Source organism: Spermophilus citellus (assembly GCF_964194105.1).
Source record: "Spermophilus citellus genome assembly, chromosome: 13".
Lineage (NCBI taxonomy): Eukaryota > Metazoa > Chordata > Mammalia > Rodentia > Sciuridae > Spermophilus > Spermophilus citellus.
In genome coordinates, this window is record NC_138193.1 from 101,668,509 (window position 1) to 101,812,687 (window position 144,179).

The following is a 144,179-nucleotide window of genomic DNA, read 5'->3' on the forward strand; positions in this document are numbered from 1 at the left end:
AAAGTTCCAAGTATGAATGCAAAAAAGCTTGGAATGGAAATGATTGGGTAGTTTTTAACTAATCAGTGCATTAATCCCTGATAGGGATTAACTGAATGATAATTAAGGCAGGTAGGATGTGGCTGGAGGAGGTGGGTCCCTGGGTGCATGACTTTGGGTATATTTTCTCCTTGTAGAGTGGAGGAATTCTCACTCTGCTTCCTGGGTGCCTTGTTCCCAGTTGCTATCATCTGCCACACACTTTGGCCGTGATGTTATTCCTCACTGCTGGACCCAGAGCAATGGAGTTGGCCATCTCTGGACTGAGATCTCTGAAACCATGAGCCCCCAAATAAACTTTCCCTCTTCTAATTGTTCTTTTCAGGTTTTTTGGTTACAGCAGCAAAAAAGGCTGACTCAAACAGTAGTCAAACTCCTGCTAGAGTTTTGTTAGTGGTAAGAGTATATTAAATATCTGAATATATGCTGTTGGTGGAAATGCAAAGTGGTACAGCAGCTATAAGAAAAGTGGGGAGATTCCTCATAAAATTAACAACAGAATGACCATATCACCCTGCAATCCCACTTCTGGATGTTACACCAAAACAGTTGAAATCAGTATCCCAAATAGAGAAGGACTCCCAATTTATCACAGCACCATTCACAGTAACCAACATGGAAATAACCAGTGAAAGCAAAGTGCTTATTGATAGGTGAATCAATAAAGTAAAGGTAGTATATACATAAAGTGGGATACTATTCAGCCCTTAAAAAATAGTTCTGTAATATAACACGAATGAATCTTGAAGATATTATGGTTAAGTGAAAAAAGCCAGAGATAAATATTGCATGATTCCACTTACTAAAATAGATTTATATCTATTTTGTATTTTGTATCTAAAATAGATTTATAAAATTCAAGAGTGAAATGTTGGCTTCCAGGGGCTTGTGGGAGAGGGCAATGATGGGTAGTTACTAATCAGTGGACATAAAGTTTGATTAAGATGAATAAGGCAATTAATTTATAGTACATAGTCAACGGTAATGTACAATTAGAAATCTGTTAGAGCAGATCTCATGAAGTGTTCTTAATGCAATAAAGTAAAATTTAAACAACTATAAGCAAATTTTATATATATGTATATTTATATATAGATATATCTATGTGCACATATATGGCTTTCAAGACATTTTACTGTTCACATGTCTTTTCCGTCCATTTCATTTCTTTTTTTTTTTTTTATTGGTTGTTCACAACATTACAAAGCTCTTGACATATTATATTTCCTACATTAGATTGAAGTGGGTTATGAACCCCCAATTTTACCCCAAATGCAGATTGCAGAATCACGTCAGTTACACATCCACAATTTTACATAATGCCCTAATAGTAATTTTTGTATTCTGCTACCTTTCCTATCCCCTACTATCCCCCCTCCCCTCCCTCCCCTCCCAACTTCTCTCTCTACCCCATCTACTGTAATTCATTTCTCTCTTTGTTTATTTTCCCATTCCCCTCACACCTCTTATATGTAATTTTGTTTAGCAATGAGGGTCTCCCTTCATTTCCATGCAATTTCCCTTTTCTCTCCCTTTCCCTCCCATCTCAAGTCTCTGTTTAATGCCATTTCATTTCTTCCTACAGCTCTTTCACCCACATCCTCTTTTTGTTTCCATCCCATCCTGTGTCCTGGCTTGGGCCCTCTTGCCTCACTTTCTCAACTTTCACTTACTGATAAAAATGTAGTTTTAAACTCTACAGAAAAGTTGCAAGTGTGTCCACCCTATCACCTCAAGAGTCCTAAGAAGTCTATGTTCCCAAGTTTGAGCTCACCAGCACGCACCTTCTCCCAGGCATCATTGGCAATGTTATGTAATGGAGAGTGTGGCCTCAAGGATATCTAGTTTAGTGTCCAATATCCACTTCACAATTCTCTATAATCTGAAGCAAAAGTTTAATTCAAGCAACGTATTTGGAGCATGTGTTTTGTTCCAAATGCAAGAAATGTTGTATAGATAAAACACTAAAAAGAGAAAGACCCCTGATCTCATTTTAGCAGAGGGAGACAGATGATTGGTGGGGATGGGGCAAGATGTCATTTTAAACACCACCAAAAGGCCTTATTAAAGGGACATGCAAGACCTGAAGGAGATGAAGGGAGAAATCCTGGGCAGAGGACATGTGGGAGCATGCTTGGTGTGTTCAGAAACAGTGAGTTTGAATAATGTGAGGAAGGTGGGAGTTGAGCTCAGAGAGGCATTGGGTTGGGCTTTGTATGACATTGCTGTGACTGTGTTATTCTTTAGTGGAATGGCAAGGAAGTTAACAGGAGGATCCTAAACAGGTAAGAATCCTGAAATGACTTATAGTACTTCCTCTCTGAATCTGTTTTCTTATCTGAAAAATGTTAGGTAAAACCTAACAGAGTTGTAAATAATGACTCATGTGCATAGAGTCCCTGGTATGGTGTATAGCACATAACCAAAACTCAGTAGGTATTTCTGTATTTAGTGGTGCTGTGGGTTGAACCCAGAGCTACTTACATGCCGGCAAGCATCCTACCACTGAGCTACATCTCCAGCTCCCCCAAACCAGTAGATACTATAAGGTAGGTTGTATAGAGAAGCTGTTGAGATAGCAGATGTTGGACACTGACAAACTTCGTTTTAAATCTCAGGTCTACCCAGTGACTGTACATGGCCAAATTACTTCTATGCACAATGACTCCGTAAGATGAGACAGTGTGTAAAGTGCTTAGCAAAATGGCAGATGTAGTGAGTACCAAAAAGAATGCATCTATGTATATATTGAAATGTTAAGGAATTATTGCTTAAAAGTAGTTTCTGGCAAATTAGGCAAATTCTGTAAATTGGGCATTCTCTCCTTTGATCATTTGGCAGATGGGCTTTCAGTGAATTAGCTTTTGGAGAATGATTCTTGAGTGAATTGGCCTGTTTCCTCATCTCTTAGTTACTCTAGAATCTAGGATGCATCTCCATTACAGTTCATGGTACATCAGGTTCCTGGTTCCCTGGTGGTGAGCAACTTGGAGCCTGCATCTCCTTCTTTCTCTCTTTTCCAGCCACAACACTTAGCACAATGACCACACAAAGCTGAGAGGAGAAGGAAATAAATGTTCACTGAATGAAATAATTTGCCTCTACAAACTAAGCACTGTGGTTAGATCATTTTCAATATAAATTAGGAATAACCAGCACTTTTACTATCCTCACATTTAAAGTTCTTGCACTATGAAACCAAGAATCCATTCATGGATAAATTGTGTTTTCTTCCCTCTGTTTGGTGATGCAGTAATCCCTCTGTTTTCCCACTTTGACCAATTTGTTCACAGTTTTAATGGAACTGACTTTGGTGACTCTAATTGTTCCAATGTGCATTGTAGGCAAAGGATAGGTATGACATTTTCAGGACTTTTTTTTTTTTCTTCTTTCAAAGAAGGAATGTGTCCAAGAGTGGACTGGAAGAACTATACCTTTGCTTTCCTGAGATTGCTGTGTTTCTTGGAATAGTCATGATTTTGGCTATGATCAAATAATTTAAAATCAAGATGAATGCTGCCCCAAAGTGTGAAATTCCAGCACAGGGATGGTGGAATGAGCCCAAGGTCTGGAGTCAGAAGACTGAAATTCAGTTCTTGTCTTCAGCAGGCTACTTACTCTCTAACCCTGTGAAATTTATCTGGGACTTGAGCTTCAGTTGTTGCATTTGTAAAATCAGGAAGATGCAATTCCCTGATTGATGTGCCTCTTTTAGTTGTTTTTAGGATCAAGTGAGGTAACCGACATGGAAGGTTGGCAAGCTATAAATCACTGTGCAAATATTATCATGAGGTGTGTGAGAGCAAGCCATGCCTAGAGGAAGGGCTGAGAAGAAGAAAAGTATTTGACCTGGAAACCAGAGAAAGAGTCGCTTTGTTCCTCATCTGTTAGAAAGGAGCTTTGTATCTGTCATCATTCAGTTAGGTGGCATCAAACACCTGATTTATATTCCTGGCCCTGTCACCAATTATAACTTTTACAAGTAACCCAAATTTCAAGTGAGATTGCAGATTCTTTCTCTGAAGACTCTGATCTGTGACTCTTATTTTAGGTTAAGCAGTTAATTCTCTTGTAAAGTGAGGAATATATTTTTAAATGACATATGTACTCATTTAAGGACCATTTCCAGTGCTTTTCATTCCTTTATGTAGATTTATGGTCCCAACTGGTAGCATTTTTCTTCTGTCAGAGAGACTTCCTTTAAACTTTTTTACTGTGTGGTACTGCTCGGATGAATTCTTTTGGCTTTTATATGTCTGACATGTCTTTATTTGACCTTTGTTTTAAAAAGATATTTTTTCAGGGTATAGAATTCTAGGGTCAACATTTTTTTTCCCTCCAGGCTTGCATGCATTGTTTCTATGAGACATTTGCTGTCACTCTTTATTGGACTTCTTTTTCCTTCAGGCGATTTTAAATACTTTTATAGCATTGATTTTGAATAATTTGTCTGTGATGTTCCTTGAGGCAGGCAGGCTTTTTTTTTTTTTTTTTTTTTTTTTGCTTTGCTTTTTTCATGTGCTTTCTTGAGCTTTGGGTTCACTAATATTCTTAGATCTATAGTTTGTAAATTTCATCATGTTTGGAAATTTTTTAAAGCCATTATTTCTTCAAATAAATAATTCCTCTGTCTTCTTCTCTTTCTCCTTTGGGGGTCCTGTTTGGCAGGAAAGAGAAGAATAAACTTCCTACAAGGAGGTTATTTGAAATAAACCTTGAGATTTGAACTAGTGGAGATGTGGACAGAAGTTGGCAACTTATTTGATATAAGGGAAACAAGAGAGGAAGAAGGATGTCAAGATTTGTTTCCTGCCTGAGTGGCCAGGAGAATAATGACAAAAATAGGGAATAAAAAAGAGAGAGTTCATTGAAACGAGGATGTTGAGTTTGTTCTTAGATATGATTAAGCTGGAGGTACCTATGTGAACTTCAAGTAGAAAATCCAAAAGGCACAGCTACAGATGTAGCTGTATTGCTCAGGAGCAGGGTTGGGACAAGATTTAGAAATTAACAGTTCACAGGTGGTAGCTGAAACTGCACTAATAGAGGAAATTGCTAACATAGATGGTACACAGGGATCAGAGAAGACCTAGTCATTCAGACCTACTTCTAGCAAGTTCTTCTAGGGAAACAGGAATTCACAATGATTTAAAAAAGGAGTCACCAAAGCACTGTTTACAATTAAAAACAAGGTAAAAGTAAATGTCCCACAATAGAGAACTGATTAAATAAAAAGTAATATGAAATGGAATATGTAGTACAACTATTAAAATGCTATATTAGAAGAATATTTAAATGCAGTAATTTTCATTATACATTAAGTATGGGAAGCAAATTATAAGACATATATATATCTTGATTTTAACAAAAATATATGAACATATAAGCAAAGACCAGATAATATTACGTAGCTTACATTTGGGTGGTAGTATATCATTGGTCTCTCTGTTTTTAATTTTTGCTTATCTACCTTTTCTAATCTTGTGTGTGTGTGTGCGCACACTTAACCACTGAGCCACATCCCCAGTCCCCCCCCCCCCACACACACCATTTTTTACTTTATTTATTTATTTATTTATTTATTTTTAAATTTTCAGACAGGGTCTCACTAAGTTGCTGAGGCTGGCTTTGAACTTGCAATCCTCCTGCCTCAGCCTCCAAAGCAGCTGGATCATAGGCAGGTGCCACTGCATCTAGTTCTTTTTCTAAATTTTCTACAGAGTATATATTACTTTTACACTAAGGGAAAAAATTGATTATAATTTTTCAAAAGCTGACCTATAGAAAAGCCTGTGGATTTCCACACTGTGTGAAGTGTGGAAAAAAAGGAAGTACTTCAGTAGGTGGACAGTTACTATAGAATCAGGACTTCAACAGCCAGGCTTTGGCACCTACCCAAAGCACAGTGGTCTGACTCTCCCAATAGGCCTTCGGATTCTTTGATTTTACTCATTAAGGCACTTAGGTGTGTACTTTCCCCTGGAATGGGAAGAGGGTGGGGTGGGGGCAGGAAGTGAGGCAGAGAGGACTGGGTTAAGAAGTGACAGCTCTGAAGAGAAGGAGGGAGAAGGTGGACACTCCCTGGCCCCACATGCCTCAGAACCACAGATCCAGCCCTTCAGCAAGGCCTGTTTGCAGGTATCATTACACTCTGTCCCAGCTGAGTGGCCATTTCTAACACCTGTGCTTACATCTAGGCCTGTTCCCAAGACCAGATAGGGCAGCCCCCGACACAAATGCCCTCAGTGTGGCAGTTGCTCCAGAGATTGTTCAACACAGATTCCTGGACCAAGACCCCAACCATGTGAACCAGAATATCTGAAGAGAGGACTTAGGAATCTGCCCTTAAGAAAGCCTCCCAGGGTCTCTCACACTGTTTCATGAGCACTGCATTGGGGCCTGCCTAAAATGGGCCTCCTTCCTCTTAGGCTTCCTTTGCAGAGTTGAGGACACAGGCTTCTAATGGGAGATTCTGTAAATTACACAACTAAATGTGTTTGTCACAAATCAGTAAGACCAGGATATGGAGAAAACACATCTTTGGATAAGAACATGGCCTTGTCTGTGTCCTGGAAGATTCTGGAGCCAGGAGCCAAGTACACAACTTGGAGGCAGGAAAGAATGGCTTTCAGAAGTGACAGCTTCTTGGAAGAGAACATCAGGGTTGTTTGCTGTTCAGCTTAAACTGAGAGCTCATACAGCTGCCCCACTCCCAGGAGGCCAGGTGACAAGAGCAAAGAATCAGTCCACTGAGCTTAGGAACCCCAGGGTGCTTCGGAAGAGTTGGACAATGAAGTAAAGCCCTGGCACAGTGAACTGTTGCCCTCTGTGGCATGGCATGTTACTTCTCTACCTTGGTTCTCTTTCCAGCACACCCATCATGAGACCCCGATAAAGCCACAGAAACAGAATGTTTACACAGGATGAAACTGTCACTAGGGAAAAACTTGAACCCTTCAGCTTCATTTATTTTTAGTCCACTTATAAACCATTAATATTGGAGATCACCTAGCTGGGAAATACATTATTAGTTTCCCACTAGATCACACCTCTGATGTGGGGAGTTAGGATCACCATGTGCTAGGTTACTTTTCAGGAACTTGAAGACTGCTTTTGCTGAAGAACACATACTCTTCACGTGGGCTGGCAGATGTCTGATGGGTGATGAATGGGATCTCTCTTTTCATCTTATGTTTTTACCATTACTGCCTGAACTTTTGGGTCAGATTCCACTCATCTCTGGATGTAGACATGTTGATTACATTGGAGCTGGTCTGTGGTTTCTTCAATGCTACCCTATACTCTTTCAGCAATGATAGCAGCCCAAGCACCCAAAGTTCTTCACACTAACATGGGTCCAGATTGAACCAGAAGGTCAGGATGATAGCTCCAGTCACATGAGTAACTCAATGGTCCCCAGAACAAATTTTCCATGATTTACTGGTGGTCATATATTTTGGAACCATGGCCTTTTGTTCAGAGAGCAATGTAGTCCCTTGATCGCTGCTATCTCTCTCCAGCTGAAGTCCCAATTACCTCAGAGAGAAAGTACAGGAAGTTAAAGATCACTTCAAAAAAGACATAGAGATTCTGAAAAAAATCAAGCAGAAATCAATAAACCACATTAAAAATTCAATGAAAAGCATCACCAAGAGACTAGGCCACTTGAAAGAGAGTTTCAGGCAATGAAGAAAAAATACATAATCTTGAAAATAAGGTTAACCATTGAGAAAAGACATTAAGAGACCATGAACAGAAATTCCAAGAAATATGGGATAAACTGAAAAGACCAAATTTAAGATTTATGGGGATACATGAAGGCTTAGAGATACAAATCAAAGGAATGCATGATCTTTTCAATGAAATATATCAGAAAATTCTCAAACCTAAAGAACAAAATAAAAAATTAGATATAGGAGGATTACAGGAACCCAAATATACAAAATTACAACAGATCCACACCAAGGCACAATATTATGCAAATACCTAACATACAGAATGAGGACAGAATTTTAAAGGCTGCCAGAAAAAAACAAAAAGTCACATTTAGAAGGAAACCAAACCAGATCTCAGGTGATTTCTCAATCCAGACCTTCAAAGTTAGGAGGTCTTGGAATAATATATTCCAAGCTCTGAAAGAAAATGAATGCCACCCAAGAATACAATAACCAGAAAAATTAAGCTTCAGAATTGAAGATGACTTAAAAAACCTTCCATGATAAAAAAGTTAAAAGAATTCACAACTAGAAAGCCTGCACTACAATACTCAATAAAATATTTCATGAAAAAGAAATTAAAAATAAAAGTAAAAACAGGTAAAGGGAGAAACTACACTAAAACAATAGTCAATCAAAGGAGAAAATAATTCAAATTGAAAACCAGAAATAAATAAAAATGACAGGGAATAAAAATCATATTTCAATAATAACACTGAATGTAAATGGCTTAAATTCATCAATCAAAAGACATAGACTGGCAGATTGGATTAAAAAATAAAACCCAAAAATTTGCTGTCTCCAAGATACTCACCTCATAGGCAAAGATGGGAAAAATTATATCATTTACTTGGATCCAATAAACAAGCAGGGGTTTCTATCCTCATATCTGAGAAAGAGGACTTCGAGCCCGGAGAATAAATAATATGTTATTGAATGAACAATGGGTTGCAAAAGACACCAAAGAGGAGATTTAAAAGTTCATAGAGGTAAATGAGAACACTTATACAGCATATTCAAATCTCTGGGACACTATGAAGGCAGTACTAACAGGAAAGTTCATTGCATGGAGTTCATTTCTTAAAAGAAGAAGTCAACAAATAAATGACCTAACATTACATCTCAAAGCCCTAGAAAAAGAAGAACAAATCAACACCAAAAGATGTTAAGAGATCAAAAGCAATAAAAGACAGGGAATAATTAAAATCAGAGCTGAGATCAATGAAATTGAAACAAAAGAAACAATGAAAAAACTGACAAAACAAAAAGTTGGTTCTTTCAAAAAATAAATAAAATTGATAAACACTTATTCATGCTGATGAAGAGAAGGAGAGAGTAATCTCAAATTAATAACATCCATAATGAATAAGGAAATATCACGACAGACACTACAGAAATACAGAAGATAATTAGAAATTATTTTGAAAATTTGTACTCCAATAAAGTAGAAAATATTGAAGGCATCAACAAATTTCTAGAGTCATATGATTTGCCCAAACTGAATTAGGATGATATATACAATTTAAACTGATCAATTTCAGGCAATGAAAGAGAAGGTGCCATCAGAAGCCTACCAACCAAGAAAAGCTCAGGACCGGATGTATACATAGCTGAGTCTACAAGACCTTTAAGAAAGAACTAGTACCAACACTCCTCAAATTATTTCGTGAAATAGAAAAAGAGAGAACACTTCCAAACACATTCTATGAGGCCAATATTACCCTGATTTCAAAACTAGATAAAGACACATAAAAGAAAGAAAACTTCAGACCAATATCTCTAATGAACATAGATGCAAAAATCCTTTATAAAATTCTGGCAAATCGAATACAAAAATATGTAAAAAAGATTGTGTACCACAATCAAGTGGGGTTCATCCTTGAGATGCAAAGTTGTTCAACATAAAGAAATCAATAAATGTAACTCATCACATCAATAGACTTAAAGGCAAGAGTCACATGATTATCTCAATAGATGCAGAAAAAGCATTTGACAAAATACAGCATCTCTTCATGTACAAAACACTAGGGATAAAGGAACATATCTCAACATTGTAAAAGCTATCTATGCTAAGCCCCAGGCCAACATCATTCTAAGTGGAGAAAAATTGAAATAATTCCCTCTAAAAACTGGGACAAGACAGGGTGCCCTCTTTTACCACTTCTATTTAATATAATCCTGAAAATTCTAGCCAGAGCAATTAGACATAAGAATGAAATTAAAGGGATATGAATAGGAAAAGAAGAACTCAATATATCCCTATTTGCTGATGACATGATTCTATATTTAGAAGACCCAAAAACTCCACCAGAAAACTTTTAGAATTCATAAGTGAATTCAGCAAACTAGCAGTATATAAAACTAACATCCATAAGTTGTGTTCTTACACATCAGTGATGAATCAACTGAAAGAGAAATTAGGAAAACTACCCCATTCACAATAGCCTCAAAAAAAAATTAACCTCAAAAATAAAATAAAACAAAAGAGGTGAAAGACCCCTACCATGAAAACTACAGAACTCTACAGAAAGAAGTTAAAGAAGACCTTAGAAGATGGAAAGATCTCCCATATTCTTGGATAGACAGAATTAGTATTGTCAAAATGGCCAGACTACCAAAAGTGCTATACAGATTTAAATTTCCTATTAAGGTTCCAATGATGTTCTTCATAGAAATAGAAAAAGCAGTCATTGAAATCATTTGGAAAAATTAGAGGCCCAAAATAGCCAAAGCAATTCTCAGCAAGAAAAGTGAAGCAGGAGGCATCACAATACCAGACCTTAAATTATACTACAGAACTACAGAAACAAAAACAGTATGGAATTGGCACCAAAACAGACATGAAGACCAGTGGTACAGAATAGAAGACACAGAGACAAACTCACATAAATACAGTTACCTTATACTAGACAAAGACACCATAAATTACACTGGAGAAAAGATAACCTCTTCAACAGATGGTGCTGGGGAAAAAATGAAATTAGACCTCTATCTCTCACCATGCACAAAACTCAACTCAAAGTGGATCAAGGACCTAGGCATTAGACCAGAGACCCTGTGCCTACTAGAAGAAAACGTAGGCCCAACTCTCCATCATTTTACCATAGGAATTGAATTCCTCAATAAGACTTCTAAAGTACAAGAAGTAAAATCAAGAATCAACAAACTGGATGGTATCATTAAAAAGCTTTTTCACAGCAAAGGAAACGATAACGTGAAGAGACAGCCCATACAATGGGAGAAAATCTTTACCACCTGCACTTCAAATTGAGTATTAATCTCCAGGATATATAAAGAACTCAAAAACTTAAAACCAAAAAAACAAATAACCCAGTCAATAAATGAGCTAAGAACTCAACAGACACTTTACAGAAGAAATACAAATGGTCAAAAAATATGAAAAAATATTCAACAACTCAAGCAATTAGAGAAATGAAATTAAAACTACATTGAGATTCCATTTCACTCCAGTCAGAATGGCTTTATCAAGAACACAGTAACAATAAATGTTGGGGAGAATGTGGGGGAAAAGATACACTTATATATTGCTGGGGGGGACTGCAAATTGGTGCAACCTCTCTAAAAAGCAGTACGGTGATTTCTTAGAAAACTTGGAATAGAACCACCATTTGACTCAGTTATCCTACTCCTACCCAAAGGATTTAAAATCAGCATACTATAGTGATGCAGCCACATCAATGTTTATAGTAGCTCAATTCACAATAGCTAAGCTATGGAACCAACTAGGTGCCCTTCAACAAATAAATGGATAAAGACAATGTGGTATATATACACAATGAATATTATTCAGCCATGAAGAAGAATGGAATCATAGCATCTCCCAATAAATGGATAGAACTGGAAAATATCATGCTAAGTGAAATAAGCCAGTGCCAAATGACCAAAGGCTGAATGTTCTCTCTGACTTGTGGATGCTAACTTGTTGAGAGCCACAGCCTAAGGGGCCCCAGCAAACTTCTAGCTGCCGGCTGATGATTGGCTCACTGCGGCCCCAGCAACATGTAGCTGATTGGCTCCTCTGCGGTGATGTTCATTGGGCTGTTTCCCTGCCCTTCAGACTGCCAGCTGATGATTGGCTCACAGCGGCCCCAGCAACATCTAGCTGATTGGCTCCTCCACGGAGCTGCTCATTTGGGGGACTTCTTTGGCTCCGCCCACACAACCCAGCCAATCGGCCTCAAGAGCAGGAGGATTGTGGGAGGTGGAGAGGCTGGTGTGGGGGTGAGAGACTGGTGGTGGCAGTTGGGCTCTGAGGGTTTTTTCCTGAGGAGCTGTTTTGTTTGGTGTTTGTAGTTCTAAAAATAAAGTTAGTTTCTTTTGACAAGTGGCTCCTGAATTGTGCCCAGCCAGACTGCGGCACTAACTCACAATAGGCAGTGGTGGGTGCAGGGAGAAGGGGTGGTTTACTAGATTGGACCAGGTGGAGTCAGGGGAAGGCGAGGGGGATGGGAATGGGAAAGACAGTAGAATTAATTGGACATAACTTTCCTATGTTCATATATGAATTCATAGCCAGTGTAACTCCACATCCCGTATAACCAAAAAAATGGGAAGTTGTACTGTCAATATATAACTAAAATGAACAAATGAAAAAAAACATAATGATATTAGTGTTTTTTTAAAAAAGAAAAACTACCCATAATAATTTCTTTCTTTCTTTTTTTTTTTCAGTACTAGGACCTCTTGCATACTAGGCAAGCACTCTACCACTGAGCGACATCCCCAGCTCAATTTCTTATCCTTGGTTAGTTTTGAGTTTTGCAGATGCTCACAGATCAATATGCTGAAAGCAACCATGACACTGGATGCCCTTTCTTCCCTGAACTTCCTTCCCCTGAAGTGGCTCAGCTGATTTTCTACCCTCCCTAGTCTTGCTTATCTTTGAGAATAGGATACCTGAGGGCCAGAAGTCCCTTGGCAGGTGGGCTGGCCCAAACCAGTCAGATTTAAGATGACTGTCACAGCAAGGGCCAGACAAACTTGAATTTCACTAAAATCCCATCTGCATACTCAATGACAACTCCCATAATGACAATCAGAAAGAACCACAAAAAGAGCAAAAAGAGATGGTGCCTAAGTTCTGGAAAAATCTCCACATGCTCAGAAGATACGACAGTCCCTCCTTTTATTTGCCTATCTCTCCCCCTCATTTCTTTTATTCTATATCTCAACTTCCCTAACCCCAATGGGTTGAGAAGTTAATTTGAGAGCTTTTCTCCCGGTTTCTCCTGTTCTTAGCCAAGGATAAGCCTTCCTTTTTTTGCTCATTTGGGGCTCAGTCTTGTTTATTGGTTCTGCAATTCCAACAGGGAAAAAGGACCCAGTTGGGGGTCCAAATTGGTAACTGAGAAGCCTGGTGGTGGAGGAAGACCCAACCTGCCTGTTAGAGAAGGCCAAAGAAAGGCCACTGTGTGGAGCCAATGCCCAGCACAGGGCAGTCTGTTGCCGGTCAGTGAAGTGAAACAGAGCAAACCCTTTCCTGAGCAGAGCTCTTGGAAAAAGAAATGCCAGGTTGTTTCTTCTACAAACAATCCATCTGACCACCCTGCAATGGTAAGGCTCAAAATCTGCCCTGTTCAGGGATCTTCCTTTTCCTAAAGTCTCAGTCCCATCATTGGCTGTAAACCTGCATGTGGTAAGGTAGACTTTTTGGGACTGGCAGTGAACCATGCAAGCATCCTCTCTGTGCTCCTGGAGCCTACTCTGTAGTGGGTATCACATGGCAAGGCACAGAAAGTATGCTAGCTTGGGTCTCTCCCCCTCTTCTTTCAAAGCTACCAATGCCATCATTACACAGGGACCCTTCTGTGACTTCATCTAATCCTGATTGCCTCCAAAATTCTACCTCCAAATACGATTGTCATCTATGACTTTGAGAATTACATATCCAACCCTTGAACTTTGAGGCAACCCATTCACATGTAATCAGTTTAATCGTATTGTTATACAACTCATCTCCAAAACTTTCTCATCTTGTAAAACTGAAACTCGTGTCATTAAGCTATGACTCCCTATTCCTGCCTCCTAAATTCACTGGGAACCACTATTCTACTTGTGTGTGTGTGTGTGTGTGTGTGTGTGTGTGTGTGTGTTTTAAATGAATTTGACTACCCTAGATACCTTATATAAACGGAATCATACAGTATCTGTCTTTTTGTAACTGATTTATTTCACTTCCCATCATATCCTCAAGGTTCACTTATGTTATAATATGTTTGAATTTCCCTCCTTTGAAAAGGCTGAATGATATTCCCTTGTGATATGCAGATATCACACTTTGCTTATCCATTCATCCAAAGAGGGATACTTGCGTTGTTTCTACCTCTTGGGTATAGCATAAAATCTACGAAGAACATGGTGTATAATAAGTATGAGAAGAGATTTTCAGGTAACTGCTTAGATGGGTTGTAGAAGGGCCATAGCAGAGGCGGGAAGACCAGATAGGATCTGTTAGAACTCATGTTCATGCCACCTTTTAAGCTGCACCTGAAATGTCCTCTGATTTTAGAAGTCGTCTTAGCCTGCCCAGGCCTTTGTCTTTCTAAATCCATATGTGCCCTTGGAGAGATACACCGTTCATGCATATTTCCCTCCCAGTAGACTGAGTTCTTGAGGGTTTCCTGAGCAGTTTCCAGCCCTGTGCTGCAGGTAACTCTGTAGGAGAGGAAATGAGATATAGGGAAGGCTTTTTGAAGCCTCTGCGGGTACAGCCTGTCCTTCCAGCTAACCGGGCTCTTTGGGCGAATGCATGTTTGACTTTCTACTCCTGGAAATATAAGTTCAAATGTTTATAGATGTTTGAAGCGAATGAAAGCGTTTCTATTCATGCTGTTAGAATCTGTGAGGCCCTTTCTTTCTTTCTCCCCCCCCCCCCCCAAACCAAGAGTTCCTAGTAAAATACAGTTTATTTGGCTAGGGGAAAGGTAGGTAGTGCAAGGACCAAGGTTTCATCCTGCAAGAACCCCCAGGCAGGCACACCTGAGCGGAGAGGGCGGGCAGCGCCCAGGGGCTCCTCAGCTGGGACCCTGGGGCGCGGGGCTCTGGGCTAGGAGGGTCGAGCAGCATGCGCTCCTGCACAGACTGCCTCCGCTCCAGGTTTTACAAGGAGGCCAGAAGGCACCTGGCCGAGCCCACCCAGCCGCAGGCGGCTCACGGCGCAGAGCCGGACCCGGCGGGCGGTGACCACCGCACCGCTGGCCGCCTCGCCCCAGACATTCCGCTTCGGCCACTGGAATGCGCAGACAAGGCTCCTTGTTGGCCCTGGGAGGGGTGGCCCAACTCGCCTGGCGTCGCGGCCGGGGGCGGGCGGGGGCGGGGCCGCAAGCGCGGGATCTTTAAATTGGCGGCCTTTGCGCGGGTCCCAGGACCCCGACTGACCCAGAGGGCTCCGATCTCACTCGGCAGACGCGCACCTGCAGGCCCGCCGAGCCCACCATGCCGCTCCTGACCCCCGCTCGCCACCTCCCGGGACTCCTGCTGATCTGGTTGGTGCTGCTGCTGCCGCCCCCGGCCAGCCCTGGTCCCCTGGACCGCCCGGGCGTCCGGAGGCTGGGGACTCGTGGCCCCGCCGGCAGCCCCGGGCGCCGACCCGCTCCCACCCGCGCGCCTTATTCCGGAGCCCTCGAGCCAGGTGGGAATCGCGGCGCAGGTACAGAGGGGAGGGGCGGGAGACGGCCCACAGCTGAAGAGGGACAGAATGCAGGACCGAGGGAACGAGAGCCTGGGCCGCGGATGGGAGGACGGGGGTGGGCAGCGGAGCCGGGCATCGAAGGAGAGCTTCGGACCTCTGGCAAGTGTCCTGCATCTCAGCCTCAGACGGGCAGCGGTGCGGGAGAAAGAATTCCGGTCCCAGAGAATCCTGTGCCGAAAAACTGAGATGCAGAAAAAGGAGGGGAGACACTCAGGGTTACTCGTGCGTCCGGGCTAGAATTTGGGTTTCCTGAAGCTCAAACTCCCCCTGTGATTTGGGCAGGGAGCATCGGGTAGCAGCTAAGGCAGCGCCGGGACTGCCTCCAACTTGGGTTTAAGGCGACCCTTCAGTGGAACCAAGCCTTCCAGGAATCCTACTTTTAGTTCTCTTGAAATTCCTCTGCTTCCATTCCAGGATTGTGGATGATTCTATCCTACAGCCTTAAAGCTGCCTCAGTGGAATCCGGGATTTAGTAGAGGGGAAGTCTTGGGGTGCCCGTGTGAGGCCAATAAGGGACCCAGAGAAGCCACCTGAATGTCTGAAACCATTCTGGTCTCAACCCTGTTCTCCCGTCCATGACCAGGTGTTCTCAAACTGACTGGGCCCAACCTGGGCTCTCTTAGATCCTCAAGACACTGAGTCTTAGAGATCAGTTCTATTTCTCTTTTTGGTCAGTAATGGATTCCTGAGACAGAGCAAAGTTCCTAGCTCAGCCAAGCCGGCAGATCATCTGACACAGCCCCTGACAGATACAGGGTAACCCCTATCAAAGCGAAGGGACCCAGCAAATCAGTGTCAAAGCTCAGAATAAAACTCAGGTCCCTGAAATCCGAAGTGAGGGTTCTTTCCACTGCTCCAACCTATCAAGCTCTTCATATGGTTTACATAAGATTTTAGCTTCATTACCAAGAAGTCCAGCATCAGTCTTGTTTGAAAGAGGCTGTTCAAACCATTTTCTCTGTGTCCTGTCTCATCTGGCCACCAATGCTGCCTGTCAGGCTCCTTTGCCTGGCCCATTCCCTCCTTTCTGGATATGTTGAGAAGGAGTTCAGAGGACTCTTTCTTGCATTACTCCCATGTTTGAAATGGCCAAAGAGGGGCCAGGGCTCACAGGGGTTCAATTCGGCTGGTTGCTCCAGGTGGGGTTGCTGGCAAAGCCTTTTTCTAGAAGTGGAGTTGCTTCTAGAGCTCACCTCCCTCTCCATGGGACTGGAGGGGACAGTGAGGTTCTGCACTGGGTGACCATTTCCCCACTAAGCTGCCTTGAATCTTTCCTGTCTGGAATTCAAACCTGATCTTGAAGCATAATTCTTGGATAAACACCACATTCTACACCTCTTCCAGATTCTCTCCTTTTAGCAACCAAGAATTGCCATGACTTTGCTATGGGCTTTTATTTCTAACAAAAATTGTCAAAAATTGGTGATATTGTGAATATGAAAACATTTTAGGAGACTCAGATATTCACTTTATTCTTGAGAATCAAATTGCTGCTATTTAGTCATTGGGAGGGAGACTCAAAAAACAATTAGTGCCCCTTGCCGAGGGGGTTCAAATCAGGAAGGAACCTGGTCACAGAATTGCCTGGCCAAAGACTCCTTTATTAGTTTTCTATTGCTATTGCAACAAATAACCATGAATTTAGTGACTTAAAACAACACTCTGTGTATGCTGGCGGGGCACACGTGTGTGTGTGTGTGTATGTGTGTGTGTGTGTGTGTGTGTGTACAGCCAGGGCCTCATGCATGTGAGGCAAGCACTCTACCACCAAGCTACCCTACCACTAAGCTACCAACCCAGTGACCCACACTATTATCTTAGAGTTCTGTAGGTCAGTCTGACAGATCTCCCTGGGCTAAAGTCAAAATGCCAATAGGGTTGCATCCCTATCCCTTGGGAGGTTCTAGGGGAGAAGAATCTGTCTGCTGTCTTCAGCTTCTTAGAGGTTGCTATGTTCCTTGGCTCATGACCTTCTTCCTCCCTCTTAAAAGCCAGCAATGGTAGGTTGAATCCTTCTCACATTCTATCACTTGCATCCCCTGTCCTGCCATCATCTTCCGTCTTTAGAGGACTTTGTAATTATATTGGCCCCACCTGCATAATACAGGATAAGCTCTCCATCCTAAGCTCTTTCATCATACCTGGAAAGTCCCTGTGGCCAGGAAAAGTAGCATATGTACAAGTTCCTGTGATAAGGACCTAGACATCTTTGTGGGGGATGCATTATTCTGCCTACCACACCCCCATAACTCCCCCCAATAAGGATTCAGTGGAGAAGAAAGGAATCATGTATGCTGGTTACAAGAATGAACCATGATTTATCCAAGTGACACCACTGCATGGTAATTACAGGGTTCCATCATCATGTTTTTTTTTTTTTCTTTTTACTCTAATAGTGTAAAAGTACCTGACCCCTGTTCAGACAGAATTTGCAACACAGCTCTTCTTCCTTGCCCCTAATCCATGGGAATCTGAAGGGATGAAGTGAAATTCTGGAGGAGTTTGAAAAAGAGAGATTTTTAATTCCTTTTGACTTAACTAAATACATGACGCACAGCATATTTCATGGTGGTGGCTCAAAGTCAATATGCAGGACGTTTCTAGGTATATGAGATAATGTTGATTTTTTTTTTATGGTGGAAAACGTTGCCTCAGAGGGAGCAACCGGTGGTGTGGCAGGAAGGCCCCGCTGCTGGAAGTCAGGAAACCTGAGTCCTGACTAGTTCTCACTGCTGTCTAGTTCTCACTCCTCCCTGAATCTCAGCATCTCACCTGTTAGATGTATACAATATAAACAACCTCTGAACAACTTCACAGTGTTATTTTATTGGTGCCCTGTGATCCCTAGATTATAATTGAAAGTAAGGTGCTGCTTTCTTAATTGAATACCTCCAGGCAGAGAGGAAAGCCAAGAGGATAATTTTTAGCTCTTGAAAGAAAACTACATAGACTTGATCCTTGTTCTAGACAAGGTTTTTTCTTCCATTAACAGCTTGGCCTAAGAGTTTATTTTGAGTCCACCTTTCTTTCCAACTCATTGAGTAATAAATTGCCTTCTTAGAGAAGCATCATCTCTCTTTTTTTTTTTTGTTAGAAAAGTAAAGAACCTTGATTTACACTTCATGCCCAAAGATTTTATTTCCACTTAGGACTACATGTGTGTGTTGTATATGCATGAGTATGTGTTGGTGTTGGCTTGAAAAAGAAGTGTAATAACTGGCTTCTTTCTTATCTAGTCCTGAGTTGTGAACTTGATTTTGCTGACTGGAAGAGGGATGTGCAAATAGGGTTGAAGGAAGTAGAAAAAACTAGGAAAGAAAAGAAGAAAACTAAAATTTGTGTCACTACAGTGTGCCAGGTACTTTTGTGTAGGAAAAATACAGTAAACAATGAGGATTGAGAAGTCTGGCTTATTTGCCTTTTTAGCCCCGGGGCTTCATAGGACTGCATAGGACTTTTTTGTATAGAACTGCAAAAAAAAAAAAAAAAAAGGTGAATGAATAAGTGAATGAGAGGTGACTATGTGAGTGTGAAGTAGGTACTAGAATAGATGCCAGGTCACAGTCTCTGCTCCTTAAAACAATAAGACATGCTCAAATTAGGGAGTGCAAGAGGCATATATCACATTAAGTTGTCACCCCACTATCTTCAACTAACTCAAAGCTCACCAAAATAAGAATGAATGGGTGACCAGATGGAGAGAGACTTTAGGGCTTTTGTGGGGCAGTTTTCATCCCCTAGAAATGGAATAGAAGAAGGAAGCTACTAGGAGATTGTTAGAGTTCCTTGCCTCAAATTCTGCCATTGCTTCAAGCCTGGGCAGGGAACTGTGCAGTAAGGCTGGATCTGAGGGCCTTTTACACAGTTTGGGAACACCCAACTCCCATTGCCTCAGCTAGCCATGGTGCCCAGGACATGGCTGGGATCCACTGATTCCTAGGGGTCACAAGGAACCTTGAGAGCAAAACCTTAATCAGATTTCTAAGCAAAATTTCAGAGCTCAGTCAGCTTATAGGTAGATGTCTGGGGACACTTCACATCTTCATGTGAATTCTTACTATGGGACTCTGAAAGCTGTCATGCTTTAAACACCCATGAGAGGATGAATTTGGGGAAAGTAGCAGGCACTGGCGGCTTTGTGGTTAAGGGGTGCTACTCTGTCTGGCCTCCTGGAATCCCAGAGTTGTCTGGGAGTGAGTATTGTCCCATTTCTGGTTGTGATCTGATCATTGCTTGTCTCTTCTGCTACCCATGTTCTGCTTTGCAGGTGTTTGCAAGAGCATGCCCTTGGATTTGGTGTTTATCATCGACAGTTCTCGAAGCGTCCGGCCCTTGGAATTCACCAAAGTGAAAACCTTTGTCTCTCGGATCATTGACACTCTGGACATTGGGGCAGCTGACACACGGGTGGCCCTAGTAAACTATGCCAGTACAGTGAAGATTGAGTTCCAGCTGCAGACCTACTCAGATAAGCAGTCCCTGAAACAAGCTGTAGCACGAATCACCCCCTTGTCCACAGGCACCATGTCGGGGCTGGCCATTCAGACAGCAATGGATGAAGCCTTCACAGTGCAGGCAGGGGCTCGGGGGCCCACTTCCAACATCCCTAAGGTGGCCATCATCGTGACAGATGGGAGGCCCCAGGACCAGGTGAATGAGGTGGCTGCCCGGGCCCGGGCATCTGGCATTGAGCTCTATGCTGTGGGTGTGGACAGGGCAGATATGGAGTCCCTCAAGATGATGGCCAGTGAGCCCCTGGAAGAGCATGTGTTCTATGTGGAGACCTACGGGGTCATTGAGAAACTCTCCTCTAGATTCCAGGAAACCTTTTGTGGTAAGTTGGTAAGTCTTTGCTTCCAGCTAGTAAGGATGTTATATTTCAGACATTGTGTTCCCAGAGAAAAAGAGATTTTTCACCCCTTTTTTTGAGGGGTGGTGATGGTGGTGGTGGTAGACATTTATGAAAAACTTAAATGCACGCAGTGCTTTTTTGGTGTTTTTTACCAACTTAAACACACGGTGTTGGTTTAGAAATATAGAGCTGCATTATATATTTGGTTTGCTCATAAAATCTTCATGTTTGCATTAGAAATGTGAAGGTCTAGAAATACCCAAGATAAATAATCCTGCTGTTCCCTGATGGGGTGGGGTTGAGGAAACCTCAAGATGCCTGTCTTGTCTCCATCCCCCAGTACACTTTTTTCCCAGGTACTTTCTTCAGTTTTACCATCTCTAGATTTAACAGAACTCTGCTTGTTCTGTAGAAAAACAGGGAGCAGTGTCTGTCCTGGGAGGGTCAGTGGACTATATCCCACTGTTACTGTCAGTGTGCACAGTGTTAGGGAACACTTGTTTTCAGATTGGGTTCTTTCTTTGGCTATTCTGTGTGGTGTAAGAGGACTAGGGACTAGGAAGATTGAGGTTTTGGTTCAGCTGAGAGACAAAAGAAGAGATTAAAACAACAACAACAACAACAACAACATTCTTTTATTTTTCTATTTCTTTGTTCCTTTAGGATGTAGTTTGAATATGAACATGCTAATTTCATTGGGATTTTTAGCATGATACAGCCAGATGCATCAGCATGAATCATCTGGGGCTGGGGTTTATTTTTAGTCACTGATCTGATCAGAATGATGATTTGTGGGGCTCGTGTTTTATTTATTATCATTTGGAGAATATTCTTTGAAACCCTCTATGAAAATACCCAAGAAAGTGGGTTCAGATTTCTACTTCAGGTGAATTTCTAAACATATATACTTTTTGTTTGCTATATAATTTATTCCACATTTGTTTACTCAGCATGCATTTATTGATAACTGATGACAAAAAATATAGTTCTCCCAACCATCAATTAACATTCTGGGGTTGGGGGTGAGACAAGCAAGTGAGCCAATAATTGCAATTGTAAATCTTGAGGAGATTTATATCTAAACTGACGTGAAGCCTAGCAATCACCAGTTAGCTGGGAAATGAGAGCAGAAGCCTTGGTCTGGGGGAAGCTTGGCCTCATCTCAACCAGACCTGGCTGGGTTCCTCTTCTTTCCTGTCCTGGGACACTGTGCCTTCTCAGGCCTTCATTGGCCTTGGTGGTATCTACTTGGTATTCATTGGGTTCCAAAAAGAAAGTGGCTTTCTTTCTCCCAGGAAAACCCCCGAGCTTGTGGGTAAGAGTTGCTGCATCAGGATGCCGCTCTGTGGCACAGTTGGGTGTCAGAGCTGGCACCTGGGGTTGGGCTTGAAGGCCATAAAGTAACAAGTGGTGAGTGGCAAGCTTTTCCTCTGGTACAAAAGACATGCTGTTCTGGGGTCGGGGGAGCGTCCTCTCTAAGGAAAAAAGACTGAGGGGCAGCTTGTTGTAGTCAACGGGTTGGAAAGATCATTCCATGAAAAGGCCCTTCTTGGGAAAATATTAGCCTTGTCCTGCCGCCAAGGGCAATGGAGGCTGGGTTACCTGCCACAGGAGTGCCAGCCTTCTCCAGCAGGCCTCCTTGATCCCTCAGAAGTGACTAAATCCATTGATTCGTCTTTCAGAACATGCTGCTAGGGAAAAAAAAAATCCAATGAGATATAAATGGCTCTAGGAGCAAAAAGCTGGAGAGGCCATTAAGCTGATATAATCTCATTTAGTTTCTTCTTTTCTTTTTACCTATTTGTATTTATCATGTGAGTTCAGTGTCTCCAAGTTGCCTACGTAGATACCTGATCTCAAGAACCCATGTTGCATGTTCAGAAAGCAGTTACCCAGATTGCCCCCATCGTGTGCACGTCAAAATATGTGTTTTGCTCCAGGTGAGAGTGTGTCTCCAGCTGAGGGGGATGCCTGCATTGAATTCTGTTTAGACACAAAATGTGGAACCCTTGCAAACCAAGTCCTGGCTTTGATGGGTCAACTTGCTCACAGCACTGTTCACTACTGTTCTCCCCATCTCTTGAGGCTGGGAAGCAAACATCTTTTTCATAGGAATGTGGATAAGCTGAGTAAAACATCAAGGCAGCTGACTGATGGAAGTGTTTGGCTTCAGCTCGGGGTCCAAAATTATCTTTCTCCTTTGAGAGAGTTTCTAGCAAGGTCTGTAATTTTAAATTAGTAACATTTCTAGTTTAAGAGTATTTCTAGTAAGCCAGAGGCAGACAACAAATGACAAATTTTGATAGTGAAATAAAGAGCAATGCCTTCTTTTTTTTGGAAATATATATATTTTAATATTTAGTTTTTAGCTGTAGTTGGACACAATATATTTATTTATTTTTATGTGGTGTTGGGGATCGAACCCAGGGCTTCGCCCGTGCTAGGGGAGCGCTCTACCGCTGAGCCACAATCCCAGGCCGAGCAATGCCTTCTTAACACGTGAGAAAGTATCTGAAATGTTTTTACCTTTTGACGCTGATGGCCCCGAACTTCCTCTGCACAGCCCTGGACCCGTGTGCGCTAGGCACGCACCAGTGCCAGCACGTGTGCGTCAGTGATGGAGAGGGCCGGCACCACTGCGAGTGCAGCCAAGGGTACACCTTGAAAGCGGACAAGAAAACGTGCACAGGTGAGACTGCTCCCGGGAGAGCGGCTGACCACCCTGTTATTTGGGGATCTCTTCTTCTGGGGTGGGACGGGCCTTGTGCTTTGACTCTGACACCTTTTCTACCTAACTGCCTTTTGGCTGGTTTACTGTTGCTCATGGATGATTTGCCTTGAAAAGGAACAAGGGACACAGGAAAGATGATAAAGATCCCAAACTCTTGGTCCTTTTCTGTTTCTGGCATTTTTCCCAGATTGTTTCTAATTGGATACAAGCCTCCCTTTCCTCTCTCTGACCATAGATGCTCATGAATTCTAGAAGTAAGGAAAATTTAGAGAGGGTCTCAGGTACCTGGGGCATGAATATTCCAAGTCGATGAAGAAGGACAATTAGGTTCTTCTTTTTAATCTTAGAAAAGAGTTTTTGAGAGTAAGAAAACAGATCATTGAATTCAACCTACTTATTTTATGGATGTGAAATTGAGAAACAAAGAAGGGAAAAGACAACCCACATCTGGGGGTCTGTTACTGAAAGCCAATACCAGTCAGTTCCAGATCGGCCACTTCCCTTCCTGGAGCCCCGCCTGCTTTGTTAACTCTGTGTAGTGAGGTCTGTAAAAGGAGGTCTTACTGCCTATTCTCCCTGGGTTCACATTTGTCCTGCTCCTCATTTGACAGCTATCGATAAGTGTGCTCTCGGCACTCATGGGTGTGAACACATCTGTGTGAATGACAGGACTGGCTCTTATCACTGTGAGTGCCTCGAAGGCTACATCTTGAATGAAGACAGGAAGACTTGTTCAGGTAAGTGGGGAGGAGCCTGTACTGCTGCTTCTTACTTACCTGTCTACCTGCCTACCCAGTGTTGGAACTTGGGTCACAGGCACTGCGACTGAGTGCATCAAGTCCCACCCCTGCACTTGGACTGTTTTTCTCTCGTCACCTTGGGCTTTTTTCCCCCCTCCCATTTCCAAGTCTTATTGGAAGAGTTAGAAATAGTAACGTGTATGTGTCACCTGTGAATGTGAGACTCAGTTAGTTCTTTTCTCTACCCAGCCCTCACACTCCTTCCAAATGCTACAATTTAGTAATTTAACACCGAATAACATCCCGCAAGATACTTATTGCTTTCGAAAGGAAAGATGGTAACCTTGTAATGGAGAACCTGGCAGACACCACCATCTTCAAGTCATCAAAGTGATCAAAGCCAGCATCATTAGTGATGACCTCGGTGACATCATGCATCAGTTGACATCCTGTACAGAGGATACAGCAGCATGTCTGTGGTATTCTTTTTAAAAATTCAGAACCATGAAAAAACATCACACAAAATCAAACATCGAGACATTCTTAGTTCACAAAAATAATTTTCTGGTACAAAGGCAAACTGGGGATATGTCCTATATTGGAGGACACTAAGACCATGTGACAACTTAATGCAATGTGGGATCCTAGATTGGGTCCTGGATCATAAAAAGTGCTTTAGTAGAACAATTGGCAAAATTTGAAAAACTATACATATTAGTAAATCATATCATATCAATGTTTTTGATAATCATACTAGAGTTATGTAAATTGTTAACATTTGGGGAGGCAAGGTAAAGTACAGCAACTATTTGGATTTTTGTAAGTTTTTAATAAATATGAAGTTATCTCAAAATAAAAAGTTTAAAAATAAAAAATAGTTTAAAACTTAGTAGTACAGAGGTAAGTGCATTGAATGAAAATTTGAGTCCTGAGTTCTGATACTGCTCTGAATCAGCTGGTCTCTTTGTTGTTTATTTGCCTCATTTATAAAAGAGAAAAGGTTTACTGGGTGTGGTGGCATATTCCTGTAATCCCAGAGACTGGGGGAGCTGAGGCAGGAGAATTGCAAGTTTTAGGCCAGCCCCAGCAGTTTAGAAGATCCTGTCTCAAAATACAATAAATAAAAAATAGGTCTGGGGGTGTGGCTCAGTGATAGAGCATCCCTGGGCTCAATTCCCCAGTACTGCAAAAAGATACATAAAAAAAGAAAATAAAACAGGAAAGGGCTGAATTACAATTTTTTCAAATTCTAATTCTGTCTTTCCATATCTAATGTAATTAGTCACATAACTGTTCATATCTCTCTAGAATAGGGTAAATACAGTAAACCTAAAAGGAAATCCTTTAGAATATATTTATGATAATCTTAGATTATAAAAACTCAATGATGATGACTTTTGAAAAGGAACTAGGGAAGACTGGAGAATAATTATCATGTGTGCAGGATTTTATTTAACTCGGCTAACTTCTAGTTAGAGCAAATAATACTGACAGCTTTGACTAGCCTCCAATAAGTTTTCCTCTTATATATTTCTAGCTGCAAATAAGAAGGTTTCTATTTATGGGTAATAAAAGACTCTTTCACTTTTTATTTCCTTTTTTCCTGGATTTTCCACTGACAGCTCGAGACAAATGTGCTGTTGGTGCCCATGGCTGTCAGCACATTTGTGTGAATGACAGAGATGGGTCCCATCACTGTGAATGTTATGAGGGATACACTCTGAATGAGGATAAGAAAACATGTTCAGGTAAAGTCTACTCAACAAATTCTTTCATATTTGACTCTTCCTATTGTGGTGAAATTGACTTGCAATTTGCTGGGAGAGAAGTTCTTAGTGGTAATTTAAAGCACGACCGGGTTCAGGCATTCTGTGGTGCTTATGGATGAAGGCACACATGCTCAGAGGGTGGTGAGCTCACTGGTTTTTGCAAACATAGATCACTTCAGAAAATTACTGGAAATGCGTAGGGAGTGGGGGATATGAGAAAAGCTAATTAAATATTAGATCCTTATCCAGGAAAATTTTATAGCCCTGTACACTGGGGACCTTTTAAGCAAATAGGAGACTTTAGAGGAAGTCGGTTGGACAGTAACTATTTAGTGTGATAGGCTGAACTGATCTTTTTCCAGTTAAAACTTGGCCTGGAACGTTTCTGTAACATTAATCTTAAAGCTGGATCATTTTAGTAAAGGAGACTTTGTAAATGCCTTAATTAGACCCACACAGATCTTCCAGGAAGTCTGAAGTGGACATTCCCTGACAGTTTCTAGCTGATCAATCTTCGGTGAATCTGAGCCTTATGACTTGGCTGATGAGCCCTACCACGACTGCTAATCCTCATTAATTTGATTTAGGCTCACTGGCAGAACAGGGTGGCATTCATAAATGTCAGAACAGTCCTAAAGGAGAGAAATTCCAAGCTCTCGAGGTAGTGCCCGTTTTGGCATACTGAATGTTTTTTAGATCTTGTTTAACTTTCCCTCTCTTGAGGTAATGCTCTTAGATAATGGCGGGCAGCATTCTTCAGTACCTTCTGTGGGCTGCACATGATTTGCAGCATTTTATACACAAAGCCATGCCTTTAATCCTCATAGCAACTTTGGGAGGAAACTGAGGCATAGGCAGATTGAAAAACTTGCTCAGGTCACCTGGTTTGTAAGTAGTAGAGTCAGAGTTTGATCGCATGTTCCCAGAGTTACTTGTGCCTTTGACCATTATCTCATTGTACAAAGAACCTGACAGCAAAGATGAGTGGAGGAGAAAAAATTGTGAGCAAGTTAGTATACGTGTGTTTTAAAGTAATAAGGAATAGTGCCATGATGAGGCTGGTCTACATGACTGTCAGATGGCTCCACGGACCTGCTTTCCCCGCACTGGGTGATAGGAGGCTTGTAGGTTGGATGTGGAGTCCCAAGGCAGGGCCCGAGCAGGAAGCAGATCCAGTGTCTATCTGTAGAGTAAATGCCAAGCTGGGATAAGGGGAAAATAGAGTCAGCTCCTATTTCGCATTTTGCTGAAAAAAAAAATCTAAAATGTATCGATGATGGGAATATCCGTGTTAAGACCGGAAAAGCACTTTATGAATACATTTCATAGGGCCTTGCATTTCATGCAAAGTTATTTTCTAGGCAATATTAAGCCATGGAAGGTTTCTGAGCTTGGAATGAGGATTTAAGAGGGGAGCTAGAAGGGAACAAATAAAACACTTTGGTCCCTGTAATGGCAGAGGAAGAGCCCATGTCTCCAGGAAAACTTACTTGGTTTTTAAAGGGGAGTTGCATTTTCATTTGTCCTGGGCCAGTTTGGACATGGGACTGATGTGGCACTTTCCTCTGCTCTCCACTTAAATTTGGGCAAACTGTCTTCATCCTTGAAATGTTACTTATTGATAGATGATAAATACTTCACTGTCCAGTCATATATATCACCTTTGTTATTAATAACGTTGCTATCACTTTTCTCTGTGTTTGTAAGTGTGTGTGTATGTGTTCCTATGTGTCTCCAGGTCACTGTTTTCTGTCCCATTTTATAAGCTATAGACAGCAGGTCTTTGTTCAATGCAGTACTTTTTGTGTAGCATCACACTTAGTTCCAAGTGCAATAAAGTCCTTAATAGATTATTTTTGGTAATGATCCATGATAAGCTGGAGATACTGGAGATGTTGACAGTCATCAGAAATGTCCAAGGTAAGTTCTAGAATATAATTGAGACTTAGTGCTACAGGAATAAAAAAGAAGGCAGCATTAGACTGCAGAAGATGGTGGGGAGCGGTTGGGGTTGGCGGGAATGTCTGTGATCAAAGGTGAGCCGCAGGGATGGGAGGTGGAGAGGGAAGGAGGCTTTCTCCTGGAATATGGGGCTTGTGGCTGACTGCTGAAGGATTCATTCTCAGCACTGGTCGGGACCAAACTGAAGATTATTTCTCCCAGTGTTTGTTTTTAGTTGCATATTTAATTAACGTGTGACTGTTTCTCTCCTGCCCCATTCCTGGTTAGTCCAGAACAAGTGTGTTCTGGGCACTCACGGCTGCCAGCACGTGTGTGTGAGTGACGGGGCAGCCTCCTACCACTGCGACTGTTTTCCTGGCTACACACTGAACGAGGACAAGAAGACATGTTCAGGTGAAGACAGGCCCTTCAAGCCTATTCTGTTGGGTAGGAAAATCTAGGAGGAAGCTGTTCTCTCTCCATATGAAGTTCTGAACCGTTCTCCTGGCCAGAATCTTCCACTGGCTTCCAATTGCCTACATAATGAAACACTACCTTCCTCTGCCAGTGTACCTTTCATGATCTGATTCCAACTTCTTCTCTTTCTTTTTTCTAATTACTATCTCTACCTAAGTCTGATTTTTAAAATTATGGTAAAACATACATAACACAAAATTTACCATTCTAACCATTTTTGGGGGGATACCAGGGATTGAACTCAGGGGTACATGACCACTGAGCCACATCCCCAGCCCTATTTTTTATTTTATTTAGACACAGGGTCTCACCGAGTTGCTTAGCTCCTCACTGTTGCTGAGGCTGGCTTTGAACTTGCGATCCTCCTGCCTCAGCCTCCTGAGCCACTGGGATTACAGGTGTGCACCACCGTGCCCTGCCCATTCTAACCATTTTTAAGTGTACCGTTCACTGACATTCAACACATTTGCATTGCTGTGCAACCATTACTACTATCCATTTCCAGAACATTTTCATCATCTCAAACTAAAACCCTGTTCTCATTAAACAATAACTGCCCGTTCCTACTCCCCTAGCCCCTGGTAACTGTGTGTTTTCATCCTCTAGCAGATTGTAATCCCCAACCCCAACGGTGGTGATCTTATCTGTACTTTTTAGCCTGTACCACAGTACACAAAGTAGTTTTTCAGCAGATATTTCTTCATTGAAGGTATTATTTCATGTGAAATAAAGTATGAATCAATTTCTTGTGAAGGGCAAGGATAATGAGGATCAGCTTGCTTCTAGAACTCGAGTAAGTGTGGGTAATTTTCAGAAAAATCAATCTTTTTTTTTTTTTAATTTCTCCTCCTGGAAAGTGGAGAATTCAGCATGATTTTTTAATGGTTTAGGCTGTCACCTCATTTTATTTTTTTAAGGTTCATGTATTTATTCCATCAGCAGTGTTTATGGAGCTACTGTTAAACAAATTGTACTCTATTAGATTCTGAGGAAGAAACTGGAGACAAATTTCAGGTAGGAATTCCAAATAGGGACATTTTAACATTGTGAGAGAGCATAACACAAATGTTAACTAAAGGGCATGCAGTAAGTACTGTGTGTGTGTGTGTGTTTAGAAAAAAGAGGACACTATCGAGGGCTTGAAAAGTTGAATCAGGCTGGGTTCATTTTTTCTAGGTATAGAGCTCTAATGTTTACATTCACATCTTTTTGGCTAGCTAGCTTGCTTCCTTCCTTCCTTTCTTCCTTTTCTTTCCTCCTTCCTTCCTATACAATTTTTATTGAAAGGTAATTTACTTATCACAACATTTATTCTTTTTTTTTTCTTTTTGGTCTTTGGTTCTGGGAATCAAATTTTGGGCTGCATGCATGCTAAGCACACATTTTACCACTGAGTTACATGCCCAAACAAAAACTGCTGTGCTGAAGTATGCATTTCATTGGTTTTCAGTATTTCAAAAATTGGGTAACCATCAGCACTATCTAATTATAGAAAATTTTATCAACCTTAAAAGAAACCTATACCTATTATCAGTCACTCCCCTATTCCTCCCAGCCCCTTCTCCTTAGCAAGCACTAATTCTACCTCTATGGATTTGTTTATTCTGGAAATTTCATATAAATGGATGGTATGCTTTGCGGTCTTTGTGACTGGCTTCTTTTACTTAGTGTGCTATTTTCCAGATTCATCCATATTTGTAGTATGCATTAGTGCTTTATTCCTTTTCATTGCTGAATAATATTCTATTGCATAGAAATATCCCATTTTGCTTATCCACTTCTCAGTTGATGAATAGTTTATTTCCACTTTTTCAGCTGGAATGAATAATGTTGCTATGAACAGTAGTTAGTATACAAGTCTTTGTGTGGACATATGGTTTAATTTCTTTGCAATATATACCTAGAAGTAGAATTGCTAGGTCACATGGAACTCTATATTTAATATATATTTTTAATATATATATTTTTAGTTGTTGATGGATGTTTATTTATTTAGATGAGGTGCTGAGAATTGGACCCAGTGCTTCACACGTGCGAGGCAAGTGCTCTATCACTGAGCCACAACCCCAGCCCTATGTTTAATGTTTTAAAGAACTGCCAGACTCTTTTTCAAAGTGGCTACACCATTTAAGAATCTCACCAGTAGTGAATGAGGCTTCTAATTTTTCATATCTTTGTCAACACTTACTACTGTCTATCTTTTTTTTTTAAATTTTATTCATCCTATGGGGTAAGGCAATATTTAATGTGGTTCTTTTTTTAATTTATTTTTTTTGTACTGCAAACTTTTTTTTTATTGTTGGTTGTTCAAAACATTACATAGTTCTTGATATATAATATTTCACACTTTGATTCAAGTGGGTTATGAACTCCCATTTTTACCCCGTATACAGATTGCAGAATCACATCAGTTACACTTCCATTGATTTACATATTGCCATACTCGTGTCTGTTGTATTCTGCTGCCTTTCCTATCCTCTACTATCCCCCCTCCCCTCCCCTCCCCTGCCCTCCCCTCCCCTCTTCTCTCTCTACCCCCTCTACTGTAATTCATTTCTCCCCCTTGTATTATTTTTCCCTTTCCCCTCACTTCCTCTTGTATGTAATTTTGTATAATCCTGAGGGTCTCCTTCCATTTCCATGCAATTTCCCTTCTCTCTCCCTTTTCCTCCCACCTCTCATCCCTGTTTAATGTTAATCTTCTTCTCATGCTCTTCGTCCCTACTCTGTTCTTAGTTACTCTCCTTATATCAAAGAAGACATTTGGCATTTGTTTTTTAGGGATTGGCTAGCTTCACTTAGCATAATCTGCTCTAATGCCATCCATTTCCCTCCAAATTCTATGATTTTTGTCATTTTTTAATGCAGAGTAATACTCCATTGTGTATAAATGCCACATTTTTTTTATCCATTCGTCTATTGAAGGGCATCTAGATTGCTTCCACAGTCTTGCTATTGTGAATTGTGCTGCTATGAACATCGATGTAGCAGTGTCCCTGTAGCATGCTCTTTTTAGTTAATGTGGTTCTTGTTTGTATTTCCCTAGTGACTGATGATCTCGACCATCTTTTCATGTGCTTGTTGGCGACTTTTATATATTGTTTGGAAGAATGTCTATTGAAAGCCCTTTTCCCATTTTTAAAAAGTTGATTTTCTATCTTTTTATTGAGTTGGAATGTGTAATTTGCAATTTTTGCAGAGATGTGATTTGAAATTTTTTCTCCTATATCATGGATTGCCCTTTCATTTTTTAAAATACCTTTATTTTATTTATTTGTTTTTATGTGATGCTGAGGATCGAACCCAGGACCTTGCACATGCTAGGTGAGCACTCTATTGCTGAGCCATAACCCGAGCCCGCCCTTTCATTTTTTGAAAGTGTCTTTTGATGCACAGAAGCTTTTAATTTTATAAAGTTCAATTTATTTATTCTTTTGCATCTTGTGCTTTTGTTATTGTATCTAAGAAACTGTTTGATAGGTCAAAGTCATGAAGATTTACTTCTGGTGTTTTCTTCTAAGAGTTTTTAGTTTTATCCATCCATTCCTTCCTTCCTTCCTTCCTTCCTTCCTTCCTTCCTTCCTTCCTTCCTTCCTTCTATATTGTTTAGGTCTATGGTCTTTTTTTGAGCTACATATATACATGTGTATACATGCACACACACACACACACATATGGTGTGAGGTAAGTGTCCAACTTTATTCCTTTCACATTGCTATGCAGGTTTCCAGCATAATTTGTTCAAAAGATATTCTTTCCCTTATTAACTTGTCTTGATACCCTGTTGAAAAACAAGTGACCTTCAGTCCAATGTATGAAGTATGTTATGTCAAGAGCTTTGTAATGTTGTGAACAACCAATAAAAAAAAAAAAAAAAGACAAAGAAAGATAAAAAAAAAACAAAAAAAAAAAAAAAGAAAAAAAAGAAAAACAAGTGACCGGGCTGGGGATGTGGCTCAAGCGGTAGCGCGCTCGCCTGGCATGCGTGCGGCCCGGGTTCGATCCTCAGCACCACATACCAACAAAGATGTTGTGTCTGCCGAGAACTAAAAATAAATATTAAAAATTCTCTCTCTCTCTCTCTCTCTCTCTCTCTCTCTCTCTCTCTCTCTCTCTCCTCTCTCACTCTCTCTTTAAAAAAAAAAGAAAAACAAGTGACCATAAATGAAACAGTTTATTTCTGAAGTCTCAATTCTATTCCGTTGATCCTCATGCCTTCTTTTTGCAAACACCACATTGTCTTGATTACTGTAGCTTTGTAGAGAATTTTGAAACCAGGAAGTATGAGTTCTTCAGTTTTTTTTTCCTTCTTTTTAGGATTGTTTTGGTTATTCTGGGTCCCTTACATTTCTCTATACATTTTAGGATCATTTTGTCAATTTCTCCACAAATGTCAGCAGGGATTTCATAGGCATTGTACTGAATTTACAGATCAAATTTGGGAGGTATTGCCATTTTAACAATCTTCCAATCCATTAACATGGAGTTTATGTCTTCTACTTTAAAAAAAACCACGCTTATGTATTTTATTCTTTTAGATGCTATTGTGAGTGAGTCCATCTCTCAAGTTTCAAATTTGCTACATCACTGTTTTGCAATTTTCTATAGAGAATTTTAATTAGAATATCACACTGAGACAGACCCCCAACCCTCCACCAGAGCTTAGAGTCTATTAGGCAAGAGATTGGACATGTATCATATGTACCCATTTTGTACTCTGCACAGGGATGATAGGCATGTTGGTGATATTCAATAGATATATTCTGCTTACTGATTGATTAATAGGCTGATTAAGATGGGATTTGGGCTGGATGGTCCCAAAAGGTTTTAATAGGATTCAGACAAGTAAATAGATTGCATTTAATTAAGTGGATTTATGGTCCCCCAGGCCTATGTTGCATTTTTGTAGAAGATGAGAGAAAATATGGGAGCCAAGGAGCATTTTCTGTCCTCAGGCAATAGTTTCACTTGGAAGATTAGACAGCAGTCTTCAGGCTTGGGAAGTTATGCTTATTTCTATTTGCAATTATAAGGGCTGTAATATTTAACAGGAATGTTTGCCTCACAGAATCACAGAAAGAAATAGAGTTACCTCTATTAATCTCTCACACTTACTTAAATGTCAATATATATCTGAATTTGTAATACTAAAGTATTTTGGGGTAAAAACTAGAACTCTCATCAAACCATTTAATAAATTAAAAGTCCTATATAGAAAATCAGGTATAATCTGGTTTTAACCTTTGAAGTACTTTGGCCATACAAGTGGTGAGTTATTGTTCTCTTTTCAAATGAGGACATTAGTGAGGACATAGTACCAGAAGAAGATTGTCTTGTCTCTGTATCTCCTATACAATCTTTAAAAGAAATTTTCTTTATATTGTTGATGAGTTCTGATAATCATGAAACTATAAAGAATTATTTAATGAACTCTCATATAATCATCACCTGACTTTGACAATTATAAACATTTCCCTTGTATCTCCTAATACAAAAATTTCCTTGACGTCATTATTCCAAAGTAGTTTCTCCTCTTCCATTTGTTTTTATATCCTTTTACCTCCTGGAAAATGCATTTCAATAAGTCTTAAAAATAGTAATACTGAATTCCAGTGGCTCAGGAGGCTGAGGCAGGAGGATCACAAATATAAAGTCAGCCTTAGCAACTCAGCACAGCCCTAAGCAACTTGGCAAGACCCTGTCTCAGAAAACAACAACAACAACAACAACAACGACAAAAAGGGCTGGAGATGTGGCTCAGGATTGAACTCCTCTGGGTTCAATTACTGGTACCAACCCCCCCCCCCCAAAAAAAAAAAAAGTAACATTGAGTTGTATATTTCCTGATTTTTTATACTTTTAGGTATCCATAACATTTTATGTGCTATCATTGTAGCCATTGAAGAGGCACGGAGACTTATTTCCACTGAAGATGCATGTGGGTGTGAGGCCACACTAGCTTACCAGGAGAAGGTCAGCTCCTATCTCCAGAGACTGAACACCAAACATATCCTTTCCAGAAGGTTTTCTGCTTCTTCTTGAAGCCAGTGGAAGTACTACAAATGAGCCAAATGTTTTAGGACATTACGAAGGCAAGGGCCTTATTTGTTGTTTTAAGATAAGCAGCAATAATATACATTTTTTTCAATTTAGAGTTCTTTAAAATACTTTAATAGACCATTTATATTTACATGTAAAAGCTGCGTAACTATTACATTTCCTAGTGCTTTTCCATGGCATGTATGCTCCAAATTGAGCTCTTACTCAACAGATGAGGTAATTATCCTATGCTTCCTTTATATGGCCATCTTAGTTCAGAATCTGCATCTGTGCAGAACAAATCAGCTGACTGATGAGGTGTGATATCTCAGATTTCATGATTCCACACTTTGGCTAGCCAGGTGTTCAAAAACAGATTTTAAAATGTAACATGATACTGTCTTAGGATCTTTCAAAACCAACACTTCAAAATACTAACAGAAAAAGTACTTTTTCTCAGCCCAGCTCAAGTTAACTACTCTGTCTCTGCTACCTTAGAGGAGTGGAATTCAGATCTTGGTACAACTTAAGAGTATGCAGATTTTTCAGTTCAAATTGAATCAATTTCCAAATACTTCACTTGCTCAAGATGCTACTTGGAATCTGCTGGCATGTTCATTTCTCATCTTCCATTTCAGGAAGATCTTCCATTTCCATTTCATTTTCCTAACTACACAAGAAAAGCACACCTCTCTCTTACCCTGAATCTAATAAGATGCATTTTCTAGAAAAGCAAAATTTCCAGAGGACCAATAATTCCTTTAATCAAGAATTCATAAATGTTGCTCCCTTTATCCATCTTACTAGTAAGTATTTGTCCAATTGAATTTCATATGAGCAAAAATATCTGAAGACCACTGCAGTGTTCTGACTTTATCAAGATCTCAAAAGAATTGAACTTCTGAGTGTTAGATGAGACTTTTGCTGAGAAAATAGTCTAGTTCTTTTTCCTCACTTATACTAGGACACAATTTTCTTTTATCTTGTGTAAAAGTGTTTAAAAGTGTGCTTGTTTTCTAATGTGTAGAAATAAATGGTGTTGGCCTTAACAACTAGCTACTTGATGACATTTTGCAGAAGCTGCAAATAAATGAATATGGACAAGTACATCGTTAGATTGCTCAAAATGTGGAAATGTAGAAAACTTGGTGCAATTAATATACTTTTGCACACTGGTATCTTCAATGTTCTTGCTAATTATTTGCCATTATAAATGCTTGAATATTGCCAGATAAATAGTATGACGATTTTCTGGAGAATCGGTATCATTTTTCCAAGGAAATAAATGTGCATATTCTTATTAAGGGAAAACTTTAGTGTTTCTATGCTCTAACTGTGAAATGGTAGGAAGTAGAATAAAAAGTTCAATTTTTAAAATTATCTACTAATTGATCCATTTAATTTTAAATGTTTATATTAGTAAGATAATCATATTCACAATGGAAACTTAAGATATATTTTCTCTTGATAATATTTATAAAATAAATCATTTTATTACCAAGAGTGCAAATGGTATGCAGTATTTCCACATGAAAAGCTCATATAATTAAAATTGAAATTAATATAATTTAGAACTGTTAAACACTTTTTGGTTTTTGCTAATTTTTGCAGGAGTATTATTGAAACTCTGATCAAGGGATTGTAATACACATATTTAAACGTAGTTAATTAAGTAAATATTATATGCAATTTTTAATTCATTCTGGTCTTAGAAATGCATGACTAAAGAGCATTAGTTGTGAATTTAGGGTGCTAAACTTTTTACCAAGAGCAAAATGTCCTAAATTTATTTTATCATTTTACTTTAGGATCAACTGATAACATGATATGTTTGTAGAATTGGTATAATAAGCAACAATATCTAATGACTTTTTGAATGTTAGTAATAAGCATAACATTTTTCACTTATATATTTGATACATATACTTTATCTCTACAGCTTAAACTTTTAGAACAAAACAGTCCTTTAAGTTGTGTAGCACTCAATTCTTTCTTGGTTTGAATTGTTTATAATAATAAAGTTATTATCTTTATGTGTTAATGTCATGACCATTTTTTGTTAATTCACATTAATTTTGTCTATTGAACACATTTCTTTATGTTGAACTGAATAATTATTTAAATATAACAGCTTCTTGTCAAAGAACAGAGTATTAATATTCTTCCTATAATCTAATCTCACACTTAATTTTTTTTGAAATTTTATACCTTTTATTCTACAAATGCATTATTTATATATATTCTACTTGTCCCATATAACTTCTTTCTTATGAACTGTATTTTAATACCTAAGAATTTTTTTAGTTCATTTAGTTCTTTTAAAAAATTTCTTATTGGTACATTACAATTGTATGTAATAGCGGGATTCATTGTGACATATTCATATATACCTTCATTCATACATAACATAATTTGGTCAATTTAATTCCTCCATATCTCCCCTTTTCCTTCCCTCCTACATTCCCCTGTTGTCCTTCCTCTACTGTCTCCCTTCAATTTTCATGACACACTCTGACCCTTTTTCCCCTCTAGCTTCCACAGATGAGAGATAACATGACCCTTCATTTCTGAATGTGGCTTATTTCACTTAACATAATGCTCTCAAATTCCATCCATTTTCCTGCAAGTGGCACAGTTTCATTCTTCCTTCTGACTGAATAAAACTCCACTGTGTATACATATCACAGTTTCTTTATCCATTCATCTGTTGACAAATACCTGGGCTGGTTCCATAACTTGGCTATTGCAGTCTCACATTCTTGAGTCTATAAATTTAAGTTCAGATTGAATAGAAAAGCTTTAGTCATTATGGTGTGGGAGAGGGATAATAGAAAATATCAAAGTTTGGGTACAATAATAATGAAGTTTACATTGATATAAATTCCTGAAAAGCAAATATAACCTACAGATGTAAACCTAACATATGAAATTTAAAGAAATGAAAAATACCAAAGCAGCATATATGAATTATCTATTGCATTTTTTCAAAATATTTGAAAGGAAATGATGTAGAGCTACCATATTTTTCAAATATATCTGAACATAGAATTGGTTACACATCATAATATATCACAAAGAAATACTGGAAGGAATAATTAGAACTCATGTGCAAGGGAGGAAAGATATTTATTTAAAGAGAGAAATGAGTTTTCAAAAGGGAAAACTAGCTTCACAGCAACTAGTTTCAGTGTATCATGTCTTGACCACCTAAGTGAAAATCCTTAGCTTAGATAATATTGATTTGTGTCATGAGTCTATGACTCTATGACTGATTTATATCATAGGCTCCTGGTTTACTGTTTAATGCTGGAAATCTAGCCAAACATTTGAAAACAAATATCTGAATGGGATAGGAATTAAGTTTGAAAAGATTTCCTCAGTAGACCTGATTTGGTATGGCTTGGACACAACTGGACTCTTTTAAAGAGAATAAGAACATCATAGGATATCTAAAATAGCATGGAAAGCGGAGCCCATGGAAAGCTGATTCAGAAAGCGATTGACTTAGAGTGGGGCACCACAGTAAGACATTTCAGGACTGAGGAAAGATCTGTTTTTCTTTTTGTCTCGCTGGACTTGGAACCCAGGGTCTCCTGAATGCTGGGTAAACAGTCTACCACTGAGCTACACCCAGAGCCAGGGATCTGATTTTAGATGGAGTTCAGGATTTTAAAAATACCTTTATTTTATTCATTTATTTTTATATGGTGCTGAGGATGGAACCCAGTGCCTCACACATGCTAGGTGAGCACTCTACCACTGAGCCACAACCCCAGCAGGAGTTCAGATTTGATGGGAAACCCACTAAGAATTTAGAATTTAGAATTAGTACATGCTAATTCTAGTATGTGCTGGGTGAGACAACAGACCGGGATCAAAAGATTTAAAGATTATTTGCCTGGGAGGGGAAAAACTCCAAGTGGGGAAATTAACGCTGCCGCATAAAGAACACGCTAGATTATATAAATCAAAAATGGTATCTACAGAAAAGTCTATCCCAGGGGAGAAGACACCAAACAGCTCAAATATTTTAAAAAGGGAGGCTATACATCAATGGCAACTGTAGCTGTAATGAACCCACGTTCATAGTGTTCCTTTTATAAGGAGCTCTTTTAAAAATTCCCAAACAAAATAAACAGAGTCTCCTATTTTCAAATTGCAATGCCCCAAAGCAAAGGGCAACCAATCCTCAAAACGCACATCTGCGCCGCCTGGCCGATGGCACTAGATACCAAGTGCAATAAATGACTTTTCCTTTTATGAATGATGGGACAGTGGAGCTTACAAAACACCAGATCCTGGTGACCTCACTGGTTTGGGCACCTTTCCTGTTTGTACTGACACTAAGGACACCTGAAGCACAGCCATGCCAGGTGTGGCGTGGCGGGTCTTCAGAGCCTGCGCAGGCGCACGACGTCCGGGGCTCGGACGACACCGGAAGTGCCTCTTCGCGCCCCGGATGCGCCGGGGTAGCGGCGGTTGCCAGGGCGACGGGAGCCATCCAGAGCCGCTGGTACTCGGAATTGGAGACGGAGAACCGGTGACCAGCGGCGGGCTTTGCCCGCTGCGGCCGCTCGCTCTGGGTTCCCACGATGTTCTTCTACCTGAGCAAGAAAGTGAGTTTCCTGGGGCCGCCCCGCTCCTCCTCAGTGCCCGCAGCCCATGGGCCATTCCCGCATCCTTCCCGCTAAGCCAAGCGGCTTCACCGGGCCCTGATCGCGGCTCTGCTGCCCCGCTGCCCACCTGCCGGCCTGGTCGGGCCCCGGACCTTCTGCGGGTCCCGGAACCCCTGGTCCCCCTTAGCCAAGCCAGAAACCCTCTCACGCGTCTCTGCCATACCTGCCCCGACCGGGTCCTTTTGGGTAGCCCGCGGGATAGATCACTAGGTGATCTATCACCAGTGGTGATCCAGATGACTTTGGATCATCATCGCGCAAGAGAAAAAAATTAACAAAAGGTAGCCTAAGTGTTCTAGGGGGAAAGGGAATACAGACCGGTGGAATGGGTCAATAACCCTCCAGTCCTCATCCACCCTTTAAAAATACCTCAGGTGACTTACCTCCTAGCTTTCCCCGCAGCCTTCGCCTTTGTCTTGTGTGCACTTCTTTCCTTTTTTATCAAATTGTAGAGCACGGGACATTTCAGAGGAACATGCCCATTTTCATGACAGCTCATTTTTTTTTTTTTCTGCAAGGCTTTCGTGTTTCTTCTTGAAAGACTTTCATCATTTTTCATCTCCTGTAGACGTACTTCCTAACTCCTTCGTGAAAAGTTGCTAACGTGACTGTGATTGCTTTTACAGATTGCCATTCCCAATAATGTGAAGCTAAAATGCATATCCTGGAACAAGCACCAAGGGTTCATAGCGTGTGGTGGTGAAGATGGATTACTGAAAGTTTTGAAATTAGAGACACAGACAGGTAAATGAATGCAAGCTCACAGTCTGAAATTATAGAAAAAGGAAAAGTGTCATTGATTCAGTGTCATATGCTCTTGGTATTTGTCAATATGAAATTCTAATTCTTTTAAAAACAAAAAACCCTAAACATCTTGTGACATTTTTCTAGAGAAAAGTTCAGAGAATGTCAAATGTGAACATTCAGCTTTTGCTGAAATTATTGATGGGAAATGAAAATGAATGAAAGATGAAACCAAGTCACTATGTTGTCTTGTGCCAGGTCCAATTATTGCCCTCTGTTATTAGGAGTCTAATAAAAATCATGCCAATCAGCATTTCAGTAACATCACAAAATCTCACATTTTGGCAGTTTTTTTTACAGGTCCATATCATCTTTTTTTCTTTATCAGATGTATTGTGATTATACAACTAGTGCCCCCAAACAGAAAATAGAATATATGTTACCCTTTTATTAATAGATCTCTTATCTTTGTAGCTTTCTTTCTTTCTTTTTATAGTTCTCTGGAATCACATTGAACAACTTTATTTAACTTCCATACTATTACTCTGTATTAGGGATCTAGGTAATCCCTATCTAGGTTGGAGATCTAGATAAAGAGATTGACATTGGAATCAGTTCTGCCACAAGATTACTGAATGACTTTCAGCAAGTTGCTGAATATCTTTGGACTTTAGTTCATTATTTTGTCAAATGAGGTAAACTATATTACATTTTGGGTTCCTTTATAGCATGACCTCTCAAAATTTGTCAGGCATAAGAATCACCAGAAGAGGTTGTTAAAATGGATTTCTGGGATCCGTCCCCAGAGTAGATCTGGGACAGGGCCTGAGAATTTGCATCTGTAGTGATGCTGGTATAGCCAATGCTCCGACTATCCTTTGAACAGTGTTTATTAAATATTTCCCGTGTATTAGATGGTTAACCTGTGCTGTCTCATTTGGCTTTAAAATACTCTTGAAAGGTGTGTATTCCAGGTGAGAAAACTGGGGCTATGATCATTTAATAACTGACCCAAGGTCACACAGCCTATAAGTAACACTACACAAAAGGCTCATGAGCATCCTAAGCAAAGAATAGAATAATTGTTTTGATGTGCTACACTAGTTATGTGAAATAAAAGGCAGATTGGAAGATAGATATTTAAGTATCAAAGTTTGGCTTCTGATGTTTTGTAGTTTAATCTTTTAACTGTGTTAAAAGAAAAATATCTCTGGTATGTTTTTTAAATGTGTATGGATATATATATATATATATATATATATATATATATATATACAACTTATTTTGTCTAAAATATGTAAAAGTTTTAGTTACATTAAGAAATGAATGTATTTTGTTCAACATTGAAAGTGTTAGTTTCTGTTTTTCTGAGACAAGGTCTATGTTGTTCTTTCTCACTATGTGTTTGACCATTTCTTTTCTTTTTTTTTTTGAAACATTTTTCAATACAGAAGAAGTCAAACATTTTGAATTTTGTCATATTTAAACATATTTAAATATATTCCCACTCTACCTTCCTGTCTATGATGACTGAACAGTCAGTCCTTGGTCACTTTGCTAGATTCTTCTTTTCTAACAATTGGAATTCCTGAGAACTTGTTTGTGGGCTCTCTCTATATTTGCTCTCTAGGTTTGTTATTTTATTCCCATGACCTTAAATGCTATCTGTAGGGTGATGATCCCTCATTTATATCTCCAGAACAGTCCTGAATTTTCAGATTTGGGCATCTCCACTGGAATCTTTCATAGGCATTTCATATTTACTATGTCCAAAATGGAACTCTTGATCTCTTAAATCTTTTTTCAGTTCTGTTTCAACTTGTATGTTAATTTCACTCGTTTGCTCAAGCTGGAAGTCTAGTCCTGCCTCTCTTTAACATCCCCTTCATCAAAATTCCCATTGTTGTTTCTCCTTTTATTCATTGTTCATGGTAGTTTTCTTTGTTTTGTTTTTTTTAGATGATGCAAAATTGAGGGGTCATGCTGCCCCTAGTAATCTTTCTATGAATCAGACTCTTGAAGGTCATAGTGGTGAGTCCAGCAGTTTTGTTTATTATGTGTAAATTGTAGTTAGTCATTTAGAAACTATTTACTTAATGTAGAAATGTCAACATTTTAAATAATTATGATATTATTTTTATGGAGTCATAATTAATATTTTCCAGAGTCATTCATTCTTCCATAAACCTGAAAAAAGTAGGTGTTATATGTGAAAAATACTGTTATTTCTCTGTAGATTATATATATATACATACATATATATATATATATATATATATATACACACACACATCTATATGTATCTATAATACATAAATATTATTTTCCTTTTAAAGATTGTTTGATAATTACAGATTAAAGGATACTAAAGATGTAACAACTGAATGCACAATATGATCCTAAATGGGATCCTGGAATGAGAAAAAACAAGTATCTATAAAGAACATTACAACTGGGTACAGTGGTGCATGCTGTGGCCCAGATACTGGGAAAGCTAAGGCAGGAGGATCCCAAGTTCAAGGATAGCCTGGGAAGATTGGCAAGACCCTGGCTCAAAGTAAAATAAAATGAATTAGGAATATAACTCAGTGAAAGAAAGCTTACCTAGCACATATGAGGGCCTGGGTTTAATCCCCAATAAGGCAATAAATAAATAAATAAATAAATAAAAATAAACATAAAAATGGACACCTTGACAATTGAAATTTGAAAGTGGACAGTGTGTTAGGTAATGATATTTTATCAGGTTAGATTTTTAAATTTGTAAGATAGTTATGAAAGAGAGTATCCTTAAAAATACATACAAAGTATTTAGAGATATAAGAATTAAAAGAAATCAATTACTAACGTCACCCACAGGTTTAATATATACTTAAAGTGTGTTACAAATAGAGTGTAAAACCCGGGAGGTTGGAAAGGGGGAAACAGATAATGGGCATTTTCAACCAAAAATGAACAAACAATTCAAGGGAACAACTTGGTGTCCTTTGGACACCATTATCCTTGGGAGGCAAGCCAGCTTGGTAAATCATGCTTACTTTTGTTTCCACTATCTGATTTACTGGCAGCTTTCCATGAAGTGTGCCTTTGCAGGCATGAAATAGGGATGGATGTGAGAGTATTAAGCATTGTTGTAGGAAATTAGTGATCTCAGTAATTATATCCTATGAATATTTTTGATATTCATAATATTTGAAAAACTGGTTAGTTGCATAGGAAGTCTTGATTTTAACATGTTCTTGATGTTTGCTTATATAAAGGTACAAATTTGAAATTAATTGTAGCCATTTTTAAGTGTCTAATTTATTTTCCAATGTTCTAGGTTCTGTTCAAGTTGTAACATGGAATGAACAGTATCAGAAATTGACCACCAGTGATCAAAATGGGCTTATCATTGTCTGGATGTTATATAAAGGTACATTAGGAGAGCTGCTTTAATCTTTCACAAATTGGAGTCTGGATCACAGTGTTTGGATGGAGAAATAACGTCTCTGAAATAGACCCCTGGTAACTAGAAGAGCTGATTGCATAGTGATGATATTTCTGGATTTATTGTAGCTTACTTTTAATTTTATTTCCTTTGAGCTGTAACTTTGCATTAAGAAAGCAAATTAAGTGACTCCAAACTGAACTTATTAACTTGGTAAAATAGTTTCTACTCTTAGATAGCTCTTCTTCTCCTTCCTCTAACCCCTGCAGATTTCCACCAAGAATTAGGTCCTATGTGGCTGGTGGTTGAAGTTAGTACACTAGAAGAAAGCACATTTATGAAGAATTCAGCAGCAATAGTAATTCACTTTCTGTATTGGACCAGTCAGTTTCCTTTTCTTTCATGGATGCAGATTTTATCTTGGCTCTGGCTACTGACCTACAATTTTTGCCTCTTATCTATAAGAGACAGAGTAAGGTAGAGAGGGAAAGAGAAGAATTAGTTTAGATGCATCATTATTACTAGAAAAGCAACTCATGATACATGTTCTCTTGAAGCCTGTAGCCATTGTCTTCTAAAGGGAAAGGTACATGTGTGTTGTTTTCAAAAGGTTCAGGGTATGTTGTTTACAAACCTATAATTAAAAAATATGTGGTAGTGCTTGAATATTATTTTTAAAGTATGTGTATTTGAAAAGTGGAGTGGGGTAGAAAGTAAAGTAGATGGGAGTGAACTTTGTTTCCAAGATAAATTTTCTCTGGGCTTCAATCCTAATTCTATTAGTATCCTGCGCTGACCAGTTATTTCAAATCACATGACATTTGCTTGGCAGATGGCCAGAGTTCCCTAGGCCAGAAAGTGGTAAAGTTTTTAAAAAACACAAAAATAAGACAAAATTCCCTGTTCTTTTGCTTCTAATTGGATTATATTATGAAAGAAGTCACATCTCTGTCCAACTCTGTGTAGCTCAAATGTTTTTGTTCTCAGTATTAGTGATGGCATATGTAATATACCACTGATGTAACATGAATTGCTTAAGAATTTTTTAAAGAGTTTTACTTAATGTGCTTTTATCTCATATGCTTAAACTAGTCATCAGAAAGTTTATGCATACATATAAGGTTGTTGTTATTCTGTTTTCCCCCCTGCTTAGTTATTACCTGAAAAGATAAGTTTCAAGTGGGAAAAGTTAGGCCTTCAGAAAAATAACTTGTTTTGGCCCTGCAAAAGCAAATGAAATTTTCTTTTTTAATTGACAAGAAGAAAGCAAGAAAAAGAGAAAAAGTAAAAAGAAAAGAGCTGGGCATTTGTTGTGTTTTCTGTGATAGTCTTTGAAAAGATTATTAGTCAAGGCCTATGTTAATTTTTTCTTTTGTTTATGTTGATTTGAAGGTTTTCTAGTTTAATATCTCAGGTTGACAAAACTTTGCAGTTATTTATTGCACAGTGTACTTTATGAAGTGTTGTCAACTCTTAAGTACCATTTAATAGATGTGAAAGTTTTGATTTGTAATTTTTTAATTTGTGAAATCAGGCTCTTGGTATGAGGAAATGATCAACAATCGGAATAAATCAGTGGTTCGAAGTATGAGTTGGAATGCTGATGGACAGAAGATCTGCATTGTGTATGAAGATGGGGCTGTGATAGTGGGTTCAGTGGATGGTAATTGCATTTATTGGATATAGGACTAAGATCAACATTTAGCTTACTTTTTTATCTTTAGATATTTAAGTTAATTGTTAGCATTCTGATTGAAAAATAGACATAAAAAGAGAAAATAGTCGCGATACATTTTGCTGAAATCTAAGAAGCATTTTGGTCCTAACCATTTATTAAGTCTACACGAGAAAACAATCTATTCTTTTTTGATTTCCTACAGTGGCACTGAAAAAAATGAATTAATTTTTCAACATTATTTTAAATATGTCCATCATATAATTCATCTTTATATTGGTTAGACTATATAAATGCATAGATTTTATTTTCAAAAAGTACATAAAATCATAATAATATATGATATTTTCAGTAAAAGATAGTATATCATTGTTAGTTGTATTTTATAACCTTAAAACCTATGTCTTTCAGATTCTAATATGTAGATGAAACTGGGTCTTCTGTAAGTCAGCACCTTGGTATTAATGTGAATGAAATTGTTGATAGAGAAATAACATTTTAAAGTCATTTTCATATCTGTGTGTGTATATGTGTGTATATATATATTGTAGTCAGTGAATATTTCTGAGAACTTTATAGAGCAATAGCTATGGTTTTAGAAACTAAGAATGTAAGCTGGGTACAGTGGCTTTTTCCCATAGTTCCAGCAACTCAGGCCGCTGAGGCAGGAGGATTGCAAGTTTGAGGTCAGCCTCAATAACTTATTGAAGTTTAGTTGGGAGAGAATGGTAAAAATAGAATGGTAGCGAGATGGAGAGTTTAGAGTTGAGGAAAGTGTTTTTTTGTTTTATTTTGTTTGTTTTTTATTTGAGGTGATGATTTAGAAGATATGCATATATTTAAGTGTTTATTAGAAAGAGCCTAGAAAGATAAGTTTAATGAGAAAAAGAAAATGAGAATAATTTACTAAGGGAGATTTTTGCAAAGATGGAATGGATTAGATCATAGATTAGGTGGAAGGATTAACCTTAGACAGAGGTCTGGTTGGGAGATACCTCTTCCTGTGTATCAGGGAGCTAAGCAGAGTGGATAAGTTTGGATTTAGTTATGTTCTAAATGTCCTGAATTTCTTTTTCGGGAGCTTTTATTTCTTTTCCAAAGTAGATGATGGGCTCGTCTGTTAATTGGGAGTGAAAACCTGCATCAGTTTAGAAGAAATGGGAGAGTTTGAAACAGCTGCTATTTTAAATGTCTCTGGGGTTTTTTGCCTCCTATAAGTGCTCAGTAAATATTTATTGACCAAATAAATTGAATGACTGCATGAATGCTGAGAGGAATGTGAGAACTCTTTAGGGAAACAAAAATGTTGAAAGCAGCTGTTGGAGGATCATGAATCTGGACTTTTAATAATTATGTTTATGTTTTGTTTTAGGCAATCGTATTTGGGGAAAAGACCTGAAGGGTGTACAGTTGTGCCATGTAGCATGGTCATCAGATAGTAAAATCTTACTTTTTGGAATGGCAAATGGTGAAATACACATTTATGATAATCAAGGAAATTTTATAGTAAGCATATATATTTGTTGTTTTTATGTATATAATTTTATATGATTTTTAATATATTATTCATATGTATACACATTTATTTATTATGATGGCTTATGTAGTTAGTCTTTATTTATTTATTTATTGATGCTGGGAACTGAACCCAGGGGTGCTTTAACTACTGAGTCACATCCCCAGACCTTTTTATTTTTTATTTTGAGACAGGATCTTACCAAGTTGCTGAGGGCCTTGTTGCATTGCTGAGGTTGTCTTCAAACTCAAGATCCTCCTACCTCAGTGTCCAGAGTCACTGGGATTACAGGCGTGTGCCACCAAGCCCCTCTAATTAGTCCTTAGTTTGACTTTTAAATTTTTTTATAATCTTCCAACTTTAAAAAAATATTAAAACCAAATCTTGGGGCTGGGGATGTGGCTCAAGCGGTAGCACGCTCGCCTGGCATGCGTGCGGCCTGGGTTCGATCCTCAGCACCACATACAAAGATGTTGTGTCCGCTAAAAACTAAAAAATAAATAAAAATATTAAAAAAAATTCTCATTAAAAAAAAACCCAAATCTTGGCTTCTTTAAGGCAAATTGATGCAACATATTAGAGTGTAGCTTTTAAGTTTGATTTTTTGGTAGTTGGATGGGACAAGGTGCTAGTACATTGAAGTAGAGGGATACAGTAGAATAATGTATAATTTAAGTTTTGAGAATGTCTTCTGCTGCTTGAAGCCAAAGTTTACATGCAGATACCAAAGTTATTTTTGTAGTAACTAATGGTTGTTTGTAAAAAGAATGGAAAACTTAAACCATAGGGGAGAAAAATCAATTTTTAGAAAAAGGGTAAAAAAAAGGAGGCTTAGGTAGCATAATCTGGAGAAAAGTTTTGGTTTTGCAAGATTTAGCTGTGGTAGGTCTCTGATTACTGATGGGGCAGTTTTGTTTTGAGTGAGGATTGGGATAGTTCATGAATCCACTGATAGCTGAAAATAAAATTGGTATCGTTTGTATGACACTTTGCTATTTTCCAAATACTTTCATATACTTTTTGTCATCTGAGTCTCCCACATCCTCCTTTAGAAAAAAAATTCTTTTTTGGTACCAGGGACTGAACTCAGGGGCACTTTACCATTGGGCCACATCCCCAGCCCTTTTTTTGTATTTTATTTAGAGACAGGGTCTCACTGAGTTGCTTAGTGCCTTGCCATTGCTGAGGCTGGCTTTGAACTAATGATCCTCCTGCCTCAGCCTCCCCAGTCACTGGGATTACAGGCATGCACCATCATGCCTGGCTCCCCCCTTTTTTTTAACTTTCACTTTACACATGGGTAAAATAGAGTTAGATAAGTGATTTGTTCAGGGTTGATAAACCAGTAAGTGATTAAGCTTGCATTCACATCCAGATTTTTAAATCCTGTTTATGGTGTCATTCATACTGCTCTGTTTCAAAATGTAAATATTAAATCTAGCCAATTCTATCTAGATGAAAATGAAGCTGAAATGTTTGGTGAACGTCACTGGAGCAATCAGCATTGTGGGAATTCATTGGTACCATGGCACAGAGGGCTATGTGGAGCCCGATTGCCCTTGCCTTGCTATTTGTTTTGACAATGGGAGATGCCAAATAATGAAACACGAGAATGACCAAAGTAAGTAAAATTTCTGTTTTTTTTTTTAAATTGGAGAATTTAAAACATACTTGAAAATTGTTCTTAATATCAAGTCCTTTCAACTAAGATGCTAACACAGATACTTCATTTTCCTTCCCTTTTTGACTAGATCCAGTTTTGATTGATACTGGCATGTATGTGGTCAGTATCCAGTGGAACCAAACTGGCAGTGTGTTAGCCATGGCAGGCTCTCAGAAAGCAGTTACTCAGGATAAAGATGTCAACATGGTGCAGTTTTACACTCCATTTGGTGAGGTAAATGTATTGGTTTATCTTCTTTTCATTTAATGGTATAGTGGCAAGCAGGGAAAAAAGAATGGAGGAAAGGTAAAAACTTGTCACATTTTCTTTTAAGGACATTTTGAGTAATAATCTTGATATATCAAGTATATGTCTGACTAATATCTTCACTTTACATGTTTTCATTTTATTTTATCATGGAATTTATTTTATGATCTGTACATGTAGAAAGCCCTAAGTTTGATATAAATCACTGTGCAGTAGTTATTTAGAATATTTTCTCTACAACCTGAATAGCTCTTTTCACAGCTGGTTTTTGAGTAGATTTTAGTATAATATACCTGTTTGAGGTTCATTTTTTTCCTTTTTAATGTAATACTTTAAATATGATTAGGTATTAAACATACATATCTGTCTGCCCTTCTGGCAAATTTCTAATAATTTTAATTTGTTACAGTGATTGTTTTAATAAAACCTGTCTTAACAGTCAATGTATTTTTTTAGTTATTCATGACAGTAGACTGTATTTTGGCATATTGTACATACATGAAGTATTACTTATTCTATTTAGGATCCTAATCTTGTGGTTATACCTGATGGGAGTTACCCTGGTCATGTATTCAAGTGCAGGCTAGGAAAGTTATGTCCAGTTAATTCTACTGTCTTTCCTATTTCCCATCCCCACTCCCTTTCCTTCATTCCCCTTTGTCTAATCCAATGGATTTCTATTCTTTCCCTCCCCATTCTTCCTTGTTTTGGGTTAGTATCCACATATCAGAGAGACCATTTGGCCTTTGGTTTTTTGGGATTGCCTTATTTCACTTAGCATGATATTTTCCAGTACCATCCATTTACCAGCAAATGCTATCATTCCATTCTTCTTTATGGCTGAGTAATATTTAATTGTGTATATGTACCACAATTTATTTTTCCATTCATCTGTTGAAGGGCACCTAGGTTGGTTCCATAGCTTAGCTATTATGAATTGAGCTGCTATAAACATTGGTATGGCTGTGTCATGTAGTATGCTGATTTTAAGTCCTTTGGGTATAGACTGAGGAGTGGGAAAACTGGGTCCAATGATGATTCCATTCCGGGTTTTCTGAGGAATCTCCATACTGCTTTCCATAGTGGTTGCACCAAATTGCAATCCTACCAGCAATGTATGAGTGTACTTTTTTACCCACATTCTTTTTTTTTAAATACTTTTTTAGTTGTAGTTGGACACAATACCTTTATTTTATTTATTTTTATTGTGGTGCTGAGGATTGTACCCAGAGTCTTGCATGTGCTAGGTGAGCGCTCTACTGCTGAGCCACAACCCCAACCCCTTTACCCACATTTTTGCTAACATTTTTTGGTACTTGTACTTTTTATAATTGCCATTCTGACTGGAGTAAGATGGAATCTCAGTGTAGTTTTAATTTACATTTCTTTAATTGCTAGTGGTATTAAACATTTTTTCATATATTTTTTGACCATTTGTGTTTCTTCTTTTGTGAAGTACTTGTTCAGTTTCTTTGCCCATTTATTGACTGGGTTATTTGTTTTTCTGGTGTTAAGTTTTTTGAGTTCTTTGTATAAATGGATTTTAGTGCTCTATCTGAGGTATAGGTGGTACACATCCATATAGATACATTTATCTCATCCTAGACAAAGGTGCTGTACACATACATTGGAGAAAAGATAGCTGGTGCTGGGAAAACTGGAAATCCATGTGTAATAGATTGAAACTGAATGCCTATCTCTCACCCTGCACAAAACTCAATTCAAAGTGGGATCAAGGACCTACTAGAAGAAAAAGTAGGCCCAACTCTCCATCATGTTGGCTTAGGAACCAATTTCCTCAATAAGACTCCTAAAGCACAAGAAATAAAATCAGAAATCTATAAATGGGATAGTATCAAACTGAAAAGCTTCTTCACAGCAAAGGAAACAATCAAGAATGTGAACAGCATTTCTACAGAATGGGAGAAAATCTTTATTACTCCTACCTCAGACAGAGCATTAATCTCCAGATTATACAAGAACAGTCAATCTTTTTTTAAAAACACATATATATTTTTAGTTGTAATCGGACACAATACCTTTATTTATTTATTTTATGTGGTGCTGAGAATTGAACCCAATGCCTTGCATATGCTAGATCAACCACTGAGCCCCAGCCCCAGCCCCAAGAACAATCACCACTCTTAAATGATGCTACATTAAAATATAAGCATATATTATTACTTTCAATGATATTATAAATGAATTATATTCTAAAGATAATTTTCTGAAGTAGCATTGAACATTCAGGTAAGATAATTTATGTATTGGGCTGGGATTGTTGCTCAGAGATAGAGTGCTTGCCTAGCATGCGTGAGGCGCTGGGTTTGATCCTCAGCACCACATAAAAATAAAGATATTATGTCCACCTCTAACTAAAAAAAGTAAATATTTTAAAAAAAGATAATTAATGTATTGTGAATTTAGAAAATGAGAGCTTAATATATATTTGCCTGTCTTATTTGGCATCCTTATACTCTTATTTTTGTCCTTTTGGATACCTTGTTAGTTTTTGTAAATTCACCATAGATTGCAATAATGAGAATTTTTGGCGGTAAAAAAGTTCATGCTAGTTGTTTTTGTATTTTAATATTAATACTTTTATGTATTTTGAACTTTTCTATAAGGATAATAAATGGTATTATCTGGTGCTTTTCAATCAGTACCTCTGAGTTACCCAGTGAATGTATTGCAGAGAGGAGGCACTCTCTGTGTGTTGTTGGCTAACAGTATTTCTGGTAGATGTAAAAACTAAAACAAAGAACAAAAACAAAACCAGAGTTTTTAAGGTACCTAAATAAAAATCTGAATTCTAATAATTTCTATGCTTATAATCTTCACTCATATTTGTTGATTATTTTTGTGGGTTCCCATTGATGTAACATTATGTTATTTTATCTGTTTTTCCCCCCTTTACTTTAGCCTTTTCCAGGTAGAAAAACATGGGTCCTAAGGTCTATATATTTTATCTTGCAAAACAGTATGTTAAGCATATCCTGAAAAATATAAGAAGGAAGGTTTTGGTTCAACTGTACTTAAAAGTATCAGTTGTAGCTCTTCAGGGCATATTAGTAACTTGATATTTTTGGGATGAGTGAACATATGGGGGATTTATCTTTGGATCTATTTTATTGTTAAAATTGGGAAGATACTTGGAAAGAGGATCTCTAAGGTTCAAACTTAAAGAAGCCTCAGAGATTGGGCTGGGATTGTGGCTCAGCGGTAGAGTGCTCGCCTAGCACGTGCCAGGCCCTGGGTTCGATCCTCAGCACCACATAAAAATAAATAAATAAAATAAAGATATTGTGTACAACTAAAAATAAATATTAAAAAAAAAAAAGAAGCCTCAGAGAAGAGTCTGCTTCAAGTCTGAAGGTTAGGGCTCACTGAGTTTTGCACTGTGGTCTTAGCTGTGCACTGTAGTCTCAGGATAATGTGGCTGAGGTCAGGTTGAACTGGCTTTGAATCCCATTTCCACAGTGTAGTTTGTATTAAGTTAGTTAATCACTGAAGTCCAGTATACTTGTTTTGTGAATGAAGGGTAATGCCTCCTGGTACTATCATAAAGATGAAAGAAGATAATAATGAGGAAGTACCTAGCCGGGGCTTGGCACATAGCCAGTGCTTGGCACATAACCAATGCTTACTAAGTCTGGTTTCTGCCCTTGCTGCGGCTAACACCTGATTGGTTTGCACATTTAGGAGATGGCTTTATTCTCTCTCTGTGAATGGGTCAATATCGAGTGTATGATCATAAGAACTTTCAGTTCCCTTTTGGTTTCATGTAGGCAGCAAGATGGACCCTTCTAGGTTAAAACTTGAGTTTTTTGTTTCCATTGGTTTCCTTGGCAAAATGGGGTTCAGTACATTTGTCTTAGACTGTTATGAATTTTATAGTGAACAGAAGTTTATTTGCTCACAGATTTAGAGGCTGAGAAGTCCCATATCAAGGCTGCAGCATCTGGTGAGGGCCTTCTTATTGTGTCATCACATGGAGGAGGGTGGGACAGGAAAGAGGAAGGGCAAGAAAGAGACAACAGGGGCCGAATCACCCTTTTCCAGTGACATTATTCCTAGTCAGCTCTTAAAAGCCACCCCATTTAGTACTGTTTCCAGGTCAAATTTCAACATAAATTTTGGAAGGGACAAACATTCAGACCATAAGCAACATGAAATTTGACTTTAGATACATCTGCTTCAGAATAGGGATGCCAGTGCAATTAATTCAAATTTGGGGGATTATACTGGCCTGTCAAATGAGAACCATAGATTAAAAGGGCTGTGTTCATTGACTTGCTTATTGAGTCACTCATCAAATGTTAGTATATGAATAAACTAATTTGACCATGAAGTGAGTGCTCTTGAGGAACTTACTGTTGCATTCCCTGGAACCATGGAGAGAAGAAGGCCAGGCTCATTGAGGAAGCACTATTTGAGTTATATTTGAAGGATGAAGAGGGATTCTCCAGGAGGACAAGGAATAGTAAGGATAAGGAGGCATGGGGAAAGAAGAGGAGGATTTCAGGCAGAAGAGCTGCAATATGGGCCTAAGGTATGGTGGCAGAGTAGTTCTCTCACAAGTGGGCACACATAACTATGGCTGTATGGTAGGACATTCAGCAAGGAAGGTACTTTTGGGCCAGATGGGAAAAAGGTATTGTATTCCATGCTCAAGAATTATGACCAATGGGGAGCTATTGATTTTTAAAAAGTATTATTATGTTTTTAAAGCAGGGAAGGTTATGATTAGAGTTTTGTTCCAGAAAGATAATTATAATAGCAGAGTAGAGAGGGAATCTGGGGGAAAGAGGGTAGAAATAAGGAAAGAGATGAAAGGGAGGCTATTCCCATAGTTTTCTCCACAATTGTTTCTTTGTGACCATTGAAAGGAGCAAAGGCAATGGGTCTTGATGATTGGTTGTTTGTTGGGGAGGAAAGAGAAAGGTAGGACTTAAGTACTGAAGTTACTATTATAAACTTTCATGGACTCTAAAAAGTATAGCTTTTTACAAGTCTAAAATTTGGATCCATTGGCCAGGTGTGATGACACGTGCTTGTAAACCCGGTAACTCAGGAGGCTGAGGCAGGAGGATATCAAGTTCAAGAGCAGTTTTCATGACTTAGTTCAAGATTCTGTCTCAAAATAAAAAATTAAAAGGATTGGGGGTGTAGCTCAGCAGTAAACAAATGCCTCTGGGTTCAATCCTGAGAACACAAAGAAAAAATTGGCACACATCATGTAATCAAAGTGATCATATTTTAATTAGCATGTTTTTTCTTAGTTTTACATAAAAGTAAAGATGTATATTTTAATCTATGGCATGGTAGATTTGATGACATTTGCTAACATTCTTTGGATATAGCCTGTAAATATCTCCAATCATACTCATGTTTTTTTGTAATTAAAATGTAAGGAAAATGATCTTAAAATTAGTGATAAACTTTCACAAGAGAGTCTTCATACCACTTTTGATCTCCATGAAATGTTCAATGGTAATTTGTTCATTGTGATACTTTAGATTGAATACTTTTTTTCCCCCCAGCATTTGGGCACTTTGAAAGTTCCTGGAAAGCAGATGTCTGCACTATCTTGGGAAGGAGATGGACTGAAAATTGCACTAACTGTTGATTCCTATATATATTTTGCGAACATTCGGCCCGATTATAAGGTATTAAGAACATTTGTAAAATAAAGTGTTTTTAACTAAATAATTTGTTATAACTCATTATATTCATAGTGGTTTTGTTTTAGAAACTAACAGAAAGGAGGCTTTTGTTGTCCACGAGGACTTTAAAACTAGCTTTTCTAGTATACTGTGTATAATTAGTAAAATGACCCTATGAGTCAGGGTCTCAGCGGGAAATAGATGGCTCACCCACCAGAGTAATTGAAGGGCTTGTTACAGATGTGTGGGTAGCATTAAGGGACAGCAAGGGAGATAAAGCAGGTACCCAGTGCTTAGCAAATAGATGCCATCACCAGTGCCCCCAGTTGGAAGGGGCAAGGGAGTAACATTCCATGAGAGCTTTGGCTGTGTAAGAGAAGCTGCCCAGCAGGGGCTTGGCTACCACCAACTGGCCAGGCAGAGACAGATAGGGGAGTAGATACTCCTTCTTTCTACTTCATGTGCCTTTTACTGGTCAAATCCAACTAGGCACCAGTTGGCAAGGTAGCCCAGGTGATGGAGTTCATAGAAATCAGTTTCCAGGGCTCAGCAGAATAGAGAAGGGCAGAGAATAGATTAGGAGGGGGAAAAATGAGAGAGCAACTTGATATTTAATCACTATTTTATCTTAAACTTAATATTTGATCCAAAACAAGTTTGAAATATGATCTGATAAATTATCTGTTATGAAGAATCTTATATATTTCATTTAAAGGGCAAAGCCCCTCAGAGAAATGACTGATTCTAGGACTAGAGCAAGGAAAATATAACATAAGTCTGGAGCATCTTAACAATGCCAGACAGTAATAAAGAACCCTAACACAAAAAAAATGTGGCCACGTCAAAGGCACATGGCAGACAACTAGGAAGAGCTCTCTTTGGCTTAAGGTGTAGCAATTTGAGGAATGAAACAAATGTTGCAAGTTCATTATAACCCAAATTATGAAGTTAATGTCTGTGAGCCAATACTGATAAAATTAACTTACTTTAATGAAAAACAAATGGGAGAGAAGAAACAGATCTTACTTACAGAAGTATGCCATCTCACTTATGTACTCCCCCTCCAGAAGGTAGAGCATAGTCCCAGTTCCTTGGCTTGAGTATGGGCTGCACTTGGTGACTCACTTCCAAAGAATGGAAGATGGAGAGAGGAAAGAGAAAGTAGCTTAACACTGGGAAATCCCCATGAACACCACATCAACAGTGATGTCATGTGGATACTACGTACCTCCTAATAGGACGTGTGGAGATCATGTCACATCTCTGTTGATCTTCCTAAAAACCAACAATCCCATGATTGAGGGGCACTTTACAAAATACTAGAGCAGTACTCCTCTATATTGCCAAGGTTATTGAAAATAAAGACTGAGAAACTGTCACAGCCCAAAGAAGTCCATGGAGACATGTTATCTAAATATAATGTGTCTAAAATGGGATTCTGGGATAGAAAAAGGACATTAGGGAAAAGCTAGAAACTTAAAGTGTGAAGTTTAGTTAGTTGTAATAATAATATTGGTTTCTTCATTGTGACAAATGTGCTATGGCAATGTAAAAAGTTAATAGGGAAATGGATGAGGGGTATATGGGAACTTTGTATTATCTTTGCAACTTTATTGCAAATCTAAAACTATTTTAAAGTCAACATTTATTGTAAAAAATAATCATGGCATTAAAAGTAAACACAATTATTAGCTACTAATAGTAAAAGTAATGTGGACAATGAGAATTAATTTATTCAAAATTACATGTAAGTATACTATAAGAGTTAGAAGGGAAAGCTGTAAGTGCCTAAGTTTCATAATCAATAGCTATGCAGTGTGATGATAAATACTAGAATAGTTACAGCTAAAGATGTTATAGGCTCTTCATGACAGGAAGTTGGGGAGGGATCTGCATTTTGTTATTGTTTTAAATAAATCATGCAGAAAGATTTGATATAAGAACAGATTTCATAAAATATGTGGATGGGGAAAGGCAAAACCCTATCTTTAAATATTGACTGTGGACTCAGAATCTAAGATTTTGACAGGGATAACACTATTGATGGTTCACACTAGCTATGGTACCACTGAAGCTTAAGTCTTAAAAATTAAAAATAAGGAGGGTTAATCACACTGAATTTATTTTGGCATCACATTTTTTTAAAAAAATGTATTATTATTACCTTTTTGGTTATTTTAGTGCAAAAAAGGTAGGTATGAAGCTGAAGATTCAGAATTCAGAAATTCTACTATTTCTGAAGAATGTATTTTGTCAGTACTGATAAAGTACTTATCTGCATTATTCCTAGAGTAAAAATAAAATAAATTGCATTTTTTCTCCCAAAGCTAAATATTCTTTCCTTCCTCTCTCTTCCCTCCCCTCTTTCCTCCTTCCATTTCTTCCCTTTTCTGTTTCCTTTCTTCCTAGTGGGGCTATTGTTCAAATACTGTGGTGTATGCATATACCAGACCAGATCGTCCTGAGTACTGTGTTGTCTTTTGGGACACTAAAAACAATGAGAAATATGTTAAATATGTGAAGAGTATCATTTCCATTACCACTTGTGGCGATTTCTGCATTTTGGCTACAAAAGCTGATGAAAGTCATCCTCAGGTAGGAATTCCTTGGTATCTTAAAGCACAGACTGGTGAACAGACTGATTGGCATAATCGTGCCAGAGTTATCTACATTCTCAAGCATGGCCTGGATACCGGCAAGTACAGAAACACGGGGTCTGTTGGCCATGTTAGTCTAGACCTGTTCTGGAAAACTCTATGACTCCATTGCTTCTGTATTCTCTGATTTTTTTCCCCTCCATTTAGCTGATCATTGGCAGTTCATATTGACTGGTTCAGTACTGAAGCTTTTTTCTCTGAAATATGTTTAAAACACCATAATCCTTTTCCAAGTTAAAATTTCACAAGCAAACAATGAATATCCAGATATCTGCAATAAATACTAAAGAATTGATAAAACAATGACTATTTGTAACAGTTTGGGAAGCTTTTGACATTGAGAAATCTTTTATTTGAAATTATATTAGTTTAAAAGTCATCTCAGAGCACAAAATAAATAGTACATATAATATCTTGTTAAAAAGTGTACTAACAATTTAAGTATTTGTAGAAAAATATAAATATTCCAAAATAGGACTACCAATGTCTTTATCTAGGTTATAATTTATTTCCTTATTACATTTTTGGTTAAAGGTAACCATTTGAACAGCCTTATTTGGCTTTGTTCTCTTCTGAAACTTGCTGAATAATAGTAAAGTTTTTTTTTTTTTTTTTTTTTTTTTTTTTTTTTTAAAGTCACAAGCCCATAGGGACCAGAAATGGAGAGGAAATGGCAACAAATTTTGGAGGTTAGAGAATAGGTGGATTAGTGATAATTACCTTAGCAGGCCTAAAAAAGCTGAACCATAAACTTTTCATGGAAAAAGCAAAGAAGCATCTTGTTACAGAATGTTGAAGAGGAACAGGACTTGGAGTGCCTGAGAAAGAAACTAACATATAAAAAAAGATATAACAAAGAAAGTTCTCAGATCCCCATAGAAAGAGAACACGGGCAGCTGCTTGCTTAACATCTATTAAGACTGGGCTTAAATCTCCAGGGAGGATCAAAGGGGATCTCTGCACTGAAGGGCACCACACATAGCTAAGGGTGGAAGAACTCAGCTGAAAACCAATTAAATGAGAAGTTCATGACTTGTCATTACCCCTGGTCCTCTATCCCTACTTGGTTCCCAGAGCACTGGCAGCCAGGCATCAGGCTTTGAGGTATCGGATTGAAAGAATCTTCCCTGAAGAATCTGATCAGCTCATGAGAAAAGACTAAGATTGGGATTCTCCAAGAAAATAACCCTGCTTTATCACTTCACAGTAAAAGCCATGCTCAGTAAGGCTTATTTATGGACAAATAGATTCCAAGTAGCCTTTTAATATCCCACTTTTTTTTAATTTTGTTAGAGCATTATAATTATACATAGTATTTGGGTTCCTTTGGATAAAATTATATATACAAGGAATTTGATTTTAATCCCCATCCCTCCTCCCTCCTCTACTGATGTTCCTTTTACTCATTTATTTATTTATTTTGGTACCAGGGATTGAACTCAGGGCCACTTGACTTCTGAGCCACATCCTCAGCCCTATTTTGTATTTTATTTAGAGACAGGGTCTCACTGAGTTTCTTAGCACCTCACCGTTGCTGAGGCTGGCTTTGAACTTGAGATCCTTGTGACTCAGCCTCCTGAACTGGAGCTGCTGGGATTACAGGCATGCATCACGGTGCCTGGCTCCTTTATTTATTTATTTATTATTTTATTTATTTTTAATTCTAGATGGACACAATACCTTTATTTGTTTGTTTTTATGTGGTGCTGAGAATCAAACCCAGCACCCCACGTGTGCTAGGCAAGCCTTCTAGCTCTGAGCTATACCCCCAGCCCCTCCTTTATTTATTTTTGATTGGTGCTTTCTATATATACATAAAGGTGGAATTCCCTTTGGTACATTTATATGTATATGACATGATTTTGTTGATTAATGTATTTCCGTTTTTCTTCCTCTCTCCCTCTCATTTTCCTTCTCCACTGATCTTCCCTATATTTTATGATATCTGATCTCTTCCCCCATTGACTTCTTTCCCTTATTTTGCTTTTGCTCCAACATATAAGAGAAAACTTTCAACCCTTGATTTTCTGAGTCTGTCTTATTTATTTCACTTAGCATGATTTTCTCCATTTCCATCCATTTACTGGCAAATATTATTTCATTCTTCTTTATGGCTGGGTAAAACACCATTGTGTACATATACCACATTTTCTTGATCCATTGACGGGTGTCTGGGTTGATTCCATAATTTGGCTATTGTGAATTGTGCTGCTATAAAAATTGCAGTGGCTACATTGTGATAGTATGCTGATTTAGTTTTTTTGGATAAGAACGGAGGAGTGGGATAGCTGGGTCATGTGGTGACTCCATTCCTAGTTTTTTGAGAAATCTCCACACTGCTTTCCACAGTAGTTGTACTAATTTGCATTCCCACCAACAATGTATAAGTGTACCTGTTCCCTCACATCCTTGCCATATTTATTGTTATTTGTATTCTTGATAATTGCCATTCTGATTGGAGTGAGATGAAATCTTAGTGTAATTTTTATTTGCATTTCCCTGGCTGCTAGACAGGTTAAACATTTTTTAAATATGTTTGTTGACTGTGTTTTTTCTTTTGAGAAATTTGTGTTTAGTTCTTTTGCCCATTTATTGATTGGCATTCCACTTTTAAATACAGCAGATAGATTAGAATTCTCAGACATTTGAAGAAAGCATTGAATTTAACAGACAGATACCAGTATAACCACAAGTAGAAAAGAACTCGGAGGAAGTAAAGACTAGACAAAAAGAAAAATTCAAAGATTCTGTATTCTGCAAAGAACCATCATTATTATCTTCAGAGAGTTAAGATGTTTCCATCTATAAAATAAGAATAGTATAGAAAAGGAAAATTTTAGAAATTACAAATATGAGAATCCCATTGAAAAATTTTGCAGAATGGTTAGGAAATTGTATGAAAATACCCTACAAAGTACAGCAAAAAGACAAAGAAATGGAAAGTAGTGAAAAGAAGAAAATTAGAAAACTTAGTCTTGGAAGTTTAGTATTTGAACAATAGTTCTAAGAAAACTGTAAAAGCAAAATAGCATGAATGAATCTAAAAAAAAAAAAAAAATCCAGGAAAATTTCCCTTGAGATTCTAGATTGAATAAATGTGTTTCCACATCAAGACATATCACTGTGAAATTTCAGAACACTGGGGATTTTTTTTAAAAAAAGAGTCTTACAAGATTTCAGAGAGGAAAAACAGATTTCATAGGATAAGGAGTCATAATGACATCTGACTTATGAAAAGCGATGCTTTGGAGAATCGCTTTTAAAATTTTGAAGGAAACTGACTTCCTATCTAAAATTCCACATCCTAAGAAAACCACTTAAGTGTGAGGGTGGAATACAGACTTTTTCAGATGTGCAAGGTCATAAAAATTTTACCTTCCATGGTGTTCCATCTTAGGGAGTTAGTTACTTGATGATAATGTCCATGAAAATGAGGAATAAACCAAGAAAGAGGAAGAAAGAAGAAACAGGAGCACAGGACTCCTGGTGAAAAGTGGTACCAATTGACTGCTCTGCAGCATGCCCAGGGAGGCCAGTGAGAGAAGGGCAGAAGGTTCCAGAAGAAATTTAAACATATGCAATTGTTAGATTCCCTAGAATGTTTGAACCCTTGGGAGGAGATAGACTTAACTGAGGAAAATCAGGGATTTGAGTTAGTAATGGGTGCCTAGAAAGCTAAACAAAGGAAAGAATAAAGATAATAATAAACTACAGGGAAAGCAAACTATGCTTGAAAGGAAAACAAATCAATATATAATGGATGTCTCAGCTGAGTAGCATTTACACAGTCAAAATAATGTGATCACTGATTTTTTAAATTAAAATCTTTTAATTGACATATAATATTTAGTCCTAATTCTTTTTTTTTTTTTTAAAGAGAGAGAGAGAGGAGAGAGAGAGGGAATTTTTTTTAAATATTTATTTTTTTTAGTTTTCGGTGGACACAACATCTTTGTTTGTATGTGGTGTTGAGGATCGAACCTGGCCGCATGCATGCCAGGCGAGCGCCCTACCACTTGAGCCACATCCCCAGCCCCCTAATTATGTGAAAAGAGGAAAGATGAAGGGATAGAAGTATGCCCCTGGGTGGCAGGTTTTGGGAAAGGGGATTGAAAAAAAAGCAAAATTCTTATCTTTCATAATGGGAAGGTGACAGATAATGCACTGGATTGAAACAAAACCAAACCAGAAATAGCTCTAGAAATATGTTACTTAGATTTGTAGAGATAAATAGCAAGAGCAGGAGTTGAAGGGAGTAGAAAAGGAATGCTGTGCCAGTTTTAGCAAGAAGTCCTGTAGAATTATTTTTTGAAAATATAATTGATGAAAACGAAAAGTAAATTAAAAATATAACTTGTGGTATTTTGGACAGTAAATAAGCTTTTAAAGGGTGGAAGGGTAAATTATAGTATTTTTAGTATACCTTTTATCATTTGGTTTATATTTATGAAATTAATTAAACAGGTTTTAATTGAGATAATTGAGATGCTGAAAAAGGTAAAATATGTATCAAAAATATGTATAAAATTGATTTATTTGAAATTATTGTTCTGATCAGGAAAACATCTAAATAGAATAGTACTGTTAGTACAGGATACGGTGAAAGAAAAATGAAATTATCACTTTAGAACAGTATGATCTAAAGCATGCTTTATTATCTTCCTAATATTAGTCATTGATAATTATTTGAATATAAGTCATTTTTACTAGGTTGGATTTTGTCTTTTCTGAATTAACTGAATTTTTCTGAATTTCTCATGTTGTTTATATATTGCTTCAAAGGAGGAGAATGAAATGCAGACATTTGGTGCAACGGTAACAAATTAAGTTAGTTCTTATATAGCTGGTTATAATAAGATAAAAATGAATTTTGATGTTATAGCTGGTCAGGAATTTTAGAAGTATACATGATGAAAAGGAGCCAGTGTATCAGTATTTCTAAAATGTCCTCTTAAAAACTGTGGTATTCTGTTATATTGAGAAATCAGCCTTCATTTAATTTTAATTTGTATTTTTAAAATGGTTAATGCCTTAGATTGTCTTGTTTTATTTGCTATTTTTTGCACCTAACAATTTTATCAATTATTTCTCAGTTAATGATACTTGAAAAAGATAAGTATGAAATATATTTTTTTATTTGTTGTAAGTAAGAGTTGTGATATTTGTTTTTGTTTTGTATGTTCACAGTTTGTGCTAGTTCTTTGTAATTCTATCGGCACACCCTTGGATCCCAAATACATTGATATTGGTAAGGAAGTGTTAATATTTATTTTGTTTAGTCTTTTCCTCTATAATCTATTTCCTCATTTTTTTTTTCTTTTTTGTGCTGGGGATTGAATTCAGGGCCTCAGGCATGACAGGCAAGCACTCTACCACTGAGCCATATCCCCAGAACAACAATCAGGTTTTATTTGTAACACTAATTAAAAAACCTATGATATTAATTAGAATGACCATACTTTCTGGTTGTCAGGTCCAGTACCAGATTATACCTGTTCTCATGGTAGATTTATTAACACACCATTTCACTCTCAAAAGCATCCTAGTTAAGATAATAAATTAAAAGGTTACTGTATCTAAAATCCATGATTATTCATAATTGCCATTATTTGCTTTAAGTGGGAAATATAATTGTACAGAAGTTGGCATGCTACATAATGCTTAAGTGTAATAAACTGAGGATTATAGAAAGAATTTTGCTGTTAAATCACTTTTATAACTGCTTGTAAATACGTCTCTTCCATAAAAACACTTTAGCTGCTTGTAAAATTGAGTTTGCTCTTTCCAGAGTTTTCTAATGAAATTAAGTCTATTAATAGGGACAGCTTTAAAAAATTCCCCTTTTTCAGAGTGCATTTGTTTCTTTAATTTTGCATTTTCTCTATCCAACAATTATAAAATAATCCACCAAAAATTTTTAAATTTTGTTCAGAGAAGCTTGTTTATAATCACTAACAAATATTTTGTTGCCCTTTCACAGAACTTTGAAAAGTAATGATTTTCTTTTAAGTTTATGGTAGTATATTGGATATAATATGACAAAAAAATCATTTAAACAAAAAATTTGAAAAACCCCATTGAATTATTTTCTGACTCTGAGAACTACTCTTTTCTTTCTTTCTTTCTTTCTTTTTTTTTTTTTCCTGTATTGGACATTCAATCTAAGCAATGAAATGATAATGTCACCTCTAAATGTTTGCATTTTGCTAGGTTCTTCAGTTGATAACAAGCAAATGTGAAAAATATTTACTGGCCTTAAGACTTTATGCTCTAAGGTTAGGGTGTTGGTAATTCATTCACCTTGATATATTGAAATATTTCAACTGCCTATCTATGTCCATTGTTATATAGGTATGTTCATTTGTATGTCTACATATGTTAGTGTTCCTTGTTGAAAGACTTAGTATTACTGACTCTTGTCACAAATATCTTATTTATTGGAAGCATAACAGTTTTTAAGGGGTAAATTCTATCAATCTTCAGATTATATATTCTTTTTCTTTTAAGATCTAAAGTTTTAACATAGACTCATATGATGATAGGGTTAGCCTCTAAGTAATTTTTGTCTCAGGTTGACTTTTCTTCTTTTGTTTCTGATGGAACCTAGAGGTGCTCTATGACTGGGCTACATCCCCAGCCTTTTTTACTTTTCATTTTTGATCAAGTATCTTGCGAAGTTGCCCACGTAGGCCTTGAATTTGCTATCCTCCTGCCTCAGCCTCCCAAGTAGCTGCACCAGGTTAGACTGTTTGTGAAATAAAGCTAAATGCAAATCCTTCCCTTTCATAAAATGGCAAATACTTGAGGGCATGATTATTCGTATTTTTGAGTCTCAAAATGTTTTTTGCAGTCTTGCAGACTGACATTTTAACAAACGGTTCTTTCATTGCACTATAGCAAACACAGCCAAAATCTCAACATTTTTTTCTTACATATCCTGTAAAATTTCTTTATAAAGTTTCTATGCCAAATTTTCACAAGGACTGGAGACTAAAATGACAAAAAACACGTGTGACTGGTTCTATTCTGAAACATATTGTTCTTGTTCTGCTGTGTACTCTTGCTCTTAACAGTCTCTATAGAAACCTTTAAAAAAGGATTTTACACATTATTTGGGAGTATGGTTTGTGGAGCTCTGTCGTACTCTACATGTTAGGGTTAGGGCACCCTCTTTTGGTGCTCTTCCATGGGGTCATTATGATATCTGTGGTATACTTTTATTCAAAGTACTTCTTTTCTTTTATATTTATTCTTTATTTGTAGGTGAACACAGTACCTTTATTTTATTTTTATGTAGTGCTTAGGATCGAACCCAGAGCCTCACGCATACTAGGCAAATGCTCTACCTCTGAGCCACAACCCCATTCCCCAAAGTGCTTCTTTGTTTGTGCTGCAGTTATTGATCTTCTTGCCTGTTTTCTCCTTTAGATTCTGAACTTCTTAAAAATATTTTTTCTAGTTAACTTTTGTATCCCCAGTACATAACACTGTGCTTGGCCTATAGTAAATGTTTATTGAACATGTGGAAGATATTTTCTGTCATGTAAATATAGAGTAAAGCAAATCATTAATAAGTATATATTGTTTTGGATACTTCAGTGATAACTGGGAATAATGAGAAATTAATTATGACATTTCTTTTTTTTGGGGGGGGGTAGTAGAGATTGAGCTCAGAGGCTCTTGACCACTGAACCACATCCCCAGCCCCATTTTGTATTTTATTTAGAGACAGGATCTCACTGAGTTGCTTAGCATCTCACCATTGTTGAGGCTGGCTTTGAACTTGTGATCCTGCTGCCTCAGCCTCCCAAGCTGCTGGGATTACAGGCATGTGCCACTGCGTCTGGCTAATTATGACACTTCTTACATGATGTCTATAAACAAGTTATTAAGATTGAATCAGTCCATTGAAAGATGACTTACTGCTCCCCTGCTGTGGGCCAGGTATCATGAAAGATTTGGATAAATGAATCTTGGGGCATAAGGGCCTCAGAGTCATCTTTTCTATGTAGAAAAGGTTGCATTTGAGCTGAGTTTTGAGGGATAAGTATTTCTTCAGGTGATATTTTAAAGAGAGAAGATAGCATTTACAGAGGCATGGAGTCATGCAAAGTGCCCAGAGAGTGCCAGGTTGCCCGAATTGCAGCCATTTTGGTGGAGCACAGCAGGTTTCTAATGGTCGTCTCTAACACATGCACTGTGTTTTCCATGTATTCCAGAGAAAGTTAATTTGATGAAAACTCTTCAGCGCAATTTCAGTTTACCAGCTTCTTTTAAAAGACTAAGAAATGAATGAGTAGGAAAGTGGGGGAGGGACTGTTACAAATGCAGGCATTTATTTCAGGGCTCAGCATGAAAATATTACAAGCAGGTTTTACTTATATGTGAATTCCTAAATTGTTTTAAATCATTTTACATCCTGGCTTGACTAGAAATGACTGCTTTTAGTGTTACAAAGTGCAATTAATGGAAGCACAATTATTTTCATAAAATTTTTTTCAATAATGTTTCTAGGTGTTTTGAATTTTTTCTTTCCAAGTATTAAATAGTTCAGGAGGGCATGAGGTGTTTTTGTCCAGAAAAATGTTCTTTTTCTAAAACATTTGATCCCTTGAAATTTGGCCTTGTTTTTTCTAGAAGCTTAATCTGGATGAAGTGAATTTTTAAAATAAAGATGTATCAAAATTTATATTGATGGCATTACTATTCATATAAATTTACTGAAATCACTACTATATTGACTCAAAAGAACACATTTCCAATATATTTGGGTTTAATTTTGTATTGACTAGAGAATTTATATATGGTTTTATGTATATATATATTTTTTAGTTGTAGTTGGAAACAATACCTTTATTTTTATGTTCGCACATGCGAGGCGAACGCTTACCACTGAGCCACAACCCCAGCCCTATATGGTTATATTTTAAAAACCTATCTAGATAGTAAAAATGAGAATAAGAATATCATCTGTGCCTAATACTTCCTAATTCTTACTGAGGAGTGATTATGAGCATTAAACCTGGTGTCAGATTGACTGGGTTCATGTCCAACTCTATCACTTTCTAGCATGTCATAGACAAATTATAACTGTTTTATGCCTCAGTTTCTTCATATGCTAAATGGAGATAATAATGGCTACCTTAAAGGGTGATTGTGAGTTAATATTTGTAATGTGTGAAGAGGGCCTGGCATATATTTTTAAAAATCAGTAAATATTGGCTTTAAAATTATTAAGTATTTACTCTCTTCCAGGCACTGTGCTATGCTTTATAGTTAATTTCTCTTTTATAAATAGGATTGGCATCATTATTATCTTTAATTTACTATAAATAATCTGAGGTTTTTTTTTTTTTTTTTTTTTTTTTTTTTTTTTTTAAAGAGAGAGTGAGAGAGGAGGGAGAGAGGGAGGGAGGGAGGGAGAGAGAATTTTTAATATTTATTTTTTAGTTCTCGGCGGACACAACATCCTTGTTGGTATGTGGTGCTGAGGATCGAACCCGGGTCACACGCATGCCAGGCGAGCGCGCTACTGCTTGAGCCACATCCGCAGCCCCAATAATCTGACGTTTTGAGAGAAGAAATACTTTATCCAGTGCCACAGTTAGCAAGTGCCTGTGATTTGAATCCAAGAAATTTGACTCTTACCTGGAACCACTGATATCCTAATTTTGAATCAGTCAGGCTAACAAAAAGAAATAACTTGTGTATAATTTATAATTATGATAAAACATTGGTTGGAAAAATGTTTTTATGTGCTTAGTAGGAAAATTTTTATTAGAAAGCAGTAAAGGTTTGTGGACTTACTTCAGATTACTCTAAGAGCATAAGGGTTACCAGTATTCGCATATTCATGGTGGAATTTACTAAATATTTAGTAAATGTTTTAGAATTTAATAACGACAAAGTGAGGGAGAGAGCCTGGGCCTGCCCTGAACGCCCCCTGGAGGCCCAGTGGCCATTCTTCAGCCTACCTTTTGTTCCCCACCCAGGAGAGGCTTGGAATGCCCTCTAGTGGTTGTTAATAGTACAGATTTTAAACAGAAAAATCTTGACAGTTATGAAAATAACATTTTAAAATATGACTTAATTTTACTGACTTATTTAGTATAAAAGTTCTGTATTCAAAATTCAAATCTATAATAGGATTTGATTAGCTTGTTTACTTCATAAAAGGGTCCACAGTAGGAGATTGAACATTTTTTTAAGAGATAAAACAGATGAAAAAGTTATTTGTTTAGAAAACTATATTTCTAAATTAGGAAGGAACTTGGGATAATTTTTTTTTCTGAGATACAATGGGGATTTAACACATATGAGGTCAGGAGAAAAGATAAATTCTGAACTAAGTCATGACTGGTTGTAGGGAGAGAAAGCAGAGGTTGGATTTTATTTATTCATCCAGATGGGCATCTGGGTTGGTTCTACCTTTTGACTATTATGAATAATGCTGCTATGATCATTTGAGTATGGCTTTTTATGTGGACATATGTTTTAATCTGTCTTGGGTATAATCTAAGAGAATACTTGCTAGGGCATAAAGTAACTCTGTATTTAACATTTTCAGGAACTGACAAACCGTTTGTTTCAAAGTGTATTTTACATTTCTACCATTTCTGTACATTCTTGTCAACACTTGTTATCATCTTTTTGATTCTAGCTCCGTAGTAGGTATGAAATTACATCTCATTGTGGTTTCATTTGCATCTCTCTGATGCCTAATGATGTTGACCATCTTTTCATTTTCTTAATGGCCATTAAAAAAATCTTCATTGGATAACTGTCTATTCAGATTTTTTGATTGCTTTTAAATTGGGTTAGTCATCTTTTATTATTGAATTTTATGTGTTCTTGATATATTCTATATAGAATTCCTTATTAAATATATGATTAAATATTTTCTCACATTCTGTGGACTTTTTCACTTTCTTAATGGTATTTTTTGAATCACAAATGTTTTTGATTTTGGTGAAGTACAGTTTATCTACTTTTTCTTTTGTTGATTGTGCTCTGGTGTTATATCTAAGATACCAACCATTGCTTACCTCAAGGTCACAAAGATTTACTCCTACATTTTCTTTTAAGTGTTATAGTTTTTGCTCTTGTATTTAGGCCTTTGATTCATTCCTTAATTTAATTGTCTTGATGCTCTTTTCAGTAGTACCATTATTTGTTGCAGTGACCAAAACCTATGTGACAGCAGCTTCAAAAGAAGCATTTTTGGGGTGCTTGGATCCATTCTTTTTGTATGGTATGGTCCTATGAGCTTTAGATTATTTTCTGATTTGAGAGACTGTGTGTGGGTATTTTGAAACTGCAGGTATATTGTCTATAAAATGAGGAGTTGGACTCTGTGATTCCTGAAGTTACATTCAGGAGGACATTCTGTGATTCTGTGTAACCATTACTTAATTGTCTTAATGTTCTTTTTGACAGTGCCCTTATTTGTTGCAATGACCAAAACTCACGTGATAGCAGCTTCGAAAGAAGCATTTTATATTTGGCAATATCGTGTGGCAAAGAAGCTCACAGCACTGGAAATTAATCAGATAACTCGATCTCGGAAAGAAGGAAGAGAAAGGTATCTTTTTTGATACATATTTTAATAGTTTAACCATATCACATTAAAACCAGATATAGTAATTATAAATTTTCATGCTTGAGAAATGCCAGTTGCCTTGATTAGTACAAAATATTTTTCCATTAATATGAATATTTTTCAGATTGATCCATTTCAAATTTCTCAAAATAAAAGACAGATAGTATGGTGTAATAAAAGAAAACCCTTGGAGATAAAGGCTAGAGACCTTTGTTTTTTTGTAATGAAATTGCTGTCTTCTCTCACCTACCCCCAAGATACTAAGGTTATTATGTTTACTGAAATATGATTATTCATTTGTAGTCCAAGGATCTAACTGAAGCTTCATTCTTTTGGGTTAGTGGTACAGAGGACAGGCAGGTCCTGAGGCACAGGTATGGAAGAGGTGTTGAGTGTGGTACACTGGGGACTTGGCTTCTTTCCCTTGCTCTGGGTTCCAAGGAGTCTGGAGTTGGAATGGCTGTGGTAAGTGGGGGTAAGCTGTTCCACGTGAAGAGCCTGCAGGAGGGACTTCTTATAGTAAGTCTAGGTGAAGATGCATTTACAGTGTTTTCTAAGTTATTTTGTCTCTGTTTGCTGTTCTATGGTTGTTACCCTGTCTTTAAATAAAGCATTTTGTCATGTGTGTTAAGCTGACAGCTCTGAATGAGGGTACAGGCATGTGTTGGTGGCACTGGGTTGCACAAGTCAGCTCAGAAATCCCAGGCTGCTTTTTCAAACCATCTTCTGCCCTCACATACACTTGATATCTTAATACAACTTTCCTGTCCCTTCATGACTTACTCAATTACAAAATAGGAGGTTTGTCCCCAGTAAAAGCATTTGGGACTTGCGAATTATGTAGAAGAAGTGTTGAAAAGTAAATATCAGCAGTGCTAGAAGGTTAGCTGGAGAGGGTCTTTGGCTTCCTTGAGGGTAGTGCAGTAGTCCTCTGGAGGACTTCCTGTAGTAGTGATGATAAGCAGAGACCTGAAGTCTTTGTAGAGAAGCTGGATCTTTGGACATAGTTGCAGAGGGTGGGAGGGAAAGACCCAGCATCTCTGTGTAGCCATTGTCCTCTGTTAGCCAGTTGTAGGAATTCTAGTTTCTGTTTCAATCAAGAAGACAGCACTTCCTTATCTTCCTATCTGGGATGTGCTTACTGTAAAATATGTTGCTGGTGGTGGTAATAGCCAACATTTATTGAACACTTCTTATGTGCCAGATCCTTTCATAAATCTAATAGGTATTTGTATTATTCCTGTTTCATAGAGGAAACTGAGACACTGAGCTTCAATTATTTGCCAAAGGTCATCAGGTGCTAAGTGTAGATGTAGTTAATCTGACTTGGAACCCTTTTCCTGGGACTGACCTTTCTTGTGTCTTTCTGGTTTTAAGAGAAGGCACTGGGTTACGTGATCTCTTGAGGGAACTGCTGTTCTAATCTTTGACTTCTTTTGTAATAATTGTGTAGGCCTAATATATTTAATAGAAATGTGTTAAAATGCAGAAACATGTACGGATTTAGACATACCCTGTTTCTATAATTTAGTAGTTCTCTATTAAATTTCTTTAAAATTCGATGTACTTATTATGTTGGTGATGTACAATCATGATTTCAGAAGAATTATAAAATTTTATGGTATTTTAAAAATAGAAAATGGCACGGTTTTTCTGTAATTATATTATAGCTGCAATTTCTGAGCCCCTGTTTGTGTTAGGCTCTATATTTATTATGTGCTTTATAAACATCACTTTATTTTTGCCTCCAGAAACGCTAGAGGAGGATCTTTACTGTTGTTTTACAGAGAGAGAAATTGAGGCTCAGGGAAGTGAAGTAATTTGCCCAAGGCCTTGGAGCTAGGATAGTATTTTAGTAATTCTTTAAATTTTTTTTATTCATTTTAATAATTTTTTCAGCAGATATTATGGCACTTGAGAGTGTGTGGCACTGTGCTGGGGACTGGAGAGTCTTTGCCTCCAGAAATCTCACCACCTAGTGGGAGTCAGTGGACGAGTAAACCAGCAATGACGCTCCACTGCAATTTGAAAAAGTATTGTAATATGGTGCCAGGGAGATGGCAGGGGTTCATAAAGAGCGTATCTTCTTTAATTAGTGCTTCTCAAGTCCATTTAAGCTTTATTTTTATTAAACATACTGACATAAGCGAAATTATGGAGAAACAACAGAGAAAGTTCATGGAGTAGGAGTTAATCCTGACAGAGTAAGGTAACCTCTTCCTCAGAGCTTGATGAAATTCAACGGGAATATGTAATTGAATGGTCAGATATATTTGGGGCACAGCTATCAGAAGCAGCTTACTTAACTGTAAATATCTGGTAGATACCTTATGAAACTAAGCTATATCAAGAATTATTTAAAATAATCAGGATTTTTATTAAGTAACAATATTCAATGGTGTCACCCAATCCTTTCATTGTTGTAAAGATTATGAAATAATATAACCTTTATTAAATTTTCTTTGGAATTCTAATTTTTTAACAGAATTTATCATGTTGATGATACTCCTTCTGGATCAGTGGATGGGGTCCTTGATTATAGCAAAGCCATTCAAGTAGGTGATTTTATTTTTCCCAGAAAAGATTTATATCTGTAGATTTGGAAATATTGTAATTTTATTTGGAGAACTGAAAAAAGAATTCATTTCCAGTGAATGGGATGTTATTTTAATTTTTTTAAATTTAATTAAAATTTTTTTTTTTCTATTCTGAAAAACTTTTTTTAAATCTTAAAAACTCTTCAATGAAAATGAAAGTGGTGATAAGTAGCTATTGATAATAGAAAAACTAATTATCTAAAAGCATTGGGGAACATACTTTCTCCTCACTTTCTTGCCCTCCTCTCTCAGCATCTGTCTGTCTTTCTTATTGTCTGTGGATCTATCACTTGGTCTACTGACCATAGATTGGCCTGTCATCTCTGGCATATTCGTGAGTATACCAAGTTTTGTAGGTAGCATAGTTCATTCTCTCTTTGTGGAATTATACTTTTGTTTATAAGCTAATGTAATTTAATATTTTAGTAAGCAATTTTGTTTTTGGTAAGATTTTTTTTAGAGTATTTAAAGCTCTTTCTTATCTATTTTCTTATCTGATGCATCTAACCAGATAGTATGGAGTCTCCCCTCTATCTTATAGAGAAGAAAACTGAGAGTAGCAAAGTGAGGATTCAAATTTAGATCTTTTGACAGCAGATCTAGATCTGTTCACTAGAATATGCAGGAGTCCCTCTGGTCATCTACAGTGTCCATCCATTTATTCAACAGGTATTCACTGAATGTCTATTATGTGTCATACATTGGATGCTGGAATCTTCTGGTGAATAAGAAACAGTCTCTTCCATTAGGAAACTTTTGGGAAATTCCAAATCGATTCATCATCAAGCAGTTCTTTCCCCTACTCTCACATAAAGTAGACTGAAATCTCTCCCATCTTAAAAACAAGTTCCACTGTCAGCCACATGGATTCTTCTAACCACTGCCTTATCTCTTTATCCCTTTAGAGCTAAACTACTTCTTTTTTTTTTTTAAGAGAGAGAGAGAGAGAGAGAGAGAATTTTTTTTTAATATTTATTTTTCAGTTTTTCGGCGACACAACATCTTTGTTTGTATGTGGTGCTGAGGATGGAACCCGGGCCGCACACAAGCCAGACGAGCGCGCTACCGCTTGAGCCACATCCCCAGCCCAAGAGCTAAACTTCTTGAAAGAATATTTTACATTCATTTTCTTTCCCTTATACATTCCATTTTCACTTCATTGCCATTTGGTTTCTAGAGGCCTCTGAATTGCCAACTCTGATAGGAATTTTTTTGTATTCTTTGATCTGTATGTGACATTTAATAGGTTTGATCACTCTTTTATGTTTGGCTTTCATGAAACCACACTCTTGATTTTGTACCTGTCTTTTCCTTGTCTTTTTGTTAAGGGCTCATCACCCTCTGTTTCTGTGGTGTCCCCTCATTCCGGACCTAGACCATCTCTTAATACTCTCTTCTCAGTGTTCTTTTGGAAACCCACTCTTTATCTTATGTGGATGACTGTAATATCTTTCTAATGTTTCTAGTTTATAATAATATATTTCTTGCTGTTTGGGTATAATAAATTGGATGGCTTGGAAGCACCCCAAATTTAACCTGAGTATGATTCATCTTGCCTCCAAATCCATTCCTCCATATGCATATACATATCAGTGACTGGTTCTGCCATCTGTGCAAAAATCATGAGAACTCCTTTTCTCTTGCTCTTTGTGTCTAATAAATTGCCAAGTCCCCGATTTCTCTCAAATTTGCGTCCCATCTCTATATTAGTTCAGTATCATTAGTTCCTGACTAGATCACTGCAATAAATTTCCATTCAGTATCACCCAAGAGAACTTTCTGTGACAATGGAAATATTTCATCTTTGCTCAGTGCAGTAACCACTAGCACTTAAAGTATGGCTAGTTCTGCTGAGGAACTGAGTCCAAAATTTTATTTCACTTTAATTAATGAAACTTTACATTTAAATGGTGACATATGGTGGGTGGCTATGATGTCTAATGGCACAGCATATCAGGCTTCCACATCCTCCCAGTGCCAACCCATTTGTCATATTGCTGGCCAGTGCGCTGTATAAAATGTAAACCTGGGGTGGGGCATGGTGGAGCAAGACGGCGCCACAGCTGCCTTCCCCTGCTCACCAAATATTAATCTTCAGCAGATTATCATATTTTTAAGAATAAAATATAGATACCCCCAACTTCTCCCCTCCTTTAGATTGTCCCTTCCTGCCCACTTTTTCTCCTGCACATTCCTCAGCTGTGCTAAATAACTTGCAGTTTCCTGACTATGCTGGGCTGATGTTTTCTTTTGATTTATTAAAAAAATTATTTTGAAATAATTGTAGGCTCCCAGGAAGTTGAAGAAATAGTCCCATTATTCTACTTCCCACATTGGTGACATCTTATGTAATTGTAAAATGACATCCAAACAAGGAAATTTACATTGATCCAATACTATTACTAGACTGGGGCCTTATTCCTGATTCAATTTCCACCAGTGTTTACATACAGTTGTGTGTATGGAATTTTATCATCAGAAAAGTACTCCTTTTAGTGCTACTTATGCATGTTTTCATCTACTCCCCAGCCCATCCATGTTGCCTGGCAACCACTAATCGGTTTTCTACCTGTATAATTTTATCAGTTTGAGACTGTTTTGTGAATGGAATCACACAGTGTGTAACCTGTTGAGATGGGCTTCCCCCCACAGACATGATGCCCTGGAGGTGGCTGCAGAGCCATGCCATTTGACTTTTCCTCCTGGCATGTGCTGGCCCTGCTGTTGTTGGTTCATCTTTTAGAGCTAGACTTTCACCCATCTTGCTGTAGGTTAGATGCTTCTCCCTCTCTGCTCTCATAACCCCTGTCTGTGCCTCTTTTTCTATCATGCTGTCTACAATTAAGTGTTCAGTTCAGCATCTCTCCCAGTACACTTTGAGTTACACCTGAGAGTAAAGATTTAATTTGAGTATGTGGCTGGCACATAATAAGTGCTCAGTAAGTAAGTTTCTTTTTAAGTTAATAAATACTTTATGGACAATATTCTTTCTTCTTCTTTGTCCTCTTTCTCCTTCTTTTGTTTTTTGATCCTGGGGATTGAACCCCAGGCCTCCCTCATGATATGCATACACTCTACTGATGAGCTGTACCCCCAACCTGCCATATTCTTCTTAGAGAATTGCATTTATCTTTTACAGATTAAGCATGCAAATAGGTATTTATTGAATAATAATAATTGGTTATTTGTTTTAGGGCACAAGAGATCCAATTTGTGCCATAACTGCATCTGATAAGACACTCATTGTGGTAAGTTGGAAAAAAACTTATTTTATAAGTAATAATTGTTTAAATTTTAAAAGTAGGTTAAAGCAATGATTTTTGGATATGAATAGCATCTTGTGAGTACCCCATGTTTTACTGAGTCTAATGTAAGAAAGGAGAACGTTTTCTAGCTAACCTCACAAATTAATCATGTACAAAAAATGCTATATATAAAGGCAGTAAAATGATGGCTATCTGAGAAGATAAAGTACATGTAGAGTTTGACACCAGGTTGAAGGAGCCCTATAAAGGGTTGAAAGATGTGCTATCAAATGGGATTTAGAAAGTTTTCTCTGTCGTCTGCTATTTTATATTGAAGAAAATGCTTTGGCTCAATTACTTTCATACAACTTAGAATGAAGAGGTGGTGTTTGCCAGCCAGTAAAGTAGAGAGGTTGCTGGCAAATGTCTGTTGAACTTTGCAAATAGAATCAATGGTATAGTGTTTTTTCCTGAGCTCTGACATTTGAAAATATTAATTTTAGAAATAAGTGCTTACTTTAATATAGTAATACTGGTGGAATTGCATTGGAATTACAGAAACAGAGACTAAGTAGTATATATTTCCAGTTTTACTAACATTTGTTAGCTGTTAGCTAATTTTATGGGGGAAAAAACTCCAAAGTGCCCTGTATTCTATAGTATCCCCACCTTTTTGACAGGCTCCTCTTGGTTTAGATTAAAGAGGTCAAGACTGGCTGTGTGGACCTTCCACTCTTTCTTTTGGCCAGGGCTTGAAAAACTGTAGCTCTCTCCTGTCTGATATACTTGCTGCCAATCTGTCAGTCTTGATGTTTTCCCAGAATTACATAGAAATATATTTAGTTTTATTTTTAAAAACATATTTAAACAAATACTCAAGATTATAACTGTTTTCAGGTCATTTTTTTTCCTTACCAAAACTAGAGTTAGAAAAGTGGCTATAGGATAAAAATCCAAGACTTGCAAACAGCTGTTTCATACCATGATCTTTTATTGATTTTTCATTCATATGAAATTTAAATCAGCAAGGGCTTTATGCTTTAGCTCTTAATGTATCTTGAATATTAACGTAGATAGCAACTAGAAACAACTGTAGATATTTCTTCCTTGTGATGGAAGAATTTACATATTACTAAAGAACTAGGTTTTTGACTACTTTCTTGAACATTATATGAAAAAAAAAATCTTTCCATCTTTAGCCACTTTAAAAAGGTTTAAATTAAATTAGGAGATAAGTATATACTTAATGATATAATTCAGTATCAGAATTGGAAATTTGCAGGACAATGTCATTTTGGTTTTAAAACACACATGTAGACGTATAGAGAAATCTGCAGTTGTAGTTTTATATTGTTATGGTAAATGTTTTAGTAATCACAACTAATTCCTATAGGGTCGTGAGTCTGGCACCATTCAGAGATACAGTCTTCCTAATGTTGGTTTGATTCAAAAATATTCCCTTAATTGTCGAGCCTACCAGTTATCCTTAAATTGCAACTCTAGGTAAGTATAAACACTCTCCTTCTGGGGTGTTAGAAGTTATCAGTTGGGATTGTTGGGTTTATGTAATAAATGTGAAGACAAGTGTGTTTGTTATGAACTTGTAAACTATATAGTTTTTGGTTTAAATGCTTTTTATTAGATATATATGGAAATCCTTATGTAGTTTTTATTCTTAAAGCTTAAGTGTTTTGAGAGTATTTTATATTTTCCTATCAGTTGGTTTAATCTCTCTGGATATATTTTCCTTACAAGGAAGCAAAATGGAGAATAGTCTATATCTCCTGTCAAATTTATAAAAAAAATTTAAAGCCATTTTTACCATGATTCAGGTTTTTAAAAAATATATAGTTATATATTTTTTTAGTTGTCATTGGATCTTTTATTTATTTATATGCGGTGCTGAGGATTGAACCCAGGGCCTCACACATGCCAGGCAAACGCTCTACCACTGAGCCACAACCCCAGCCCCAGCCACAACCCTAGCCCCATGTTTCAGGTTTTTGATAAACTGATTTTGAATATGGTTGTAGGTTGTATTCAAGATGGTAATTTCACATTTGTTTCTCTTTCCCTGATGGCATCCTTTGTAGTCGTCTTGCTATCATGGACATCTCAGGAGTTCTAGTGTTCTTTGACTTGGACACTCGGGTAACAGACAGTACAGGACAGCAAGTAGTCGGCGAGCTGTTAAAATTGGAGAGGAGAGATGTCTGGGATATGAAGTGGGCCAAGGATAATCCTGATTTGTTTGCAATGATGGAGAAGACAAGAATGTATGTTTTCAGAAACTTGGATCCTGAGGTAAAAACAAGAAACGAGTGCTAACAGTCCAGAAATAATGAGCCAAAGATCAAAATCTGGATATTTCTCCTTTGTTTCTTTAAGAGGTTCATTGGTGTTGTCTATGTAAATTCGTGAAAGTAAACATTTCTGTGGAGGTTAAAAATATTTGATCTGAAGTAGGAATAATACTCATCTTTTAGATGTTCTCCTCTTCCCCTTTCTCTGAAAGATACTGCCTAAGCATTTATCTGTTCTTCTTTTTTTTTTTTTTTTTTTGTACTGGGGGATTGAACTCAGGGGCACTCTACCACCGAGGCACATCTGTTTTTTTCTTAAAAGACAGAATTATGGTCACTAGATGGTCTTTTTCTTAATCAAAATTCAAAGAGGAAAAGAAAAAAGAAAATCAATAGCTTTATTTGCTAAAATTTCTTTTAAAAATCTAACCCCAAAAATATAGCTTTAAAGTTGCCTTGTTCTTTCATTGTCTTCTCCCTGAGTCTAGTTTCACAGGGACCTTGTCTTTCTTATATATTCACCATGTCACCCATTAATCCAGGCTCTTTCTTAACTCAGATATTCTTGCAAATATGCTAGGTGGATTCTGATTCTCTTTTCTCTCCTGGTATCAGGAATCCCTTTTCTCTGATTTTTATGCTTATGTTTTGATTTTCCACTTTTGCCCTAATCAAGAAGATAAATCTTTTAAACAATATGTAAATTAGTAATGATTTTCAATTTGGAATTTTCTGTTGTACTTCACTGGGGGGAAATGAGAAGAGGAGCAAGTTAATAAATGCTTTGCGTTGTTCATTTCTGTTTGCACTGATAGCTTCCTTTGGAAGAAATTGTATGTTTGGCCCTTGAGCTGCCAAAGATTTTGTGTGGTGATTTGTTTAGTGGTTAAGCTGTTGGCTCCTTCACCAATATCCTAAATTATTTTTACATTTCCCCATTTAGCCCTACTCAGGATCTCTGGCAAATAACCTGATGTGAAAGGCTCTGTTAAAGCTTTAGGAAGTCTGAGGGCCTTTGTAATTCTTAGACCCTGAGGAATTGTTCAAAGGAGAGACATTTGGGACTGCCACATTTGACCTGCAAGCATGGGCTTTTTCCCAGGACTTAAGGGGCATTTGACCCTTGCCACAAAACAATTATAGAAATTTTACAGGTAACCACAGCATAACCTTGAAGATGGGAGTAGAATACTTTTTGAATGTTAGAGTCCTTTTTTCTATCCTTGGCTCCACTCACATTAAGCTGGAAATCATATGCCTGGAGAAGTGAGTGTTTGTTATGGCTGGCTGCTCTTAATGTGTGGAGCACATGTGGCCAATCTAGCACCAAGTGAAATTTTTGCCTGGTGGAAAGTGTTTCTTAAGTAGTTCTAACAGAACAGCCTTTATTTTTTAAAAAATATTATTTTCGTTATTTGAGTTTATTTTTCGTTATTTGAGTTAATAATTTTTAAAAAATATTATTTTCGTTATTTGAGTTTATTTTGGAGTTTGGCATGAAGTTCAATTTCTATTAGATTTAAAGCTAGATGAATTTTTTTTGAACAACCTTCTCTGTGTAGATTTTTTTTTTTTTTTTAAATAAACCATGCTGTTCTGTGCTTCTGTTCTTTCATGAAGACACTGGCTTGTTCTGGTCCCTGCTTGTTTAATTATAAGTAATCATCCTCTAGATGCTTATTGATATGTAAAAACATACTTCTCAAAACAGATTTTTTTTTTTGTATGTGTGTATGTATGGGGATTGACCAGGGCCTTGTGCATGTCAGGCAAGTGCTCTACCACTAAGCCACAGTCCCAGTCCAGGAAAGAATTTAACAGATCTGCAGAACTACAGAAGAGTATATAACTTCAGGACATAGTAGTTGGTATTATCATTCAGGAGATGAACTATTGTTTAACAGTTAAAACCAAATATATTTTTGTCCCTGTGAGGATAGGAGAGAATGTCCCTGTTTTCACACTGTAGTGTGGCTGACCTAAGGCTTGTACTGGGCATGCCAGAGCAGTCAGTTCTGCCTTTCCATTTGCTTGCACTTGCATTACCAATATTACCTTGAGTTCACAAATTTTTGTCAAGAAACTTTTATTATACTTGTCCAATCTGTGAGGGATAGCTAAAAGTGGATTGTATAATAACCTCAAGCCACTTAATTAGGTATATCCAAACTCCAGTATGTTACAATTTGTAAGATTGAAAAGTAGAGAATGCCTGTGGTATTACATGAGTTGTGAGACCTTCTGAGTTAGTGCTGGGTAAGGGAAGCAGGTTTCTTGGAACAGCATGGAAAACTTTAGATAGTGTCTTTTTGATATATATATTTTAATTTCTTTATTTTGTTTATTTTTATGTGGTGCTGAGGATTGAACCTTAGCGCCTCACATGTGCACAGCAAGTGCTCTGCCACTGAGCCACAATCCCAGCCCTCTTTTTGATATTTTGATAAATAGAAATATCTTGCATACTGCTTAGCTTTATAGACCATTGATCTGAAACTTTATAATCAATTGAGATATAAATGAATGAATAATGAATTTTGGAAAATAAAAGATAATTGGTTGATTGGGCACATCTACTGTGCATACAACAACCTCATTCTTAGACATACTAAACTAAATGTGAATCCATTTTTACTTCTTAGTTTCATATTATTGTATTGTATAGTATAATTATATGTTATATACCTGCAGATATATTCTTAAAAATTATATTTTGATATTATTTACATCTCTTATTATTTATAACATATCCTATTTCTTTTATATTATTCATAAAGGTATTAAATATATTAGCAGTTTATTTATTTTGGTATTGATACCTATTTTTTTCTACTAAGGATTTAGGGCAGCTACTTTACATTACAGTATGCATTTCTTATACTTTCTTTCTATAAGCCTGCATAATATTAGGGTAGAGATAGACATATAACAGATGTATTTATTACATATTTGCAAATAAAATCTTGTGTAGGCGATATGTCAGGAACATTCTCTGACTTACGTTACAGAAGACAGACTTTTCAGTATGTTATGGTATTATTGTCATTGATGTACTATGATACAAATATAGTATTTATTGGTTTTACTAAGAATTAAATGTCCTCATCTTGTAGAGAAATGTACTTAGGGGTGTTTAGGGGTGAAATGTCATGATATCTGTAATTTACTTTATAATACTTCTGCCAAAAGATTAAACAAAGTATATTTAGCAAAATGTTAGTAATTATTTAAGTGATGGATATATGGTGGTAATGGTATTCTCTCTACTTTTTTGTTGGTTTGAATGTTTTGATGATAAAATTTAAAATCAGATTCCTTAAAGGAGGCGACATTTTGCATGATGAAACATTAACATTTGTTTTTGTCTCTAAAGGAACCCATTCAGACCTCTGGATATATTTGTAACTTTGAGGATTTAGAAATCAAATCTGTCCTGTTGGATGAGATATTAAAGGTAATTTAAAAAAAGTTATATTTCTTTTGCCAGCTTAACTGGGATTTGTGTTTGAACAGGTGGTCAGACATCTCAGGTAAAGTGGGGACTCGGAGGTCAGACAGATCTGGGGTCCAACCCTGCTCTGTTCATTGTGCTTTGATTCCCATGGGTAGGGGCTAATATGGTTTGGATCTCTGGCTGGCCCCAAAGGAGGGAGCACCTGTGCGTTTCAGCTTGCCCATGTGAGGCAGAAGGGGAGGGAGAAAAGGATGAAGCTCAAGAAGCTGCCAGCAGTCAAACATCAGAAGGAGTCTGAGTCTGTTGCACCCTAGGATTGTGTGCTTTCCATGTTGACCGGCTCTTTTGTGTGTGGATAGCACTTCTGCCAAGATAAGGAGAGCGATCTCATCTTATTTAAGGTATATAATCTGTAAAACAAGTGAGAACATCAGAGAATATCTATTCCCCCTTTCCTCACTTGTGCTGGGAAATAGTCTTTTTGTTTGTCTTGACCTCTTTTCCAAAAGACTTAGGTTTTGGGAACTCTTTTTAGAAGATATGATTTTGCCTGTATCCTTTAAAAACAGAGGCATAGGTGGGTAAAGTCCACCTAAGGTAGCTGAAGTGTCTCACCTGTTTTTGTGCATTAATGCTTTGACAATAAGCTTCTTGAGTACCCAGCATCCAGCAAGGGTCTGCTATATACTTGGTTCTCAGGAAGTGTTTGTTACACTGAGTTTTAAAAAATGAATAATGACTTTGTAACTTTCTAATAAGTGGTGGATATTATTATATAGAATTCAAGAAATATGGAAAATTGCTGAAGAGGAAGACTTTAAAAAGCACCTAAAATCCCACCAGATAGCTTTTTTCATAATTACCATTACCATTCCATATAGCTATGAGCCATATGTGGAGGGACAGATTTGATAGGTTAGATAGATGAACAGAAGTAACTTTATAAAAATGAAATCATTATGTAATCCACAATTTTAGTGTCAAGTTTAATTTTGGGGATAGGTACTGGAGATTGAACCCAGAGGTGTTAACTACTGAGCCACATCCTCAGCTTTTTTTATTTTTTAAATTTTGAAATAGAGTCTTGCTAAGTTGCTTAGGGCCCCACTAAGTTGCTGATGCTGGGTTTGAAGTTGAGATCCTTCTGCTTCATCCTCTGGAGTCTCTGGGATTGCAGGTGTTTACCACATGCCTGGCTGAATTTAATTTTAATTAAGTAATCTAAAAGTTAATAAAGTCATTCTGGCCTTTTAGGTAATTTCTTTTTCACTACAAACAATATCATTTCCCCAAGTTAAAGAAGAAAATTTGTGGAAAACTAAGTTATCAGTTTAAACTATATTTTAATTTTTAATAGGATGGATTGACTTTTCATTTTAAAAGATGACATTCTTTTGTTTTCTCCCCTTTTTTGTTAGCCATATTATTATGTTCACATTGTCAAAATTCAGAACATTTTAATTTTGTTTTGTAAGCCTAAGTTTCATTTGTTGATTCTTATATTTAAATGAATTCATAGTACTAGTCTTTTTTTTTTTTTTTACTATATTTTCTCTATACATGAGTTCTTAATTTTGATTAGTCTTTTAGTTGGCTGGATTTCATCATTAGTAGTGTTTTTTAAGAAGGGCTCATAGTTGCTGATTGTATTAACTTCTACAATGTTTGAAAATGCATCACTGTATCTAGTGATTGTCTGAAGTGTTTCAGAAAATATGTATTTCAATTGGTTAGGTGTACTCCAAGATTGTGGATACACTAGTGTTAGGATAGACTGCCTGCAGTGTTGGTGCCCAGTTTTTTGAGAAAGAATAGGGGTGGGGTGGGGAGTTAATTTGTAACCACAACCAAATTTTCTGTGATGGATCCTTACCTACTTGGCTTACTACAGGCAAAGTTTACCAAAGAATATGGTCATACTTCTCTCTGAGTTCTTTTTCATCCAGGGTTGTGGATTAGCTGGACCACAGATTCATTCAAGCATAGTTTTAAGAATAATAGAGAAGTTTTTTTGGAGGATGAGAGAAGAGGAAATATTAAAGAAAAAGGAAGGGGTTAATGTTTACTATGGTACCTTCAAATGAGGTGTTAAATTTGTTGTTTGTCATTATAATGTACCTGGTAGGTGTTACACATACCTCTTTTTTGGATGAGGAAGGCTCTTGGTGAGTAAAATGGCTTATCCAAAGTTCATCTATCCATTGATTTGGGAAATATTGATAAAGAGCCAGTAAGTAAACATAGTTCCTGGCTTCAGGGGAGATAGACCAGGAATTCAGCAACCAGAAGAGGTTTGGTGGTGCTGATTTGCCAGGGGGTGTTCCTGTTCAAAGCTCTGATGTAGAGAATATTGGGTCAGTTCTCAGACTGGGAATAATGTGAATAGCATGGCTGAGCCTTGTGCACAAGGTCTGAGTGTTCTCTCTCTCTTTTTTAAATTATTTATATTTTACTTGTAGTTGGCACAATACCTTTATTTATTTATTTTTTTATGGACACAATATTCTTTATTTTTATTTATTTTTATGTGGTGCTGAGGATCGAATCCAGGTCCTTGCACGTGCTAGGTGAGTGCTCTACTGCTGAGCCACAACCCCAGCCCCTTGAGTGTTCTCTCTTAATCCTCACAATTCTAGGAAGCAGATTTGATTACTTTCTCTGCTTTTTTTGGGGATGAAAGGTGGAGCTTGGAGAGAGAAGCTGATTTGCCAGTGTCACCCAGTTAGCAAATGGCAGAGGCATAACTTGGTTCCAAGTGATGTGGCTTCCAAACTGGCAGAAATGAGGCTGGGAGTGCGAGGTTGGGGTGGGTCTTCAGGGACCCTGAAGCCTGGTTCTTGTGTTTACACTTTATCCTGGAGTCAGTGGGGAAGCAGTGGAGGGACATGATTGGGTTTCTGTTTGGAGAAGAGGGGCCCAGGCTTCCTGGGTGGGTGGGCTGGTATGTGGGGAGGTGTAGAAGGAGTTGTCACATGGCCAGTGAGTGATGGGATTGGATTAGAGCTTAGCTGTTTGAATCCAGATCGTCTGCCTTTTCCTTACCAGTTCCTCCTTTGTGCTCAGGAGTTCCCCAGACGCCTTTGCAGCTTTAACTATGGTGCTTTCGTCGCAGGGTGGGGGGTTGCTCCCTGTGGCTCTGTTTACCTTTTCAAAGAGCTCTCCTGTCTAAGATCACCCTCTGCTGTTTTACCCTCATGGTCTGATTGCCCTGTGTGCTCCATTCTTCCATTACTTGGGATGTGTAATATCAGTAAGTTGATTATAGCTGCCTTTCCTGTCTTTGGCCATTAGCTAGCTCTTTCCTGAAAGGCAGGCCTTCGGTTGTTTTGTGGTGTTAGTCAGCCTGCTTCACTATGATAGGAAAGCAGTGATGACAACTGTCCCTTTTTCTTTCATCTCTTGGCTGCCTGAAAGTACTGTAACAACAGTTTATTACTTCTGGCAGGGAAAGAGTTGCTGAAGGAGTGACAGAGTGGAGGCTGCTGCATGTGTGTTTTCTGCTCCAGTGGAGGGCAGGGAGCATTCTGGAGGGGAAAAAGGATTGCCTGGGGAAAAAAATTAAGCAGAGAGAAACAGGGACGCAGATCTGGGAAGGACCCTTCCACCACTGTGCACTTCTTCCATAGGCAGCTGATTGCTCAGGAAAGACTTAATTTGTGTGTTGGGGGTTTTCCAAGTAACTCATAATATCCAAACATGGGTATTTTAGTCAGCTTTTTTCCTGCTGTGACCAAAAGTCCTGACAAGAAGACTTGACAATTAGAGAAGGAAAAATTTATTTTGGGGCTCATTTTCAGAGGTCTCAGTTCATAGACGGCCAGCTTCATTCCTCAGGGCTTGAGGTGAGGTAGAATATCATGGCAGAATTGTATGGCAGAAGAAAGCAGCTGGGGTCAGCACAGGGAAGCAGAGAGAGACTCCCATCACCATGGACAAAATATATCCCCCAAAGAAATGGCCCCAGTGACCTACCTCCTCCAGCTACACCCTACCTGCCTGCAGTTACCAACCAGTTAATCCCTACCAGGCAATTAATGCATTGATTAGATTAAAGCTCTCATAACCCAATCAGTTCTTCTCTAGGCTTTCTTACATTGTCTCACACGTGAGCTTTTGGGGGATACCTCATTACTAAACCATAACAATGGGGATTTCTTTTCTTTCCAATTTTGCTTACCATAAGATGTAGGGTTTTTTTTTTGTCTGTTTTAATTGTAAAAAAAAGAAACATATTCTATTAGCAGCTATTTGAATCCTTTGTTTTAATTTTTACTTTTAGAATCCAGAACATCCAAACAAGGATTATATAATTAACTTTGAGATTCGGTCTCTTCGAGATAGTCGAGCATTAATTGAGAAGGTTGGAATTGAAGATGCATCTCAGTTCATAGAGGACAATCCACACCCCCGACTTTGGTATTTTAAAAACCTAAAATTTCTCAAGATGTCAGGTGCATGCTTTTAAAGTCCCAGCTCTGTCATCTCCTGCTCCCTCCTGATGGGAACAGACTTTTCTTGCTCTTCTTTTGAAAATATAGAAATTCATTTTAGATGTGGAAGTCCTCAATATTAGCAGTGTTATAAGAAAAATGTTTGCATGTGTTAAAATAAATACTTCCCACCACGCTTTACCAGAAGCAATAGGCATAATCATTGAATTCTGGTTCAAGGCTTGTTTATCAGAAATTTTCAATAGCCTTTCTGTTTCTTCTTTTTAATAAAGGCGATTACTGGCTGAAGCAGCTCTTCAGAAACTGGATTTGCCCACTGCAGAGCAAGCATTTGTGCGCTGCAAAGATTACCAAGGCATTAAGTTTGTGAAGCGCCTGGGAAATCTGCAAAGTGAGTCAATGAAGCAGGCGGAAGTGGTGGCCTACTTTGGTAGGTTTGAAGAGGCTGAGAGAATGTATCTTGATATGGACAGAAGGTAGGTGTCAAAGGATCAGGTGTCACCAAGTACTTTTGCTCATAATAGCTTAAAAGTGAATGTATCATATCATTTCTTTTAAAAATAATTTTTAGTTTGGAATACAACCTAGATATTCTACACATTAATTTATCTTTTATAATTTGGGGGTTGCTTGCTTCTATGTTTTTACTATTAATAATTCACTATAGAGACTTTTTCATTTGGCAGGAAAATACTGATAGAACTACAGAGTAGGGGATTTTATCACTTATCATATGGCTCATAATTTTGGTCCTCTTTTTTTGGTTTACACCATTATTTAATTTTCCATTGTCAGGAAACATAAAATAAAAATCAAAGGTGTTATGGACTGTTATGTTATTATATTTTCATTCTTATTCATATAAAATAATGTACAAACTTAATTTCAGGTGTAAATATTATGTCTATATTTTCTTAATGTTATTTATCTTCCCAGAAGATCCTTAATACAACTTAAGCCCTGAAAAGACAAGACTCCATCTCTTATTGACACCACAAAGGGGATTATATTTCCACATGAATTTTGGAGGGGACACACATTCATTGCCTCTTACCTGGTCAGGCTGTTTTTAAAGTGTTCGGAGAGTTACCTTATCTGTTCCTATTCTCTGTACCTAGAAGTATACCTAACAAAAGGTAGACACTTGATAAATATTTGTGGAATGGATGAGTGACTGAATGCCATTGGTTGCAGAGATCTCGCTATTGGCCTCCGACTGAAATTAGGAGATTGGTTTAGGGTACTCCAGCTCTTGAAAACTGGATCTGGTGATGCAGATGACAGTCTCCTTGAACAAGCCCACAGTGCCATTGGAGACTACTTTGCTGATCGACAAAAGTGGTATGTAACCTATCTGGAGCACCTCATGCATTCACACAACACTTAGCTTTGGCACTGTGAGAGGACTTCCATTATTTCCACTAGAATTGGAAATAAAGCTAGGGAAATGAGGACCATTCTCCTGAGTCCTAAAATTCAGATATCTCTCGATTGACATTAGAGAGCAAGAGATCCTTGAAGTTGTGAGATGAGCATTGTAAAACTTTGGAGTTAGCAAACAAAAAATTTGCACTTACCTCCAGGAATTTTTCCACTGTTTGAGATCATGGTGTGTAAATCTAAGATATTATGTGATTTATTTTTGAACAAAGTTAAAATGTATTTTATATTTGCTTGTTTTGTTATTATAGATTGTTTTCAGGAATCATTGCTTTTATTCTTAAGTTTTCATCTTGATCAGTGTGCTTTTTTATGTCAATGGAGATACTGTAGTGGTATATTAGATTAAAATAACATTTCATAAGAGTATTCAAAGACTGTTACAACTAGAATATGCTACATAGTCTCTAGATTTCCCTCTCTGATTTATATGCTTTAAAGCAATTGTGTGACTGAAGATGATGAATTAGATAGTACCACTACTGGTAAATCTAATGAACATTTTTGGTGGAAGGACTTATTTATTAAGATTCACATTAGTTTAAAAAGTTTTCTTTCTTTCTTTTTGTAGGTTGAATGCTGTACAATATTATGTACAAGGCCGGAACCAGGAACGCTTAGCTGAATGTTATTTTATGTTAGAAGATTATGAGGGATTGGAGAATCTTGTCAATTCACTTCCGGAAAACCACAAGTTGCTTCCAGTAGGTATTACAAATTTTAGTTGTTGAAGTTGTTAGGTTATTTTATTAAATTTTTATGTTATAGTCAGGAAATATCCTCTGTAATAAAGAAAATTAAAAATCTATAATTTTATAGTTTCTTAGACATGGAGTAGTGCTTTTATTTTAATTAGGAAATAATATATCAGTATTATAGAATGTTTGAAAATAGAGGAGAAAATCAATTATATTCTTAATACTTTAACATAGTCTTGTATAGTTTCTTCAGTTTTCTAAAATTGCTTTAAAAAGTTAGCTGAATACATTAACTGTTAACAGATGAAATGTCTGTTGTCAGGTATTTGGTTGAAAATAATTTTAAATTTGCTGCAACTTAAGTTTAAAAAGATAGCTCAGCATTTATTAGGTTACATTAATAATAAAGTATTTAATGTCAAATAAGAGAAACTGAGCCTGGCATGGTGGCGCACGCCTATAATCCCAGCAGCTTGGGAGGCTGAGGCAGGAGGATCAAGAGTTCAAAGCCAGCCTCAGCAAAAGTGAGGTGCTAAGAAACTCAGTGAGACCCTGTCTCTAAATCAAATAGAAAATAGGGAAGGGGATGTGGTTCAGTGGTTGAGTGCCCCTGAGTTGAATCCCCCGTACCAAAAAAAAAAAAAAAGAGAAACTGAAAGTAGAGTTCTCTTTATTTTGAATATTCCTTTTAAGCCTCTTTTAATTAATTATTGAATATTGTTAAGATGTTTATATTTTATTTGTAAATCACTGAGCTGTACGATACCTTTGAAGTTGTAGCTCTAAACTGTGGGGTCTGGACATGTATCAGTTGTGAGTTCCACCTCAAAAATTTTGTTTGTTATTTAATAGGTAAGTATAGAGTTGTGATAATTCAGTTTTCTTACTGGCATTGTCATTTACCTTTATTCTCAATCTTAAGTATTTTCTTGAGTAGGAAGGACAACAAAATTTCTTAGAATATTGGGTATGGACACCTGGAGTGCCTATCTTAGTGTTCTCTATGAGGTGTGTCTGATGAAGTAAAAAAAAAAAAATGTTCCTGTAGAGGATCCAAATAATAATATTACTAAGAAAATACTAAATAATTATAATGGTAATAGTAACCAAATGAATAAGATAATGAATTTTAAGTTGTACTATAAATTTTAAATCATGTTTTAGAGGAATTTTTAATAGAATGAAAAGATGTACATAATACTGAAGTGGGAAGTACAGGATACAGAACTACATATAGTATGGTCACAATACATACATGAATACACATACATGTACATTCATAGGACAAAGATACTAGGAAATTACATAGACTATTATGAGGTTACTTATGAGTAATAAGATTATGAGTAACTTTACTTATTCATGTTTTATAATATTTTGCTACTAAAATTTATTATTATTATTATTTTTGCAGGGGCGGGGGCAGGTCCTGGGGATTGAACTCAGGGGCACTCAACCACTGAGCCACATCCCCAGTCCTATTTTGTATTTTATTTAGAGTCAGGTTCTCACTGAGTTGCTTAGTGCCTTGCTAAATTGCTGAGACTGGCTTTGAACTTGTGATCCTCTTGCCTCCGCCTCCTGAGCTGCTGGTATTATAGGCATTCACCACTGTGTCCAGCCTAAAATATTTTTAATCAGAAAAATAGAAACATTATTTTAAAGAGATAGTTAGATAAAAAACCATACTTTTATATTTCCAAAAGTATTTTGGAAGTGGGGTGGCGGGGTGGAGAGAGAAACAATTTGGCTAAGTAGAAATGCTGAAACAAACAAAATATTGATTTTCTGAAAGTGGGGAATGTAGCCAAACAGGTCAGATTTGATGTGGTGGCTCTCCTTGCCTGTCACAGCTTCCCAAAGGAGCGGTTCGGGTCTAGCTTCTTGAACTGATGAATGACATGTTTCTCTAGGGCATTTCCCATTTTGTTTTGAGATGGGGGGTCTCCCTTTGTTACCCAGGCTTGTTGTGTTAGCTTTTCATGGCTGTGACCAAAATACCTGACATGAACAATTTAAGGAAGGAAAGACTGATTTTTACTCCCACTTTCAGAGGTCTCAGTTCCATTGCTCTGGGTTGAGGTGAGGCAGAACATCAGGCTGGCAGCTGGGAATCAGAGACAGCCAGGAAGGGTCCAAGGACAAGATATACCCATCTAGGGCACTCTCCTAGTGACCCACCTCCTTCAGCTAGGTTCCACCTCTTACACTTTCTCTCACCTGCTCATAGTCCATTCAGTCTTTGATGACATTAGAACTCTCAGGGTACAGTAGCCTCCTAAAACCCCATCTCTGAACACTGCTACTCTGGGGACCAAGTCTTCAACACATGAGTCTTTGGGGGATATTCCAGTTCCAAACTGGTCTTGATCTTCTAGCCTCCTAGGCTCAAGTGATCCTCATGAGCCTTGACTTTATGAATAGATGTACCAAAATGTATACCAGCATGCCTGGCATAGGGTATTTCTTTAGAGAGGTATTTCAGAGCTCTGTGAATGGAAAAGTTTTTCTTGTGCTTTTAATTAATGATTACCATCAAACATACTACCAGTTCTCTTATAGGTCTTCTTTTTACCTGCTAATATGGGATATGTTTTGGAGCTTGACGTTTCTATATACTAGTTACTGAGCTGAGAGAGGAAAGGAGTGCAGTGTTTTCAGAGACTGGTTAAGATTCCAGTAAAGTACTGGTTTTGTTGGAGGTGCTTTAACATCTGTTCTGATTTGTAGCCTCTGCCCCTGTCTGTTTAAAAGAAAAATTCCTTTAACTACCAATTTAATTTTCATATGTCCCTGCACAGTTTTGCTAAATTAAAATGTAAGTGATTTCCTTTATCTGTGAAATCTGATAGTACTGTTTTGTCCTTACAGGAAATAGCACAAATGTTTCAGAGAGTTGGAATGTGTGAACAAGCAGTGACTGCGTTTTTGAAATGTAATCAACCAAAGGCAGCTGTAGATACCTGCATACATCTGAACCAAGTAAGGAGCTGAGACTTATGTCTGTGCAGCTAGTTGTCTTAGGAATTTTTAAGTTAAAGTAAAATTAAAGTCACTGTCATGATCCTGTAGAGATTATGGCGAGTGCAAGGGTTGGAGGGTTTGAAGGGAATTTTGTGAAAGGAGGCGGCCAGATATGTCTCCCTTGGAGTTGAAGCCGGAGAAAGTGTTGGAGTTTGTTGAAGGGCTACCTTGAAGGGTAACCACTCATTATTGACCCTCTAACTCAATAAGGGAACATGAACAAACCAGTGCTTGTAGTCTGGCAAATTTTTATCTGGAAGTAATTTCACCATTTTCTGCATTTTTTTAGGATTAGGTTTTCTTTCCAAAGAAGGACCAATTAATGGTTGGTCATTGCCTGAGGAAGGAATCTGGTTACTTTATCAATATTTATTTTGGCAAATCAGTTTTCCTTTCCCTTTATTTATTTCTTTTAAAAATTTTTCTTAGTTGTAGATGGACACAATATCTTTACATTTATTTATTTATTTATTTTTATGTGGTGCTCAGGATTGAATCCAGGGCTTCATATATGCAGGGCAAGCGTTCTCCTGTTGAGCTACAGCCCCAGCCCTTGCTTTCCCTTTATAGAAAACATGTATTTGACATTTTTAAGAACTGAAATTTAATTAAAATGAAAGTGCAGAATTATTATAGAAACTGTTGACTATTAGTATGTTCTTTTAGTATTTTTCTTATTTTATAAAGCTGCATTTACTGTATAAAAATAAGTTTTAAATGTTAAATCTGAAATGATATTTTCTTAACTGAAATTAGATATTTTATTTTACTATAAAGAATAAAAAATGAATCTTTTTCTGGTTCACATTATGTTCAAAAATAGAATTATAAGATTAATATGATCATAAACTCTTTCAGGTGCACTTCTTAAATTAGTCTTAAATCATTTAATCCTTTTGACACATTTAGCTTGTAGAACTTATAGTTTCTCTGATTTTAAGTGATTTTTAAAACCATATGCCATTTTTTTCTATTTTGAAGAAGTATCTTCAGTTATTACAAACTTAAATTCTTATTGTGTGAATTTTATGACATGTGAAATAAATACTTGGGTAACCGAATGATATAATTTTTTTCCTAGTGGAACAAAGCTGTTGAATTAGCTAAAAGTCATAATATGAAAGAAATTGGATCTCTATTAGCTAGGTATGCATCTCACTTACTGGAAAAGAATAAAACTCTTGATGCTATAGAACTCTATCGGAAAGCCAGTTACTTTTTTGATGCGGCTAAACTGATGTTTAAGGTAATGTAATAATTTTGGTGAGTATTTGGTTTGTCCAGGTTATAATTGTTTTTGTATAGTTTTGAACATATTTTCCATTTTCTTTAGAAACAAATGTTTGTTATAGCAAACTCCTGGTTTTATGACTAGGTAAAAGGTAATAATTTTAAGGTAATTGTGTAGTTTTGGTATTATTACCTTTTACTAACAAGGGTGTTTATTACTATTAGCAACTTATTGATTCCTAAACAATTATATATTTATTACTCAAGTTAACAGAGACTTAAAGAATTTGCTGGAACAACCAAGCACACATTCCCCACATTGGGAATTGAATTCTATTGATAATAGAGTTTTTGAGTCCTTGCAAATGTTACACTTTTGATAATATCCATTTGGAGGAAATATAACTAACTAGAACAGTATTAATCTCTGAAAAATTTACATTCTATTTTTTTCCTGTTTGATTTAATGAAAAAGGAAAAATTTCCCTCAAAATTATTTAAATAAACTTCTGGAGGATGTACCATGTTAATGCCATTGTATCTCTGTGTATTTGGAATGTTATTTATAAAACCTCTGTGTTGTGGAAGATACCCATCCTATCATGACTTTCTTTGTTCTGACTTAGCTATTTTACAGCAGATATTTCAAGATTGTTAATAGGTTTAACTCCATGGGCTGAATACTAAGGAAAGAACTGAGTATTTATGTTAGTAATAAGGAAAGGAAAATGGCTTTTAAAATATGAAACACAGATACTTGGTATTTATATTCCATCCTACTGATCTTTTTCCTTTTTTAGATAATCAAATTTCAGTTAATTTTGAAAATGATTGTATTTGTACAAATACAGATTAAGAAGTATCTTTCCCAAATTCTGTTTAAAGATTGCTGATGAAGAGGCAAAGAAAGGAAGTAAACCTTTACGTGTGAAGAAGCTCTATGTACTGTCAGCCTTACTTATAGAGCAGTATCATGAGCAGATGAAGAGTGCCCAGCGAGGAAAAGTGAAAGGGAAGAATTCAGAGGTAAGGTGGAGCACTGTGTAACTTGAAATGACATCAGATCCTCTCAAGGGCTTAGGGCGAACCTTTCTTTATAGAAAAGCCCTTTAATTTGTACAACTGCATTTCTTTATTTTTGTTTTTAAAATATTTATTTTTTAGTTGTAGTTGGACACAATACCTTTATTTAATTTATTTTTTTTAATGTGGTACTGAGGATCAAACCTAGCGCCTCGCCCATGCTAGGCAAGCAAGCTACTGCTGAGCCACAATCCCAGCCCCCTGCATTTATTTCTTTTAAATGACACAAAGTACAGTGTGACTGATTTAAAATTGGTATTCAAATTTAGAAATTTCTACTTAGAAATAATGAAAATTATTTTCAACATGAAAAATATCTAGTCTTTGCTTTATTTATTTATTTAAAATTTTTAAATTTGTTTTAATTAGTTATACATGACATTAGAATGCATTTATGCACTTCAATATATCATATATAGATGGGATATAATTTCTCATTTTTCTGAGTGTACATGTTGCAGAATCATATTGGTCACGTAGTCATATATATATATATATATATATATATATATATATACACACACACACACACACACATATATACATACAGTAATAATGTCTGTTTCATTCTACTATCTTTCCTATCCCCATATTCCCTCCCCTTCCCTCCTATCACTTCCCTCTACCTAATCTAAGGTAATGCTATTCTTCCCTAGTGCCCCTGCCTTATTGTGAATTAGCATCCACATATTAGAGAAAACATTTGGCCTTTGGTCTTGTGGGATTGGCTTATTTCGCTTAGCATGATTTACTCCAACTCAACCATTTACTGGCAAATTCCATAATTTTACTCTTCTTTAAAGCTGAGTAATATTCCATTGAATATATATACCACATTTTCTTTATCCATTCATCTATTGAGGGATACCTAGGTTGGTTCCATAGTCTAGCTGTTGTGAATTGAGCTGCTATAAACATTGATGTGGCTGCGTCACTATAGTATGCTGATTTTAAGTCCTTTGGGTATAAACCAAGGAGTGGAATAGCTGGGTCAAATGGTGGTTCCATTCCCAATTTTCTGAGGAATCTCCATACTGCTTACCATAGTGGATGTACCAATTTGCAGTTCCACCAACAATGTATGAGTGTAGCTTTTTCACCACATCCTTGCCAACATTTATTGTTGCCTGTATTCTTGATGATTGCACTCTGACAGGAGTGAGATGAAATCTTAGAGTAGTCTTGATTTGCATTTCTCTAATTGCTAGAGATGTTGAACACTTTCATATATTTGTTGATCAATTGTATTTCTTCTTCTGTGAAGTGTCTGTTCAGTTCTTTAGCCCATTTATTGATTGAATTATTTGTTTTTTTTGGTGTTAAGTTTTTTACTTACCTAGTAAATCTTCCTTTCTAATCAGAGAATTTTAAAAAACTTTCTTAGGGCCTAGGAATGTAGCTCAGTTGTGAGTGCTTGCTTTGAATGTGCGAGGCCCTGGGTTCAATTCCCAGCACCAGAGACAAAAACAACAAATACAGAAATCTTTTTTAAAATATGTATATTATTTTAATGTGTAAATGGATCTCATATCAACTTAAATTTAATCAATCCTACTTTAAGATTTGATCATACCAGTTTAACAAAATATGAATTATAATGGAAAAAATCCATAAAAAGTTTTATAATCATAAATCTGGTCCTTTAGATATGCTCCTGCCAGTTTCAGAGGTTACCTTCATTGTAATGACGAGGTTGTGCGGTAGCTGGCATGGTGTGTGTTTGAGCTGACCCAGAGTGCTGTCTGCTTTTCTCGAAGGCCACTTCTGCTTTGGCTGGTTTGTTGGAAGAGGAAGTTCTGTCTACAACTAGTCGCTTCACAGACAATGCCTGGAGAGGAGCTGAGGCTTACCACTTCTTTATCCTTGCGCAGAGGCAGCTCTATGAGGGCTATGTTGACACTGCACTGAAGACAGGTGGGCATTTCAACTGTGTATATAGTTCGTCCGAAAAATTTTAAATTGAGTGAAGGGCCAATTCCTTCAGCTTGTCTTTGTTTTAGTTTTGATAACATTTTTGCTATGGATTTATTTTTATATGTTTGGATTATTGTATATATTATTTTGTTCATTCCCCTTTTCGAAGTTTAAAAATATTTTTAATATGTCGAAGGTAGCACATACAGTGCATAGATACATCAGAAGTTTGAGATAAGCAAAAGAATGTGTGTAGTATTTATATGCTGTCCATTCAAACCCAGACACTTGATAGACCAGTCTCTATCTTTTCGAGATATCTGTATCTATATAAAACTATTAAAAACATTCTTTTTATAATATTGGGAGTAAAAGAGGGCATAATTTTGTTTACTTTAAAAAAATAATGATATAAGACATTTTCACGTGGTATACATTTCTATGGTATTTATCTTGTTTTTATAAAATGATTCTTAATAATTTCAACCAAAAAAACTATAATAATAAATAATATCATATATTAATATAATAATATAATAAATATAAATAATAATAATTTATAAAATAATGTTGTAAGTCAGAGATGATCATCACTGACCTTTGGGTAAACTTCCTTTCAGATGTTTCATAATACCAGAGCTTACTTCCCCCCCATCAGTATGTTGTAATTATCTTTTCTCATTGGTAAACATAGATCTGTATCACTTTTAATAGTCATCTAATATTTCATGCTACTTATGGATTATAATTTATAGAAAATTATTTACATGTAGGATCTGAATCTAGAACTTATTTTGGCTTAACAGTATGCTGGAGTTTAAATATATTAAATCCTAAGAATTAATTATGAGATCTATGTTATAAACCAAAGCATATCAATGGTTAAAACATTACTGTGACATTACTGCTGTTTTAGCTTGACATGACAGCAGTGCAAACACTGTTCTTCAACACACTTCTCCCATGGGCCCTCTCCCCTGCACTGGGTGGGCCACTGTGATATCACTCATCCGCTGCTCATATTATCACCAAGCGCATATCACTCGCTAATCCTGAGTAATCATTAATCTGCATTCTGGTGGAATTATTTTTAAAAAATCTTAGAGAAATTCTCTTATTTGAATATTTCTATAATTCTATAGTGATATTACTGTGACATTACTGCTGTTTTAGCTTGACATGATAGCAGTCATGTTTTCACTATTTTCATGTTTTCACTATTTGTGTAAGAACTCTTAAGAGATTATATATAACAAGCTTCTATCATATATGTTGATTTCCCCAGCGGTTATAACTTCATTATTTAGCCTTTTCCAGCTATAGAGTTTCTCTCTTCTCTCTCTTTTTTTTTTTTTCTTTTAGTACCCAGGTTTGAACTAAAGGGCATTCAACCACTGAGCCACATCCCCAGCCCTAATTTTGTATTTTATTTAGAGACGGGGTCTCACTAAATTGCTTAGTGCCTCGCTTTTTTGCTGAGTCTGGCTTTGAACTCATGATCCTTCTGTCTCAGCCTTATGAGCCGCTGGGATTATAGGTGTGAGCCACCACTGGGCGGTAGTTTCTTTTTTATGTAAAGTGGAAGTAATAGTATCTTCCTCTCATTGTTTTAATGATGAAGAGAGAAGTTCCTGAAAAGAAAAATCACTTGTTATGGTGCCTAGACTTCATGAGTAGTGACAGCATGATGATGATATTAATAGTGAGTTTTGATACAGTCATGTCTGTCAGTCTGATTTCATATTTTTCACTTAGGAGTCATGCTTAATAAATCCTTTACTCTAAAGTTAATACATATTATATTTTATTGTAACTTCTTAGTTAACCGAAAATCACTTATTAAACATGTATTCTTCCCTCGAAGATTTGAAATTCTCCCTTTATGAAATTAAATTCATGTATCTAATCCCTTCCTAGACTATTATTTTCTATTTATGTATTTCTATGCTGGTACTGTGCTTGTATTTATTTTTAAATTTCAATATCTGGGAATTGAAGCTGTTGCCCTTCTTTTTAAAGGGTATTTTCTTATGTTAGTTCATCCAGATCAACTTCATAATCTTTTTGAGGGTAGGAGTTGTTTTGGTGAAGTCCTGTTGGACTTTGTATTAGCATTGCTTTAAGTTAATATATTAATATTAGTATCAATAATTTATTTGTGACTTTTTTCATCCAGAAGAATCAGTTTTTAAAAACAGTTTTTTGAGCCCAATCATTGGTGTATCTGTATTTTTAAAAATTTATTTATTTATTCTAATTTGTTGTACATGACAGCAGAATGCATTTCAATTCATAGCACACATATAGAGCCTAATTTTTCAAGTCTCTGGTTGTACACAAAGTAGAGTCACACCATTAGTGTCTAAGTACTTGTACTTAAGGTAATGATGCCTATTGCATTCCACTGTATCTGTTTTTCTTTACAAAAATTCTTTTTTTTTTAAGGTTGCAATTGTCTTGCATGTCTTTTATTTTGTGGCCTTATTTAAAAAAAAATAAATTTGTTCTTTTTAGGTATACATAACAGTAGAGTGTATTTTGACATATTATACATACATGGAATATAATTTATTCTTATTAGATCCAATTTTTGTGGTTGTATATGACATGGAGTTTCACTGGTTGTGTGTTCACATACACGAGGAAAGTCATGTCTGATCTGATTCATTCTACTATCTTCTCTACTCCCATCACTTCTCACTTCCCTTCATTTCCCTTTGTCTAATCCAAGGTACTTCAGTCTTTCCTACCCCACCCCTCATTGTGGGTCAGTATTCACATATCAGAGAGAACATTCCACCTTTGGTTTTTTGGGATCAGCTTCTTTCACTTAGCATGTTAGTCTCCGGTTCCATCTATTTACTGGCAATCTTTCCAAAGATTCTTAGTTTTCTTCCTTATGCTCTAAATATTTGTAGTTTATTTCTACTTTTGTTTTCATTAGCAATGGGTCTATGAAAAAGTCTAACTGGTTATTAGTAATATAAAATAAGTTTTAATATTTTATTTTATAACTAATCTTAATTCTAATTAATGTTTGATATAAATTAAGCACTGTGTAAAGTCATATTTTAATAATTTATGTACCATTTGTAGACAAATTAAAAGAAAAATTAGACCTTTAACTTGAGATTTTTTTTACCTATTGGGTGGAGATTTCCATGTACTTCCAATTTTTTTTTCAGTTATAAAATGATTTGAAACAACATATGTCCTGTAAATTGCCTGTGAACCTATTATGTGCCAGATATGAAATTAGAAGGTATTATTTATTGTAACTAAATGAATGTATTTTTATACCTTTTTTTATACATTTCACTAAATTTTGTTGTCAACACTTGACCTCGGAACCAGTCTGAGGAATCTAATTATATATACTCATGTATATTATTTTACACTTGTTTTGTGACATTTCCAGTATATTATGATAAAAGGGATATTTTAAGACTGCAAGATCTAGAGAAGAAAGAGATACGAATTAGGTACAAATCTAATATTAGTACTAAGGTACATTTTAAAGAAAGATTACAGTGTCTTTAGCATAGAAGAATTGCAAATTAAGATGTAATAGCTATTAAAATAAATGGTCTAAATGGACAATTTAGAGGTTCATTTTCAATTCCTTTTTCTGAGTCTTGTTTCAATGAGACAAACAAAAAGTATTAACCAGTTTTGTCCTTTCATCCCAGATGTGGAACATCTGAACACTGAAATTGAGCAACATATATACCACTATGGTAACTTTGAAATACTATTTGAATACTTACATTTGCAGAATTGAAAACTTGAGACCTTATGGGTTGATCTATTTTTAAAAACAATAAGAGAGAACATGTGATTTCATACTTATTTGCCTTTATTTTTGCAAAAATAAACATGCTATTTTAAGAGTTATGATTAACAGTTATGATTAATATTAATAGTGTAATATTAATCTACTTTCTATGGAATGCCCCAGAAATTTATAATTTAAATGGAAGAAAAGATGTGTCTTTCAACATCAAGGCATTTTTTTTTCTCTTGTGTATCTTTCTGGGTGGGTCAGCCATGTGCATCATTTGGTGGCTATAATCTTCACAGGACTGAGCTGTCAGTTGGTTTCTCAGAACCTAGGAATCATGTACCCTACTTTTTCTATTAGTACTCCTCTCTCTGAACATTATTTTAAGTTCATTCAAGTTCATGTGGATTAAACGACAGCACCTTTATTTACATTCTTTCCCATGCATGTTCATGATATCATGATTAATTTTAAATACTCACAATGTTCTCTCTTTCCTAGCTCTTCACCTGAGAGACTATGAAGACATCATCCCTGCAGTTGAGATATACTCTCTGTTAGCACTCTGTGCATGTGCCAGTAGAGCTTTTGGTACTTGTTCCAAAGCTTTCATTAAACTTGAATCATTAGAGACACTCAGTTCGGAACAGAAACAGCAATATGAAGACCTCGCTCTAGAAATCTTCACCAAACATAATCCAAAAGATAACAGAAAATCAGAACTGGACAGCCTTCTTGAAGGGTAGGTTAATTGTTGTTTATAGCTACCATTCTCCCTTGTTTGAAGCTTGAATTTCTATGTGTATGGTGTGTAATACAATAATTAAAGCACTCAATTTGTACCTTAACAATAAACTCTTTTATTTAATCTATATGCATATTAATGCTTTTTCTCATTGTAAGAATTATTTTGAAATGTTTTTTGTTCTTCAATTTTTAGGCTATTAATTGCATTATTAGAGTCATTGGAAATTTTACAGTATAATTAACTGTTTTCCTCTTGTTTCTCCAGGGGAGAAGGGAAATTGCCAACATGCGTTGCCACAGGAAGCCCAATCACTGAGTATCAATTCTGGATGTGTGCTGTGTGCAAGCACTGTGTTCTTGCTCAGGAAATCAGCAACTACAACTTCTGTCCCTTATGCCATAGTTCAGTGGGATAACAGAAAGAAGAATGTATATAATTTTAAAAATACATGTAACATATAAAGCTCTAACTGTATGTATAATAAGGTTTCTTTTCTATAAGTTTTATATGAAAATAAGCTTCATTTTTTTATAGTTGGATTTTTGTACAAAATTTATGTAATAAAATAGCTTTTATGCAGAGGTACAACTGTGAAATAATAAGGTTAACTTTCATATAAAACTTATGCAAGTCAGTCTTATTTTTTTCCTATCTCTATTGCTATCATTTATTTATCTCATGGTTGGTTACATGATCCTATGGCAACATTCCAAATAAGAAATATTTTTTCTCCCCATGCCAAGGTTACTAATTCATTATACAACCTTGGGGAGGTAGATGGACAATGGGGGAAGCATGGGAATGGGCAAAGCTGAATTTAGAGATTGACATAATCTGTGCATTACAGGATATCTGCCCAAGAGAACTTATCTCCTGTTGAACTTAATTATATCTTTCCACAGGACTTTGTTTTTTAGGGATGAGACTATTCTCTGCTTTATCAATGAAAGAAATTTTCAGAGTTGTAGGGAGAGTGTGCCTGTCACTAGTTCCATCATTGTGAGAAGCTCCTGCAGGACTCTGTTTAGTTGTGAGTCTTGGTCCATGGTCTGATGCCTAGGTGTCTCTTCTTTCCCTATCCCGTTCTTACCCAGGAATCTACTGAGAACTCATTAACTCCTAAGCCTCTCCTAATAAACCTTTCAGGAACTTTCTGTTGAAGCCATCTAGCTCCATCTGCCTAAGCTCTGGACTTTTCCTCCAACTAATTATTTTAGATAGATCCTGAGTTGCTGCCAAGCTGAACTTCATGTTCAGTTTTGATTCAGATAAACTCTGATACCTTGTGGATCTAATTTTCATATACGTATATGTATCTGTATATTCATCCACACATATATAACTATGTATGTGCACACAAGAGATACATCTGTTCTACTGTTGTAAAAATGTGTATGATTCTTGGGGATCTAAATCTGTGGAAGTTTTTAAATGATCTGCCACTATGTCTTGGGACTTTTGTTCAACTTAAAAATGGTACTAGAACCTACAGTATGAATTGATCTGATTGGTTTTATTCAACTCTCCCTTGATGAAAGGGACAGAGAGAAGCAAAAGTGGCTATATAAAACAAATACCTGAAGAGAAGTTGGATGGATGGAGGTAGTGTACTGGAGACAGGATAATGAAATTGCTATTCTTTTTTTTTGGCCATCATAAGCATGGACTTACTTTGAGCAATGCTGAGTCATTCTTTATTCTGAATTACGTTATGTTTTAAAATGGTATGGTGTAGGCATAAGTATTCAAATGACAGAACCAACTGATGCAGCTGTACACATAAGCAATGTGCCTAATAAGAACTGTAGCATTGTTGACTTACCACACTCAAAAAATGCTAACTTCATTTTAAGTTGCTTTGCTTATATTTTGAAACTGCTGAGACCTTTGGTTTTTATTATTATGTGAAAATAATAAATACTGAAGAAAAAAGGACTTGTGTTTATCCCAGGTTTTCTTTATGTGTCTTCATTTATCTATTTTGGTGGGGGTTGTTGAGTAGGGAGTTGTGCTGCACAATGGAGAAGGCAAGGAGAGGGCAGGTATAGTAGATGTACTGCACCATTTTTGCTGTCAAAGGGGGAAAAAACCCAACCCTTATACAGGTACAGGGCAAATGTCAGATGATTGACATTGCAGAAAATTACTCCTTAAAGATCACATATTCTCATTTAGAAATAATGGGAAAAATCACATTATCAAACTTTTGAGAAAAAAAATCAAGAGTACTAAATTTGCTGACACAGCTCTAAGCTCTTGCTTCTGGGTTTCCAAAGTGAAAATAGTAATATTATGTTGCCCCCTACTGTTTATTTTTATGATTACTTTCTCAATTCATTATTTTTTCTTTTAGAAACTAATATTTATTTGCTTTAAATATAAAAGTAACATGTTCATGGTTGAAAATTTCAGAAATATACAAGAATATAGATGAGAAAGTAAAAAACTTTTTTAAAAATAAAAGCATTAATTTATATTTTAGTGTGATTTAAGAGAATAAACAGGCAAAACTTAAGAAACTAACAGTGTTTTGTAGTTTTCATTGGACAAGTCTTTCACCTCCTTGAATTCATTTGCTAGTTTTTAACAGTGTTTTCTTTTGGTGGTATCTTTAGGGACACAAACATGTATGTATACTTATGCATGTATGTGTATGCATGTGTGTGTGTGAACAGGGATACTCTTCTTTCTTTTCACTTTACTTTTTAAATTGCTTTGGCTAGATCTTCATTGCTACATTGAGAAGTGATGGAAGTGAGCATCGTTGCCTTGTTCCTGGTTTTAGAGAAAAATCTTTCAGTCACTGTTGAACCTGATGATCTAATGTTTACTGCAGGTTTTTCATATAGGCTTTTACTATGTTGAGGTAGATTCCTTCTATTTCCACCTTGTTTTTATCATGAGTTTTTAATTTTGTCTAATGCCTCTTCTGTATGAACTGAGATGATCATGTAATTTTTCTCCTTATTCTGTTATTGTGGTGTATTATGGTGATTGATTTTCATGTATTGAATCAGCCTTGCATTCCAGGAATAATTCCTTCTTGGTCATGGTATATAATTCTTTTTATTGTGCTGTTGAATTTGATTTGCTAGTCTTTTGTTGTTGTTTTTTTTCCCCATCAGTGTTATAAGTGATATTAGTCTGGCTTTAATATGAGAACAGATAGCTTTATAAAGTTAACAAGTATTCCCTCCTGTTTTATTTTTAGAAAGAATTTAAGAAGAACTGCCTCAACTGGTAAATTCATCAGTATGAGTTTTTTTTTTAAATTATCCAATTTTACTAGTTATGTCTATTTCTTCAGGATTCAATCTTGGTTGGTATTCTGTTTGTAGGAGTCTGCCAATTCCATCTAGTTATCAATTTTTTTGGCATATAGTTCTTCATAGTGCTCTTATAATCCTTTTTATTTCTGTAGAATTAAAAGTAATGTCCTCACTTTCACTTCTGATGTAATTTTTTTTACTTATACTAGCTAAAGGCTTATTAATTTTTGTTGATCTTTTCAAAGAACCAATATTTGGTTTCCTACTAGTTTATTTCTGTTCTATCTTGTACACATCTTGCTATTCTTCCTCTCAGATCACTGGATGTTGAGATACATGAATATTCTTGTTACTCCTTGAGCAAATCTTCTACTTCATGGCTTTCATATTTGGTTTCCTCACCCATTTCAGTTTGGCTTTCTCCTTCACTTGCTTTAGGTCTGTACTCAGTAACCTTTTCTATGAAGTCTTCACCCAACTTTTATAAAACAGAAATCACCTCTTCCCTATCCCCTATACTGTTTTTTTTTTTCCAAGTCATTAAATAACTGATTTTAAAATTGTGTCTTTTTGCTAGGCTGTAAGCTCAGTGGGGGCAGGGGACTTCATCTTGTTCACTATTCCCAGTTTTTAATCTGCCACATTGTAGATGCCCAAGAAGTGATTTTTGAGCATTAAGTTCTGTATATGTTAAAGATGATAATTTTTTGTAAGTTGAAAATTTCTTTTCTCTCTGCCTAATTTTTATAGTTAATTATACCAGATTCTTTGTAACTTTTTCTTTCTTGTCTTCTTCAGTTTTGTGTTGCGGTAATGATACCACAGTCTAGGTAATTTTGTAAAGAAAAGGAATTTATTTGGTTTACAGTTCTGGAGCCTGGTCCAATGTCATGAGACTTTAACTGGTTAAGGCCTTCTTGCTTCATCATAATATTGCAGAAGGCATAGCATGGCAAGAGAACAAGAGAAATTGCTTCAATTTCACGCCCTTTAAATAACTGGCATTAATCTATTCATGAGGGTGGAGCCCTCTTGATAACTGCTATTAGATCTACCTCCAGACACTGTTGCACTGGAGATTCAACTTCCAACACACAAACTTTGGTGGACACAAAACCATAGCATTCCTTTTTTTTTTTTTTTAATGTATAAAGACCTGTTTATATTTGAGATAATTATCTTTCATCCTACTTTTTTATTTTTGGAGACTTTAAAAAATATTTTAAGTTTCTAACTCACCTGGAATAAGAGTATTGTGAACTGGTAACTTAAATGATTAAAAGTATTTTTCCTCAAATGGTTAACTCATTCTCCCAATAGCATACATTTAAATGATATTATCTTTTTGCATATGTTAAAAGCCATTAAAACAAACAACAAAATATCGAAGACTGCAAACTCTGGATACAGTATGCGATTTAATTAAGCCTTCCCTACACAAGTTAAGGTGGAAAAGTTCGCCATCTCCGTTGTTGGAGTTAACCTTGGGTATGGTTTGAATTCGGGCTCAGAGCCGTGGGACACGAAGCCTAGAGGATTCCAACCCAAATGTCTCGGGGTAACCACTGTCTACTTAACACCCCAAACTCCGGTTCTGCGAAGCGGGGCGCCGCACCGGAAGCCAGCTGCAAAACAAAGAGCCACTCATAGAACCACCGCAGGCTTCCAGTTTCCGTTTCCAGCACAATGGGCTTTAGTGCACCGTGACTGAGGGCACGTGCCTCGCGACGTCAGACGTGGATTTAGAAATCCTTTGGGACGACTTATTGATTTTTCCAGGAAGGGAGACAGGTGGAACCAACCATAACAAGGCAAACACTTCATTAAAACCTGTTCAAGCTTCCCTTGAATTCCCGCGCGTTCCGTTAGCGGACCAATTATCTCGCGAGAAGAAGGGTCCTCACAAGACTCAAACTTCCTCCCCGTAACGCCGAGGTTCTGTTGGTAAACTATATTCCGGGGTGCAGTGGGAGCTCTGTGGCGCCGCCTCTAATCCCTCAGAAGTAAATCCCTATTCCCCTCCGAGAGCCAGGCCTTCGACCGCTATGGAAGGACACCAAGGGCAAGGAAGCCATGCTACCCTAGCACTCGCCCAGGCTCATTTTGACAAGGGCGAGTACGCGGAGGCCGAGGCGCTGTACTCCGCTTATATTCGCCAAGGCGCTTGTGCAGCCCCCAACGGCCCGCATCCGGGGAGGTAACTATCGCGAGAGGTGGGGCGACAGCGTCTCGGCTTAAGGGTGCGTGGCTGGGATCGTCTAGTCCTCGCGTTACTTCACCGGAGTTCCGGGGCCGCTTGTGTTTCGGAAAGACCGAGACGAGGCTTAGGACATGGCCGGGAGAACCCGAGGCAGGAGCCCGCCTCGAGAAGCCGCCGCGGGAGCGCGCGCGAGCGCAGCCTCTGCCTCCTCCTCCGCCCCCCACCCCTGGTCTGGCCGCCCGGTCTCTCCCAGAGCCCGAGGCGTGGAGCGCAGCGGGCTGTCGTCCAAGACCCAGGGGGAGGTGGCTGGTCGGAGCACCGTGCCGCAGCCGCAGCCTCGCTTAAACGTTGTCAGTTAACACAGACACGCGGTTCATGGGTGTTTAGGAAGGCATTTCCTCACATTAAGGATTCCTAAAACGTAACCATGATATCCTTGATACCAAATAACCGGTCAGTGTTGGGACTTTCCTGATTGGCCATTAAAGTACTTCACTGTTACTGCCTGGTGTGTTATTAGCCATTGATTCTAGTTAGGTTGCATATCTGGACTCCAAATCTTTAATGCCCCCCTCCGTGTTTTTTTTTCTCCTCCTCCTCCTCCTCCTCCTCCTCCCCCCCACCCCCCCAGCAGTTTATTTGTTGAGAAAACTGAATCTTGTGTCCTGAGAGTTTCCATATTTTGGATCTGTTGAATGCATCCCTCTGATGTCATTTAATGTGGTCATCTGTGAATTGGTAGTAAAATCTTGACGTTTAATTGAACATTATGGCAAGAACATTTTATAAGCAGATGTGTGTGGTTCTGCTAGGAAGTATGTAAAGTCTGGTTGTTTTCTTTTTTGTGATTTTAGCGGCCTCACCTGCCCACATCCACTTGTCCAGAGCATCTTTGGGGTTTATGCTTGGATGTGTAGCATTTGTTGTTGCTTCAAGTTTTGCCTTTGTCGTACTTGTTGATGGTGTAGAGTGGACCAAGGTGAGGAAAGAACAGAAAGGGGCTGGTTGGATTTCCTTGACAATTGAGAGAGATCTGCACCATCCTCCTCCTCTCCCCTGGAGGATTTGATTTTTCTTGTTCAGATGCCCGTAGTTTTTTGAAGTTTAATAAAAAAACCGAAGACTTGATTTTTACCATGTTAAACTCATATAGAATTAAACTAGAAAGTTAAATTGTTCTCTCAAGAATACATTGGAATTATAGTTAATAAAGTTTCTGAATGGACAGTGAGATGATGCCACCTTCTCTGCCTTACATTGCCCCCCTTGGAAAAAAAAAAAGGTAAACATAGGAAACTTAGTTTTCTATCCTTGTTTTGATCTCTGAGAATAGACCTGTCTAGTAGGTTTGAAAATATATTCAGCAGTAGATTATGTGGATGCCATCTAGACTTCCTCCATTGCATGTCTCAGCCCAGAACCCAAGTGTCCATAGCAAATGTAATTTTGGTCCTTTACCAACACAGGAAAGAAAATTTGCCGTGGCTTATTTGAAGGGACTTTATCATGTGTGTATTCTCATCTTGGCTTTGCTGCAGGACTGCACCTTTCTCAGCCTCAGTTTCTCATCTGTAAAATAAGCCTCCACTTTCCTAACAGCTCTAAAATTCCTCTAGGAAGTCATGAATTGAAATTAAATTCTGTTAACTTTCCCCTCTAACTATATCCTTCAGAGTTTAAACTTGTTTTTAAAATATTGGGGCCCTGAGTTGTTTTGAAACACCGTTTGCAATCTTTTTTTTAAAAAAATATATTTATTTTATTTTTATGTGGTGCTGAGGATCAAACCCAGGACCTTGCACATGGTAGGTGAGCTCTCTACCGCTGAGCCACAACCACAGCCCCCATTTGCAATCTTTAAATGCCTTTTACTCTGAATGCTTTATCACATTTTCTTTTTAATATCCAAAGGTACAATCATAGCTGTAATCTAATTTTCAAGTACTTTGTCTTTGCCAAAGCTAGCAAATGCTAAAAATCTACATTTGGATTAGGTAACTTGGTTAAATTTCATGACAAGAAATACTATCTTCACAGAAATCCTAACGTAAAAAAAATTTCAGTGTCAACTGTTATCCCATTTCTTTAAAATTGGAAGTAAAACTTCTGCATGAAAAAGTAGGCTTTTAGAATTTGTTGTAATGAGATCTAACTAAATGGAACATTCTGTGTGATCCTTTGAATATAAGAATTTATAACAAAACTCTGAACCTTCAAATTTATAACTAAAACCTTACTGAAGGCCTGACACTTCTTTTTTTTCTTCAAACTACTGGGTAGCAGTTCGACTAGTGTCCTAACAGACAGATGTAGGGCCTGTACCCTCTGGTTCTCCAACTTTTAACAGTGGTGTTAGTGGCATCTAGAAGTAGTCTTGTATCAATCTGTAAGGGCTTACAAAACAGAGATTTTCTAAAATTGTGGCAGTTCCTCTCCATTTTTAGCAAACTTAGACTGAGTACCTCAGCTGACCAGTGGTTACAGTGCTTATGTAAGATAAAGAATTGATATGTTAAGTAGCTGACCAATGTCACAGATATTTTCTAAGGACTACACTTTGCACTATGGGGTATAATGAAGAAATGACAGATAAGTTTAATCTGCAGCTCCTGTTTGGTTTGAATTTGAGAGTCACTTTTGAAAAAAAGAAAAGAAACAGAATCATCTCTGACTCAGAGAAGAATCCCTAATATTCTCTGTGCAGATAGTTGTCCAATACAGAGAGAGTTTCAAATAATAGGGAGGGGACTGAGACCTGTTGAACTGGTGGCTTCTTGGAACTGCAGGTTGTCCAGTCCCCTTAGGAAAGTCTGTTCACTTCAAGCTCTTGGGGCAGTCTCTGGAGCCTATCACCGGCAGAACTGATTCTGTACACAGAACTCCCAAGTTAACTGGAATCTATCCTCCCTTTAGGAGCCAGCCTGGTGTTCTTCAGCTAAGGCTGGAGATCACTCTCTGGAATCAATGTATTGAATTTTCATCTAGGGTTAACTAGTATTTATATCTTTGGTGGAAAATGATTTTAAGTCCCATTGTTTTAAGGTCACTTCAAATTTTGAAAGTAAATTTGGTGGTTCACTTTGTGATCCATCCGTAGCAAACTTGAACTTTGGGCTGCCTTTCCCTTCTTGCTCAACATGATTTGATCTGTCTTTTTTGCCCTGCTGGTGTGTGCTTAGAAAATGAAGTCATTTTAATATTATATTCAGCAAAACATGTTGGCAGTGAATAGGAGTGTTGAGCACCCTATAAAATTCATGTGCTTTTCAGTTTGACATCTTAGTTCTGTAGCCCTACAAAAGTAACGGGATTAGACAAAAATTCATTTATTTACTTGCATGATTTCTCAGTGTAGATAGACAATGCATGTTATAGGTTATGAAGTTTGACAATGCCTAAAAGAATATGAAAATAGAAATGAGAGGAATTTGGTAATACTGTGTTTTTAATGTGAACTTTTTGTTTAAAGCAAATGCATCCCTGAGGATTTGGCTACTGCGTATAACAACAGAGGGCAAATCAAGTACTTGAGGGTTGATTTTTTTGAAGCCATGGATGACTACACATCTGCCATAGAAGTTCAACCCAATTTTGAAGTTCCATATTACAACAGAGGGTTGATACTGTATAGGCTGGGTAAGAAAATTTTAAATTTATCTCTTTATTTTTGCTTTCCTTCATTGATTGTATTGTTATTTCAGAGCTATTAAATGTTGTGAAACAAATGTAGCAGTCATCAAGTTTTAAAGGTAACACAAACTTTAGGTTTAGAGCATGGAAGGAAGAAGAGTACCTGAGTTTATTTTAGGCTTTTGATGGCCATTATAGATCACAGCAGAGCACTGGGGTGGGAATTGGACCTGGGTGCAGGAGTGGGGGGCACCCCATTACTTTGTGCCTCTGCATTCCCAACTGCATAATGAGGGTGATGGAGATGGTCACTTTTGACACTTTTCTGAGTTAAGATCTCTGAAGACCCTTGAGACAATAGAAAGTAAAGAAGTTTCAGATCCCTTTATTAAAGGGATTGTGGATCCTGTTTCTCATTTAAAGTTAAAACTAAAACTAATTTTCTATTTCTCAATTTTACTGCAGTTGTATAATTTTGTTAAAATTTTAGGACTTATGCTACTTAACCTTAATCTATTAAATCTTATAAATAAAACACAGCCAACTTCATTTTTTTTTTTTTTTCCTGCTATACGGGGATCAAACCCAGGGCCTTGCACTCTACCCCCAGCCCTCCACAGTTAATTTTAGGTGTAATTATTCCATAAGAACACACAAAATTAATTTACACACCCCTATATTAAGAGTAAAAACTTGGTATACTACAAGTAGTCAAAAGTCATAAACATAAAAGTTGTATGTCCAGATTTTGCTATGAATAACATTCACAAATACTCAGCTTTTTTTCTCTTTTATTTTTTGGGTTCTGGTACAGGATATTTCGATGATGCTTTGAAAGATTTCAAGAAAGTACTAGACTTAAATCCTGGATTTCAAGATGCTATTTTGAGCTTAAAACAGACTATTTTAGACAAAGAAGAAAAACAAAGAAGAAATACTGAAAAAAATTATTGAAATTTTTAACTCAGTTGAAATGTTAATTCATGATCTTTACATCTGCGTCTTGGGGCTCTAATTTAGAATAGCTACTTTGATTTATATTTAAGATAAAAAGATTCATGCATTGGTACTGAGAGTTCATGTATTTAAAGTTGTTAATTTCAGGTTGAGAAACTGTTGAATGTAAATAAGTAATATTAATGTATAATTGCATATAATTATAGTAAAATATTTAAAGAAATGTATGGTATTTTCTTCAGTGGAACATTTTAATTTTTAAATTCCCAACTTATAATTAAAAATTTTTCATCTATAGAACAGTTGTAAGTATAATACAGTCAACACCTATAAGCTCTTCACTTGGATTCATTAGTTGTTAACACTGTGCCACATTTGTTTCTCCTCTATGTCTAAAATTAATACATTTTTCTGAACCACTTCATAATAAGATAAACATCACAATACTTCACCCCTAAGTGTTTCAGCCTGTCCCTTCCAAGAATAAAAAGCATCCTTGTTATAACAACAATATTATTATAATACCTAATATGAATTAAAGTGTCACAAAGCCCTCCATATCCAGTCCAAATTAGATTTACCAAATTATTCCCAAAATGTGTAGATTTTTATTTCGGAGTCTATAACCAATCAGGTTTCATTGCATTGTGTTATGTCTCTGATTTCTTTTAATCTAGAATCATTCATCCCCTGCTCATTTTTTCCCCATTCCACTTGCTTGGAGAGTAAAGCTGTTTTATGTGACCAGGATACACAGACATTTTGGGCTTAAAAATAAAGATATGTCCTGCAGGAGAGCAGTTTGAAAGAACTCAACTTATACTTAGTTTTCTCTAGAAATCATTGATAAGACATTAGAATTTTAAATATTGCACATACTTTTCTGTCTCTGGATAATGACCATAATTATTGTCATCAACTTTTACTGAATACTTACTATATAAGCAGCACTGTTCAAATTAATGATTTTGCAGGTGGGGTGGAGTGGATAGAGAGGTAAGGATTTGACAGAAACACATGGTAAATGTAAAGCTTTGAAAGTTCCATTTTATCATGTGCTGCCAACAAGAGATTGGGCTCTGATGAGACTCAAGAACTGGGACAAGCTTGAAGGGAAAACAAGCCAAAGCCAGCACGTCCCATCTATAGTGGAATATTTTTATTGTTGTGGTTTGGCTTTCAAAGATACAGACCCTCATCTTGAGATCTACCAAACTAGTTGATTGCTGCTGCAGGAAAGCTGTTCTGGAATGGAAATTACCCTCCTGGGGAGAAAGGAAAGGGTGTTTGCCTATTGTCTCCAGAGGAAGGCGCAGCCAAGCTTCAGTGGCCTTTTGAGATGCAATAACCATCATCAGCCTTAATAATTTTCTTAATTTTTAAGTAAAAGAGATCTCACGAAGCAGACAAACTAATTGCCTTGTTTGTAGTTCATAAATAATATCTGGCATGACACATGGAGAATTTGGGCTGCAGGTGAATGACTATGAAGAGGAAATTAAGTTAGATGGCCAGAAATAAGGTCTATATTCTGGAATTAGTCACATTTTCCAATATGATTTATCTTTTAGTTTGTTGGAAATGTCTTTAAAAGAACTTATAAAGTTGCATGAAGACAGAAAAATCCCTTTTAAGAAAACTTTTTTTTTTTTTTTTTTAAAGCAAAGTCTCTAGACCTTGGGAGAGCTTAAAGCTATTCCGTTCAAGAGAATCAAATACTTAAATGCTACTTATATAACTGTATTTTTTTTTTCTTGGCTTATATTCTCTTTACTTTACTCTTGCCTCAGATCAGATATAATATGAAAAAGAAAAATTGTTTAAAAAATTTCATTTGGTTGTCTGGATTTTATTATTCAAAGTTTCTTCATCCTTTTAAAGGAAAAATATCAGTGAAGTTCAGAATCAGCACTACCTTATTGAGAATGGATGGACTTATTTTTTTTCTCGTAACTGGAAATAACAAGGGAATAATACATTTATCTCATTTATGGTCTTCAAAATGAGGCATTATACATTTGGGTTCTAAGTTTCTGGTTGCCTAAATAATACCTTTGATATTTACCTTAAAGATACTCTTATGTTCATTATTGTTCCCATACTTCAGAATTTGTTCAGTTCTTTTCATTTTCTTACTAGAAAAGTGCCTAAATTGAATTGTTCCATTTTTTCCCTCTACAAAAACAAAGTAGAAGAGAATTATAGTTTGTTATAAGAATTGTCTTTCTCAAAGTACAGTAAAATAGAATAAATGGACTTATGTTACTTTTGAGATTACAAAGTTATTCTTAGCACTAATTGAGAAGCGTGAAGCTATTTGTCTTTTTCGGAAGTCTGGAACTGAACAAAACCCTGGACTGATTTTACAATAGCAAACTATGGTACAGCTGGTGAAAGCAAGCTTAAATTTCCAAGTCAGCTTTTAGTCATCATCAGATTATTCTTTTCTGAATCTATGTTGGGTTTGTGTCTTTTACTAGCTTCTCTATCCTAAACATAGGCTTGGCCCTCTGCCATTTTGTAGGTCATAAGTCTTTCTCAGTGGGCATAATATAATTATCCTCACCACTCAGGGCAAATCAGTTCAGTATATATTCTGGCCTCAACAGCCCATCTCTGCTGAGTCTAGTCCCCTTAAAAATTTAACGAGAAGTTTCAAATAATTAAACCTATCTCTTGCTTAACAACTTCCATTTGTCCCTGAAAATGCTTTTTCTAACTGAAAAGCCATTAAATCAAAAATATTTGTATTACTTTTAATTGGAAAAATTATGAATTCCATTTTATTCCATAATACTCACTTTTCACAGGAAAACAAATTGTTTCAACAATGAAAACAAGTGTAACCATTGGAAAGTGAGCAATTTTCACACAAACTGTTATAACATGAATGTTTACTTTTTTTAATGCATTAAAAAAAGCCTTTTTGAGATAGAATTCATCTATTTGAAATGTACAGTTAGATGGTTTTAAAGTGTGTTCAGTTTCTGCACCATTTTTTTTTCAAGCTTTTTGGGTTTCGTGCTCTTTCTGCATGCAAACTGTACTTAATAGTGTTATAACACAGAAAAGCACCCTTAGGCAAATTAAAGACCAAGCATGGGTGTGCTTCAGAAACATAATAGCACATGCTCAAAACAGATGAAAGATGCCATTTCTGGTTTTGTCCAAATATGCAGCATGATACTAATTTGCTTCATGTGATAGTCTTTGGCTAGAAGCTGTGTTAAGAAAATTAGTAGGTATGTCTCTGCCTGCAGCTGTGGTGTTGAATTTATTTAGGGTGTTTGGGCTAATAGACTGTTATTTTTAAAAAACTGATTGTTGACATACATGTGTTCTAACTTTTCAAGTGCCTAGTAAAAAGTAGACTGTGCTGTTGCTATGTGAGCTAAGTGTGTAATTTTAACTGCTTCTACATAAATTCAGATTTTAACATTTCCTATATTTCTCAAAAATGTGACAGTAAATTAGGGGAAGGGGATTTCAATCACAAATGGCACTTGGTCGGGGGTTGAAGGGAGACTGAGAGACTTGTTGCATTTCATATATAATGTTAGGAAACTTCAAAAGACCACATTTTACTCTTTCTGAAAAGGAAAGGAAGATGATAAATACAGTTTTTGGAAAAACTGTCAGGTTAAAAAACAGTTCATAGGTAAAAACAATAATCCATGTAGTAAAAGACAATTTAAAAACCCTGTAAGGAAGTAAAAAAGCAGAAATTATGGGCTGTGAATATGTACATAACCATGGTATAGTACTGTGGATCAGCATACAGTCATACGTGTAGCAGGGCAGAGAAGAATGTCTTTTTTCACAGGGGAGGAAGCTGCAACTAAGAAATTCAGTAACTTGCTCAGAGTCTGCCCCAAATCCTTACAAATATCTGAAACTGCAGTTTGTACCAATTTGATATTTTTGTTGTTGTTGCTGGGCAGGCATCAACTCAAAGCAGATATATAGACTTTTTGGGTCCTGATAAAAAATTTAAATTGCTCATAAAATGTTTTAATACTTATCAAGGTAAGTATCCAAATGATGTTAAATATATTTCAATTTTATAATGCAACATTATTGCAATGCTAGAATTGCTTGTTGGTCATTTTTCTTTCTGATTGAAAACAGACATAAAGGATGGTGAAAAGCAGATTAATATTATGAGCAAACTCCATTTGGAAACTTTAAAACTGTGGCTGCCCGTATGTAAATTTGTATCTTATGTTAAGAAACAGCATCCAACACTTAGAAAAAATGCAAAAGGAGGAATTGCATGTTCTTTCAACATCATACTGAGCTGTCTAACAGACCCATCTGAGGACTGTTTAATTCTACTCTTGACTGGGGGCCAGACTCTGAGGTTACATGTAACTTGTCAATTTTTGTTCAGAGGAGATGCAAATGAACTGTCTGGTAGAAAAGATAACCCTAAAAGCTATGGTTTTGTTGCCCTAAAGAATGCTAACCAGTTTTGCATCTAACCTGGCAACTTTATTCCCAGTTCTTCATTGCCCATAAATACTTAGCTTTTCAAATGCTGTCTTATCACCTGGGTGGTTCTTTCATTAATGAGTTAAACATTTATCATATTTTCATTCCGTGTTCTTTTAGGAGCCATGCCTAACTTTTCAAAGTTTTAGCACTGCTATTGAAAGAAATAAACACCGTAAGGAGAGCTTATTATTATGTACTCATTATTTTATCAGGTATAAAAGAAAAGGGGGACTGAAAGTTTCTATTTTCGTGTTGCCTGTTTCTTTAAAATATTCAACCCTGTTTGGATTGTGTGGAGATTTAATTGAGTTCTGGGTAAAGCAAAATACAGGGAAGACCTTTATCTTAAATTAAAACACATGTGAAAGTACTCCTTTAAGAAGTAGCAAAAGCTGCGGAATATAATGTAAAAAGTGAAAGTTCTCCCATTATTCCCTTTCTGACTCCCTTGGGTCACCATGGTTCATATCTGCCCTTCCAGGCCTTTTTCTTTGTACATATATATGGACACATGTATGCACACACATGCAAAGGATTATGTTGTATGTACCATTATTCGGTAACTTAAATAATTTATCTTGGCCATTATTCCCCATGAGGACATAGAAATCGACTTCATTTTTCTTAGGCCTATAATTTTAAAAACCACTTTAAAAATGATTGCCAATTTTTTGTCATAAAGTATATTTATGGATATGGAAATGACAATTAAAACAGTCAAGGAGGTGTAAATGAAGAATTAAGACCCTGCCCCACATTCCCCTCCAGAAGTAATCACTTTTAACCAACACAGTGGGAAGCCATGGATTAAAAGCTCCTTTTCCGATTCCTGCCAGTTACTTCTTTAAAAATTACTTTTAGTTCTGTTCGATACCTTAGTGACTGTTTTTTCTAGGCAATTTTGACTACCAAGAATACCGCTGAATATCTTCTTTTGGCAGTCTATTGTTTTGAACCTATTTCCACTTAATGATAGAGCTCTTTTAAAGTAGAGTTGATGTGGCAAAAACTCACCTTATCCCAAACCTAGCTTTCAGTCTTGCGCCTGTAGCTGACGGCATCTCTACTGCACCAGATCTTCAGGCCTGACTTCAATTTCATTGTACCAGTAGCAGACCCAGATTCCAGCAACTTCCATCTCCTCATCCCAGGATATGACTCTGTGTCTTACAAGTCTCCTGCTTTGCTTTCATCTGAAAAGTATATTTCAACACAGTCACCAGAATGAGGGGTAGATCTCAGGCTAGTGCCCAGAAACTTTGCTCTTGCTGTTCCTGCCATGCATTGCTTGCCCCTTGGCCTTATTCTGGCCCTCTTCTGACCACTCTGCTTAAAATTGCAAATCCCGATCATACTCATGTCCCTGTATTTTTTTTTCCATCTACCCATACCACATTTTGTGTATTTTGTCTGCCTGTTTTCTTCCCACTGTCAGGTAGGGCAGGGGTCTGTGTCTGCTTTATACACTCCTATACCCTCAGCCCCTAGGACTGTGTGTGGCAGGCAGAAGAGCCTCAACTGTGTGGAGTGGTTCAAGGAACAACTCAATTGGAATCTGCTTGTGTACTTGCTGTCTAGAGTTTTCGGATTCATCACTGGCTGATAGGTATGAAGTGGATAAGACCCTGAGAAAGGACCCAATTTGTAGTTAAGTTTTCATTTTTCTTAGAACAGCTTACACTTCTGGTTTAACTTAGAGGAAGAAAGTCTCTAAGAGGTCAAATTCAGCAGGGACTTTTAAAAAAATACAGCATTGTAACAGGTACCTGTGATGGCTTTAATTGAATTGATTTAAAAATAAAGATATGTGAAAGCCACAGATACCTCTGATGAGATGTTATTTGGGAATGGGATTGCTGCAGATCTGATTGGTCAAGATGATGTAGATGGAAGCCAGATCTTTCATCCACCATTCCTAGTGTCCTTATGTGAATGGTGTTCTTATAAGGAAAAGGACATTTGAATACAGTCACGGGCCTTCCATCATGAAGGCCTTATGAAAATGGCAGAAGAAGTTGGAGTGATGCTGCCACAAGTCAAGGAACACCCAGGGCTGCCAGAAACCAGAAGAGCTGAGGAGATTCTTTCCCTGTCATTGGAAGGAGCATGGTTCTGCCTACGTCTCCATTTTGGACTTCTGGTTTCCAGAACTGTGAGAGAACAAATCTCTGTTGTTATAAATCACCCAGTTTGTGATATTTTGTTAGGGCAGGGCTTGGAAACAAGAACAGTACCCAATAAATAATCCAATTTTCAGGCGACAAACCTTTTGTGTATTTTTGTGTTTTCGCACCCACAAATGAAGCTCTATTAAGAAAAGGGTGGGTCTTTTGTTGGTTTAGCCTATAAACTAAAGATTTCCAAGGCAAGGGAGGGTAGAGAGAGGGCTGTGTTTCTTTATTTGGTCATGACCCTGACTGAATCAGGAAAGGAACCCATGACTAAGCACCATACAAAACATGCTGGTTTGCTCTGGCTGCCTGCTGAGAAATTCATTATCACCCTGTGTGGCTTCGAGGCACTCAACTTTTGGAGAACTGAGGCTCTTCTGACTTGAGATTGGAAAAGTGGGAGTCACTCAGGCTGCCAAACAACAAACCATTACTAGCAAGCCAGGTGAAAAAATATCCAAGTTGGCTGAGCAGACAGGAATGGGAGCTGTCAGTCTGGGGCTCACAGAACAGTAATTATTTCCATCATGAAGACCAGCTGCCAGTAGACTTATTGGAATTGGACCAGCTTCTTGAATGGGGAGGGTGAGGTGGATACAAATGGAGTGAGGCACCTGCACGTGGAGCCCTAAGCCTCGATCTGTCACTTCCACCAGCGTGTGACAATGGCCGGTGTCCACTTTTCTACCTTTGCTGCCTTTCTAAGTATTCTCTCCAGGAGCACCTTCTTTTTCTCATTTACTTAAATCGTCTCATTTTTCAAGGACTAGCCTAAGTTCCAACAACTCTCATTAAACCTTCTACACCAATATCAACCCACTCACCCCCATTCTCCAATCTCTATGACACTGATGGTCTAGACAGAGCACCCTGGCTGCTGAATGTGGTCCACAGACTGGCAGCCTTGGCATCACCTGGCCTTGTGAGAAATGCAGAAAAGGTGTAGCTTAGTGGTAGAATGTATGCTTATCATGTGTGAAACCCTGGGTTCAATGCCCAGCAAGCCAGAAGCAAGAAGGAAATGCTGCCTCTTGCACCTGTGCCTGACCTACTGAATCAGACTTTGCAGCCTAACTGATCCCGAGGTGGTTCTCATGTATACTAAGGCATGGGAAGCACTGGCCTGTTGCATTCATTCTCAGTGTGGTCTTTTGACCAGCAGCACCAGAAGGAACCAGGAACTTGCTCTAAATGAAGATTTGAGCCCTGCTGAAAAGTAACTGAGTCTGACTCCATGGAGGGAGGCCCAACCATCTGTGATTTAATGAGTCCTCTGGAGATTCTGATGCACACTCAGGTTTGAGAACCACCCCTCCATAACATTTAGCTTAGCTTCTAAGTATGTTCTTTCATTCCATGAGTGTTCATCTCCTTCTTCAAAATGGGGATTTGGGAGCAGGAGCCACGTTGGTTGTGTATATTTTTGGCACTTAGCCCTATTCTAAGCCTAGGTCATACATGTCCAAGGGTCATTGAACAGTTTTTGTTCCCCCTACCGTCTCTGAACAATCAGAGAGGGCTGGGAGCAGTACAGGGCAGCTGGAGGCAGACCTCCCTTTGTAACAGCCTCGAAGGACTGAGTTTTTGAGAGGTGTTATGCTTCCTCTTTCAAATTGGAGACCGGCAATACCATGTAATTTTGTTATCTCATCACAGCCTGACTTGATCCAGAATTCTGTCTCCAATAGTTTTATGTGGGTTTCCTCCCTGGAAAAAGTCATTTTTATTTGCTATTAAAATAAAGCATGCTGGCTGACTTCCTTTTTCTGGATCAATAAGTCCTTCATCTGGGCAGTGGCCGTGCTGGCTCCTTAGGCTTGCAGTATCAGTGAGAAGGAATCTCAGACATGACTAATGTACAGCCTCCTCAGGCTTCCTGCTCATGAACTCTCATAAATCGCTGCTGTGTTCCATCATCGTCCATTAACGCCACAGCAAGAGTTCTGGGCTGGAGAGCAGATCGTCCTTGCCCCCTGTGCTCTTCCTCCTTGGGCTGGCTGCTTTCAAATCGCCAGACATAATTCCTTTGGACTTGCTTCATGGGCATACAATTTTCATCAGTCATAGAACTTTTGAGCTGGAAGGAACCAGAGGAGTCATCTGCTCCTTTATTTTACAGGTAGACCAACAGAAGAGGAACTTCTGGATTAAAGTTTATGTGATTGGTTAACAATAGAATTATGACCAAAGCCAGTTCTTCTCTCAATTTGGAAGAGTAGTGGTGACTTCCAGTTAGGGGAGCCCCTCAGTTACACATATATTCATTATTTCTGACACCAAACCTTAGACCCACACCAGTATTCAGTTCTTTGCCCAGGACCATCCTCTAGGATTGGAGCCCTTGATCCAATCCTGTGTGGAATTATGCAAAGGTTCAGCGTCTAACTCAGAGAAGAATGTTATGGGCACCCAAATCAAGTCCCCAAAGTAAACAGGATGCTCAAACCATAGATGAGTTGCGGGGAGGCACATGTCTCAAACTGTGGGCTATAGGAAAGGAAGCTGGCCTGAAGGACCTTGGGAAAAGGAGACATTCCAACCCCACCAGGTTTCTGCTCACTGGTTACAGATATGGGAAGAAGAATAGAGATTTCAGATTAAACCCCAGGTCCAGGGGAAGACAACCTATTGGAAGTAGGGGTGGGAAGAAGGAGGATGAGAGATCGTTAGAGCACCTTCCAATAAGGCAAGTGTCCGTTATTTTCCATGTATCAACATGGAAGCTGCATAATATCCCTTCAAGACAGGCAGATCTGTTTTACCAAAAGAGACCCTCAGGTGGTTCAGTGAGGCTGTAGCCAAAATTAGGAGACAGCCCCCAATTCTATTCTTTACACCCGAGTTTCTTCCAGGATGACTAACTTGTCCTGGCTTGCCCAGGACTTTCTCTGTTTTGAAACTGGAAATTCAGCATCCCAGGAACTCCCTCAGCCCAGGGCAAGCCTTGCTCCTCTGTCTTTTTGTCCCACAGAGGACAGGAGTTCTTGCCAGAAGCCACCCTGGCCTCAAAGGTACTGAGTTAGGCCTGCTCTGCTTAGCTGACTGGCGCCTGGCACCAGGGCAGGCTTCTGGCTCTGCAGTCCAGTGGTGGAGGTGGGATGGAGCCACAGCCCTGGGGCTGGTTGTGGCTCTGCCAGCCGCCAGGCCATCCCACTGCACTTTCCTGTGGAGGGTTGGTCATGGGTAGGATTGTGGCTGTCTTTTTCTACTTTAAGTCATACCTACAAGAAGTGGGACATGAGGGAGACAAGCAGGAAGACAAATGACTCAGCCCCTGGGACCAGTTCTTCTGCCTGGGGAAAAATGTAATTGCAAGGGTCAAAAACTTATTCAGAGTTGCCTCAAGGCAAAAGGGACTATATTTGAAGGACACAATTCTCACAGCAGCAAGTCAGGCTTCATGAGCAGCTTGGAGAGTGGAGAGTGGAAACAGCTTCTCACCTGCTGGTCCTGTCCAGCTCAGCCTTGCTGGGGTTCTGAAGGACCAGGAGTAACATGAGGTTTAACTAATTGCTAATGTGGACAGGCAGATCTGGAGGCCATGCTGGGCTTCTCTGGGAGAAGGACTGGGTAGGAGAGAAGGGGACACTTCCTTGGCAATAGAGTTTCAGAATTAGGACATGATCCTAGCTGTCAGCAGAGCAATACAAAAGGGGAAGGGCTGAGCTCTGCAGCTTGGTTCTTTTTTTTTTTTTTTTATTTTTTTTTAAATTTTTTATTGATTATTTAAAGCATTACATAGCTCATGATATATCATCTTTCATACATTAGACTCAAATTGTGTTTTGAACTCCCATTTTCACCCCAAATATAGATTGCAGAATCACATCTGTTACATATTCACATTTTTACATAATGCCATATTAGTGTCTGTTATATTCTGCTACCTTTCCTAACCCCTACTATCACCCCTCCCCTCCCCTCCCCTCCCATCTTCCCTCTCTATCTCCCCTGTGCAGCTTGGTTCTTGATCCCCACTAGTGGAGAAGTCGCTGGCCCATGGGGGGTAGGGGTGGAGAGGAAAGTAGGTGAGGAGGTCCCTGTAGTCCGAGCCCTGGATTCCAGCCCACGTGGCAGTGCCTGGGCTCAGCTAGACCACAGGTGATGGCAGGTGTTCCACTGTCGGCTCTTGGACTTCACAGAGTGCTCCCCCTTCCCAGGCATTTGCTACTTTCACTTTTTAGAGCAGTTCAACTTTTAGACAATGACAAATGACAACATGCAAATCCCAGTCTCAGCCTTGGCACTCACTACAGCCTTGTGGATATATCCCCTTCTCACTGCATCCTGGGGTGAATATTGGGATGGATCAAAGCATCCCTTATATGTGAGCCAACATTTTGTGCTTAAAATGTTCTGCTTTTGTTTTTTGCTGTTAGTGTTTCAAAATCCTGATAAAGAACTGGTGTTCAATGAGGAGAATTCACTACATTGAAGCCTTTAGAGTCTAGCAGGGGCTGAGGAAGTCAGGGCTCTTCCCCCCAAGGCCAGTAGGCCCCACCTCCTTATAGCTAACCCACACCTGATGCTTAGCTAGGTTAACAGATGGACCACCCATTTTTACAGTAAGAAACATGGCCCTTTTGAGACAGCTGCATGGGCCAGAAAAGAGTGTGGGCTGAGCTGAGGCCTCCGTCCATTACGGCATGATCTGGAAAGGAGGCCAGCTCAGTAACTGGACTCAAGGGAAACATTCTTACCATCCTCCTGCAAGACTGCTTCAAGACCTGGCCAGGAAGGGCCCCAAATAAGAGGCCTGTATTTAAACCATGAGCTCTAATTCAGATCCTGATTTGTGAACTCAGAATTGAGCTAAACATTGACCCTGGGAAGTGAAGATGGTCTTACAGACATCACTGGAAAACACTCGTGGAGAAGAGGGACAGGCAGGTATAACCAGTCCTATGATGCAGAACATAACCATATTCCTGAGAAGTCAGGCCAACTCCTAAGAAAGAGGAGCCAGGTCACAGGCAGGAGCACTGAATGCCCCTGGGGTTCTGGTTCTCAGGCCTGAGGTGGCTCCAGGGCAGTTTTTCTTCCACTGAATGACTCTAGGGGTGATAACTATTCTTGTTCCTGTTTCCTCCTTGCTAATAGGTCTGTTGGTACCTGAGGAGCTGGACAACTTTGCTGAAGTTGATCATCTCACTTTACTAAACAAATTCCAAGTCAAGGTCTCAAGGGCTTCTGTGGAATGCTGAGAGTTCTCCCTGATTTGGCAAAAGGCAAGATCTCTGAAGTGGAGCACTACTGGAAGGACAGCAGGGTGCTGTGTGCTTGGGTCTGCCTCCAGATCTGCCTGTCCACATTAGGAATTAGTTAAACCTCATGTTGCTACTGGTCTTTCAGAACCCCAGCAAGGCTGAGCTGGACAGGACCAGCAGGTGAGAGGCTGTTTCCACTCTCCACTCTCCAAGCTGCTCATAAAGCCTGACTTGGCTGCTGTGAGAATTGTGTCCTTCAAATATAGTCCCTTTTGCCTTGAGGCAACTCTAAATAAGTTTTTGACCCTTGACATATTATACCTGGAATCTGGTGTCATTCATGGATGACTTACAGGTCATCTTGGACAGAACCATCATAGCAGCCACCACTGTAACCAGGAAGCAGATCATCAGCCAAGGCCACAGACAGGACCTTTGGGTACTGCTCTGTAGAGAGGAAGATGACAGGGTTTCAGGATAACAGTGTGGGTGGAGGGAGGCAACATGCTTCCTTCAGAATTCCACCAAGATCCCAATCTTCTAGGTAGTGGGTGTGTAACCCCCATAGCTACTGAAAACCAGGTCAGATGAACAAGCACATTTCCCAGGACTGAATTCAAGATGCCCAGGGGTTGGGGGAGTCACTGAGGAAGGAAGAACAATATTTCTGGATTCACATGGATTTCCTTCTCCTAGGAAGATAACCAGACTTTTTAAACTTATAAAATGCCTGAAGATTAGCATAGCCAGACAGCAGACAGGGTGAGAGCCAGGCTTTTTTGGCCAAGGAGACTTCTGAATTCACAGGGCTTTGTAGGCAAGGCCTCCTCCAGCAAGAGTTCCTGGTCCCAGCTAAGATGTCACTGAGGACACTCTGCAGGAAGGGCAAGGTACCCTTTGGTCAGCACTCAGGTTGGAGCTGTGGAGGAGAGATGGGTAGAGAGGTTCTTGGGCAGGGCTGGTGGGGCAGGGCTGCTCAGTGTTACTGCTGTCCAGTGTGGTGAGGGGCTGTTTCCTCCGCCTCTCTCTTCAGGAGATGCAAGTTAGGCAGACTTGGTCAAGCGATGTAGATGGAGCTGAGAACAGAAGTGAGTGCATGACAGAGACTGAATGTTGGCAGAAGAGACCTTGAGGGGCCAGTGTCTTGGGACCCTCTCCAGCATCTAAGCTCCCATAGTCAGAGGCTCCTCTGTTCTAGCAGGAGTGGAGGTTCCCTCGTGGGAGTCTCAGCAAGTCAAGAGTGATCCAATACCCCTCCTTCCCAGCCCCACTTGTCCTAAGACGTAAGCCTTCGGGCACCTTCTCACTCCTGGCTTTGGTGGGAAGGAAAGCTTCCTCTTAAGAGAGAATAGGAAGGGGACAGGAGGGAAGGGAAGGGATAAGTAGGAGAGGGTAGGGAAGGGAGAGGAGAGGGGAGGAGAGGAGAGAGGAGCTAAAGTCTGAGAAGGGACGGGAAGGAAGACTTCATTGAGGCAGGAAATGAGTTCATTTGGGGGTGTCAGTCAGGAATAGGCAGTTCCTGTCCTTCTGAAGAAGTCCACATGCAGATGCTTTATCAGCATTTCTAAAGTCTCTGGTGACTTTAATGAAGTTAATGCCCCATTTTTCATAAAGTGAGGTTCAAAAAAAAAAAAAAAGACTGTCCAGGTCACACAACTAGTGACTGGCTAAGCAGAGGATTGGCTAGAAGTCCCACTCAGGCCAGGATTCCTCTTTCTGCTTGGTCTGTTGTCAGTTACCAGCAAACATTTGTCAGACTCGACTCTGGACATTGGTGCTAAGTCATCAAGCTGAGTGTGCCAGGAAGATGTCTTCCGGAGAGCCCAGGAAATGCTCCAGGACCTGGGCCTCCAGGGACTTTTCTCAGTGTCCCCAAAATGTATAATAGGGAATCTAAATCTCCATATGGCTCTTTCTGGTTTCTGATAACTCACTTTTTTCTGGGATCTGGATGCCACTGGTATCACCACCAGCCTCTTGACCAACCATGGGTACAAAACTCTCACTTTGGAGTTAGGTCAAAGTCTATCTTTAGCAGATTATTTTCTTTTCTGCAGTTGCCAAGAAGAATTTGGAAACAGGATGTGAGGAACTCTGGAGAAAGCGTGTGTCCATTTATACCTGTCTCCAGTCCATCCTGATAGTCACTGAAAGAAATGGCTGGAAGCAGCTGGCTCCTCAAGCATGAGGAGGTATCTCACAGGCTTGGGTAAATGCCATGGCTGTGACCAGGACTGAATCTGGAAGAATTCAGGGGAAGATCCTGAGTAAGAAAATGAACAGGAGGGATGGGAAACTCTTGATGGGCTCAGATGACAAAAGATCTCCTGGGAGATGGGTCTTCACTTGGGGATCTTGCATGGCAGATATGAATTTGGAGACAGGGTATGAGGCACTTGCAGACTCTTGGGCTGTTACTGCTAGGATGGGTTCTGGTCCTGTCTTCTCAGCTTGGGGTACTTGCCTATTGATGATGTTTCATGGAGGCCACCATCAAAGTCTGCTGATCCAACACTTACCTAGGTGTCAATCTGCAGAGGCACCTGAACTCATTAGATTTACCTCAAAGGATGCCAGCCCTGATGGCTGATTCACTAGTGGCCATTTTCCCATTGTGGAACTGGTGAATGACTCATTTCAAGAGGGGAAGTGCTTGGTATTCTCATGGAGAACTTTTTTTCTGCCCTCCATGCCCAGATACCTAAAACACTGGCTCTCATTCCGCTTTCTGAGACCAGAACTTTCCTACCATACAGCAGGGCCCACACGGTGTGCAAGTGGAGTCTCACCTTGACACGGAACAACATAACCACTTGATGTCTGTTCTCTGCATCCTCCTGCAGACAGGGTTGGTTTCTCAGTGCCTTGTGCTCAGAGTTCACAAAGGTCAATTATAGAGCATTTCTTGATCTGTCCCCTCACCTGGCAAGGATTACACCCAGGTAGAAGAACGTACTCAGGTGACTTTAGCCTTGCTGCTGGAGTAGGGTGAGTGCTGGAATGCAGGCCCCAGTGCTGGTGAAGCCATAGCCCAGCTTGGCTGCACTGCCTTACAGCTCCCAGCCCAGCATGAGCAGAGGTGAGAGGAGAGACCCAGCCAAACAGGCCTGCAGAAGGGAACTCTGTACTTAGTCTTCAGGCCAAAGAGGGAGGCTCCCAGTGGGAGGCAAGACTGGCAAAGACAGGGGGACCTTTCTAGGTGGGCAGGGGGAGATGGGTAGGGCTCTTGTCTCTAGGCTGTCGATAGACCACAGGGGAATTTGAAGGCTGATGTGGTTTTGAGCCTCCCTCTGAGATAAGCCCAGCCACAAATTATATGGGAAAGCCTTGCCATCCTCCCCGAGGCTCCTTACCTGGAACATGTCTCCTCTGAGCCTCACCTGAGCCCAAGGCTTCTGTGGGCTGCTCCGTTTAACCCTCTACAATGTTTAGCCTCCTGCCAGCCATCTGGGGCTGGGGAAGGACCAAGTAGGAAATGAAGCAGCTGCTCCAGTTCTGGTCTCCCCCAAGCTGAGTAAGTCACAGCCACGTGCAAGTGGTACGTGTCTTTCTTTGTCCACCCTACAAAGCTGCTCTGCTTGCTAAGGCTTTGCTCATCAACCTGAAGGCAAAGATGGAGTGGTGGTCTCTGTGGCTGTGAAGAAAGCTTGTGCCAAGGTGAGGCAGCACACCTCCGGGAAGAAAGGCTGGATTCCCGAATGTTCTCAGCCCTAGGAGGCGGTGTGTGTGTGTGTGTGTGTGTGTGTGTGTGTGTGTGTGTGTTTTCTTTCTGACTGTTACATGGTATTTGTCTTGGCTGTTGGGGTTTTAGACTCTTGTTTCTTGGGGCAGTTCAACCAGGGCTTCTTGGAAGCTTGCTCACCCGGTCAGCCATGACAGTCCAGAACAGAGTCCCTGAATAGGGTCCCCAGGTATTTTCACACAGTGGAAGGCCAGCGAGGCTACCAGGGGATTGGCAGACCCCAAAGAAGATCTGAAATGGTGGGAGTAAGGTCACTTTTCAGCCTAAGAAAGCATGGCAGCTCTCAGAGTCCTGTCACCAACAGCACCTATGCTAATGCTCAGGGCAGCAGGCCCAGGGCCTTCTGCTGCAGGGCAGATGGAGCCGGGAACAGAGGCTCCGAAGTAGCCTGAGCTGGGGAGCCCCTCAATTCTCTCTGTCTCCTTTCCTCTTCCCCAGGCCAGGCAGTCTTGCTGGGTTGGTTGGGAGAAACTGCCCTGGGAACACTGGGCCACAAAATTCCCCTCACAACTACCTCCATCCAGAAGGTTTCGTTTGCCGAAAGCTTGCCACAGTCTCATCTGGAAGTTCCTGGTGGCGCAGCTGGTCTCCACCCAACCTGGGAAGTCCCCATTGGTTAGGGGGTCTGTTAGGAAAGGCAGGTACCTTCCTGCTACTCCTGGGGGAACCCATGTGGACAAACAGAGGTTTCCGAGGCACTTCCTTTGGATCCTTCGTCTGGGGCAAGCAGAGACCGTGGGCAGCAGAGGCCAGGGCAAAACCAGCAGGAGCAGCAACCAGAACCCGGGGTAGAGAAGTGTGTGGGCAGGAAGGATGAAGGAGCAGGGCTATGGAAGGGGACTGGGGCCACAGACCCCCATCTTGGTGCCTGCAGTAACCTGGGTCCTGGTACTGGGCAGGGTGCAGAGCAGCGGCCCTGGACTTTAATCTTGTTGATCTGTTGCATTGCCTACCAGGTGCGGAAGCCGAGGTCAGACCAGAGGGCCAGGTGTGTCCCCACAGCTCTTGCTGGCTCTCTCTGAGAAGGTGCCATGGAACCTGCTGGGACTGTGAGGCTGTTCCCAGGCCCTGGAGGCCCAAGAATCTCCAGTCTGTTTGCAGGGGAGGAGGCATGTCTGGAGCCAGGGGCAGGGGTTGGGGAAGAGCAGAAAGCAAACCCTTTGCACCTCTAGGGACCAGATGTAGGATTTTCTGCTGTTCGCCCTCACTAGTTGTTAAGGCCTACCTCTGTGGACCTCAAGGAAGAACCAGGGCAAAAATCGATACCTTGAAACTCATCTTACCATTGGTTTGGAGCCCTCCAAGGCTCTGAGCTGGAAGGACTTTGTGCTTGAATCTGCTGCTTAAAAAGCAAAATAAGATCTATCATCTATGTATTTATTTGTTTAAAATATGATTTAATTATTAAAAAAGTACAAGAAATGCACAGTTTATGGTAATTATTCTGAAGCAGTCATATTGTTCCCAACAAAGCTTTTCTAGTGTCCCAGAAACCTTCCTCTTCCTTCTCTGCAGTGGTTCTGATTTATTCATGTGACTTTATCTGGTTTCCTGGTTTTAATGTCACTTTTGTGGCTACAAAATGTCTGTGCTAAATTGTTCCCATTCTCTTGAACGCATAGGTCATTTGCAATACTTAGCTGCTCTGAATGATGCTGAGACATACTTTGGTTTCCTTAGTGGAATTTGCAGCCAGGAGACACCTTTATTTTCAAGATTTTTGGAATATGTTGACATGTGTCCCCTCTCCCAAGGAGTTTTGCCAATTTACATACCCATCAGCAATTTGATTCAATAAATGCCCACTCTGAGCCAGTCCCCAGGAATAAACATCAGTTTCATCAGGCATAAATCCTAGTTTCACCCCATCCTGGCCAGCATTGGGTTTTAGTTTTCTTAGTCTAAGCAAATCTAGGATCTTCTAATTGTATGTATGAGCTGTCTCTGTGCCCTTGGGATGTTGTTCTTTATGTGGTAGGAATAAATGTCTTTTGCCTTGTCAGAGGTTTGTAAAGCTGAGTGAGATCTGGGCTTCATTTGGTCAAACCCTTTGTAGTGGATTGAATGACTGTGCCCCTCCTCCCCCATATGTCCTTGACCTAACCTCTAGAACCTGTGCTAATGACAGTATTTGGAAAAAGAGTCTTTGCAAATATAATTAAGATAAGGGTCTTGAGATAAAGAGATTAACCTGGATTATCTGGATGGACTAAATCCACTGCAAGTGTCTTTTTGAGAGAAAGGCAGGGGAGATTTGAGACAAAGGAGAGTGGACAGCCACGTGAAGAGGAAGGCAGAGATTGAAGTGATGCCGCTGTGGGCCACCAGACACTGGAAGAGGCAGGAAAGATCTTCCTCTAGATCGTTTGGTGGGAGTGTGGCCCAGTTGACACCTGAAACTAATTTCTGACCTTTAGAACTGGGAGAGAATCAACATTTGTTTTAATTTATCAAGTTTGCCATACTAAGTTACAGCATCCCTGGGAAACAAACATACCCCCTTTTTTTTATAGCAGAAAAGGAGTCTGGTATGGGGCTTGCCAGGGGGCCATCTGTTAGTTCAGAGTAGAGCTCTAAACCCTGGGCTGTCCTCTGCTCCAGGCACCTGGAAGCATGTCCTGGCTTTCCTTGAGTACCCTACAGTTGTAGATGGAGTTGGTGAAACTCAGGCTAAGTGAGAGCACTTGGCTCTGGTTGTGGCTTTGCTGCTGATTAAATTTTGGTCTCAGACAAACTAGTTTCCCCTTATAGGCTATCTAGTAGTCTGATACATTGTTGCCACAGCTCCTTTTATGCTCTTGACTCTTTGAGATGCACATACTGGCTTTGCCCCATGGATCCTTTGGGTCTTTGGAGAAAGTGGCTATTTGCTCAGAAGTTGGATCCTATTTCCATTTCTCTTGGGTGGATATTCCTCTTGATGCTCCATTACCCATACCTATGAATCAGCTGGAGGGATTTGGGACAGACAGCCCAATAGGATTGTTGGACAAGGCAGGAAGAACAGACATGGGTTCCAAGTGTTTGATATTTGGATCTGGTCTTACTTAAGAGTTATGCAAAAAAAGATCTAGAGCTACAACTGTCCACTTTGGCAGACATCAGCAAATGTGGCTCTTAAACATTGGAACTGTCGTTTCTGCCACTGAGGGACTGTATTTCTAATTTTATTAGAATTAATTTAAAATAAAAAATATTTAATTCAGTTACTGGAAAATGTTAAAGCATGTTTGGAACAACATATTAACATTTAAAACATGTGAATCTGCAACTGCAAGTCAAGGATTTTTGGAAGAAAATTTATTGTCCCAATTGAGATGTGCTGTAAGTGTTAAATAGATACCAGATTTTGAAGACTTCATACAAATAGAAGAATGTAAAATATTTCTAACATTTTTATATTGATTATGTGTTGAAATGATAATATTTTGGATACACTGGATCAAATAAAATCATATTGAACTTCATTTCATTGGCTCCTGCCACTTACTGGCTCTGTGGTTTCAGGGAATTCCCCCAAGCCCTCTGTGTCTCTGCTTTCCCTTATCTAAAGTCACTGAGTAGAAAGACCCTCTGGGCTCATGGCAGCCTGTGCCTGTCTGAAGAGGACACTTGGTGGGAGGGAGGTCTCAAGTCACATAGTGTGGGGTGGGTGTCGGGGCTGGAATCCTTCCCCACCCAAAAGGAAGTCCTCCACTAGTAGGAAGCTCAGCAGAAGCTTCTCAGGGCTCAGAACTAGTGTTTGCTTGCCACAAGATACCTAAGAAGTAGGCCTTGCTCTTGGCCCGACGGTTCTGTCTAATGGGGTGACAACCACATCTCTTTAGTTTCTGGAACCCTTCCTTCTGGCTGAGTGCTGGGACCCACCTTGTATCTGAGCTCCAGAGCTTCACTTTGGGCCAGCCTGGGTGGGGAAGGAGCAGAGGGGACCTGCTCTGTCCACCTTTGGGCCTCTCCAGTCTTCTCCAGACAGCTGTGGGGGTTGTGAGTGGGAGCTTCAAGGAAGGAGGGGGGGCAATGTGGCCTTGACCTTGAGGGGGCCAGAGAGGGTCCTAGGCAGCTGAGGGGTGTGTGTGTGTGTGTGTGTGTGTGTGTGTGTGTGTGTGTGCGTGCATGACCAGGGCTATGTGAGGCCTGTGGCCGAGGACCTGGGGGAAGGACAGAGGAGGTAGGTGATTTGGATCTTCCTTGATTATCCACAGCTGCCTTACATCTGTGGAAACTGTTTTCTTCAGCTCTAATGTCATGAGCACCTGTTACAGAATAGCACTGTGTGGAGGTACTTGCATACAGTGTGTCATTGAACCTTCAGGTAACTCAAGAAGGGGAAAGAAAGAAGTTGGGGAGCAGTGGTTGAGGTCACAGAGCTGTTGTGGGCAGAGTCAGAATTTGACCTTTTTTTTTTTTCTGTTATCAAGAATCAGAAGACAAGTTGCTCACAAAGACCCAGAATTGCAGATGCCCTCAGAAGTGGTTTAACAGAACCTGGGTTGGGGTGGGGCTTGTAGAGTCAGTCCGGGGACAGAGCAAGGTCCAGGGCTCCAGAGAGCACCGAGTTCTCTCCACTCCCTGATGTCAGTGCTGAACCTGCTGGAGAAGCCTGGAGTTCTGCAGTGGTACGTGTTTCCTGGGACAGAAAGCCCAATTAAAGGGCTTGCAGGCGAGGGCTCAGTGACCCCACTCTCATGCGACCTTTGTTGTTTAATTAGCTGTGCACGTGGCTAGATGGTCCTGTACAAGGGAGAAGCTCTTGCTGTCCCTCCTAGGGACTGGAGTCTTAACTTGGAGTCCAGAGGATATGACTTGCACAGAATCATTTGCATGAAGCTGAAGCTGGCCAATTTCACTGCTTCCCTTTCACAGCTCAGTCCACAGGGTTGCATGAGTCATTTCCAGGTGGCCACTGGGTGTCGCCCTAGCTCCACGAGAGGGCTTCCTGGCCATGGCCTAAGGCTCCTTTGGGACCTACTGTGTGCTGGTTTATGACAGGTATGTGTTCCCTTGTCCAGGCTTTGTTCTGAAGCGAGTGCCTGCCTCAGCCAGCCGTGGTGGGGCTGCTTCCTGTACGCACAACCATTTGCAAGTGACTGTTCTATAGGCTGCTTCTCTGTGGAGGTCTCAACCAGCTGATCTTTGAAACTGTCCCACTTGAGAAATTTCTAGGGCTCCTGGGTGAGGTGATACCTTTGCACTCTGCAGTGCCCTAGCTCCCAGTCTCAGGGAGTGGGATTGCTGGTAACTCAGGGAGTGGGATTGCCTCATGTCCTTATTTGAGTAGGGTTGGAAGAGTCTCTTAGTCTAGACAAGGGAGGCGTTGCTGAGACCTTGGGAAAAGTCAGCTGCTGGGATGCCATACATCACAGACTCAGGTGTGGCCCCTGGTCTTCCCAATGTGCGGGAGGCAGGTGGAAAGGGACCATCATCCACCTCTCACCCACACTCCTCTGTAGCTGAGTCATTGAAGTCAGGCAGTGAGTGAATTTTCAGAGTCCCTGAGCTAGTCGGGGCTGGTCTCTTTTCTACTCTTACCTCCTAGAAAAGATTCTGTTATAGGCTGAATTGTGTCCCCCCAAAATCCTCATGGTGAAGTTCTAACCTCCAGAATATGACCTCCTTTGGAAATAATAGCATTGCAGATGTAATTAGTTAAGATGAGTTCATACAGAAGTAGGGCGGTTTCCTAATCCAATATGGCGAGTGTCCTTGTGAAAGGAGGACATGTGGACACAGACAGGCAGCCAGGGAGACGGCCACATGAAGACCAAGGATGAGGCTGGGGATCTTCCTACGTGCCAGTGATCCCAAAGATGGCTCCAGACCACCAGAGGCCAGAGGACTGGCCTGCAACGGATCCCCACAGCCCCAGAAGGCAGCAGTGCTGCCAACACCTTGTTCTTGGGCCTTCGGGTTCACAGAACAGCGGGGGCAGTAGGTTTCTGCTGTTCCAGGCACTCAGTTTGTGGTCCTCCATTACAACAGTCCTGGCAAGCTGGTCTGCTGGAGTCTGAGAGAGGCCCTTCCCTCCCCCTCTCCCTCCCAGACTTTTCTTCTTCTTCTTTTTAAAGATTGTATTCATTGTTGATGGATATTTATTTATTTTATCATTTATTTATATGCAGTGCTGAGAATCAAACCCAGTGCTTCACACAAGCCAGGCAAGTGCTCTACCACTGAGCCACAGCCCCCCTCCCAGGCTTTGATGTGATCAGTCAGCTCTTCTTTGTCTCCTTATTTGGCCTCTGGCTGAACAGCACTTTCTTTCCCCACTTCTTCTAAGTCTCTTGTGGTGCTCCTGGCCCACCCTGTATCAGTCTCCACCAGAATCCCTTTCTTTGGGCCATTGAATTCTACCAGCAGACAACAGGAAAGCAATTTGAATAAAGTGATTCATGCTAAGGGGTGAATGACTAACACCTAGGTAGTATGATTCCAGGGAACGTCCCCCTTGGCTCTCCCAGGGACACTCCCATGTTCAAAGAGAAAGGAGGAGTAGGAGAAAAATTATATAAGTGGAAGAAACGATTTATAGTAGAGGGGATGGAGAGAGAGTAGGGGAGGGGAGGGGAGGGGAGGGGTGAGGGGACAGTGGAGAATGGGATAGACAGCAGAATACATCAGTCACTAGAAAAGCAATTTGTAAATCAATGGAAATGTAACTGATGTGACACAGCAATCTGTATACGGGGTAAAAATGGGAGTTCATAACCCACTTGAATCAATCTGTGAAATATGGTATAATAAGAACTATGTAATGTTTTGAACAACCAACAATAAAATAATTAAAAAAAAAATAAAAAATAAAATTAAGATCCCTCAAAAAAAAAAAAAAAAAAGAGGAGTTTGTTAACTCTCCAAGAGGACCCTTTGTTCAATGAACAATACTTTTGTAATGTGTTTGTCCCTCTCAGTAATTTGTTGGTCATGTCAGCGTGTTTTTCTTATGACAAGGGTCAGATTCCTGAAGGCTTGTGTCTGTGCTGCTGACCTGGAGGCCCAAGACTGGAGGTGGCTTCTTTCCAGGTGGAAGCCTCTGTGTAGGCTCATCCTGTGCCCCAACCAGTGAAGGTATGGCCAGGCTTCCCAGTCCGGAAGAACGGAGATGGGGACCTCCCAGCTCTCCCGCCTCTTTCCCCCACGCCCACGTGCTGGCCTTGCAAAAGCGAGACTGCTTTCTGGGGTCAGGCTGTTTTCAGCCTCCCTGACCAGACAGGTTGCCCTCGGGGATGGATGGTGCCGGCAGCCAGGCTCAGTGTGCCTCCTGGGAGTGGGACTGGCTGGAAGTGACGATGTCCAGAAAGAGTTGGCACTGGGCAGGGCACATGTCTGGCTTTAATGAGCCATGACCTGTGGCCTTGAGCTGTGGGGGGCTGGTGAGGGGGGCTCTGTGAGGTGGCGCAGGAGGCAGGTCACTTTCTAAACAGAGTCGCTGGTGCCTGTCTCCAGGAGCCTTGAAGAAAGGGCTAGAAGCTGTGGTTCCCAAACCCAGAGCTAGGGAGGCTCAGAGTCCTGCTTGACAGAGATGGGCTAGGCCTGGGGCCTGCTGGGCATGACAGCCTCTCCCAGGCTGGTCTCCTTCGGGATTGGAGGGTCATTCTCCAAGTCCTGGTGCACCAGGCCTGGCCTGAAGCTTGCTGTGGGGAAGCTCACAGAGGAAGGGCGGGGCCTGTTTCTAGTGGCCCTCCGTGCAGTCTACCGTGAGAAAAGCTGCTGACCTGTGAAATGCCCGTCCACGCCTTGTGGTGGCCTGAGCCGATGGCTATGGTGGGACAAAAAAGACTATGTGCTAGAGAAATTGGGGCAGGAGAGGAAGAAGTGATGCCTGTGGAGGAATCCCAGGAGAGCTTCCTGGTGGAGGTAGGGTCTGAGCAGGGCGGGATGGGTTTGCCGTGCAGCAAGGAACAGGGAGGCAATCCTGGCGAGGATGACTGCAGACAGAGTCTTCTAGGGAGGAGTAAGAGTCGGGAGTGTGGTGGCCAGCATCCCTCCATCCCAGGGCCCTTCTAGAACCTTCCAGCCAAAGGAAATATCATAATGTCATACCTGCCATCTATTTATCCCAACTGTGTGTCCCCCTCTCACCTCCAAAGCTCCCATGGAACTGAGCTTTCTGCTCTTCCTTGTGTTCTCCAGGCCCCGCTACCCCGGGCTTTGCTGGCCCACCTGGCGCCTTCCACCTGCTTGATGCTAGTGAAATCCTACCATCGCGTTCCGACCCAACCCCACTTTGCCTGTTACACCTCCCATTCCTCTCAATCTTCCTTCCACACGGAGACCTTCCTTCTTGGCCTCCCTTGGCGACTGTAGCCATTAAGACCCCATCCTCACTCATTGCTCTGCAGACATTGGCTGGGCCTCCAACTTGCTGGGTGATGGGGATCCACACCTCTGGCCTGCAGGAGTCCAGGGACAGGCACGGCCCAAGATTAGTTCCCTCCTGGCCCTCTGAGAAGCAGCGTCTCTGCTGAGGCTGTGGCAATCTGTCCCAATGTCTCAAGGTATTTGCCCTTCCTGCCAGGAACTGGGCAGGGGCAGGGTGAACCAGTCCATCTTGTGTGGATCTGTTCTTGTCATTTCTGAAGGGTGAGGTCACTCAGGTTGCTCATGAAGACCTTATTTGGAGAGTCTGCCTTCCTGCTATGAAGTAGAAAACCGAGGCGAGTTAGACCTGCTGATCCAGGGACAACACCGTCAGAAACCAAATCCTTTTTCTGTTTCCCTGCAAGCACTGGGAATTGAAGTATGCACGGAAACACAATTCATAAATTGATGGACTGTATTTTCACCATTCCCAGGCTTTAATTTCCAGAAACAAAATGTCAGTGTTATGGCTGAAGTTCTCTTAGTTTTAGAAAACACATCATAACCCAGAGCTGTTTATGCATAGTTCATATATTATATGACAAGAGTGGGTTTGAGAGTAACCAAGGGTCACAGCACTGTGGTTACACTGAAACAAGATGATCTGAGTGTGGGGATCCGTTATTTCTATTATTTATATTCCAAGTCCTGCCCTTATGCTCCCCCCAGGAAAAACAAAGGGGGTGGGGTTTCTCCTGGGAGCCACAGCTGTGGGTAACCAGCCACCAGGGTGTGCCATGGTCTGTCACTCATCAACAGCCTGTGTGTGTGTGTGTGTGTGTGTGTGTGTGTGTGTGTGCATGTACCAGCGTGTGTGTATGTGTGGTCACTGTGAGACAGAACATGGGCTGAGGTGGAAGAAGTGGGCTCCGATCCTGCCTATTGCTTTCCAGCAGAGAGGCCTCCATCTCAGTCTCTTCTTCTGCAAAGTAGGCATGCTGGCCATTTCTCAAAGGTCCTCTGAGCACCGATTGCACATGGGTACGGAGTATGGAGGAGATAACATGCCAGCACAGCCTGGAGATTCTGGAAATGCATCTTGGGGGCTGAGGAGGGTCATTGGAGTCTCCTTGGTCTTTCAAATGGCACCTGAATTCTGGGGTCACTGGGATCCCCTGCCTCCCTCGTTTCCTTCCCCCAGATTGTCTGGCTGCTGCTTGGTGTGCAGAGCAGCCAGGCGGGAAGGTGAGCGCTGCATCCTCTCTGTTCCTGGCGCGGGATGATAGAGTGGCTGTTGGAGAAAAGCCCCTCTAGGGTAATTTTTATAGCCCTGTTTACGAGCAGAACAGCAGTTTAATCCCATCGTTTTATGTGATGCTCCAGGATTAAAAAGAAGCACTTTGCTCATTTCATTGCTGAGAGCACGCAACTTCATTGGATGCCCCTTGTAAGCGTGGGGAAAGGAAACTGTGGCTCAGGAAACGGCGCGGACAGTGTGGTAGCACTTCCCTGCCTGGCCATCTGAGGGGCACCTCTCCCTGCTCAGCCTCTGAGCAGGACCAGCTCGCTCTGCTCACTTTTGCCAGGTGCAAGGCCTCAGCACCTCCCCCCTTGGGTGAATCCCTGTGCAGATCCTAAGCATGATTTTGATTTAGATTTCATGTTTGTGCTCACTTAGCGGAACCCTGAGACTGCCTTTCTCAGGAGAGCTTTGCTCGGGTCTCCGAGAAGCCTTCAGGGTACCTTTTGGGGGAAACAAAGCTAACAGCTCCAGAGACGGCTTTCAGGGGATGCTCGCAGCTCCCCTTGTGCCTGTCCTGACTTGGGTAAAGTATCTTTAGGCACCTAACAGCACAGGGGACTCAACTCTTTTTTTGGTACGGGGGACTGAACCCAGGGGTGTTTAACCACTGAGCCATACCTCCAGCCCTTTTTTATATTTTATTTTGAGGCAAGGTCTTGCTAAGTTGCTTAGGGCCTTGCTAAATTGCTGAGGTTGGCTTTGAACTTGAGATCCTCTTGCCTCAACCTCCCGAGTTGCTGGAAGGGACTCAACTCTTGAGAAACCTAGGGAGGAGAGCTGACAATGGCAAGAGCCCACTCTGTCTCTGGCAGGTGCTCTGGGTGGGGTCAAACAATACTCCTCACCTCTCTCCAGAACCTTGTGCCCCCACATCCCAACACAGGCCCATCCTTTAGAGCCAGAAGCTCAGCAGGTGGGCTAGATGTGAGCTGTCCCTGCTGGTCCACATCAGTAGGAGGAGAGCCTGAACTCCTTCATCCTTAGTCTACTGGTATGAGGGGAAGGAGTGGGAGATGGGAAACTTTGGAGTCGCCACAGTTGCCTCATACTTGGACACTGGGCATGGTCTAGGCCATGAGGACAAGCCTCCTCCACATGGCCAGCATGGTCACTGTCCCTGCAAGGTGGACCACAGGCTGCTTGTGCCTGTCTCCTGAGCAGGAATGGTTTTCTTTGAGAAGGAAAAATGGGCCATCCTCGCAGTGAAACTTGCTTCATTTGTCTCCTGAGTCACAGTGGGTGGCACTCTGAAAAGCGTGTGACATGGCGAGGGCCCGCTGTGTCAAGTGCTGCACTGACACCCCAAGGCTGCTCCTCCCCTGTGCCTGTGAAGCAGAGCACGGGACTAGTCAGCGGCAGGGGAGCCCAGGGGCCTTTGAAGCACTGGCCAAGTTTGGACTGTTTTGGTTTACTGTGAATCTGGGGAGTCTGATTTGTTGAGAAGCATGGAATGTGCACATTTTATAATTGCAATCCTATCTTGCCATGATAGGGGCTTTCTGGATCCATGGACACTGGGCAGCAGTATTTTATTTTGCAAAACAATTTTCCAAATATTGTTTGAGCTGATACCCGCCAACTCCTGGCAGGACAGGGCAGTGTGGCCTCCGGATCCCATTCCCTCTCAGTCCTCTCTAAAGACTACTGGGGTCCAAGGGCAGGAGATGGGGACATGGTGGCTGGAAAGCGACATGGAGCCTGGTCTAAGCACATGGCCGCGTTGCAGTCTGCCTTCCTGGTGCTGTTCTCATGGGATTTGCTCCTGCTGGAATGAGTAGGGAGGAGACCATAGGGCAGTGGGGGCACATCTGTGTTCTATAAGGCTGACCCTGAGCTTCCCATGCAGTGGGCTCCGCCTGCAGAGTTTGCGGTTAGAGTTGATAAAATGGGTTATTGAGTCATCCTTATGACAGGGTCAGCACTGCCGGAACCTGTCCAGGGGCTGAAAGGTGAACTGAGACAGGCTCACGTGTCCTCTGTGTTAACCTGGTGCTCTGCAAACTGAGAAGATGTCCACACCAAGGACTGCAGGTTTACAGGCTGAATAAGTGACTTGAGGAATCAATATTTTTAAAAGTTAAAGCTAGGAGAGGAGACAGATGAAGTAAAGTTTTTTTTTTTTTCCCCATAAAAGGTAGTTTGAAAAAAAAATTGCCCTTTGAAATGTTGCCAGCAGTGAATGAGTGAAAATCAGAGAAAGTTCAGAAGTTAGAGCCCTACTCTGGTTTCATAAAAGGCACTTAACGATCCTTTCCCATCATTCAGCAAGAATACATATCCCCGAAATTTCTCCAAAATTTGATTTGTTCTCCATTTCAGGGAAAAAAAAGTGTTGTGAACACTCTGAGCCTGGTTTCCCTGGCCACGGCAAATTTTCATGAAACCAACACACGGGAATTGGATTTTCAAAGCTGCCTTTGGAGCCGTGGCGTGTCCCCACGGCAGCGGGGAGCTGCCCATGATGTGGGCTTCTGGGAGGGGGTCTGGGAGGAGCTGCGTATAAATTGGATTCGAGTATAATTGATATTTAAGTCTCTCTCTGGAAATTTAAACTTTGATAGTTTATATCTCCACTTAATAGCATATTAAATCATTTTATAACCCTTAACAACTATTTAATCTTTTCATTGTTGAAAAATGAGGTAACTGATCTAAACCACGTTGGAATACGCCAGGAAAAACTTATTTAAATGTACCACCCTCACTATGCATTCAGGGCATCCTAGGGGCCCGTATGTGTTGAGGTGGCCCACCTCCCCCACAGAGGGGTCTCACCCTGGATGGGACCAGGGCTGGGGCCTGGCGAAGGCAGTCGGCAGAAGGCTGGAGTTGGGCCCTTAGGCTAGGGTACCTCCGCCATCTAGGATTTTGGCTCCTAATTGGGCACATGAAAACATGCTTTTCTGGCCGACAGTATGTTCTGTGATTTCTCACTATGTTCGGCAAGGTTGTGCACCATTACAATCAGTGCTCATGACTTGGGGGGAAGATGGAGAGAGGGAGAGAGGGAGAGGGAGAGGGAGAGGGAGAGGGAGAGGGAGAGAGAGAGAGAGAGAGAGAGAGAGAGAGAGAGAGAGAGAGAGAGAGAGAAGCGAGCAAGAGTGCTTTGTTATTCCAAAAACAAGTATGCCTTCTCCTTGGGAATGACACCAAAGAATACCTTCTAAATGAAGTATGTTTCCCTTCAGAGATTACAGCTTTGGTTGATCAAAGTCCCCTGGAAATAGCTCTTGGCAACTCTGAGGTTCTCTGTAACTCTTCTTCCACTCAAGCGGGGTGGCCCTGTGCAGGGAGCAGCCGTGCTCTGTAGGCCTGAGCAGCCAATGTGGGGACAGATAGGTGTCTTCTGTGCCTGTGACCCCTTTGCGAGCCCTGTGGTGGGTTTGGGGCATGGGAAATGGTTTCTTTCCTCTGGAAAATTGACTGTGGCACATAGGCTGGCGTCCTCTGTCCAAGTAATGCAAGACAGGCATCTTCTAAACTTAAACAAGGCCTTGGCAATCCTGGAGAAACGCCGTGTCGTCGGCTACATGTCCTGATGTCCTCCATAGTGTTGAGGAATGTTTGGATCTCGGCCCCGAGCCCTTCCTGGTTTAAGTTTAATGAAAGTCCAGGCGATCCAAATGTCTACCTGGCAGCGTGGAAGAGACCCTTCATGTTAATTATTGCTAGGCTAAACTCTCTCCCTCCAAGCCCTCTGTACAGCCATACACATTTGTATACATTTTATATGGTCTATTTCCATTATAAATTGCCCATAAATTAAATACAGATTTTCTTGGGAACATCTTAAAAAAAAGGAAAAGGTCTGCGTGATGCATGTTTCTGGTATTGGAGGTGACGTGAATTACGAAGCGGAGGGCGCCCGGTGCGCCAGCTCCCCAACATGGAGGTCATGTGTCTGGGTGAAGCAACCTGAGTTGTGTGTGAACGGATGTGCAGCGTGCCTCTCCTCCATCTTTCATGTTGTGAGCTGCACGTCACGATTCACAAGACGATGGAGACTGATTGATTGACCTAGACAATCTGGAGCGGGGCCAGAGGAGGACAGGGAGGACAGTGAGGGATGGGAGCCTCTGCTCTCCAAAGCACATCCTTGGGATGGGGGTGGCTGTGCTTGTGTCCAGGACAGCAGTTCTCAGCACTGTGTTGCAAAGGAGTGGGGAGTTGTCTTGGTGGGGAGGTGTGTTGCCAGGATAATCTGATGCTGATAGTAAAGTACTAATGGATCTTAAGAAGAAAGCAAAGCAGATTCAAGTTTGGACTCTAAAATGTCTCCTTATTCCCCGCTCTTTCTTGAGTGGAGAACTAAGGGGGCAGTCGGCTGGACTACATAGCATTGTGCCCAACTTGAAGCCCTGGATTTTCTACCCCAGGGCCCTTGCATTTATTGCTCCCTTTGCTTGCCTTGCTCTTCTCCCATATATCTGCATGGCTTCCTAGCCCACTCCCCTCTTTGGGGTCTTTGTGCAATAACACCTCCCCTGACATTCTCTTTAAATAAATATTCCAAGCACTCCCCTCTCTCTTCCCTGCTTTATTTATTTTAAAACTTATCTCTATTTGAGATGATGTATATTTTACTTATTGTTATTGCAAGCAATAATGAAGTAGAGTTCATGAAGCAGGCCTTTTTTCTCTTCATGTTGTGCTCTGCTCCAGTGCCTGGTCTCTTGTAGATTCTCAGTAACGTTTGTTGAATGAATGCTTGTAGAATTCATTTGTAGGTCATCAGTTCCACATTATAGAAAAACAACGTTGCCCAAACAAAACAAACCCCAAACCCCCAAAACAGCTGCTCTATAACACTAGAGTTGAGCCAGTTACAAACAATTACAAAAAGGTAGATTTTAGCCTAAATTAAAAAAAAAAAAACTTAAAGAAATTCAGTTTTCAACTTCAGATTGTGCTGACTGCAGGGGCATGAACAGCCACTGGGGAAGAACTTAAGGCAAGTTTTTGGTGGGGTTGGGTGGGGTGAGGTGGGGGTGCTGCTGAGCTGGCTCCTGCCCTGGACAGGGAGAATTTTAGCATAGTAGACACCCTTCTCCTCTTCTCTGTGATTCTGTTTAAGGTCACAGAGTGTCCTATCCTGGGATCTCCTAAAATTCAATCCCTTATAATTTGGGTGCTTTTGGTGGTTCAATGATCCCAGGCTTGTCCCAGACCACACAGCTCTGGCTGGGGCAGGCCCAGGGGACACAGGTTTCTAACTCGGAGCATGAGCTTCTTGGACACCGTCCTCCTGCGGAGGCTGAGGCGGCCTCTGCACCTCCAGCAGGTGGCCTGGCCCCCGTGCCCCCCAGGATGCTGTGTTCGTGGTCTTCCTGGCATTTCCCGCAGGCGCCTCAGTGCTGCCATTTTCTCTTGCCCCACGGGAGGGGCTCCTTTATTTCCCCCAGCTCCAGCTGCCATTCTGTGTGTGCTCTCCCTTGGAGTCCATGCTGGTTGGAGAGGCAGGCCCTGTCCCTCTCCCAGGTGTCAGGCTGGATGCTTTCTGCCCCCACCCTGTCCCTGCTGCCCTGCTGAGACCTGCTCACGTGGTCATCTGCAGACTGGCTTTCACGTGTTGGTCGGGATGCCCAGGCCTGGGTCCTTCAGCTTCTGGGCCTCGGGATGAATGGAAGGCTGCTCAATTAGGCTTTGTTGGGGGCAGCTCAGGGAGGGCTGGGCAGGAGCCCCACAGCGGGGCAAGTGAAGCTATCTCCACATGGAGGGGAGGCTGCTGGGCCAGGAGCAAGAGCCCGCTGGTGGATGCAGTGCTGGGTACTGCACCCTTTGGTGCAAAACAGGAGCCAAGGCCACCCCTTTGCCACTATGCTTTAGAGTGGGCAGGGCATCAGGACCTGTGTGGGGTCAGGAATAGACTAGAGAAGTGTACCCTTCTAGAGCCAGGACGCAGAGTGTAGTCAGTGCCATCCACAGGCAACAGAGGTCCTGTGTGGTCGGGGGGGCCTGGCTCCACGGCAGACATGCTGTGTGACCTTGGACGAGCCACCTGACCTTTTTTTCTGTAGTTTTCTCATCTGTAGAGTGGATACTAGACTTCCCTTTTAGAAAATTCTTTTAATGTTTGGTTGCAGATTTTGCTTCTGTGCTGTTTGATTCTTAAATGCTGCACAGGCATCACTTGGATTAGAATAATAAAATAAGTGGCTGGAGAAGCTTATGCAATGCTGTGTGAACATTCATGACTGCCCTACCAACCCTGGGGTGATTGATGATAAGTGGTCTTGGGGGTACTGCACTTCTGTCCAGGCCCTTGCTCTGAGGCTGTGACACCCAGGCTGCATGCAGGTGGTGCAGGAGGGAGTCAGCCTATCAGCTGGAGCTGGGAGCTGGTGCAAGGAGACCTCAGCTGTGCCAGCCTGGGCTCTGCGGGGAGGCTGCTGGTGGATGAAGTCTTCCCCACTTGGGCTTTATAAATGGTTCTGTGGGGTCCATTAGAGCCGGGTGGGGAAGCAAGAAGTGTGATTTTATGGGCAATTTACACAAAGGGCTTTGTGCAAGGTCCCGTGCGTTGCCAGCTGGACAGCAGGCTGTTGGCCACTCCTGCAGCTAAGCCCCATCCTCTGGAGCAGCCCCCAGGATGTGAGATAGCACCACACTAGTGTCTGGGCAGGGTGGCCCCAAGGTCTCACAGGGAGGCGGGCTCCAGAAACAGCAGGAAGGAGGAAGAGTCATGGAACCCCATCTCTCCATCTGTTCTCAAGATGACTTGAAATTCTGACCCCCCAAGGCTGACATGCCCTGTCCTGTTAGGGAGAGTCATGTTTTGGGAGCCAGCAGTGACTTCATGATCATCTAAGTCCATTTGGATTTTACGGTGAGTGAAAGAAGCAGGCCCCGAGAGACAGGTGCCTTTCTGAGGGTCACATTGTAGGTCAGAGCGGGGCTAAGACAGATTTCCTTCCCCTAATCTATGCAGTCTCTTTGGAGGGCAGGCGGAGCCTGGGGTGGGAGGTGTTGGTGTTGAAGCAGCAGGGCTGTCCCCTGTAGATCCTGTGCTTGTGGGGCTGGGGTCTTCCTACTGTGCGGGGCGCTTACCTCTGCCCTCTCCTGCAGCACTGAGCCTGGAACTATTGAGATTCCCTGGTGCCTCCTCAGAGGCTGCCTGGCACTTCCCAGGGGTTTCAGGGAGCTCAGGGCTTGCAGCATCTTTCCTCAGGCATTGTGTGTGTTAGCCTGCGTTGTGATGCTGTAACAGAGCACAGAAGACTGGGTGATTAGCAAGCAATAGAAGTTTATTTGGCTCATGGTTCCAGAGTCTGGGGAAGTCAAGGTGGAGGGGCCACATCTGGTGAGTGCCTTCTCGCTGTATCATAATGTGACACAAAACATCATGTGGTGAGAGAGTGTGCAAGAGATGGAAGCGACCCAAACCCATTCTTTTTCTAGGATCCAACTTCAGAGGTAGCTAACCTACTCCTGAAATAGTGGCATTTACCTCTCAAAGTGCTGTCACATTAGGGATCAAATTTCCAACACACGAACTCTGGGGGACACAAGCAGACCTGAGTAATGTGTAGGAGTGGCTCATCATTCACACATTCTGCTGATGGTGGTGACAGCAGGAGAGAGGGATCTGTGGGTCCAGAGGGCTGGACCTGTGGCTGGACCTGTGTCCCATCTGAGCTGGGAGGAGTGCCTGGCGTGGGAAGGTCCTGTGTGCTACTCGCTGACTGCATGACCTTAGGGAACCCAGGGCTCGTGCTTCTCCTGGTGTCATTTTAGGAGCAGAATGCTGTGCTCCAGCCCCGATTGCACAGAGGACTGTGGGAGGCTCTTGCTCCTGCCTGCTCCTGTCGTATTGCCCCTCTACTTTCTGAGCTTCTGTGCTGGAAGGAGCCACACACTACCACCATCTTGGAATTCTTAATCAGTCGTGAAAAAGATGACGCACGTTTTCATTTTGTACTGGGCACCTTCAGTTGTGTAGCTGGTTCCTGGCCCCACCCTCAGCTATTCTCCCCCACTCCCTGTGTGGCCAGGTGGTTGACTGGGGGGGGAGGGGGATAGAGAGGGGACAGAGCAGAAGGTATCTCAGTTGGTGGGGCAGTAACTGGCCCAGGTGGGACAGGGTGGGATCGACCTCCAGTGACTGAATTTGGCAAAGCTTCTCTTGGCAGCTCTCAGGCCCTGCTTTCTGTGACTTCTCCCTTTATCTATTCAGACTTTCCTCATTCTCTCTCTTTCTGTTTTTGGGACAGATTTTATGGGCTTGGCCATTATAGTAGTCAGGATAGGCTGCGTTGGGTAGCAAATGACTGCAGCAAATCCCAGGGGTTTAATCTACATTTATTTCTTGCTCGTGTCTCCTGTCCATCACAGTCAGGGAGTAGGGATTCTGCTCCACATGGTTACTCAAGGTTCTTTCTCGTGGGCACTCTGCTGTCTTGGAGCCATACCACTGGGAGCACATGGTCTCTCCTGATGGCAGTAGTAGGAGCAGGGAATAGAGGAGGGCCTCTGAGCTCACAGTGCTCCTGTGGAAGGAGCACACACAACTTGCTCTCATTGCTCTTTGGCCAGAATTAGTTCTGGGCCCCACCCAGCTGCAAAGGCACTGGGATGTGTGGGCTCCTCCCAGGAAGAAGGGGGGAGTTAGGTATGGGTGAGCACTGTGAATGTCTACTGTAGTGACCCCAGATATTTTGTCTAATAGGTGGATAAATGGAAGGACAGAAAAACGCCATGCTCCTCTCTCTTCACCTAGGGGGAGAGTCGTGTTTAATCCTTACTTGGGAGCATGTTGGTGTTTTTTGGTGAATTACTAAAGGCAAGCCCTTACTCAGATCTCAAATTTTGTGGCAGGAGAATCTCCACCTGCCCTCTGCAGAATGTTAGTGATCTGGGTCTTCTCTGAGTGTGTAGGGGACAGGTTTGGGGGCTAGGAGCCACAGCAGAGGAGCAGATGAGAGGCCATGCTTAGTGTTTGTGGGTGTGGACCCTAAGAAACAAGTGCAGCCAGTGTGAACTTGATCCACGCCACTGGGTATAAGAAGTGTCACATTTGCTTTGCTAAATCAAATCTGCCTCAGTTCCCAGCCATCTGGTTGCTGGGATGTCCCCTCATCCCTGTCCCCCTCCTATTCTCCCATCTTCCACTTGTTCAGAGATGAACAAGAATGGGCTGTAGAAAAGCAGTAGTGGTCACCCCTTTGGCCTAAATTTCTCCTCACTTAAATGACTGTAGGGTTCATTTGGGAATAGGAAAGTCCTCCGGTTACACTCAGAAGGGGACGCCCCTGTGGTGCACTAGACTGTGACTCTCAGCCCAGTGCCCAGTGCCCGTGAGACAGGTCCCTCATCCTTTAGCGATGGTGGCTCTCATCCTGCTTTCCTGAGCCTCTGCAGTCCTGTCCCCTGTTCTGGAGCCTGTGGAGCCGTGGAACATGCTGGCTCCCATGGCCACTTGTTTGGGGTGTCTGCCTGCCTGTCTCTTTCTGCATTAGCCATTAGCCACGATGCAGCCAGAGGATCTGTGAGTTACCTCATTTTGTCCACATTTACGTGGCCAAAGCCCTTCGCAGACAAAACACCAATAAAAGCCTGGGCCTGGGAAACAGAGAACCGCAGAGCAGGGAATCAGGGTTGTTCTCATGGCCCAAGACTTGTGTCTTTTTTTTTTTTCCTCTTTCTTTTTTTGGCAAAAGAGAAAACGAAATAAGTTTAAAAACAATGTACAGTCCACATTTGATGGCTGTAGAGTATGTACGGCCTTCAGCTGCTTCCAGCAAATTATTCATGATCTATTTGAGCACTAGCTAGACGCTGACACCATGTCTCCTCACACTGACTCAGCCCCCACCTGGGGCCCAGCCTGGAGCCTTCTGGCCTGGGGGCCCTAAGGATTCCATACCTGAGCCAGGTAACTCCCCTTAGGACGAACTCCATGCTCACTTCCACAGGCAGGCTCAGGAAGCCGCTCATTGCCAGGGTTTGCTTCTGGGCTCTGAACCTGGGCTTTGGTGAGGTGAGGGCTATTAACCATCTTGTGAACATTCTAGCACAGGTACCTCTCCAGGTCTCGGCTTCCTGGTCAAACCCAGGTTGTGTGTGGTTTCCATCCATGGAAAAAGCCCAATTGGATAATCAGTGACCTTCATTCTGGATAGTATTTTTTGTCCTTGGGTCCTAAAACTTGATTAAATTATATGGAAAACACTCTGATGGGACAGTCAGGAGATTGCTACCAACGCCCTGTATGTCCTTGGTCAATTCCCTTCTCTCCTTGGGCCTTGGCTCTATTTTTTTCTTTGAAACAACAAAGGGTGTCCAAAAAGTTCCATGAGAGACTTTCTTCACACAAATTGCCCCATCTACAGAATGGATAATCTCAAAATTGCTCTTTGATGGAGCCGGCAAGGAGAATGTGGCTTGTGTTCCTTGCCTACTCGCCTCTACAATCCAACTCCCCAGCACCCCTTAATGTGCTCTGTGAGCTCCACAGGGCTCCCCTAAACATAGCTTGAAAACCATCAGTGTGGGTCACCTGTGAGGAATTGACAATATCTGATGTTCTGATTCTTACCTCATCCCTATCTCAACCAGATGACACAAAACCAAAATGGTGACAGAACTCTCCTAAGATGCAAGACTGAAGGCAAGAGAAGGGACAGTGGTTTCCTGAGAGCTTCCCCCTTCTCCTCTGAAGTTTGAAGCACTATTCTCTGACCAGTTGGATAGGTCCACTTCCCGGACTTTCCCTTGTCAGCCAGGTGGGGTGGTTCAGGCCTTCAGGGACCCCACCCTCTTTGGATGGCCCCTCCACTGATCTGGGACAATTGCAAGACCCAGGGGGCCCTGGTTCTCAACACTATAATGAAAAAACCCTTTGAGGTGCACTGGCAAGGTTTTCCACCTCTTCTGCAGAGGCCTCTAGACCTCCCCACAGCAGAAGTAGCTGAAAGGGTGAGATGGTGGAGGAGCCCCAGGGAGGTACTGGTGGGTGGGGATTCAGGAGGGCAGAGTTCTCTTGAAATTCTAGGTTGATTGGACAATTTAGTTCATAGTAGATGATGAGTAGGTAC

The 144,179-nt window shown here is 39.5% G+C and overlaps 3 protein-coding genes across 4 annotated transcripts; all 3 read left to right on the forward strand.

Annotated features, from left to right (window-relative positions):
- Positions 1 to 15,209: 15,209 nt before the first annotated feature.
- Positions 15,210 to 35,130, forward strand: MATN3 (matrilin 3; the record flags this gene model as incomplete). Its single annotated transcript, XM_081264403.1, has 8 exons — positions 15,210 to 15,423; positions 19,733 to 20,299; positions 22,881 to 23,006; positions 23,660 to 23,785; positions 25,411 to 25,536; positions 27,787 to 27,912; positions 33,872 to 33,978; positions 35,071 to 35,130. The coding sequence occupies 8 exons, from the start codon at positions 15,210 to 15,212 to the stop codon at positions 35,128 to 35,130; spliced, it is 1,452 nt and encodes a 483-aa protein (XP_081120529.1).
- Positions 35,131 to 38,484: 3,354 nt separating this feature from the next.
- On the forward strand, positions 38,485 to 98,496 carry WDR35 (WD repeat domain 35). The gene is made up of 27 exons (XM_081265460.1): positions 38,485 to 38,630; positions 39,317 to 39,434; positions 41,394 to 41,465; positions 42,757 to 42,849; positions 44,399 to 44,527; positions 45,912 to 46,045; positions 47,511 to 47,676; positions 47,807 to 47,952; positions 53,529 to 53,654; positions 56,061 to 56,246; positions 61,496 to 61,556; positions 67,745 to 67,889; positions 70,393 to 70,462; positions 73,699 to 73,752; positions 75,143 to 75,252; positions 75,843 to 76,053; positions 79,426 to 79,506; positions 83,786 to 83,922; positions 84,230 to 84,433; positions 85,152 to 85,298; positions 85,969 to 86,101; positions 88,967 to 89,077; positions 90,201 to 90,365; positions 91,235 to 91,375; positions 93,190 to 93,346; positions 97,629 to 97,869; positions 98,140 to 98,496. Exons 1-27 carry the CDS (start codon positions 38,607 to 38,609, stop codon positions 98,288 to 98,290), a joined length of 3,513 nt encoding a protein of 1,170 aa, XP_081121586.1. The 5' UTR covers positions 38,485 to 38,606; the 3' UTR covers positions 98,291 to 98,496.
- Positions 98,497 to 102,552: 4,056 nt separating this feature from the next.
- TTC32 (tetratricopeptide repeat domain 32) lies at positions 102,553 to 111,321 on the forward strand. Of its 2 annotated transcripts, none has more exons than XM_081263854.1 (3): positions 102,553 to 103,341; positions 106,814 to 106,980; positions 110,742 to 111,321. In XM_081263854.1, the coding sequence occupies exons 1-3, from the start codon at positions 103,190 to 103,192 to the stop codon at positions 110,789 to 110,791; spliced, it is 369 nt and encodes a 122-aa protein (XP_081119980.1). In that variant the 5' UTR covers positions 102,553 to 103,189; the 3' UTR covers positions 110,792 to 111,321. The 2 variants fall into 2 exon arrangements, with proteins under 2 accessions (XP_081119980.1, XP_081119979.1); XM_081263853.1 differs by lacking the exon at positions 110,742 to 111,321 and adding an exon at positions 107,789 to 109,587 and having other exon boundaries at positions 102,554 to 103,341.
- Positions 111,322 to 144,179: the final 32,858 nt, after the last annotated feature.

What these genes read in the sequence shown, in the direction of transcription:
- WDR35 (XM_081265460.1), top strand. Translation starts at nt 38,607, where the DNA reads ATGTTCTTCTACCTGAGCAAGAAA. An exon ending in CTGATAAGACACTCATTGTG is followed by an intron (nt 73,753 to 75,142) that starts GTAAGTTGGAAA and finishes TAATTCCTATAG; the next exon opens with GGTCGTGAGTCTGGCACCAT. An exon ending in CGGCTAAACTGATGTTTAAG is followed by an intron (nt 90,366 to 91,234) that starts GTAATGTAATAA and finishes TTCTGTTTAAAG; the next exon opens with ATTGCTGATGAAGAGGCAAA.
- TTC32 (XM_081263853.1), top strand. Translation starts at nt 103,190, where the DNA reads ATGGAAGGACACCAAGGGCAAGGAAGCCATGCTACCCTAGCACTCGCC. An exon ending in AACGGCCCGCATCCGGGGAG is followed by an intron (nt 103,342 to 106,813) that starts GTAACTATCGCG and finishes TTTTGTTTAAAG; the next exon opens with CAAATGCATCCCTGAGGATT. An exon ending in GTTGATACTGTATAGGCTGG is followed by an intron (nt 106,981 to 107,788) that starts GTAAGAAAATTT and finishes GTTCTGGTACAG; the next exon opens with GATATTTCGATGATGCTTTG.